The following is a 144,179-nucleotide window of genomic DNA, read 5'->3' as shown; positions in this document are numbered from 1 at the left end:
AGGAGCCGACAGTGCTCTAACTGCTCAGCCCTGGCCTGATTTTTTTAAATTAAGGTCCTCTCCTTTTGGTCCCTGATGCCTCCTGCCGTACCCCCTCAGCCTGCGTGGCACAGATTGAGAAACCTTGCTGGTCTAGAGCAGGCCTGTATTTAGAGTTCATGTTAGGCTCCTTGCATGCTGAGACATCTGTATCTGTGACAAATCCCATGTGTTTTCAGTCGAACTAAAACTCTGAGAACCCCCTACATTTATACAGCTCTCAGGGTATGCTGGGAGTTGTAGTTTCTTAGCGGACAACCCTTTAGCAAATCACTGTGTACAGAGGCTCCCGGTAGCGGCAATCTGTGGGTGACAACCATCAGCCCTGAAGGTAGAGCAATAAATCTGTCTACACTGTACTACAACTCCCAGCATATCCTGAGGGCTGCAGACTGTCAGCATATGCTGGGAGTTGTAGTGCCTGCAGCTGTTGTAGATGGATCCTAGGTGCATTATACACTGGATGCTTTGTGGCATATAAGAATACATAGATCTGTGGGGGCTCAGTGCAGGGAAGTGACCCCAGAACATCACTAATATGGTAGGGGGATAGATGTTTTTGTTCTATCCCCTATTAGTGATGTTCTGGGGTCACCTCCCTGCACTGAGCCCCCACAGATCTATGTATTCTTATATGCCACAAAGCATCCAGTGTATAGGACCCAACTACAAGAGCTGCAGGCACTACAACTCCCAGCATATCCTGAGGGCTGCAGACTGTCAGCATTTGCTGGGAGTTGTAGTGCTTGTAGCTGTTGTAGTTGGGTCCTAGGTGCATTATACACTGGATGCTTTGTGGCATATAGGAATACATAGATCTGTGGGGGCTCAGTGTAGGGAAGTGACCCCAGAACATCTCTAATAAGATATAGGGGGAGATGTGTTTGTTCTGTCCCTTATTAGTGCCGTTCTGGGGTCACTTCCCTACACTGAGCCCCCACAGATCTATGTATTCCTATATGCCACAAAGCATCCAGTGTATAGGACCCAACTACAACAGCTGCAGGTACTACAATTCCCAGCATGTACTGACAGTCTGCAGCCCTTAGGATATGCTGGGAGTTGTAGTGCTGGCAGCTGTTGCTAGCTAGTTTGTTGGCAGCTAGTTTAAAAGTTTGCGCTAGTGTACTGTAGTGACCACAGGGCTGTGTCAGTACACTACCGCAAACAATACACTTACCCATTTAGACACCAATGGTACACAGACTCTGCAAACTACAGAAGTGATTACAGTGCAGTTACTAAAGACTCACAGGTGACGTCTTCTCACTCACTCTTTGCTTTCCTCTCCATCTGGCGCAGCCATCATGAAGACTTCTCCGACCACAACTCATTTGCAGAGGGGCAGCTGGGGGTGACTAAGGGAGCAACTGGGGTGACAGGGGACAGGGGGAGCAGCTGGGGGTGACAGCGGGAGGGGGAGAAGCTATGGATGCAGGGAAAGGGGGAGCAGCTAGGGGGCAGGGACAAGGGGAGAAGCTAGGGGAGCAGGGGAAACAGCTGGGGTGACTGGGGGAGCAGCTAGGGGGCAGGGACAGGGGGAGCAGCTAGGGTGACAAGGGGAGCAGATGGGGTGAAAGCGGGAGGGGGAGAAGCTATGGGTGCAGGGAAAGGGGGAGCAGCTAGGGGGCAAGGACAAGGGGAGTGGCTAGGGGGGCAGGGGAAGCAGCTGGGGTGACTGGGGGAGGGGGAGCAGCTAGGGTTAGAAGTGGAGCAGATGGGGTGACAGGGGAGGGGGAGAAGCTATGGGAGCAGCTAGGGGGGCAGTGGGAGCAGCTGGGGTGACAGGGGGAGGGGGAGAAGCTGGAGTGACAGGGACAGGGTGCGTATCTGGGGTGACAGGGGCAGGGCAAGAAGCTGGGGTGACAGGGACAGGGTGCGCAGCTACGGTGAGAGGGGGAGAAGCTTGGGGGGGGAGCAAGGGGAGCAGCCAGAGGGCAGGGAGAGGAGAGGGAGCGGCCGGGGGGCAGGGAGAGCAGATGGGCAGGGGGAGCAGCTAAGTTGGTAGTGGGGGCCGCTGGGAAGGCAGGGGGGAAGATGGGGGCAGCTGGAGTGGCGGGGGGAAGATGGGGGCAGCTGGGGTGACAGGCAGGGGGGCAGCTAAGGTGGCAGGGGGAGAAGATGGGGGCAGCTGGGGTGACAGGCAGGGGGGGCAGCTAAGGTGGCAGGGGGAGAAGATGGGGGCAGCTGGGGTGACATGCAGGGGGGGCAGCTAAGGTGGCAGGGGGAGAAGATGGGGCAGCTGGGGTGACATGCAGGGGGGGCAGCTAAGGTGGCAGGGGGAGAAGATGGGGGCAGCTGGGGTGACAGGCAGGGGGGCAGCTAAGGTGGCAGGGGGAGAAGATGGGGGCAGCTGGGGTGACAGGTAGGGGGGCAGCTAAGGTGGCAGGGGGAGTATAGGGAGCAGGAGGGGGCAGTCTGCGAGCAGGGGGAGGGGGCAGGCTGAGCAACAGGGGGGCAGGAGGAGCAGTGGGGGGGGGAGCAGGAGGAGCAGTGGGGGGGGGGGGGGCAGGGGGAGCAGCCCGGGGCACCTTTCTGGTGCTGTTACAAGGCGGGGGTGAGCTGCTTCTGGCACAGACAGCCTCTCTCAGACAACCTGGAAGCTCACAGCTGCAGCCCCGCGGTCCCAGCACAAATGACGTCATCGAGCAGGAGAGAGGTTCGGGGCTGCAGCTGTGAGCTTCCGGCTTGTCTGACAGAGGCTGTCTGTGCCGGAAGCTCACCTCGGCGGACCCATCGCACCCCCGCACCAGCACCACCACCCCCCGCCCCCCCCCCCCCCCTCCCGGGGGGGCGCACGATGGTGGCGGGCGATGCGGTGGAGGAGGCCCTGCTGATTTAGTCAGTGCGGGGGGCCGGGCGCTGTCGGAGGCCGCCGGGCGCCCCCTAGCTGTTGGCGCCCCGTGCGGTGGCCCGGCCCGCCCGGCCCTAGAAACGGCCCTGGGTTAGCCCAGAGGCTATGTGGAAAATATAGTCACTGGCTGTATCCATGTTTTCCAGACAACTTTAGAGCTTTATCCAACTTCAGCAGCCCCCTCTAATCAAATGCCGAACGATCGGGTTCGGATGGACTCGAGCATGCTCGAGGTTCGCTCATCTCTAGTGGTCATGATTGGTACTGACTGAAGTGACTTCAGGGGTCCATTTAAGAAAGTTTGAGGTTCTAGATAAGACGGGTGTAGGGAGAAGATTTGATACTAACCGGGAGGAAAAGTACTATGACAAGTATGCATGTAGGAGAAATGATCCAGCACTCACCAAACTCTTGTGACCAGCTTTGGTTTGTTTTATCTCAACTGCAGGGAGGGGACGGTAACAGGTGCAGGAGCATATCCTGAATCAACAACCATTTCGGGTTGTTACCCTTTTTCCGGTCAGAAAAAGAATATATTTATTTTAATGACGTTATATAACTTTAATATAACTTTAATATAACTATTAAAACAATGCATAAAAAAAATGTTTCTGGAGTACCCCTTCATATTATCCCTCTAACTTCAATCAAACTTTTGACATGTCCGAGAGCTTTGATTGGTCAGGGTCGGTGTGCTTTACTCCAGAGATCCCTGCAATCTCCATCTTGCTGTTGGAGAAGGTCTTCTATTACATGACCTGACATTAAGGTGCAAGGGAGTGCCAACCTGCCAGGTCAGCGCTCACTTGCTCCTTTTTCCCAACTCGCTGTCTGTGCTATTACATGCGCCACCAGCGAGTGGGAAGGAGCTGGGGGGACGTGGGGAGCAGTGAGTTGGGTGCTGCCACCAATCCTGTTACACGGAGCAACGACCAGCAGACCATTACTATCGTTGACAGGATTTTAGTTCATGCTTTAACACCTTCCCGCAAAATGACGTTCCAGGAACGTCATGTAAAGCAGGTAGTTCCTGCAACATGTCCCCCAGAACGGTGCCGATGGAAACATCAACTTGTCTTACACAAATATTTTGGCACCGCAAGGCCTCTGTGACATGGTATAATGGCTAAAAAAAAGACTGAAATAAAAAAAGGCCCCAAAATTCACCAGATCTCTGTCATGTTTGATAGGTGACGCACTGCGGCCAAATATGGGGGATTTTTAGAAACATTGGAATAAGAGGAATCAATATTGAGTTGCATTTCTCAGTTAGTATTTGCTGTGTTAGAGAAAATAAATGGATTAAAATGGAATATCTGCCAAAAAATGGAAATTTTAAATCTACCCTCCAACTTGCTTTCATTTTTGCAAAACACGTAAGGGCTTAATAAACTTATGAAATGCTATTTTGAATACTTTGAGGGGTGCAGTTTTTATAGCAGAGAGATTTATGGGGGTAACTAACATACAGGCCCCACAAATCCACTTTAGAACTGAACTGGTCCCTAATAAAATCAGAATTTTAAATTTTCCTGAAAACTTGGAAAATTGTTGCAAAATTTAAGCCCTCTAACATACTAAAAAGTAAAAGGATGTTCACCAAGTGACGTCACCATAAAGTAGACATGTTGTAGATTCATCATACGTAGCAAAAGAAGTTGCACTCACCCGAGAAGTCTTCTTAAAAAACTTTAACTTTATTTCTAGCAAGCGGACATAGTGCGGACACGGTGATGAGCAGACGCCCACTCCATTCACAGGGCGTCTGCTCATCACCGTGTCCGCACTATGTCCGCTTGCTAGAAATAAAGTTAAAGTTTTTTAAGAAGACTTCTCGGGTGAGTACAACTTCTTTTACTACGTATGATGAATTCATGATGGACTATGTTTCAGTTAGCACTCCCATGTCTTGGCTATCTGGGTCAGTCTCCGCTAAAGTGATTATATACATGTGAGATTCCTGCCTGGAGTGCCGCCCACGTTTCTTTGTTTTTGCTGTTAGACATGTTGTAGATGTTGCAGTAATAATAGGTTTATGTGGCATGACTATCTTTTCTAGGAAAAAAGAATTTTGAATTTAAAGAAACATAAATATTTCAAATTTTTGCCCAAATGTTTGGTTTTTTTTTACAAAAAACTACTGAGTGTATTATACCACAAACATAAAGAGGAATATGTCACGAAAAAACAATCACAGAATAACCGCGATAGTTAAAAGCATCGCAGAGTTATCACTACATAAAAAGAGACAGGTCAGATTTGAAAAATAGGCCCTGGGCATTAAGGCCAAATCAGGCTGCGGAGACGAGGGGTTAAATGACGGCATGTTTATATTATTGCGCAGTCCAGGTTCTGTGTTTTGGAGCCTCTGTTTTTGATGTTTGTGGGTCCGTAGTTCTGTGCTTCATGTGATTTTTCTATGTTTTCTATGTATTTTGGTGCCATATAGACCCATTCTTGGGATTTTTCATCATTTTCTTTTATCAATAAAGTGTTTTAATTTCCATATAAACACCTTTGTCTGTTCTTGTTAATTCTTATGTTCTTTTGCCTTTGGAATTTGTGCATTTATTCCCTGTTTGGGGGGGTCTTTAGACATTAATGAGTATATTTGTGGGGGTTTGAATGCCCAGACTTTAATCAATGAAAATTTTTCCTATGTCTTTAGGACAGTTGCCATTGAAGTGCCTATTGTAAGCACTTGCGTAGACTGTTTGTGAGATATATAAAGCCATAAGGTGCATAACGTGTCGCCATAAGATCATCCCGTCATGTTTTCTGCTCATCCTCCCCCACCTACTCTCATCTCTCCCTCAATCTTTTCAATGCGACATGAAAAAGCTCCATCTTTACCCACAACATAAGTTATGTGAAGGTAAGAAATCTTGGCAAGAATCCCGACACTTATTATGTAAATTGTATTTTCTGTAAACAAGTGAATGTATTCGGTGTAATTACGGAGAGATAATTACATTTCGTGGATTGCCCTGATTAAGAATTAAAACCATCAGCCCTGTGATTCATTACATTCATAAGGCACGGACAATTGGTGGAGATTGCCTCTCTCACATTAGCATATTTACTATAGGAGGGGACTGTCTCCTCTAATCAGGGACCATCTAAACATCATTCTGATATACAGCTTTATAACTACAGAGGCACCAATCCCATAGTGAAGACAATGCGCTGAAAGGTTTTACATTTCTACATAAATACGTTTCCAACTTCTGTTAAAGGTCATATCCACCTCCAAACACCATTTTGCAGTTTTTACATAAATAAAAGGTATACACTGTTACCCTCACTATCTACATCCCAACCACCTGCTAGTGCTGGGCTTTTACTGCGCAGGTGAACACCCCTTGGGCTTTAAGCCTTAATTTACATATGATTTCTACCACTTATATCTCAGCGCCGGAGGACTGGATTGTAACAAGAGTGGCTTCTATGGATTTAGGGTAAAAGCCTTTAGTTTAGGCCTTAAAACATTGCTGGTAGGTCCATCTTATGGTTACTGGCCCCTTCTCCCCATTATTCTAAGAGCAGAGGCAAGAATGATACTTCACTTAATAGGTTGTTGTTCTGTTTGGCATGTCTACAGCATTGGATGTCCCCCACACACTGAGTGTTGGTGGATGGATTAAAAATTTTATTTAAATTACACCATATGAAAACATCTATTATCGCTTGCTTGGGAGACTATGTAATGCTCTGGTTCTGAAGATTGGGGAGTTATGTATGTCATCCATTTTCCTTTCCCACAGGCGGACCACCTTAAGATGGAGGAAAGGAAGGCTTAAGGAATAGGATATATGAAATTAATATGTTTAATATTTTATATTCCTGATATATTTTCCTTTTTTTTTTTTTGTTCAACACTGAGAGATATACCCGTATTTTCTGGCGTATAAGGCGACTGGGTGTATAAGACGACCCCCAACTTTTCCAGTTAAAATGTAGAGTCTGGGATATACTTGCCTTATAAGACTATCCCTCTGCCAACACACACAAAATAAAAATTAATACAAAACATCAGACAGCAGCGAGATCTGAGAGGCAGAGAAGGCGGTATAGTAATACTGGTAGGATACAAGGGCGGCCAGAAGGGTGAAAGAGGTGTGTTTTTTCTAGGCACAGCGCTACTGTACCATATCTTTTTTCCATACCCGAACGCCTGCAGCTTGCTCTGCCCTTCATACGGTCACCGCATATGGCGTGGATATGGACTTTTTTGAGCTCCCTCATCGTATGTGGGGACCACAGATTTTCCAGTATGGTTCCGAAAATTTTCAGTACCCGCCCTATAATAAGACGACACCCGGAGTATAAGACAACCCCTGACCTTTGAGAAAATTTTCCTGGGTTAAAAAGTAGTCTTATATGCAGGGAAATACTGTAATAAAAATTCTCACCTGGGCACAGTACATGCCATAAATGTCTGATAGATACCAGTCCCAATTCTGGGGCTCATGCCGATCTTGGCATCAAGGGTCCTCTGACCTTTCTGACCCTCTCCAGTCTTGTTGCATCTGTAGGAGATGGTTGGGAAGTTTACATAAATAAATTTAAGTAGCAGTTCATTGCAGGCTCAGCATGAACACCCAACAGCAATGTCGGGCAAAGCCACTGAAACAGGAGACACCTACTCTGATAATGCTCAGGGGGATGGTGTTATATATTTAATATTAATATGTAATTTCTCTGCTGCTTCTAGTACCTTCTAGTCTCTTCAGGATCCTATAGTAACACTAAAAACTTTCCTGCCTAAAAACCTCAAAAATAGACATAAAAGAAAATTACAGGGTAAAAACAAATTCACAAAACACAGTTTTAATATATTGTGAAATGAATATCATAAAATAGTAAGTAACACATACATTTGGTATTTCTATTAGTGAAACAGACATTACAGTAAAGTGAACTGATTATTTATGGTAATGAATGTAAATAACAGCAGGATTTAGCTTTTTTTATGCATTTAAATGTGTATTTATCTACATGGCAGCCATAGCCATGTGCAACCAGGGCTGTAGCACAGGGTGGCAGCCACCAGACTGCTTAGGGGGGCAACATTGGGGTGGATGAGTGCTGTCAGTGTTAAAGGGGTTGTCCAGCGGAAAACTTTTTCTTTCAAATCAACTGGTATCAGAAAGTTATATAGATTTGTAATTTACTACTGTTAAACAATTTTAAGTCTTCCCATACTTATTAGCTGCTGTCATGCAGGAAATGTAGTTTTATTTTCAGTCTGACACAGTGCTCTCTGCTGACATCTCTGGCCGAGACAGGAACTGTCCAGAGCAGGAGAGGTTTTGTATGGGAATTCATAGAAAACATAGACAAAGTTCCTGTCTCAGCCAGAGATGTCAGCAGAGTGCAGGGTGTCAGACTGAAAATAAAACAACACTTCCTGCATGATATACAGTAGCCAATAAGTTTGGCAAGACTTGAGATTTTTTAATAGAAGTAAATTATAAATCTATATAACTTTCTGACACCAATTGATTTGAAAGAAAAAGACAACAACTTTAAGTGCCGGGACTCCTGGGAGGGCCACTCTGCGCCTGTAAGCACATGGATCTATCTATCCGCCATGCTTTCCCCATCTCATGTACAGCATAGGCAGCGCTAACAGCACAAGGTCCTGCAAAATGGCTAGTTGTGTTTAGTTGTGGCAGCATCACCATGACAACCACAGATGCCATATACTGTATAGTGCGGTCACAGCCAGTTACACAGTTATGTATGCAGGTTGTGTTAGTGTAGTATGGCGCATCATATGGCAGGTACTGTATGTGCTGGTTATAGGGCCGGTCTCAGGAACATTGCATCAACAACTGCCTGTGTCATCTATGAGTTTTGTATTTAGTGTTTCTAGGGCCTGAACCATAAGCTGCTTGGTCACAAGTGTTTATGATGATCTCTGTAATAAAGCACATGGCCAGTCATTAAAGGGTTAATACATCAGATCCCTGTGGGCACCTGTAGTCACCATGACAACAGTGACCTATGAGGGCAATCACTTATGTCATAAAGAAGGTTCCATAAAAGCAAGGCTCGCTGCCTGGATCAGCGCCATCTTGGATGTGCCAGAGGACCTTGAGCTTGACTACTTTAATCTCTTCTACCCTTGGTGTAATTTGGAGGTTCTAGCAGGGGAAAGGGGTTGTTTGCTTTAGACTACCCCTTCAACCAAGTCTCCACCTTCTTGACTGGATCTGTAAGGGAGAAAAGGTGCTTCCACCCAGCTATTATTAAGGTGACAGATATCTCTCACATGCGGTGTACAATTGTTATAGTCTATTTTTGTTGTAATTGTCTGTAAATTGGGTAAAATGTACAAATTTGTAAACTATGTTATATTAGTAAAAAACCTCTAAGCCCAAGGGAGGGGCAACTCTCCAGCCATGGCTCCCTTGAGGTTTCCTCCACAGGGTTTTTTTCCTCGCCTGGGTGTTGGAGAGTGACTCTGTGAGTCTGGGGTCTACCGTTTTCAGTACATGTGATTTTAAATTAAATTTTGACTATTTGACAGCAGATCACGATGTGTTGTGTCTTTTTTTTGTGTTCTTTGGTTACATTACTTTTGCTTGGTAGTTGGGAGTCCATCACATATTACAGAGCTATAAGGCTGACCTTAAAGAAATACCTCCATCTTTCCATCTTTGGCAGGGGTCCAGCTAATATCTCTCTATGAGCTCACCATCAAAACTGGAAATTTATTGAAAGGTTCCTGGCTTAGTGCCCATTCAATTCAATACCCGCATGGACAGTGCCCCCTGTAGGAGTCTCTTTAGGACACATCACACCTTTATCTGTATATATGTACATTGGTGCAAGTCTTAGTTTACATTTATTGCAGCATCCATTGCAGGCCAAAAGAAAATGTGTAACCCTGCTTTCCCGGGTGCCTGACTATCAATGTTGCCTATTTAGGCACAGGGGAATTTTCACTAACGGTCTAAGCAAATGGGACATAAATGATGAATTCCAAGATAAAGATAGGGTTGGCCAGTGAGTTACCTCGCTTTTCTGGGTTCAGTGAAGAAGAAAAAGGCAGGTGAATCCATCAAACTGCACTGATTATTAGAACGAGTGGAGAGAAAGACATAGTTAAAGTGACACTGTCACCCCCTTTGTTCATTTTGACATCTCTACACAGGTGTAAAGGGTAAATTTAGTGTTTTTAATATCTGATTTCATATCATACGTCATGGTGCTTGTTCAAGTAAAAAGTGTCCTTTTATCATCTGCAGATTGTATTAAGTGGGCGTGGCCTCGCGGCACTAGCGCCACATAACCCCGCCCACAACGGCACAATTGGCCCCGCCCCCTCGCCGGCCATTGGAACAGGCTGGCCGAAAGGTCTAGACTCCACCCCCTTTACGTTGGGCAACCAATGGGCGTCAAGGGGGCGGGGCCAACCGTGCCGTTGTGGGCGGGGTTATGTGGCGCTAGTGCCGCGAGGCCACGCCCACTTAATACAATCTGCAGTTGATAAAAGGACACTTTTTACTTGAACAAGCACCATGACGTATGATATGAAATAAGATATGAAAAACACTAAATTTACCCTTTACACCTGTGTAGAGATGTCAAAATGCACTAAGGGGGTGACAGTGTCACTTTAAGCTCTTCACTCCCTCACTCGTTGTGATATCCATGCCCCTGCAGGAGACTATGGCGGTGATTTATCAAAGGGTGTAAAATTTAGACTGGTGCAAACTGCCCACAGCAACCAATCACAGCTCAGCATTCATTTTACCACAGCTGAAAGCTGAAGTGTGATTGGTTGCTGTGGGCAGTTTGCACCAGTTTAAATTTTACACCCTTTGGTAAATCTGGACCTAAGTCTTTGCAGCAAGATGGAAAACATAGTAAACATAGGAAGCAAAGCACCTAACCATGCGATTCTACCAACTCATTCTAATGATTGGTAGTCTCACTTTGTATTAGGCAGTTGACAAAGGCGTATAGCCGAAAAGCGTTCTGCTGTTTCACACTGTTACGGTTTTTGAACGAAATAAAATTATGAGATGAATATGGTGAGTGCTGGGATTTCCATTTGATATACTACTTTGGGACTACGCTCCTTTCCTCGTGCACCACCAGCTTGCACGGAGTGCCGCTCTGATCCTTCTCCTCAACACTACCAATCAAAACTTTTCACATGTCATCATTATGTCTAATGAAAAATATACTTTAAATAAATTTTGTGACATGCTGCTTCCACACTCCTTCTCAGTGTATGTTAAAGGGGTTATCCATGGCCACTTTTGCACCACTCTTGTTTGTAGATTGGGTGGGGTTTGAAACTCAGTTCCTTTGAAGTGAATGGAGCTAAACTGCACACCGCACCTGAACTGGAGACAAGAGTGAGGCAAAAGTGGCCATGTTTTTGTAGCGCTGAATAACCCATTTAACAGATGGATTTCTTGGAGTTCATTGGTAGAAACAACATAAAAAATTGTGTACACAAATGCCACAAAAACAATAAAAATAACCATTATTGTTGCCATTATTATTGTATGGTATACATAGGTGTTACATGTAGGTTGGATAAAGCACATTGAGGTATGAGGGGACCCACATGAACCTGAAACTAGCCCTCAATCATTGACATATTGTTTCAGGGTTACTCCTGGTTGGAACTGGAGTGAGACTTAAAGGTGTAGTTCGCCCAAAAAATGTTTCTTTCAAATCAACTGGTGCCAGAAAGTGCCAGAGATTTGTAATTCACTTCTATTAAAAAGTCTTCGTGAAAAGACTGGAAGGACAAACAGCAGCTGATAAGTACTGGAAGACTTGAGATTTTTTAAAAGAAGTAAATTACAAATCTCTGGCACTTTCTGGCACCAGTTAATTTGAATTTTTTTTGTGACCTATCCCTTTAAATGTAATCACATAAAATGCAGGGCTACTCGATCCCTTTAGGAACCACCAACATAGTAAAAATCAAATAAGTGTACATAGATAAGAGGGACTGCAATATGGTGCCATCTTTTGCCGTCGAGGCCCCATTCCTCACCCTCTTGCTTGCTTGCATTTATGTTCCAATACTCGCAACCGAGTGGGACTTATAGGGCTATTTATCAGGGTGGTGTGGTGCTCTCCCCATCATGGAGGCACCCCATGGCAACAGGCTAGAGATATCTGGCTATCCCGTGTTTTGAGACTCCACGGGCTCTTGTTTTGCATATTTAAATTTTTGGGGGCATCAGTGGAGACTCTTGATTGAGTACTTCATTGGAGTTTTTTCACTGTTCTTCTTGAGTTCAGTGATTACTGTGTTTTGTTGCTTGCAGTGCAGTTATTTTGTGGAGGTAAGCTCTGCTCAGACTCCTACAAGGGGTTATATAAACCAGGGCTTAGGGTCCTATTCCACAGGCCGAGGAGGGCCCGATCAATGATGTAAACGAGCAGCGATCTGCTAGCCCTGCTCTTGTCTCCAGCTTGGGCAGGGTTTTGCTGCTCAGTTCCATTGAAGTGAATTGAGCTTAATTGCAAACCGCACCTGAACTGGAGACAGGAGTCTTATTGTCTCTGAAAGAAAGTGGCCGTGTTTTTGTAGCACTGGATAATCCCTTTAAGAATATTTCAGCAGTACAGTGCAGGCAGTTTTTTCTTTGTACTGTTTGCAGTGATGGGGCTTCCATAACCTTTAGGTATGCATAACCTTTAAATACCAGAAAAAAACCCTCATATCTCTCTTCAATTTGCCGTGCTATTGTACCAGTGCGGCCAACGCAGCAGTGTTCTTCAATGTCAGTTATTTCACCAAGTCAGTAACATTAATCAAGCAGTTGACTCGGAGGTTAAGAATACTCCCTGCAAAACAATGACACAGAGATTTATTTTCAGCAAATTTCAAGATTGGTCTTTTATCTAAAATGCGTGTCGTAAATTCTCTGGCACAAGGACCCATGGCTGCGTTATTGATACAAACCCAAAACCACAATGGTGAGATGTGTCGAGAGTAAGTAGTGGGCCACAGCCTAAAGTGAGGGCACAGCAAGGGCCATTATATGGACCATCATACTGCAAGCATGCTAACAGTCCATGGGACCAAAAAGTTTGATTAAATGTTTTTATTATGTTGATTTCATTGGTTGTCGCATTCAACGTATGGGACTGCACAAGAGGGACGGGGGTGGAAGGTTCTAGCCCAAGGCCGCCGTTTTCTGGGTAGTAACTATCCATATGGTGAGAAAAAGCATCTACTTTCCCAAGTGCTCCTGAACCCCTAACCTGGAGGAGGGCTTATATTTTCCCCTTTAGCTTTAGTAATTATCTAATGTACAGATGTAGCCAGCTCCAAAGCAATCACCTTGTCACACCATCTCAAGGCCACACACAACTGCCCTAGCACGGATGGCACAGCTTATTACAGCAAAGTTTTTTCTGGATGGTTTTCTGCCACCCCCCCCCCCCCCCCCCTACTGGCTTAGGGCCCAATTAAATTGTCCAACATTGCACTGTAAGCAAATAGAAAATAATAAAGTTTGTACTTACCCATGCTCCCCCAGTGTCCTTCTGTCTGTTCCCTCCTCGCCACAGCCACCGCTGACACTTCTGGCCCCATCTCTTCAGTGATAGGCTGCTCAGCCAATAATTGGCCGAGATGGGACGACTCCGTGGCCAGTGATCAGCAGATACAAGGCCAGAAGTGTCAGTGGTGACTGTGCTGAGCAGGGAACACGCTGGAGGACACCAGGGGAGCATGGACACAGGTAAGTATAAATCTTTATCATTTTCTTTACACTGTCGTCAGCAGCTCATCACTACTACAGTACATGTAGCAACTTGATGAAAGACAACGATCAGCTAATGATCGGCTCTTCGCTGATCATTGTCTCTATCACACAGAACGATATCTGTCCGAATCGGCCACATTGCTCCTTGTAATAGGTCCCTAACTATCAGAGCAGTCTGATTGATGGCTTTACATTACTAAGCAAGGGGTAAAATAACTAACAGTGATCACTTAGTATCACCCAGTACCCGCCACCACTATAGGCAACAGGAAAAACCAGGGTACTGTCAGGTCTGCAGTATCCAAAATGAATCTTTAGTCCTGGGGAGGCCACAGGTATTATTAGGGTGGATAGGTCCTAAAATTCATGGACCTTTCTACTCTGGTAATAAAAAATAAAATAAACATCATAATAATAATAATAATAATACTTTTTTTAAGGACCAAACAGACAGCAACCAGAAGCAGTCTAATAATACCAGGGTGGGTCCATGGCATTTAGGCTTTTCCCACCAGAACAATGCCAGCCTGCAGGGGTCCCTGTTTCTTGATTTTTCTTGCAGTTTTTTATGATATTTTTAGTGTATTATGCATAATGTGTAGCAATTAAAATGACCAAAGTGCATATGTTTATAAAGCCTATAGCCTGTGTTATGTGTTCTGTTCATGGCCTTCATGTTTATACAGTACTCAGCTTTTTCTCATTGTGTCTGCTCTTCAAATATAAGACACAGACTACACAGTCAAATCTATATTATACCAGCAAATCACGGTAAAAACAAACATCGAAAATGGACATTTCTATTATTCACTCCAAGAAACTTGTAAATCTCTATTTACCGCAAGAAATATTTCTATTCTGTATCAGAAATTGGTCTCTCCTGCTCTGGTGTATATGGGTAAAGAGATCTATGAGATACAGATACAGACGCATCTTAGAGAAAATGGGTTTTCGGGCCCAATGATTTCCCATGGGAGCTGTTAGTATCCTAAGGAGTACAGTTGGCTCCATTAAATACTCATTGTTTATTTCAGGTCGGATCAGATTTTTTTTGAGTACAAGATTATGTGATGAACCTGAAACATGTTTTCTGTCTTTGAGACTGTCATTTCCATTAGCCTATTACATTGACAGTGGTCTGGGTGCTTACAGTCTCTTTTTCTTCTGGTCACTTCAGTTCTGGCATTTAGGAAGATCAGAATGACGAAAGCTACTGATCTATTCACATATGGCAAATTTACTCCATCCATCCAAATTAGGGTTGTATCTACAGCATATACATGTGGTGAGGGACTAGGTGTTTGCTTTTGCTGCACAGCTCAGCCAAAGGTGACGCCAGTGCTAGTCCAGCACACAGGTGTGAAGTTGGTACCTGCTTTATGTTGTGGCTGGCTGTACTCCCCAGAAATGGTCAGTAACCTGCCGGGTTGTGATGGGTCCCTTGGGCTCTTGTCACGGTAGTTCTGAGTGGCAATTGACTCACCTGGAGTATCGGTACAACCACAAGTGTGCGGTTAGTGTGTGCAGGTGCTGGTGCGGAGGAAAGGATGACTGAGTCCCAGTAATATAAAAATATAAGAGCTTTACTGTACAGTCTCTTGGTAGTACAATACACTTTTGCAGCAAATAAATAAATCTTCACACAGACTTTAGAGCTTAAACTTGTTTGTGCTGAGGAGATGCTTGAAGAAGTAGAGTAGTTGTAGCGGTGCTTGAAGAGTTTAAAGTAGAGTAAAGTAGAGTAGCTTAGAGGAGTGGAGTTTGTCAAGGGAGTCCCAACCCAATGTAGCAATGTACTCTGCCGGAACTTGAGAGAATACTTTAGAGTGAGAAGTTTACTTGTACCCATGTATAGACTTTAGTCTGACCATCTTCTGCCCTACAGTGTCGAGTGACTCGTCTTCCTAGGGTGATACAAGCCTCAGTCATGGTTACCTGGGTGAAGCTAGGCTTCAGGGGTGTCCCAGTTACCTGCACTGCAAGATAGTATATGTAGACCATCTGGTAGCTTTGTCCTATCCAGGCTAGTTCCTCTTGTGTATCAGGATACTGCCCTGTACTTTTTAGACTGTTTCACGGCGTGGGCTAGGATGTTCCCATGTTTTCCCTTAGTGGTGTTTAGCACTACATAGTAGATATAGTATAAGTGGTGAAAGAACTAGGGGGGAGATTTATCAAAGGGTGTAAAATTTAGACTGGTGCAAACTGGTCAAAGCAACCAATCACAGCTCATCTTTCCTTTGACCAGAGCTGGAAGCTGAGCTGTGATTGGTTGCTGTGGCCAGTTTGCACCAGTCTAAATTTTACACCTTTGATAAATCTCCCCCTAGGTGTCTCTAGTTGCATCAGACCACACGTGTCTCAGACTAGACCAGACTGAACTCTTGTCCCGGACGAGAGTCCTGGCAGAGCCAGGCCCTGGCTTGGCTACAGCAGGGACATTTGCTCTGTGTGTCCTTCTCCCACGAGAATCTGGGTCATAACTGACACTACACTTCGTCCCACCAAGTAACTTCCTACAGGGGCTAAGTAATGTACCCTGTGAGTGGTGGAAAGGAATGTGTGCGAAAGAATGAAAGAAAGAGATCAGAAGTAGAGAGCTCCTATAGGTCAGCAAAAGCACATGGTACACATAAAACAGTAACCCATGCCTAACTTAAGCTGTGCAATACATGAGAGCATAAATATAAAAAAATACTGACATCTAGTGGTGAAACCTCAAAGTGCACTTCATCACCACTTAAAGGGGTTGTCCGGCGATAAAAAATTATTCACAGAATAACACACATTACAAAGTTATACAACTTTGTAATGTATGTTATGTCTGTGAATGGCCCCCTTCCCCGTGTTTCCCCCCACCCACGCTAGACCCGGAAGTGTGGTGCATTATACTCACCGCATCTCGTGTCGTCCACGGTCTCCGATCGTCAGCAGTGACGTCTTCTTCGGGAGGCCGGCGGATCTTCCCGAGTGCCGGCCGCCCTCTGCAGCGTCATCCGAAGCTCAGCCGTGATTGGCTGAGCATAACTGTGCTCAGCCAATCGCGGCTGAGCGGCTGATGACGCGGCCACGTCATCAGCTGCTCAGCCGCGATTGGCTGAGCACAGTTATGCTCAGCCAATCGCGGCTGAGCTTCGGATGACGCTGCAGAGGGCGGCCGGCACTCGGGAAGATCCGCTGGCCTCCCGAAGAAGACGTCACTGCTGAGGATTGGAGACCGTGGTCGGCACGTGACAGGTAATGTATAGCGCACCACACTTCCGGGTACACGGGTGGGGGTGGTGGGACACGGGGAAGGGGGCCAGTCACAGACATAACATACATTACAAAGTTGTATAACTTTGTAATGTGTGTTATTATGTGAATAATTTTTTATCGCCGGACAACCCCTTTAACCTGGAGTAAGCTTTTTTAAAAGGTGCAAATGAGAGATAAAGAACACCCTTGGTGGTACACTACATACAGTGCATAGATTTCTGGTGGCCTCTTTCATTTGAAATGGCCTTAATTGATAGATGTCTCCCTCAATCTATCAATGGCTAGCAAGGCAAGGAAAAGCCCCGGGAAAAACCCAGATGACTTGTGGTTCAAAAATGATGACAGGTTTCCTAGATTTGGAAGTATCTTAGAACTGAAAAAGTAAATTTAATATGTCAGCTTTATTCAGGTTCCAAACAGCTGACAATGTTAGATAGCCATTGGGTCCAGGCGACACATGGTACCTTTCATGTATTAGTCTGTGTTCTCAGAACTGTAACGCTGTCGGATGACACTGAGCATGCTCTGCTCCATGCTCATACAGGGACTGCTTGTGTCTTTCGGCATCTTCTTCTTCCTTCTGCTGCAATGACACCTCTGGCCACTAGGGTGCACAGACAACCAACTGCCCTGGATTTATAGAGGCAGTTTGTCTCCACCTCCTACTGCTAGCTGCCAATCCAGAGCCACCTGAACCTAGTTAAACCTGTCTGCTCCACTCTGCCTGGGCATTGTTGGATTCTAGCATTTCAAGCAAATGTGTCTGTCTGGTGTTTCTGCTGCATTTCTGTGTATCCTGACCCGTGCCTAGTCTGCCTGCTTTCTGCCTGCCCTCATCTGTACTGCCTGCCTCACCCATTGCTGACTTTATTATCCAACCTACCTCTGAAGCTGCCTGTCCTGTCCCTTTGTCTGTCTGATTTTGATACCCAACTCATCTCTGGTACTGCACTTAATCTCTCCGTGACATCCTAGCTTGCTGACCATGTATACTTGGCCTGTTTCCCGGTGTCTTGCACCTGTCTGTTTCTTGCTGCTCACACCAGGACTACACTTTTGGAGTGACCTGGCCTCCTCTAGCCACAGAAGTCTAGCTTCCAAATCCTGAAGCAGGAGAAAGGCTGAAGACCTAGAGGGCACCTAGATTTTACTCCCTGTTGTGGCCCAAAGCTAAATCGGTGGAGTAGAACAGCAGGTCCACACTCGCTGCCTGTTACAAGAACTTAAAAAAAAATGTATTCTCTGGTGTAAAGAGGTTTTCCCAAGCTCCTGACCCTGCTTGGGTGAAGGAGAAGAGGGGAAGCAAGAATCTATTCTAGTCTGCTGCACTTGGAAACGTCTCTTTGACTCTTTGTACCAGAGAATAAAAACATTTTTGGGCAATATGGAAGCACAGACAGATATATGAAAGGTACCATGTGTCTCCTTGTTTTAACAGTTATCAAACAGTGTCAGCAGTTAGGAACATGGATAACAGCTGACAGATTCCCTTTAATTTAGAATCATATTATTCCTCCCATAGTGCTGACTTACTAATTAAATAGAATGTGCAGGTTATTACTTTACCAGACTCTCCAGGGCTCTGCACAACATGGCCCCATTCCTGTACTGCCGGCCAGATTTAGGAAGCTTTAATACATTTTAGAGAGCAGTGTAAGCTTAGGAACCAGGACAAGCCCCAATCTACGCTTATGTTTACAAATTTCAGTGTAAGGAACATGTGGCATCTATCTGTTATCTATCTATCTATCTCCTATCTATCTATCTATCTATCTATCTATCTATCTATCTATCTATCTATCTCCTATCTATCTATCTATCTATCTATCTATCTATCTATCTATCTATCTCCTATCTATCTATCTATCTATCTATCTATCTATCTATCTATCTATCTCCTATCTATCTATCTATCCCCAGTAGAGCTGAAGCCTTGCACTCTTTAAAGGGAAACTATCAGCATTAGAAGTATCTAACCTGCTGATATATCCCTGGGGCGCTGAAGATGAAGGTATGTTTCTTACCTTCATCCTCGGCACTATTTCCGTGCTATTAGGAGTTGAATCCTTATGCTAAAAAATCGTTTTGGGTCACTGGGGCCAGGACTACTGCCCTCAGTGCACCGATCCGCCCCTAGCTGGCCTACTCCTCCTAATGAATATGTAACGCCTGGAGTAGTGGATCCACTGGACCGTCACCAGCGATGGCACTAACCTCACCAGGGAGCGGAGTCTAAGGGGCCGCTGGTTTTCACCAGAGCCCGCCGCAAGGCGGGACGGACTTGCTGTGGCAGGCGACCCCCAGGTCGCTACCCATGGCTTGGTTGCTAGTGACGGCAGGCGAGGCGTGGCAGGAGCAGTAGGCAGGAGATAGTGCAGGGAGAGGACTGTAGACGTGATCGCAGGTGGCGGACAGGACTCAGGAACAATGGGAAGGCAGGTGGCAAGGACTAGGGACAAGGACTGAAGACAGGAACAAGGGACAATGACTAAGTTCAGGAACAACAGGGAGCTGGGCCAAACGCTATGGGAAGCATGTAGAGGCTCCAACACCTGGCAGGGGGCAGGGCTGGAACTTATAGGGGAGTGATTGACATGTGGACCAATTAGGAGCGCACTGCCCCTTTAAATCTGAGACGGCCAGCGCGCGCCGGCCGGCACAGTGAGAGGCAGGAGCGGAGGAAGGTGAGGCGCCCCCAGGGGCCGAACTAGCAGCAGCGCCGGGTCCCTGCACAAGGACCCCGGCGGCTGCATGGGGCGGGAGGAGGTTGCGGCGGCGGCCCGGAACACGGGATGCCGCCGCGGCCGTGACAGAATATCAGTAGAGCTGGCCATCCGGGGTGGATCGGTGTACTGGGGGTGGTAGTCCCGTCCCCAGTGCATCAAAACAACTTATTGGTATAAGGATTAAACTCCTAAGATCACAGAAAAAGGCACCAAGGATGATGGTAAAAAACTGATCATTATCCTCAGTGCCTCATGCACTATAGGGTAATAGCAGCAGGTTAGATGTGTCCCTTTAAGCCATCACCATTCTCTTTTCTATATAGAACAGACTGTCTCTGTAGTATACACAGGGGCAGATTAACTTTACCATAGGCCCCGGGCTGTTCACCAAGCCTGGGCCCCCCCCACCCCACTGTAACTATGGCAACACTAGGGTGGTGTTCATAGTACAGGATAGATAATGTCATGATGCCCTGATTTGTGAAAAATTGCAGCAAAAAAGCTGTGATTTTTTGCAAATCATGGCAGAACTGTAGCCAGGGGACAGTACACCACTGAAAGTATAAGTCTTTTTGGGTGGCCATGGGCCCCCCAGGAGCTCAGGGTCCTGGGCTACCGCCCAAAACCCCCTATTATAATCCTCTACTGAGTATACAGTGATCCCTTAACTTACAATGGCCTCAAGATACAGTATTTCCAACATACTAGGTTCCTTTCTGGACCATCGTAACTTGAGACCAGACTCAAGATGTAATGCTACAGACAGTCCAGATCTGCGGAACACGTAAAAAAAAAAAACTAGCTTATTGACCAATGAAAGCGGCCATTTTACTGGTAAAAATCCCTGTATAAGTGTAGTGCATGCACTGGTTGGCTGTCTGGTATCTCCTCTCTACAGTACAGTGTGATACTACATGTCCTGTACTGCTCTTTACCTGTGCCAGGATTAAAGGGGTTATCCAGCGTTACAAAAACATGGCCACTTTTCCCCCTACTGTTGTCTCCAGTTTAGGGGCAGTTTGCAATTGAGCTCCATTTACTGAGTTTCAAAAACCCACCCAAACTGGAGACAACAGTAAGGGGAAAGTGGCCATGTTTTTGTAGCGCTAGATAACCCCTTTAAGTTGCGCCTTTGGGCGGCTTCATTTTATATTTCTGGGACCCTGTGTGATCTGTACAGGACCTGAAAACGCTCCAGTTCTCTACATAGAAAGAAATTTAGAGTCTCTTTTAGCTCTTTCTAACTGTTGTATGTAAGGACTTGCTGTATCCATATTAGTTATCTGCTTATTTTCCTTTTAATTTTTTCTCATTTTAGGGGATTTAGAACCAATTACCAGTTTTCCATAGAGTTTTGGTCTTAACATACAATGGTTTCAACATACAATGGTCGTCCTGGAACCAATTAATATCGTATGTTTGTGCCACTGTACTTCAGATAGGACTCTAAAAGCTTGATATATATTAATATACCAATAATAACAGAATTACTTTCTGCAAAAAATGAACACTCTCTATTTTTATATTTACTAACATGGACTGACGTATGTACTGACCTGTGGATAAACCTACGGAGGGGCCAGTGGCCTAGATCTACGTTTGACTTGCAGATGCCCTTATGGAAAGTCTTACTGAATGGTGCCATGGATTGATGTATGTACTGTACTCACCTGTGGATAAACCTACAGAGGGTCCAGTGGCCTACATCTGCGGCTTGACTTATAGATCCATTATGGAAAGTTCTACTGCTATGGATAGGACTATGAATAAATCTTTTACTTTGTAAGCCCTGTGTTATTTATTCTCAAGAACAAAAAATAAGAAATCCAATAAGGACACAACACTTTGTTTTTGCTATTTATTTTAATTTTAAGAATACAGAGATAAAGGATTTCTGACCGTCAGATGGTCATTTTTTTTATACACGATATCTGCACCTCTGTATATGAGCTGATAGAAGGGGCTGCGATGTTCTACGAATGCTGCAGTGTCTTCAGTGTCTACCTATACCTTACCCATCAAAAAACAATAGTGCTTGGTCCTAGAGACATCAATCCTTGATCTAAAGGCTGAATCTAATAGGATTTCACTGGCAACATGAATCAGTATTGATGAATAATGCCCAATCTAGATTGAGACCGGGCCTGAGGGCAAAAACTTGTGATGTCATTATGTCAAATTTGGTGACATCATCTGGATATGTGTCAAAGAAGTTTGGAATTTGAACCATATTGAACCCTACTGTCTCCTTTAGGGAAAATGGTGACCTGTGACCGTCCTGTTCACTGTACATACTATAACGGGTTGGGAAAGCTTATATTTTATTAATATGAAGGTGACATCCCACTGCGCTGTACACATTTGTCAGAGTGATGTAGAGTCATGAGTTGTCCAGCACTGACACTGACTCTGTCTACATTCAGCCGTCCATCTTTTATCCTGTGTAACTACAGGTGGCAGATTGTGCATCACCACGTCCATAGTAACACATACCCGGCGAGGTGCTGTCAACCTGTCATCCTCCAAGACCCTACCTAAATTGTACTTCTATCATAATGTAACTCAGTTACAGAAATTACCCTTAATAAAGTAACAATATAGGGGAGATTTATCAAACATGGTGTAAAGTGAAACTGGCTCAGTTGCCCCTAGCAACCAATCAGATTCCTCCTTTCATTCCTCACAGACTCTTTGGAAAATAAAGGTGGAATCTGATTGGTTGCTAGGGGCAACTGAGCCAGTTTCACTTTACACCATATTTAATAAATCTCTCCCTATGTACTTTGACAAATCTGACCCCTGACCTGATGTTATTGTATAATACATTGATATTAGCAAGGTCTATTACATGCTAAATCAAGTACGAGAAGACAGAGTAATGGGAAATTCTGCATTTCTGGTCAGGGTGTGTTCAAACCCCAACTAATCACTAGAGAAGGGCGCAACTCAGAACTTCTCTCCCTGCTCCTATAAACTTACAATGGATGTCTATGGTACTGATAGCACAGAGCTGGGGAAGAACATGCTTTCATTCTAGCCCATCTCCAGACAGTGGCGTAGTTACTATGGAAGCAAACCATGCAACTGGTACACGGCCCGTGTGGCAGGGGGGCCCGGGGGGCCCGGGGGGCCCAGTGAAGTGTGGTCTGCCTTTATGGTGCCCAAATCCCCACTGCCAGCGACGTCACTCGGGTGCAGGAGGTCTGGGAAAGCATAACACTGCGTGACTGTGCCTGCTGCCGGATCATGTGAGTATGTGCATTTGTATAGGATTCATGGGCCCCGTACAGTTTCTTTCTATAAGGCTCCAAGAATCCTAGCTGCGCCTCTGTCCCCTGATTAACATAACGTTACATAGTGTTTTCCTCTGGTGTGAAGGAATACAATTAAAGGGGTTATCGTGGGCTCACACTTTTTTTTTACATCTTGCTGCCATACTGTATAAGAAAAAATAAACATTATATTATACTTACCTCTCTGCAATGTTTGTTATGTTTTCATGCATGGCAGCAAGATGTTTAAAATGTGTGATAATCCTTTTAAGGCATTCACATTGTGTGCTATTAAAGGGGTACTCTAGTGAAAGAAAAATTGTTTTCAAATAAATGATTTCCATTTAAAAATCTCAAGCCTTCCAGTACTTATCAGTTACTGTATGTTCTGCAGTAAGTGGTGTATTTTTTTCAGTCTGACACATTTCTCTCTGCTTCCACCTCTGTCCAGACAAGTAGCAAATCCCCATAGAAAACATCTCCTGCTCTAGACAGTTCCTAACATGGACAGAGGTGGCAGCAGAGAGCACTGTGTCAGACTGGAAAGAATGCACCACTTCCTGCAGGACATACAGCAGCTGATAAGTACTGGATTTTTACATGAAGTAAGATACAAACCTGTATAACTTTCTGACACCTGTTATTTGAAAAATAAATAAATAAATAAATAAATCACCTTTTAATGTGCAGAGATGAACCATTTCATCATATTTGACCTATGAGTGGATATCGACTACATGTAACCCAAAAGGGACCAATAGGAAGTCAAGAGATATCTTTTCCTTCAGCAATAATCGCTATTGACTGTGTCTGAACTAAACCAGGCCAGAGATTTCCTTCCGATCCCATCCAACCACTCACCATCCCAAATAAGAACAGACGCCAGACTTTCCAATAAATGGTTTAATTAGGCAATTTCTCATTTGACTTCAAAAGAAAAGACCAAGGCAGCTTGTAGCTTGAAACTGTACAGTTTTTTATATTGTTCTGTTCCTCACCAGCCACAAGTGTATGTTTATTAGAAGACACATTGTTAAAGGGAACCTGTCACCCCCCGTGCTGGTGTGCAGGCCGCCTGACCCCCCGCTAGAGCCCCGGAGACTTACCCCATCTCGCCAAGTCCCGCTCCTGGAGCCGGTCCCAGGATGGAGATATCCTTGTCGGAAGCCCGGCGCGCGCGCTGCAGAGATGAGTCCAACGCCCATAGAGAATAAATGGAGCCGTCATTCTCTATGGGCGTCGGACTCACCTCAGGAGCACGCGCGTCGGGATTCCGACAAGGATATCTCCGTCCCGGGACTGGCTCCAGGAGCGGTACTTGGCGAGATGGGGTAAGTCTCCGGGGCTCTAGCGGGGGTCGGGCGTCCTTCACCCCGGCACAGGGGGTGACAGGTTCCCTTTAATCTTGTATTTAGTTCTCAAGCAGACTCATAGCATTCTGTTACTCAAACACGCAGTGATATGGGTGTAGTCCTTCTATATGTCTAAGCTGCAATGTGGGATCCCATAAAAGTTATGCTGCTCTGAATTGAAATTTAAAGGGGTTTATGGTTTTAGATAAGGGGTACTTTAGCGGGGAAAAAAAAATTTGTTCAAATCAACTGGTGTCAGAAAGTTATACAGATTTGTAATTTACTTCTATTTAAAAATCTCAAGTCTTCCAGTACTTATCAGCTGTTGTATGTCCTGCAGGAACCGGTGTTTTCAGGAAGTCTGACACAGTGCTCTCTGCTGCCACCTCTGTCCATGTCTGGAACTGTCCAGAGCTGGAGAGGTTTTTTATAGGGATTTGCTGCTGGACAGTTCCTGGCATAGACAGAGGTGGCAGCAGAGGACACTGTGTTTAACTGAAAATAATATATCACTTCCTGCAGGACATACAGAAGCTGATAAGTACTGGAAGATTTTTAAATAGGAGGAAATTACAAATCTATACAACTTTCTGAAACCAGCTACTTTGAAAGGAAAAAAAATAGCTGGAGTAACCCTTTAATTACTAAATAAATAAAAAGTTCTGCAACTTTCTTCTTATACTTTACCTGCTTTTACCTAAGAAGTACATACTATTGTATTCAGCCTCTGTGATCTAAATACCTCCACAGCAGCTTTACAAATCTCTCAGTTTGGTCTGTTTAGCTCACAGAGTATTGTCTAGAGACTACATCGACCTCACTGTATCCACTTGAGAGCAGAACTATCTATGTAGGGGGGTTACAGCCTCCTAATGTTAACAAGAGTGTTCTTAAATTATAGTAAAAAGCCAGAGAACTTGTCATTTATAGATTACCTTGTATAAGGCCTTAAAGGGGTTATCCAGTGAATTTCTTAAAGGGGTCAAGCTTGTTAGAAATAAAAATTTAAAAGTACATTACTCACCTGCTTGATCCCCTGCTGCTGCTGTTCCAACACTTACCGGGTCTCACCAATTTTTGGTCCTGACTTAATACACAGCAAATACCCACCCAGCCAATCTCACAGTGATGGCCGGACCCAGATACTGATTAACTAAGTGGGCATTCCTGTTTATACCAATGGGGAATATCAGAACAGTAGCAGTAGGAGACTGAGCAATGCTTTTCTTTTTTTCTCCTTTTTTTTTACCTAGCCTGACCCCTTTTAAGTGAATGCCCAAATCTTACCCACATTTCAAGATTCAATACTCTGTGCTGATCAGTTTCTTAGCATACTATTATAGTGGTCCAAATCCTCTGCAAAAACAATGATAAAATGATATATGAACTATATGAGTATAATGTAAGCTTCTTTGCTCCCTCTAGTGGTGGCCAAAGGCAGACGGAATTCTATCTTTTAACCATACAGTATGTCTACAAAGGGAGTTGATATTTTTGTAGCTGAAAAAAATGGGCTCTGGTCTCTATAAAGATACATTTTACAGCACAGAGTTTTGGACCTATTAATATAAAAAATTAAAATGATATTGAAAGGTGGACATTCACTTTAATGTAGACATCACTTTTATAGTAAGAGTGGTATGGAAGTATGGGTGTAAAAACAGCTCTGATCTGACAGTGTCGTTGGCTGGTTGTCTCTGCACTCTGTAATGCTGGGATAGTCTGAGGTCAAGTTGCTGGTGACCTCCCTGCATTAAAGAGTACAGAGGCAGCTGGCCATGTACACTGTTTACATGAGCCATCTCAGAAGGGAGGAAGGTGGAGGGGGTTCAAAGTGGAGACAGAGTAAACAGCTCACACACAGTTTTCTGTGTCTTCAGCAGAAAGCAGCAGCTCAGAACCTGGGGAAGGAGACTGAAATGATAATGACAAGTTAAGTTAGGAGGAAATGGTTAGTCTTCAGGAGGGAAGATTATTTAACATGTATTTTATCTGACCAGAATACCCCTTTAACATCCTTTAAGAAAACATAATCAGATCATTTAGAGGGCTATGCACCAAAGCCATACAAGAAAAGAAAGATCTACTGTTACATACTGTACATACTTGTGCCAAGATCATGCACTATTTATCAACCCTGCCATAAATTGTGCGTCGCCTCCTCAGTTTAGCGTTCAATCATTTGTGCGGTAGCTTCCCTGAGGCCTCTGGAGGCAGGGCTTGCTGGGATCTGTAGTTCCACGGGAGTGAGAGAGAGCGCTCAGTGATTACAGGGATTTCTAGGGCTCTCCGCATGCGAATAATAGAAGAAAAACCTATTCGGCACATAGCCCTCCCCCCCCATCCCCGCTACTCCTCTTCTCAAACATACATTCTGTCTCTTACAAAGACATTCTTATGTTTCTCCCTTGTAGTTACAAAAACTGTACATTACAAACAGTATAGAAACAAATCAAAAAGGAAAAAAAAAAAGAATAATTTGCAGCACATTCTGGCTAATTCTCTATACGCAATTAGATTTACAGATATAAAAGAAGTTTGATGTTCGAGCTTATTTCTCCTAGGGCCGGCGAGTTAGCTGAAGACAAGTGGCTAGTTTTCATCGGCGCACAGGACTAGAGCCAGCTCCGTTCTGTAGAGCTTCCCTCCGTCTGATAAGGCCATGATACTTTTCTTGTAGGTTGGGATGCTGTTAATGTCTAGATCCTATTTAAAGAAAAGATAATACCTTGTAATCCAATCTAGGAAGTCATGTGACCCTCCCCCAATTTACACAGCAATTAATGGAAAACATTGTCTCGCTATAAAATCACGTGTTACTTTATATCATTGAATTACTTTTATAGGTTTTGTATATAATCCCCATTTCTCGACCAGTAACTTCATGACTTTGGCTAAAGAATCTTACTTCTTCTTCTTCTTCTTCTTTCCTTCATCCGTCTTTATGAATTAACCAGATTTTTTTTTTTTAAATCTAATTTAAAACCAAATTATCCCTTCCAAAAATAAAGTGGGAGATTTACCTTTTTATTCTTCTCGCAGAGATCTTTCAGTAAGGCGTCCAATTCATTTTCATCTATATAGCCACTGCCATCCTGCGTGATAAATGGAGAGACGTCAAGAGGGAGACATGCTTTTAATGTGCTGGGCCGCTGCCTTTCACAATTGACTTCGTGCAAATGAGCCAATGAATAATTTTTACAGACTTTTTTTTCTAATGGATTGTAAAGTTTAATTTAGTTTCACTGTTTTATGTAGTTGGTGCTACTCAGTGAGTTGTAGCTAACATGAGGCCGCAATAGAAACAAGGAAACAATAGTGACTGTGGAAATACAGTCAGGCTTTAACCCCTTAAGGACAGAGCCTGAAATGGCCTTAATGACAGAGACAAATTTTATGAATATGACCAGTGTCACTTTATTCATTAATAACTTCGGGATGCTTTTACCTATCCGGCTGATTCTGAGAGTGTTTTCTCGTGACATATTGTACTTTAGATTTCTGGTAAAATGGAGTCGATACTTATAACGAATCTTTATGAAAAACACCAAAATAACCTGAAAATTTGTGAAAAAATTCATTTTCCAACTTTGAAACCTTTCTGCTTATAAAGAAAATGGTTATGCCACATAAATTATATATTGAATAGCATTAGCAACATGTCTACTTTATGTTGGTAGCTTTTATTAAACTATATTTCATTTTTTTAGACAATAGGAAGCTTAAAACATTAGCAGCAATTTTCCAAATTTTCAGTAAAATTTCAAAATCAGATATTTTTAGGGACCTGTTCAGGTTCAAAGTGTATTTGAGGGGCCTGTATGTTAGAAAGCCCCACAAAGCACCCCATTTCAGAAACTGCACCCCCAAAACTCTGCAAAAGCACATTCAGAAAGTTTTTTAACCCTTTAGGAGAGTCACAGAAATAAAAGCAAAGTGTGTAAGAAATTTGAAAATTTTTATTTTCTGTGCAGAGATTTTATTGTAATCCAATATCTTTCATAATGATAAACCTATTACCAGATGCAAATGCACCCCAATATTGATTGCCCCGTTTCTGAAGTTTATAGAAATACCCCATATGTGGCCCTATTGCGCTATTTGACGCAACCACAAGCCTCAGATATATAGGAGCGCCTAGTGAATTTCAACGCCTCCGTTATATTTGGTCATTTTTGACCGTACCACTTCAGGTTGGCAGAGGCTCTGGGGTGCCAAAACCTAAAAAGCACCCCTAAAGGGACACCATTTAGAAAACTACACCCCTCAAGGAATGTAACAAGGGGTGCGGTGAGCATTTGGACCCCACAGGTGCTTCGCAGATTTTCAGAACAAAGTGGTGTAAAAAAGAAAAAATTCGATTTTTTACACTAAAATGTTGTTCTAGCCTTCATTTTTCATTTTTACAAGGGGATAAAAGAAAAAAAAAAACAACAAACATGTAGCGCAGAAATACCCCACATGTGGACAAAAAGTGGCAAGCAGGCGCAGGACGAGCCTCCAAAGGGAAGGAGCGCAAATTGGCCTTTGCAAGCTAGATTTTACTGGAATGGATTTCAAGGGTCATGTCACATTTACAGAGCCCTCGTGCTGCTAAAACACTGGAAACCCCCCACAAGTGACCCCATTCTGGAAACTACACCCCTCAAGGAATCTAACAAGGGGTTCAGTAAGCATATGGACCCCACTGGTGACGGGCACAAATGTGGAACAATGTGACGTGAAAGGGAAAAATTTCATTTTTTCACTTTCACGGCACAAATGTGGCCGTCATCAAGGGGTCCATATCCTCACTGCACCCCTTGTTAGATTCCTTGAGGGGTGTAATTTCCAGAATGGGGTCACTTGTGGGGGGTTTCCAGTGTTTTGGCAGCACGAGGGCTCTGTAAATGCGACATGGCGTTCATCATCCATTCTGGCCACATCCAGCCTGCAAAATCCAAATGGCGCTCTTTCCCTTCGGAGGCTTGCCCTGCACCCACATGGCGCTTTATGTCCACATGTGGGGTATTTACGGACTCAGGGGGAATTGCTCTACACATTTTGTGTGTTTTTTTCTCTTTTAACCCCTTGTGAAAATGAAAAATTTAAGGCTAAACCAACATTATAGTGTAAAAAATATTTCATTTTCACGCCATATTGTTCCACATTTGTGCCCGTCACCAGTGGGGTCCATATGCTCACTACACCCCTTGTTACATTCCCTGAGGGGTGTAGTTTCCATAATGGGGTCACTTGGTGGGGGGGTTCAACTGTCTTAGGAACACAGGGGCCTTTTAAATGCAACATGGCCCCTCGAAATCCATTCCAGCCAAATCCAGCCTCAAAAAGCCAAATGGCGCTCCTTCCCTTAGGAGGCTTACCCTGCACCCGCATGGCGCTTTATGTCCACATGTGGGGTATTTCCGTACTCAGGGGAAATTGCTCTACACATTTAGTGTTTTTTTTTATCTTTTAACCCCTTGTGAAAATGAAAAAATCAAGACAAGATCAATGATTTAGTGTAAAAATTAAACATTTTTTACACTAAATGTTGGTCTAGCCTTGATTTTTTCCTTTTCCACAAGGGGTTAAAAAAGAAAGTGAACACAAAACGTGTAGGGTAATTTCCCCTGAGTACGAAAATACCCCACATGTGGATATAATGTGCCATATGCCCAGAGGGCAAGCCACAAAAGGGACAGAGCGCCATTTAGAGGCTGGAATGGAGGATGGAGGCCATGTCGCAATTAAAAAGCTCCTGTGCTGCCAGGACAGTAGAAACCCCCCACAAGTGACCCCATTATGGAAACTACATCCCATAAGGACCCCACTGGTGACGGGCACATAAGTGGAACATGTGCCATGAAAAAAATACAATTTTTTCATTTTCATGGCCCAAATGTGGCCGTCACCAGGGGGCCATATCCCCACTGCCCCCCCCCCGTTAGATTCCTTATGGGGTGTAGTTTCCAGAATGGGGTCACTTGTGGGGGGTTACTACTGTCCTGGCAGCACAGAGGCTTTGTAATTGCATCATGGAATCCTCTAATGGGAATGGCGGCCATACCTATTTAGCTGGGGAAAAGGGACAATTATTAATTTATTTGGGGGTATTAGGCCAATTATTAGTTTATAAGGTTGAAAATGACAGGTGTCCATCAAATTCAACCTGTGTTGATCCAGAGGAAGGCAAAAAACCCTCGTAAGGCAGACGACAGTAGCCTCATCACTGGGAAAAAATTCCTTCCCGACTCCATAATGGCAATCAGAATAATCCCTGGATCAACGTGACCCCTAAAATAGGAATAAGGGACAGAATTTAGATAATGTAGAACCCCAATAACGTGTGGTACGCCTTGAAGTGATCCAGTATGCATAGGCCTGGGGGACCAGGACAGGTGTCACACTGGAAAATGGTGTCCTTCCTGATCCCCCTGTTACGCCACACTCTGCACTCCTTCTGGGGTCTCCCTTTCTCCAGTGTGGGGGACGGCACCTGGAAAATGTTGCCCTGGTGCGATACGGGGTCCTTCATATCCAGAAGCGCTGGGTCCGCTCCATGGCTGCTAAATATTAGGGCTTTATTACTGCTTCTGATATTTTCGGATCGTGCCGCAAGCTATAGTAGCTTGGGCAGCGAGGGACCGGAAGAGGGGGTGCTGGTATAAAAGTTATCCCCGTACAGGTGGTAACCTTTATGCAGCAGTGGGAAGACCAGTTCCCAAACGATCTCCCCACTAACTCGGAGAATGGGGGGGGGCATCTGTGGGCAGGATTCCGGTGTGTCCACCGGCGGGTGCCAGCTGCGGAATGCACAAAGGGTTATCCTTCGCCATTCCACAGTGTGCACGTACCCTGGATCTGTAAGTGTACCCTGAGGTACGCTCACAGAGTTTGTAGAATTTCACGCCATACCGTGATCTCTTATTGGGACGGTACTGGCGGAAAAGACGTGTCTGCGGGGCAGCGTACGCTACGCTACCCCCAGACACGTCACTGGATGATGAGGATGATGAGGATGAATGGAGGAAAGAAGGATCCCCCCATTCATCCTCACTGGTTGTTTCGGTGTCGGAGGCAATAATAGCGTATGCGTCCGACGCCGAAAACACCCTGGGGGCCATCTTTATACGGGGATTGGTATATGGGGTATGTAAATGTGTAGTGGTGTAGTGTAAAACTTTATTCCATGTAGTGTGGTGTAGTGTAGTGTTTTTTTACGTTTTTTTTTTGGCAGTAAGAAAAAATATCCCTATGCCAAGAAAGGAGCTGCTGATAAATGCCGCACTTATGTGCGGTACTTATCAGCAGACAGTGGCGGTAGGATATAGGGGGGAAAAACGCCCCTACGCCAAAAAGGAGGAGTTGCTGATCAGCACTCAGCGGCGTTAGGGCGCAAAAAAAAAAATTGGGAAAAAAAAAAAAATCTTTTTAACCCAAAACAACTGATCAGTGAATGATATTCACTGATCAGCCGCTAGGGTGCAGTAAAGCGACGCTGCCGGAGATTGCCGAGACCCGCCGAACCCGAGGACCCGAGCGTTTCCGAAGATTTCCGACGCTGGACGACCGAACCCGGAAGTAAAGCGAAGAAGACGCGAGGACGGCGCGGACCGCAGATCTTCGCTCCGGACGCCCAGATCAGGTGAGTATGGTACACCTGCACCACACACACCTGTTCTGCACCCCTCAGCTACCTAGCTGAGGGGTGCAGAATCCGACAAAACAGTTTTTTTACAGTTTGATCGCCATGATGGGCCGGCCGGTACTGGCCGGCCTATCACGGCGATCGTGGGGGTGGCATCGGCGCCATCTTTGCACAGGAGACTAAAGGCGATTGGTGCTATCTCGGACAGCACCAATCACCATTGCTTTCCGGGTCAGCGGGTCACCGATGACCCAGAAAGCTGTTTTTAGCTGCTATATGCTGATCTGTATTGATCAGCATATAGCAGCAATCGTCGGCACGGGAGGGGTTAATCACCCCCCATGCCGACGAGGAGAGATGGCCTGCTATACATTATAGCAGGCCATCTTCCCCGACCGCTGTGTGTGGACACACAGCGATCGGGGAAACATCGGGTGTAAGTATAGCCTGTTTGCTTTAAAGCCCACCCTGCGGGGGCGTATACTTACGCCCGATGTCGTTAAGGGGTTAAATAGGCACAGTCATTTCAATAATCACTTTCTATGGGCCCATTCACACTACGGAAAATGTGCGGAAATTCCGAACAGAACCACCGGCCCGTGGACTTCGCTTAGAATCCAGATGGCTATCTGTTTCAATAGGTGGGATAGCTGGTGGGATTCCGAGCTGAGTCCACGGGCCTGGGGCTCCACTCGGAATTTCCTCCTGATTTCCGTACAGTGAACGGGCCCTATAAGTCAATAGCACAAGTGAAAATTGGAAATCCCCTCCAACTCATCATTCATTCTGAAAAACTGCTAGAAACCTCAAACTGAGGGATCAGATTATATGCTGCCTTTCAAGTCTATGGAAGGGTGAGTGGCTAATGGTAGGCAGAAGCAAGCAGAAAGACTACAGGAGTTTGCTGTATAGTATCTCATCCCAGTGCTGGATTCACAGCTTAGATTGCTCAATGCTGCTTTATAATGTCCTCAATGCTGCTGCTTCTGAGGGTGTATTATAGAAATACAATGAAGCAGGATCCCTTCTTCTGTGTGTGTGCAGTGTATAGGAGCTATCGTGGAGGGTAGGTTCCAACAAGGACAAATAAAGATGGCCAAAATATGTAATCTAATGGCCAGAAATAGTGCTGCTGCTCATGGACACATAAGAGCTTGTCCTGAAAAGCTAAGGACAAACTCGCCAGATGTTATGGCCATAGCTTGACTTCTTAAAGGGATAGTCTGTTCAAACGTAACTTTTGATAGCTCCTTAGTAATGCTGGGAGGGTTAATCACAGTGAGTTCATTAGCAATTTGACCTCAGAATACTCCTCCCAGCATTACGAGAAGCTACAATGTTGCAGATAAAGCCTGCCAGGGACTTGTTTACATCACTGTCTCAGAGCGGCGGGGAGGCAGAGACGGAGAGAAAGGCTCACACACAAATATTTGTGTTTTAAGCAGAGAGCAGCAGCTCAGAACTGGGGGAAGGAGACTAAATAGATAATAGCAAGTATGGAAGGAATTGTTAGTCTCACCCTGGGCAGCAACATATCAAAAGTTATGTTTGAGTGGAATACCCCTTTAACACTTTCATTTCCTATAAAGTAACGCTGCCTGAATTTAAGCTCTGCACTGTACCTTCAGAATTAAAAAATCAGAAACTTACCTTGTCATATAATTCAAAGGCTTTGTTAAATTCTTTTCCACACATCTTAACACCCTATAGGATAATAATAATAATAATAATAATAATAATAATAATCATAATAATCATAATAATATTAATACTGTAACTGTTGATATATTTTAGTTGACAGCAACATTACCAAGCCAAAACTTATAAGAACATATGCTAGCTCTTATTGTAATTGCTTTGGATAGAAATAACAGGACAGGGGTAACTTGGCCAGGGTAATTTTGCTGGGGCCCCGTGTACTCCGGGCTTAGAAAAACGCCTGCTTTCTTCCAGTAACAGCAACACTCCTGTCCTCAGTGGGGGTGTACGTTTGTTTTTGGTTTTTTTTGCAGCTTAGTTCCATTGAAGTGAATAGAGCAGATTTGTAGTACCACACGCAATCTGAGACAGGGGACAGGGGCGCTGTTTTTGCAAGAAAGTAAAAACTGATGTGACTTTTATGAGAATGTGAAGGAATTAAACTCATACCTGAAATTTTAGAAGAAAGTTTTCTTGGACTGGCAGCAATCTAAGAGGAAGAAAATCAGAAAGCGTTTAATATTAAAGGAGAACTCTAATTTTAAAAAAAATTCTTTCAACTCAACTGGTGCCAGAAGTTTATAATTTACTTTATCTCCAGTCTTCCAGTACTTATCAGCTACTGTATATCCTGCAGGAAATGGTATTTATTTTCCAGTCCACAACAGCTGGAGAGATTTTGTATGGGGATTTACTGCTGCTCTGGAACATTCCTGACATGGACAGAGGTGGCAGCAGAGAGCACTGTGTCAGACTGGAAAGAATACACCACTTCCTGCAGGACATACAGCAGCAAAATGAACCAAAGTGAACCAAATGTATCACATTGGTCCAAGCTGTATGATAAAGATCGGAGTGTCTAGTCTATGTTTAGACCAATTCTTCCTTGTCTTACTAATGGAGTCATTCCAGCAATAACAGTGTATTGGGGAGTTGCTAATAATGTTGTGAATGCGGTAACTTCTCTACTATGGAAAACAGAAGCGGAAAATGGAAGCTCTATGGAAGAGTGAATGATAATAATAAATGTACTATTCCATCAAGTTAGGCCCAGAAATGTACAAAGAACCATGAAACACACCTCCACATGATCCGCTCTGCTCCAGAGCTGCTCTTCCTATTGTAACATGTAGATGTAGAAGTTATAAGACGAGGCTTCTGGTCACCCAGTCACCTACCGACCTCAAAAACCCCCTCAACTATAACAAGTTACGTTATATAAGTTTTGACATAGGCCAGAGCATGGGAATCAGATATTATCCTGAATTATGTTACTTTAGAATCCACCATATAATTGTAATTTCCAGTTCATTCCGCATAATTATAGTCAGACACTATGTGCCCTTCCACGTGCTCTGCTCTATATCCAAAGGCTCCTATTAGAGTAGTTATCGCATATGACAGTAACGCGTTGCTGGGCTTGAAATCTATTGAGGCATAAATCCTGAGCTGCTTCCAGTAGTACAATCTGACAATGTGGGGAAAGAGGGAATTATCATTAAAATATTTATTTATTTTAAATATTTCCAGGAGGAATAAAAGAGGACAGCTATATCATGTCTATGGCTTTCATTACCGGCCCTCTGGGGAAAATAGGTGACTCTAGGGCAACCCCTTTAAGTTTTCCTAATTCCCGCTGGCTTCTAAAAAAAAAAAGAAATCTGGTTGGCAAGTCTGGAGCAGTGATGCTGGATGTGGCGGAGAGTAATCAGGTAGGTATAGCTTCCCCTTCCCCCTTAAACTGACCCTGTCCAAAAGTAATCCACAATGTACTATGAGACCAATAGTAAAATATGTTATCTTTTTAAAGAAGTCCCACCAACTTGGAAATCTGCAGGCAGGCGGGAGTAAGTGTGAAAATAACTAACAAGTTAACTCACCCATCCCCTGTGCCTGTAGCACCACCAATGGGGTCCTGTTTGCCACTACCAGACATAATCTTATGCAGGAAACTGGGTAGGTCACATACTCGGTTCCTGCACCAGCAATGTCACAGTGTGGCTGAGCTATTGCCTGCTCAGCCAGTCAGTGACTGGGGCAGTGTCCCGCCCCAGTCATTGATTGGCTGAGCAGGCAATCGCTCAGCCCCCAGCTCAGACTCCAGCTGTGGCAAATGGGACCTGGCTGGGATACTTATAAGTTATTTTCACCCCCACCCTGTCTGCCTGCAAATTTCCAAGTTGGTGGGACTTCTCCATTAAGTGTTTTGGGCAAAATTTATGACCAAACTTTAGGATAGGTTATCAGTATCAGGTTTACGGGATGCCAACAGACAACGCCCCCACTCATCAGCTGTTTGCCAGTACAGCAGTGCCGCCACATACGATGAAACTGAGCAGGAAGCAGACAGCTCCATACTCATGTAGTGGCCAAGCTGGGTTACTGCACAGGTCAGCTCTCATTTAATGAGATCTTAACTGCAGTAACTCATCTTGGCCACCTCAAAATGTATGGAGCTGTCTGCTTCCTGCTCTGTTTCACTGTGCATTGTGGCACCACAGCTGATCCGTGAGGGCGCTGGGTGTTATATTGATGAAGAATTTTTAAGATAGATTATTAATCATTTAATGTTCACATCTTCTATCTAACTACAGGCATGTATCCATTTTATTCCAGCCATTACAGGTTCACACTTAGGACCTTTGTCAGGTAATATCAGGCTGGGAGTGTGAAGAGTATATAACGGTGGATAGATTCACACTGAGCGATCATCGCCATACACTCTTCACAATTCCTAACTAATATCACTGTGCAAAGTGCACCAAGAGGTTGTGTGTCCCTGTACTGGCTAGAATAAAATGGATACATGCTAGAATCATGCAGGAACATTAATGTTTCACATTATTACAATTATGATGCATTTTGCATGGACATCTTGCTATTGATCTATCGCTATGCTGTTGGATTGTACTGAATTAAAGACTCTTTCCAATGAGCACCCCCTACAAATAGTGATCATTCCCATTGATTCTACCTCATCATGTCCTTATAGTCTTAAATCTTAAAGGAGAAGTCTGGCAAAAATCTTTATTGAAGTATTTTATTGCCCCCCAAAAGTTATACAAATCACCAATATACACCTGCACTTACTGCTGCATCAAGGCTTCACTTCCTGGATAACATGGTGATGTCACTTCCTGGATAACATGGTGATGTCACTTACTGGATAACATGGTGATGTCACTTCCTGCATAAAATATTGACCTGACTCCCAGAGCTGTGTGGGCTGTGGCTGCTGGAGAGGATGATGGCAGAGGGATGCTCAGTGTCCCCCCAGTGCTCTGTGTCCCTCAGTGTCCCCCTGCCATCATCCTCTCCAGCAGCCACAGCCCGCACAGCTCTGGGAGTCGGTCGTGACATCATCATGTTATCCAGGAAGTGACATCACCATGTTATCCAGGAAGTGACATCACCATTTTATCCAGGAAGTGACATCACCATTTTATCCAGGAAGTGAAGCCTTGATGCAGTAGTAAGTACAGGGAAAAAAGCACTTTATAAGCATTTCCCGTAATAAGTGTATATTGGTGATTTGTATAACTTTTGGGGGGAGCAATACAATACTTTAATAAAACTTTTCACCGGACTTCTCCTTTAACTATTCCTCTTTGTTTGTGGACCTTCAGAGCTGTACATCACTGGTAAATGAGTCTGCGGGTTATAACATGAAGTATCTGCTCCAGTTAATAGGTTCCGCCTGTGCTTCGCTGTAAGCTGCTCATTCAGTGCAACAGAGAAAACATTATAAATTGAGGTTCATGGCAGAGTGCCTAACAAGAAGTGCTTTTTGCTAATAATATTGGACATGTAATTGCTAAAATAGCAGCAGATTTTTCCGACCATAACCGCAGCTAATGCTAAACACAGTTCTTACCTTAGCTTCACCCTGCGGCCAGTCCTTAACCCCCTCCGTGACCTCGCTCTATCTACCATCCAATGTGAAGTACTGGACTGACACCAGGAATTTATGTGAAATACTGTACAACGCATCATATAGCCTAAAAACTACATAGAAGTACCTACCACTACGTGCTTAGCCTATAGCCACTGCATTGAGTTACATAGATTATAAGCTAGCAAGTAGTATGGGACCATTACTGCATACAGTATTACATCCACTTATGTAGAGATAGTTACTGACATGAGCACTTACCTCGCCAGCTCTGTAAGCCCCAGCTTCCCGTCATTGTTGGAATCAAACATTCTGAGCTGCAAATAAAAGGAAAACTTGAATAAATACTTTTGTTTTAATCTGAATAGTTTTTGAATGTTGAAATTTACAAAATTTAATCCATTCAAATAAATATATAAAAAAAGTAATACCTAATAAGCCTAATACCTAATCATTAGCAAATTCTATGTGCAGCTATGTGACCCATATACAACTACAACTACCTATACAGTAAAGTGCTGCCACCACACAGAGTAATATATACCACAGTGCCGTACAATGCTTACATGAATACCACCATACATTGCTCTAATCGAATTACAGCTCAGAGCTTAAGGGCCCTATTCCACCGGACGATAATCGTTCAGATTATCGTTAAATCGTTTGAATCTAAACGATAATCGTTTGGTTGAAATGCAGTTAATGATTAACGACCAAACGAGAAATCGTTGATCGCTTTATAAGACCTGGACCTATTTTTATCGTTGCTCGTTCGCAAAACGTCCGCATCGAATAAGACATCGTTCGGTCGTTTGCAATAGATACGACCGCAATAGCGAATAAATAGCGAAGAAAAAACGATCGCAATTACGATCATAAGTAACGATTATCGTTCCATGGAAATGAGTGAACGTTTTCAGGTCTTTCGCAATACCGGTCGTTTGAGATCGTTAATCGTTAACGATTATGCAAACGATAATCGTCCAGTGGAATAGGGCCGTAAGCCAATCTCAGTGCTATACAATTGGTACCAACTCTATCTAAAGAATCGCTTTTTACATGAATCGGTAGTACAAGTGAATATAAGAAACTTTATAATGTATCTTATCAGAGAAAAATGCTTCTTTCTAAACTCCATTCTAAACACATCATTTGCTCGGAATGGAAGCTTAAATCTGTCTTGAGAAAGCTTACTAAAGGATCAGATTACATTTTGCCTATGAAGGTCTATAGACAAGAGAGGAGTGAAGAGAAAGATGTGGGGAGAGGCTGGGAAAAACCAGTAGCAGACAAAATTATTGCAAAAAGACTACAGGAGTTTATAGTGAGTATTAGAAATAACAGCTAAGTGCATAATCCAATGTCATTACTATACAAATGATAATAACTGTATCTAAAGAGTCGCTTTTTAAATGAATTGATAGTACAAGTCAATATAAGAAACTTTATAATGTATCTTATCAAAGAAAAATGCCTCTTTTTGCACTTATTAGGCTCCATTCACCCCATTTTCTAACACAGAATCTGCTCTGAAAGGCAGCTCAAATCTGTCTTGAAAAATGAGCCAATCAGCTCACTGACGGATCAGTTACATTTTGCCTATGAAGGTCTATAGACAAGGGAGGGGTTAAGAGAAAGATGTGGGGAGAGGCTGGGAAGAACCAGCAGCAAACAAAATGATTGCAAAAAGACTACATTTTTTAGTAATTAGAATAGTATTAGAACTCACCCACCATGTGGTGGATTCACAGCTTAGACTGTTTATTGCTGCTCTATAATGTCCTCTATGCTGCTGCTTATTATTAGGGAGTACGAAAGAGATATTGGGGACCTATAGGATCTTCTTTTCTGTGTGTTCCCATACATGCAAGACACCATAGAGGCTGGGCTCCACCCACTAACTTAGAAATAACAAAAAATTCGAAGGAGAGTTTGAAAAGGGGAAAACTGGTGAAAAATGCAACATAAAAGTTAAAAATGTTATAATGGCCAAATTAATGCTATTCCTCATATACATAAGTGACAGCTTATCCTGAAAAGTCACCTGAAATTACAGGTATGCTTAACATTTGTAGTGGACATAAAGCACGTCTGAGACACCAGCTCAGGAAGGGTGGGTAAAGTACCTTTTGCATCCACATATATGGCCGAAGTACCCTTTGCTGCCACATATGTGGCCGAAGTACCCTTTGCCTCCACATATATGGCCGAAGTACCCTTTGCCTCCACATATATGGCCGAAGTACCCTTTGCATCCAGGTAGGTTGCAGACCACTACGGCTGGCAGTGATTTTCACAATTAACACATCTCTTCTTTGTAGAAAAGAAACTTCCAGAAGAAGAAGAAGGACAACAAAGTTACAATATTCCGCTGAACTTGTTCTCTTTGTGTTCTTTTTGTTGGTATTCACTGACACCTGAACACATTCAGCTCATCATCAGATCATGATTTCAATGTGAATAGATGGATTGTGGAGAAGGAGACGCGGCACTTGGCTAGATTCCTGTCTTTGAAGCCCGGGTCTTTTGAAGGCACATCACTTGCCACCAGAGAGGATGAGCCACCTCTGAATAGCACTTAAAATAAAAAAAAACTTCATAATATCAATAAATGAAAGAGATGGGAGCCACCATGCTGAAGAGCCCCATTGTGTTCTTCAGCCACAGGCTGCTCATGTTTATGCAAGGAGCACGTCTGGCTGCTAAGTAGCTGATAAAGCGCCTCATTATTACAACAGCTGGAGAGGGACTGAGCGCAGCGCACAGGACCAGGATGAGCTTACCCTGCCAGACTCCACACCTTTGTACTGGAACTGGATTTCCCTTCACATGGAAATAAGTCAGAACATTCCTAATGAAATTTATTGCAATAAGAAAATAATGAGTCCATAAAAGTGAATGGGTATTATGCTGTAAGTGGTGCTGAATGCACATAAGTCGGCAGATTCTGGGCTCAACCTCTTTCCAAATTACTCATTAAGGCCACGTTCACACAACGTATATTTTGAATTAATCACGGACGTTCTTGCAATTTGCAACACTGGCCGTGATTAATTCAAAATATGCATTGAGCTGAAATCAATGGAATCCCAGACGGAATGTATACACATACTATACACTCCGGCCTGGATTCGTAGCAGCCGCAAAAAAAACTGTCATTTTAGGCTGCACAGACCTGTCAGTTCACACAATGGAAAGTGCAGCTCCGGCCACACGCTCCATTGTGTGCAATGGTGAATTGGGATGTGGGAACACATGGGTGCGCCCGCATCCCAATTTGACATAAATAAGGTTCATCTGGACGGTACTGCAGTACCGGCCGGGATGATCTTTAACGACACTGGCCATTCTGTGATGCGTCAGGGTCACATAACGTCCAGTGTTGTACGCTGTGTGAACCTGGCCTAAGGGAGAAGTTCAGCAAAAAAAATAAAAAAAGCTTTTAAATTAACTGGTACCAGAAAGTGCCAGAGATTTGTAATTTACTTCTTGTAAAAAAAAAAATCTCAACTCTTCCAGTACTTATCAGTAGGGATGAGCAAACCGGCCAAGGTTCGGGTTCATATGAACCTGAACTATCGGTTTCTGATTCCCGCTGTCTGCCCGCTCCGTGGAGAGGGTGGATACAGCCTGAGGATCGCCTAGAAAACTGGGATACAGCCTATGGCTATGGCTGTATCCCAGTTTTCCAGGTGGTCCTCAAAGTTGTATCCACCCTCTCCACGGAGCGGGCAGACAGCGGGAATTAGAAGCCGATAGTTCAGGTTCATACGAACCCAAACCCCGGCTGGTTCACTCATCCCTACTTATCAGTTGATGTATGTCCTGCATGAAGTGGTGTATTATTTCCAGTCTGGCGAGCAGTAAAGGTTTTCTATTGGGATTTGCTACAGCTCTGGACAGTTAAGAGAACACTGTGTCAGGTTGGAAAGAATACACAACTTCCTGCAGGACATACAGCAGCTGATAAGTACGGAAAGACTTGAGTTGTTTTTTTTTTTTTATAGAAGTAAATTACAAATCTCTGGCACTTTCTGGCACCAGTTGATTTAATGATCTATACCTTAAGAAAACTTAAAGGTTAGGAAACTTATAGGAGAAGTCCATCGGATTAAAAAAGCAGGCAGGGGCAGGGTGGAAATTGATTACAAGTACTAACTTGCCTCTCTCCGTGCCCGCGGTAAGTATACCCCCATATACAAGTGGTCAAAACAGGGTATAGTTAGTAACCCAAAGGTCAACAGTTGAGATTTAACTGGTGTAAAGTAGAACTGGCTCAGTTGCCCCTAGCAACCAATCGGATTCCACCTTTCATTCCTCACAGACTCTTTGACAAATGAAATGTGGAACCTGATTGGTTGCTAGGGGCAACTAAGACAATTCTACTTTACACCAGTTTGATAAATCTCCCCCATAATTTATAAGGAAAGGTGGACCACCACCCAATCAGAAAGCAGGTATTCAGGGCAGATCAGGCTAGATGCCCTCACCCCATTCTTTGTCTATTTGAACAGATGTCTACTTGCCATGGATGCCCATGATTGTTCTCCTTACCTCATTAGTGTTCCTATATTGCCACCCTGTGATCCTGGACTTCTGACCTCTGCCTTTTCCTGCCATTTTGGACACCCTCTTGGTTTGACCCTGCTGTCCTTATATAACGTAAGTCTCATGCACTTAGCCATTGCCCAGTTGGTGACCACCAGTTAGGACAAGTTCTGAACTGGCCCTTAGGGACAGTGCGGAGGGTTCAGCCTAGTGCCCCCTACTCATTACAGTCTTAGGCTACGTTCACACTACGTAAGTTTCCGGCCGTAGCGCGTTCCGTGAATAAGCGGCCGGAAACGTACGTAGTTTGCGTACAATGGAAAGTATACGATCTACGGGCGCACAGTTCGCACTACGTACGAACTTATGCCCGGATCGTATGCGGCGCCGTAAAAAATGAACCAGACCATTGTTTCCGGACGGAAATGCCGTAACTTACGCCCGTAGCGTAACATGCGGTCCCGTACGTAGTGGTGATTTCTTCATTTTGCCAGCTTTTTGTGCCGATCCAAAAGGTTCTGTGGGGTGTCTGGGGCTAGGCGAAGATTTCCAAGTAAAAGACCGCTGTTAGATCGCTACGAAGAGCGCTCGGGAAGCGTAAGTACGCTACGGGCGTAAGTTCGCGGTCCGTACGTATCCGGCCGCAACTTGCGTAAAGTCCCGGCCGGAGTTTCATACATATATGTCCGGCCGCGAAAAATATGCGGCCGGACATATACGTAGTGTGAACCTAACCCAGGGCCGGATTAAAGGGAGGGCACCAGGGGCACGTGCCCAGGGGCCTCCACCACTAGGGGCCTCCACCAGCCCAAACCTGGAAGTGGTGTCTGGGAGCCAGTCTCATGCTCAAAAAGCATGTGGAAACCCTACCTGGACACAGCACTGGCCACACTGCATGCTGTCCAGGAAGGGAGGGAGTTGTAGGGTTAATTCTGTGTAAGAATCTCCCTCCTGGCAGGCTCAGTCTCCCCCTGGTGGGTCTTTGAATGGATTCTTCCTGTCAAGCTTCCGGGTAGATGTCTCCTTCTGAGGTCCTCACTCCCCCCTCGCCCCTCCCCCTCACTGAGGAGAGGACAGTGTGGGACCTCAGCAAGGAAACCTGATCTCTCCAGCAGGGATGCGACATCTTGAAGCATGCTGGAGGATCTGTCACAGTGGCTTTCAGGCTGAAGGAACAGAGAAGAGCCAGAGGAGAGAAGACCTGTCATCTGCCCAGATCAGGTGAGTATGAGGCTTTCTTTTGAATTGGCACATCAGAGCAGGGATATATACTATAGGGGCATGTATAGGGCCTGTGTGCAGCATATCACATGTAGCCTGTGTGCAGTGTATGATATATAGCCTGTGTGAAGTGTATGATATATAGCCTGTGTGCAGTGTATGGTATATAGCCTGTGTGCAGTGTATGGTATTTAGCCTGTGTGCAGTGTATGATATATAGCCTTTGTGCAGTGTATGGTATATAGCCTGTGTGCAGCCTATTATATATAGCCTGTGTGCAGTGTACAATATACAGCCTGTGTGCAGTGTATGGTATATAGCCTGTGTGCAGTGTATGATATATAGCCTGTGTGCAGTGTATGATATATAGCTTGTGTGCTATAGATTCTACACAACCTTTAAGTACTTTCTGGGTGCTCTTTACTGCTTCAGGTAGTTTATATGGTTGGGAACTGAAGATGGGACTTAGACTTGCAAGACCAGGTTCTGCCTGCGATTCACAACTGTATATGCTGCTGTGGGGGATAACACAGTGGGCAAGAGAGCACAGAAAGTGCTGTGTTCTCGCATTGAATTAAGTGGGAACCCACCGCAATGCTCACCCCTCCCCGTCCTGTCTCTAGGGCCTGGCATCTTCCTCTGGACTGCAGCCTCTAGGGACCATCATATGCAGAACAGAGGAGGATGCTGAGCCATACAGCCAGGAGTGAGGAGGGGTAGGTGCTAAGTCCCCTACAGTAATCAGCCACCTACATAGATTGCTGTATGGTTTATTTGTGGGGGAAGAAAATGGGGGGGGGGGGGGGGCAACAAAATTGTTGCCCAGGGCCTCCTACAACTTTAATCCGGCCGTGACCTAACCTTATATTGAACACATTGGCATATAAATAACAATATTAAAGGGGTTGTCCAGTGCTACAAAAACATGGCCACTTTCTTTCAGAGATAACACGACTCTTGTCTCCAGTTCAGGTGCGGTTTGCAATTAAGCTCCATTCACTTCAATGGAACCGAGTAGCAAAACCCCGCCCAAGTAGGAGACAAGAGTGGGGCTGTCTCTGGAAGAAAGTGACCATGTTTTTGTAGCGCTGGATAACCCCTTTAAATTATACTTTTGGCTCTGCTACATCTGTACTTAGCTGTAGATAAATGCATATCGCGCAGTCATGCGAACCCCTGTGACCTATATACAGTCATGTGTACTTATTCTTCACCCCAATATAATCAGAATAATGAACGTTAAATTCGGCTGTTTATATATATTTTACGGCTCTGCATCTGGTGTGTAGTGTGAGGAGACCACCGAGGGCAGGAAACAACCACAAAGGCTAGGGAATCCTCTCAATTACATGGTAATGAAGTGAAATGTAGATAGCGCTTTGAACAATGCTCCTGGGTAATGTATGAAATGATGGCCTCGATTAGCCTGCTTTTTTCCTTGTTATATACTGTACATAGGGGACTTGTAGTATAAATCAGTTAATGTTCATCTTTTAAGCCTTTTGTTAATCTTTTTTAACCCTCTTTTCCCATAATTTCTGCAGTGCAATTACGTACCCCAATAATTCCTAGTACCTTCCTGGTGTGTGCATGGATGACTGATGGACGGTGTCTGTGTGGCCCAGTGGTGGCTAATGCTAGAATGCAATGCACCAGGAAACCTTGATGTTAGGCAACCAATCTGATTTCTAGTGTGAATGTCACCAGACGCTTTTTAGTAATATGTTCATTAAAGGGGTTATCCAGCAAAAATCTTTTTCTTTCACATCAACAGGTTTCGGAAAGTTATATAGATTTGTAGATTACTTCTATTTAAAAATCTCGAGCCTTCCAGTACTTGTCCTGCAGGAAGTGGTGTATTCTCTCCAGTCTGACACAGTGCTCTCTGCTGCCACCTCTGTCCATGTCAGGAACTGTCCAGAGCAGCAGCAAATCCCCATAGAAAACCTCTGCTGCCCTGGACAGTTCCTGTCTCCGGCAAAGATGTCAGCAGAGAGCACTGTGTCAGATGTTAGAAGAAAACAACATTTCCTGCAGGACATACAGCAGCTGGTAAGTATGGGAAGACTTGAGATTTTGACATAGAAGTACTGAAATTACAAATCTATATAGCTTTTTGAAACCAGTTGATTTGAAAGAAAAAGATTTTAGCTGGACAACCCCTTTAACACAGTCATGTGGGGAATCTTACTAATATACAATCTAGAACTAAGAAGGGTAAAGGGGTCAATACCTTCTTCAAACCCACCAAAGATTTCCCAACTTTTTCCTTCTTTACACAGTGCAGGTTTCTAGTACCAGAGGAAGTAAAGCTTTGCTGCGTGGAATAGCGATGTGTGGCAGCGACCGACAATTTCAGCAGCACCATACATTACCTACACATGTTGCAGGTCTTCTCCTGCGCTCCTCTTCCTCCCGGTCCCGCGCGCAGCAGCAGCTTCGGTGCGGCCTGTCTTAGCTGACAGACCGCTCAGCCAATCACTGGATGTCCCTGCAGCCCTCACTAAATGATTATCAGGCCGTGTAATAGGCCCAGTAAACAAGTACCGATCTAGCAGATCGGCCCTCGTTTACATTGTTGATCAGGCCCTGGTTGGCCCGTGGAATAGGACCCTGAGTCCTATTTATAAGGTGTGGAACATTTTGGAGTCGACCTTCTTGTGCTGTGATGTGTCTTACAGGGCAAATGGAAACATCAGTGTCTGTTGTCACCAAATCCTTCTGCAGGTCTATTGCAGTCACTTGAGGGTCTTTGACTACCTGCCTCCTCAGGAATCAAGTAGCAACCAGTGATAGGTCGCTTTATCTACCACATCCAAGTACTGTAGCTAGCGCACTTCTAAAGTGGTATTCCCATCTCAGCTTGTTACCCCATAGCCATACCTGAGGTGAGTGCTCCACTCAATGTGGGTATAGTTGTGCCTCCATTCTAGGGACCAGTGGGGGTTCCCTGCAGTTGTTCCCCAGTGACCAGCTGTGGGCTGTTATGGAGTTGAATAGAGTTGGAGTTGGATAAGGGTCCTATTACACAGAGCGATTTTTAACGATTAACGACTAACGATAAACAATCACAAACGAGATTGTTTATCGTTAACCTGAAATCATTCACCATATCACACAGAACGATAATCGTTAATATGATCGTTATTGCTATTGTTACTATAACCAATTATTCCTTCTGATCCCAGCAAAACAATGAACAATGTGCAATTACACTGAACGATTAGTGAAAAAATGCGGAACTTGAGCGAACGAACGTGGAATTACAGCGAACGATTAGCGAACGATTAACGATAATTTTAGGTTCAGATCTAAATCAACGATCAACGACATACGAACGATTTTTCAATCGTTGCCTGCAATTACACAGAACGATTATCGTTTAAATTCGAATGATATAGCGATTTTTGCACGATAATCGTCCCGTGTAATAGGGCCCTAAGTCTACAGTAGGCCTCAGTGGCAATGTGTGTTGGGTTTAGAGAAACCATTTGTTATATTAGTTGTGTTAAGCTAGTTACATTGTTCTTTGGTAATTTAAAAAAAAAACAGCCATAGACTCACTAATGCCCCTATTCCACGAGTCGTTTGAAGGAGCAAACGAGCGCTATTAGCGCTCGTTTGCTCCTCATTCCCCGCTCGCTGCTGCCGCCGCTATTCAACGCGCCGTCAGCGAGCGGGTGAGTGCGGGAGGGGCGGCGGGGAGCTGCTGGGGGGGCTGCCCGGGGGATCGCTGATCGTCCGGGCAGCCCATAGGATACAGCAGCGCCTGCTGCCGATGCTCCTATTCAACGGAGCGACGGCAGCAGATCGCTGCTATATCAGTCGCTTGTTTTTCAACATGTTGAAAAACAAGCGACTGCAACGATCAGCCGACATGAACGATGTCGGCTGATCGTTGCACTCTATTCCACGGGACAAATATCGTTCGTAGCGGTCGATATCGGCCGAATACGAACGATATTGCTCCTCTAAACGACCCGTGGAATAGGGCCTTAAGGCGGCATCCAACTTCTGCAGTTACGGGGAATCAAAGGCAGAGCGTTTGAGTTTGGAGAACGTTGCCGAACTTGAACAGTTTGACAGGTCAGCTCAACACTACAGATGACTGAAGAATACCAAATCACATAAATCACCATCTCTATGGGTCATATATTTCTTTTCTGTCGATCTATTGTCTATGTGATGAGGGACGACATGTCACATTGTCAGATTATCTGGGTATGTTACTCTTCATAGCAGATTCTTTTCTCCAACTTTAAGGCAGTTCAGCCAGACACAGAAGATATCTGCATATCCAGCCGCTGCCAAGTCATCACTGATCAAATTCCTGTATGACCTTGATAGTGGCCGAGCTTCACCCTGTGGCAGGGAAGATAGAGCCAGGCTTCTATTCTGCATCACAGACTTCTACAATGAATGATGTAAACTCTTGGCCAAAGAGGTATACTGACATGACATGGATCAAGGGAAGCAGTAACCAGACTACTGTATATACAGTATTATAGTATAGACCTGGGTTCCTGCTCACTTCTTAAGAACATTGTATGGACTGAACCATCAAATTCCTAATAAAAAAGCTCAAAGTGACACTGTCACCTCCTTTTTGCATTCTGACATCTCTACACAGGTGTAAAGGGTAAATTTTGCGGTTTTCATAAATAATTTTATCATACGTCATGGTGCTTGTTCAAGTAAAAAGTCATCTTTTATCAACTGCAGATTGTGTTAAGTGGTGGGGCCTCACGGCATCAGCACCACTTAGCCCCGCCCACAACGCCACCGTTGGCCTGCCCCCTCGTCGGCCATTGGAACAGGTTGGCCTAAAGGTCTAGGCCCAACTCCCTCTAGGCCGGCCCACCAATGGGCGTCAAGGCGGCGGGGCCAGTGGTGGTGCTGTGGGTGGGGCTAAGTGGCGCTAATGTCGCGCCCACTTAACACAATCTACAGTTGATAAAAGATTACTTTTTACTTGAACAAGCACCATGACGTATGATATAAAATAAGGTATAAAAACCGCTAAATTTACCCTTTACACATGTGTAGAGATGTCAGAATGCACAGAGGGGGTGACATTGTCACTTTAAGCTTTTACTTTCTAAATGAGCTGGTATCAGAAAGTTATACAGATTTGTATTTCTAGTTAAAAAAAGACAAACAAAAAAAAAAAATCAAGTCTTCCAGTACTTATCAGCTGCTGTAAATCCTGCAGGAATTTGTGTAGTTTTTATTCCCAGTGTAAAAGTTGCTCCCTGCTGCCCCCTCTGTCTGTGTTAGGAACTGCCCAGAGCAGAACTGTTTCAGACTGGAAATATCTGCATCACTTCCAAGTGTGCCTTATGGAAAACCCACCCTCACATTAAACTAAGCTCCTATCATAGCTAAATGCTAACGCCACATAATCCATATCACTATGAGTTTACTAGCTTTTGCAGGCTGTAGTCACCCTTAAGCATAAAAAGGTACAGAATTAGGTAATCTTTCCTTCATGGATGAGCCTTCATGGAATAAAAAATACCAACATACAAAATATAAAAAAAAATAATAATAATTACCTGGCGCATAAAATAAAAAAATATATAATCACAAACAATGAAAATATTGTCACAAGAGAAATGAAGAATCCTGGACATTCAAGGAGAAAGGAGTCTAGTTTATCAATGTAGTCAACGTTAGTCAATGAGAGCAACCTACGGCATGTTATTAATCTAGAATAGCTACATTTGCTATGGTGCAGCAACTTTCTAAAATACGTATGATCACACCCAGCAAACTACTGTACAGTGTATATAAGCCCCCAGTACCTTTACTAATGGCCCTCTGAATATGTACACCAATGGCTCAATACTGTATATTGTGACTAAATCAATGTTTCCGTGAATACAGCCTCCCCATGTCCTGATCACTATTGACATCATTATAAGATTATGACCTTATAAGGTAAAGTTAAATCATGATGTCATCATAAGATTATTACCATTGTCATCATACAGATTATCTGACAAAGATTTGAAGCCAAAGCCAGAAACAGACTATAAACAGAGATCAGATCATAAAGGAAAGACTGAGATTTTTCCTCTTTTCAAATCCATTCCTGGTTTTGGCTTCAAATCTTTGCCAGATAATCTTTCAGATAATCTTTCTGTGTAAATGGACCCTAAGATCATGGCATCATCATAAGATGATTACCATATAAGGTGAAATTATATCATGACATCATAATATGACTATTACCATATAAGGTAAAGTTAGAGCATAAGATTATTATCTTGTAAGGTAAAGTTAGATCATGACATCATAAGATTATTACCATATAAGGTATAGTTAGATCATGACATAACATTATTTCCATATAAGGTAAAATTAGATCATGACATCATATGATTATTACCTTATAAGGTAGTTAAATCATGACATCATCATAAATTTATTACCTAATAAGGTAAAGTAATGGTACGTTTACACAGACAGATTTATCTGACAGATTTTTGAAGCCAAAGCCAGGAATGGATTAGAAAAAAGGAGAAATCTCAGTGTTTCCTTTATGACCTGTTCTTTGTCTATAGTCTGTTCCTGGTTTTGGCTTAAAAAATCTGTCAGATAAATCTGTCTGTGTAAATGCACCATAAAATCATGATATCATCATATGATTATTGCCTTATAAGTTAGATCATGATACAAAAACGTCTGCTTCCTTAACATAACACATGTACATAAATACACAAAGCCTCCAAACCAGAGGCTTCTCACCATAGTCTGTGTATACTCATCCAGCTTTGACTCTTCGTAGGGTTTGTTGGCCTTCTTTAACAAGTCTTTAAGAAAATTCTGTCAGGGCAGAAAACAAGAGGTAGATTTCAGAAAGATAAGCATTTTCTGTGAAGGAGCAGAAAATACACCACCCATCAATTCCCCACAGGTGAATAAGGTCACATTTTGCATTGGAGACCAGCCAGTATGAGAGCACAAGAAATATTACAGTAGTTTGTCTAGAACCCCGCTGGTCAAGCAGCTTTCTGTGCTATAGGTTTGAATTATTGTATTGGGCTTATTATATGAAACATGAATATCCAGCCCTGCATATTCAGCATAAGATATATGGGACCTGCTGGAAAAATCTGCATATGATATGAGACAATTTACCTACAAGGACTGAATGCAAATAATGTGATTTAATGGCCTAGTATATCAAAAGTGGAAGGTATTCTTTTTTTTCTGACTAACTTTCCAACAACTTTCATAAGTCATTAATAAAACTCTTATCTGCGGCTCACATTGGGTTAATACATACAGTATTTCCAAAATACTTTCCAAAATACTTATATGATATCATGGCTTCTTTTTAAAGCAGACTTGTCAGTAACTTTTTGCTAACATAAAGGCAGTGTAAAATATGGCTTCCTACCCTGAAACAGGAGATATAACTCTTATTTCAGTCTGTCATTCCAGCGCTGAGATATCAGCTTTTCAAATTAAAAGATAAAGCCACTAGGGCAATTCCCTGGGCTGCAAAAGCCCAGCAATGTCTGGCTTGTCAGTCTAAAAGAGTGGGCAGAGGGGCGCTAGGAGAGAAGGGTCTGAACATTGCTGGACTTTTGCAGCCCATGATAACACAAATGGGTTTAATTTCCTTATTTGCATAAAAGGTATAAAGCTTATATCTCAGCGCTGGAGCGACGTATTAAAATAAGTTTTATCTCCTGATTCAGGGTAAGAAGTCCTATTGCACATGTCTCTATTTTAGTCAATATAAAGTTTGTATATCCCCATAGTAAATATTCACATTACCTTTAGTTCTTCTGTTTCTATATAGCCGCTGTGATCTGTATCATACCTCCGCCATGTCTGAAAGAACAAATAGGCTCTGAAATTATTTCTATGAATATATCACTTTCACTCTTTGCTGCTTTCCTTCCCAAGCCCATTACAACTATGGTAATCAATGGCATGGGTAGAAATACTGTTTCACTAAACTATACATACCTGTTATAATAATGACAGTAATGATGATAATAATAATAATAATAATAATAATAAGTCCTATGTGGTTTAGTCTATAGCTGAAGTAGATATTTAAATATGACCTTTGGAATCCTCAAAAACCTTTCATCCATTACTCTTCTCATTCATACTAAGCATCATACACAATCAGCTGAAGATCAGACATTTTCTCCATCCTCGGCTAATCGTTGTCACTTTTATACAGGTCGATTATTGGCCGCAGGAGTGTTTCTAACACGCCACTCCGATAATTAGCCAGTGTAAAGGGCCCTTAAAGGGGTTATCCTGCGCTACAAAAACATGGCCACTTTTGCCCCACTCTTGTCTCCAGTTCAGGTGCGGTTTGCAATTAAAGAGTCACTGTCGTATTTTTTTTTTGCAGAAATCAATAGTCCAGGCGATTTTAAGAAACTTTGTAATTGGGTTTATTAGCCAAATATGCCATTATCTGCATGTAAAAAGCCTTTTCCCAGGTCCCCCCCCCCTCCTTCCTCTTTTTCATCCACTCTGAAAAATCTGAAAATTGTGACTTGTTGCAGGAGACGTCCCCTGTCTGTTCTAGGGAGAGGGGAGAGGGGAGGAGGAAGGAGGGAGTTAGCCGGCAGCAGAAAGCAGATAACAGAGGATTACAGGCACGGAGCTGGGTGACAGCTGTAATCCGAGCTCAGACAGGTCACTGGTGATGGTCAGAACAGATAACGGGTGAGGGATTTGTAGATTAACTCTTTGTTGTCCTGTTTTGGTCTTTTCTTTAGCTCTCTCAATAGGAGAACAATGAAGACAGGGGGGAGAGCTTCAAACTGCTTTTTCATGATAAAAATGCATTTTTCGGATAATAAACCCAATTACAAAGTTTCTTAAAATCGCCTGGACTATTGATTTCTGCAAAAAAAAAAATTCACGACAGTGACACTTTAAGCTCCATTTACTTCAATGGAACTGAGTTTGAAACCCCACCCAATCTGGAGACAAGAGAGGGGGAAAAGTGGCCATGTTTTTGTAGCACTGGATAACCCTTTTAACTTTTTACTCCCATCTGATTTACCAGGCATGGAGACACAAGGGGTACATATATAGAAGCCTCCATGTGACGTCTATGTCTCGTGCATGGATTCCATCAATAAGAATGGGACTTCTGCACCAGACTCCTTATTAGTGTAATGTTTCTGTATTTTGTGAGCCCTGGTCCTTAGTACCTCTCAGGAGCCCATAAGAAGATGGACATTTACTTTAATGTTAATAATAATAATAATAATAATAATAATAATAATAATAATAATAATTTTTATTTCTTTTAAATACTGATCTTTATTAAAAGTTTAAGGGGTGCTCTGGAGACAGATTTTTTTTTTTAATCAACAGGTATCAGAAAGTTTTATAGATTTGTATATTACTTTTGTTTACAAATCTCAATCCTTCAAGTATTTATCAGCAGCTTTATTTCCTGCAGGAAATGTTGTATTCTTTCCAGTCTGACACAGTGCTCTCTGCTGCCACCTCTGTCCATGTCAGGAACTGTCCAGAGCAGCAGCAAATCCCCATAGAAAACATCTCCTGCTCTGGACAGTTCCTGACATGAACAGAAGTGGCAGCAGAAAGCACTGTGTCAGACTGAAAAGAATACACCACAGGACATTCAGCAGAGATTTTTAAAAAGAAATAACTTACAAATCTATATACCTTTCTGACACAAGTTGATATAATTTTTTTTTGTCTCTGGAGTACCCCTTTAAGGCAAATGGCAAAAAAGACGACACATTGGGTGGACATTACTGGAGATGTTTGCATGGTAACAAATCATAAAGTCCAAGGCCAAGCATTTTTTATTTTATTATTGTTACAATATGCAATAGGATTTTTCTTAGCGACAGTATATAGAAACATAGACCTCTGTCGAAAGTGATTATAAGAGTAAAAATCTTTCCTATGAGTGGTTATAATATGACTCTCCTTACAGAATAGATTCGATAATGTAGGAAATGAGACAGTGAACATCAGTCAATGGATATGGCCCGGTTGCCCCGTCTCAAGAGGTTTCTGACAAACCTTTAATTTAGGGATTTGAATCCATGCGCTTTATTGAAGTGAATGATGTTCGGTAATGATACAGCACTGACATGTTCCATTGCCTTTAATAGAGAAGGTAATACGAAAAAGCTATGGGACTGATTCCTGAAACATTTTTGGAGGTGGATGTCTGGGAATAAGCCGCTGTGCAGATGTTCTGCTTGTAATGAAAACGTAGTTATTATTTCAAGCATTGCAACCCAAAAGTCATTGATGCAAAACCCCCTAAATTTCCATCTCTCTTCTAGAACAGATATTAATAGCAAGTTGCATCGCTTGCTGGGCTTGTTGGGTTTATTTCATTCTGCGTCTCTTCATGAGATAGGCGTTACCAGGGCCTGACGGGGACTTAAACTCAGCTCTGGCATTTCAGAGCACAAAGGCCCACTTGCTATGGGGCGCTTGCCCAGGAATCTGTGACAGGTGTCCTGGATTCCTGGGACGACCCTTGAGTGCTGGACAGTCCAACACTGGCCCTCTGAGAGCCCGGTGACTGTCCTCCTCCTGGCCTCCTTCCCCCTATAGTAGATGGATGCTGTTGCCATTCTTCATGTCATCAGCAGGGCCGATTCTAGGTTTTCTGCTGCCTGAGGTGAAACCTGAAATGGCGCCCCCCTCCCATGTGCCCACATTGACTTATGTACCCTAAACATGCATGTTTGTGTGGTCTCAGCATATTTTCGAGGGGAGTGGCAGGAGATACAGTCATACAGACCAACAGTCATCTTATATGCATTGCCAGTTAACATTTCAACTATTATTGGTTTTAGAACTTGTAAAGCTGGTTTATATTAGTAGCCTGTATAATAGAATGTCTAAGTAGAAGTAATACCTACAGATATACAGCAGCTGCTGCCAAATTGTGGCACACTTTTGTGCTATCTGATGGCAAACAGTGCAAACAGTACTGTGTGCATCACAGCTCACTCCCAACATTCACTGCAGCAAATGTGTATGGTGGCCTGGAGGTAGGCAGTCATGCCGTATGCTCACTATATTCTCTGCACCCAACCCTATGAATGTGCACTATGGCCCTGTGGTGAGTAAAAAGAGTAGTGCCCTGCCAATCATGTTGGTGGCCCCTACATTTGTCCTGACAGAGAAGATGAACAAGCATAGCACATTGTATTACAGGATATACAGATATGAGTTCCTTACATATACACAGATCAGGATCACTCCAAAATTCCTTTTAAACGCCTGTAACTTGAAGGAGCACTGTAAGTCTGTAGAGCTACTTTTCATTACAGACATTTCTTACCAAAACGCTTTACTGTGTAGCTTAAAAGTCATTCTATAGAATTTATGTGGACACGATGATCTGATATATTTTTTTTACAGAAACCTTTATGAAATGAATACTACACCTTGTAATATCTTACAATGTAAAAATAAATCTGCAGCTGGTTAGAGGCAGCATACTGAACAATATTCCTTGGAGGGATTTTAAAGGGGAACTATCAGCAGGTTAGAGGAATCTCACCTGCTGATATGTCCCTACTGCACAGGAGACGCAGAGGAGGGAGGTATGTCTCTTACCTTCCTCCTCTGCGTCGTTCCAGTGCAGTTAGTAGTTTGTTCCACGGTCTGGTAAGACCATTAGGAGCACTGGGATGCCATTGGGAGCAGTAGCGGATTATAATAGGTCTGTTTCGAGCGGTAGCCTGGGGCGCCGAGCTCCTGGGGGGGGTCCATTGCCACCCAAACAGACTTATACTCTGGTGTATTGTTTCCTGGCTACAGTAAAAAAAAATCGCTGCTTTTTTACCATAGACGTATCAAACTGGTGTAAAATTATCTTAGTTGCCCCTAGCAACCAATCAGATTCCATCTTTCATTTTTCAAAGAATCTGTGAGGAATGAAAAGTGGAATCTAATTGGTTGCTAGGGCACCAGTTGAATAAATCTCCCCCATTGTCTTTTTTTTTTTACTTGTGCAATTCCCTGATGGTAGAGAGACTGCAGCCCAAAAAGCCTACTGTAAATGGTTAGCTACTCTGTGTTTTAAAATGAACTGGTTTCAAAAAGATATATATATATATATATATATACAGTGGCGGTCTTTGGCACCAAGCACCCCAAGCGATCGCTTGGGGCCCCCAACATCCAGGGGGGCCCCCACGCCCTGCTCTTGTGCTCAAGATCGCTGGACAGGGCCGCTGCCCCGCTCGCTGCTGCCATCTGAACTGTAACTATGAGCACTCGTAATAATCACAGTTACATGCAGCAGCACTGACAGGGCGGGAGACATTGGCTCCCTTCCTGTCAGTCACTCTTGTGGCCGCAGGAAGTGTTTTCCCTGTGGTCACATGTGGCAGCTTTGTCCTTGTAGTGCCGGCGCTCCAGTGACATCACTAGAGCATCGGCGCCAGGACAAGGGGAGTGCGGCCTCTTGTGATCGCAGGGAAAACCCTTCCTGTGGCCACAAGAGTGAAGAGAAGAGGAGACGCCTGGACCCAGGTGAGTATAAGTGTTTGTTTTATTGTGTTATATACTATATGGGAGGGGGAGCACACAGGGGTCTGTTTAACTGGGGGAGCGCACATCGGGGGTCTATATAAATGGGGGGAGCACACAGGGGGGCTATATAACTGGGTGAGCACACAGGGGGGCTATAGACTACTGGGGCTTCACAGAGGGGTCTATAGACTACTGGGGGCAGCACACAGGGGGTCTATATACTACTTGGGGCAGCAGAATGGGGTCTATATACAACTTGGAGAGCACACAGGAGGTCTATATCCAAGTGGGAGAGCACACAGGGGGGTTATATACTACTGGGGGAGCACACAGGGATCTATATACTACTGGTGGGGCACACAGGTGGTCTATATACTACTGGGGGAACATACAGGGGGTCTATATACTACTTGTGAGGCACACAGGTGGTCTATATATAACTGGGGCAGCACACAAGGGGTCTATATAATACTGGTGTGGCACACATGGGGTCTATATACTACTGGGGGAACCACACAGGGGGTTTATATACTACTGAAGGAGCACACAGGGGTCTATATCCAAGTGGGGGAGCACACAGGAGGTCTAAATCCAAGTGGGGGAGCACACAGGGGGGGCTAAATACCCCTGAGGGAGCACACAGGGGGCCTATATACAGTGGGGGAGCACACAGGGGGTATATACAACTAGGGGCAGCACACAGGGGTTCTATAAACAACTGGGGCAGCACACAGGAGGTCTATATACTTCTGGGGGAGCACACGGGGGGGCTATATATAACTGGGGGAACACACGGGTCTATATACTACTGGGGGAAGCAAACAAGGGGTATATACTACTGGGGGCAGGACACAAGGGGTATATACTATTGGGGGCAGCACACAAGGAGTATATATTACTGGCGGTAGCGCACAAGGGGTATATACTACTGGGGCAACACACATCGGTCTATTGTTTTGGAACGCGTGTCGAGGGGGGGGGGGCCCCAGACATAACTTCGCTTGGGGCCCCAGAAATGCCAAGACCGCACCTGTATATATATATATATATATATATATATATATATATATATATATATATATATACACACATATCTGTAATTTACTTCTATTTAAAAATCTCAAGTCTTTCCATGCTTATCAGCTTCTGTATGTCCTGCAGGAAGTGTTGTTTTCTTTCCAGTCTGACACAGTTCCGAGACAGGAACTGTCTCAAGCAGAAGGAGTTTTCTATGGTAATTTACTACTGCTCTGGACAGTTTATGTCTAGGACAGAGGTGGCAGCAGAGAGCACTGTGGGAGACTGAAAAAAATACACCACTTCCTGGAGGACATACAGCAGCTGATAAGTATGGGAACACTTGAGATTTTTAAATAGAAGTAAATTACAAAACTAAATAACTTTCTAAAACCAGTTGATTTGAAAGAAAACGAGTACCCCTCTAAGCTGCATTGACTTCAATAGAACTGGGTTGCAGAACAAAACTGGAGACAGGAGTGGTGCTGTTTCTAGAAGAAAGCGGACATGTTTTTCTAATACTGGCTAGAACCTAATCCCTTTAAGAATTACAAATATCCCATAAGAAACAATGGACAGACATTCTGGCTCCTCCAGAGTGAAAACTAATCTTAATGGCCACCTCTCTACTATCTAATAATTTCTAAATATAGTAGTATTTACTGTATATATTGTATATCCTGTGATGACACAGATAAGGTTATCAATACGGAAAGCCCTCCTGTAGGGAAAATAACTTTACAGTAATAATCAATAAAACTAAATGCAATTTACAATCTACATGCAATGTATTCATCAGTGTTCTCCAGCAGTCGCAAAACTACGACAATTTCCAGCATGCTGGGAGTTGTGGTGCAGCAGGTTGGAAATCAAATATATATATATATATATATATATATATATATATAGTAATAGACCAATATATTCAATGTAATCATCTAGATAGAAGAATAATAATATAGGCAGCACATAGTTGATCACAGCCTATATACAGTCCGCAGTTTGGAGATACCTGCATGAACTCCTCGCTCGACTTCAGCTGCTGTCTAAAGAACAACAAAAAATTCTCCTCGGTCGGCAAGATCTGGGCGAGCTGGAAAATAAAAAGGGCAGATAATGGAGATAAGATGCATTTATTACCAGAGAGCCATCACTCTGCAGTTATACATTGTGCAAGACATTGCCAGCAAGTAGAGAGCTGGATGAGGGAGCATAAATCTTTTCAGCAATGGATGAATGTGTCTTCCCCATCACTGCCGCTATCATTAACCCTAGAAGCTCCGCTGAATGCACAGCTCAATGTCATCCTGGGAACATTAACCAGACTTCCATTGGCTTCCCTCTAAGCCTAGGCTGGGATCTCATACTGCGCATTTACATTTATTAGTCCTATTTTCCATCTGCTTTCCATTGCTTTTTGATGGTCAGTATACTAGAGCATACTGTGCAATTCAATTTATTACAAAAATGTACATTTGATATCCCATTATAATCAATGTGGTGACTCATTATAATCAATGAGTTGGGGTGGTAGGGGCGGCGAATGGATTATAATATTAGATCATGGTGAGTCCATCACACCCATTATGTATCCTACTGAAAGGGAAGTCATATCACCAGACTTAAAGGAGTACTCCAGTGAAAATCTTTTTCATTCGAATCAACTGGTTTCAAAAAGTTATTTAGATTTGTAATTTATGTCTATTTAAAGATGTCAAGTCTTCCCATAATTATCAGCTGCTGTATGTCCTGCAGGAAATTGTGTTTTCTTTTCAGTCTGACAGAGTGCTCTCCTCTGCCACCTCTGTGTATTATAGAATGTTACATGTTGATGCATTGAATACAAAAAGAAAACGCAATGAATGTCAGTACTTTTATTTATCGGACCTCTGTCTATGACAGGAAGTCTCCAGAGCTCTCCATAGAAAACCTCTCTTGCTCTAGACAGCTCCTGTCTCGGTCAGAGATATCAGCAAAGAGCACTGTGTCAGACTGAAAAGAAAACAACACTTCCTGTAGGACATGCAGCAGCTGATAAGTATGGGGAGACTTGAGATTTTTAAGTAGAAGTAAATTACAAATCTATATAACTTTCTGAAACCAGTTGATTTGAAAGAAAAAGATTTTCGTTGAATAACCCCTTTAACATAGACCCCAGAGCCATTTGAGTATACAGGTTTGTTTGTTGTGTAATAGATTAACTAGAAAATCAGACAGAATAATTCTCTTTATATAGAACACATATTAAACGCATCCAGAGTTGGGCAGAAATGTTTGATAAACCTTTATATTATATGAAATTGTTGGTTATCAATATAGGTAGAGCACAGAAGATGGCACCTATTGTAGAATTGTAATATAAGGCTTTTATATCCAGTAGTAAGAAATGCAGACCTCAAATATAGCACCAAAATGCAGCGTCGGATGATAAAGTTATCAGATCAGTGTATTTTGGAGAAATGCAACCTGAGGCTGTGTTCACACACAGTATTTCCGTCAGTCTTTCGGTCAGTATTTTTTTCAACCAAAACCAGTGGGTTGAAAACACAGAAACTGGGCACTGACACACAGCACTTACAGCTCAGTCTTCTTCCTCTTCCTCTCTGTTCCGCTGCTCTCCACATTGTAAGGTTGAGGACCTTTGGGTCATGTGATCAGGTCCTTCACCCTTTTCTCTCTCCCTGTGCAGGTCTTGCTCCGTCTCCTGTGTCTTCTGATGGTCAGCACTCAACCTGCACTACAGTGAGGGGGCTGAACATTAGAACACCAGACCACTCTCTTCTCTGAGCCTCTAGAGGTGCTGTTGGCCCCAGCACTTGCCTGGGTAAGCCCTGTGCTGATGCCGGCCCTGCTTGTCAGTTACACTACTGATTTTGGTTTGAAAAAATACTGACCAAAACACTAACGGAAATACTTTGTGTGAACATAGCCTTAAAGGGTTACTCCCAATATAAAAAGTTATCTCCCTATTGGAAGGATAGGTGATAACTACAGAAGCTGATCAGTGGGGGGTTCTTCTCAATGGAGCTCTCCATACAGAATGAATGGAGTGCTGCCTGAAATCCTTGACTTTAGCAGTTATTATGTTGCTGGCCTATCCTTGTGCTATATGCATGGGCAAAGAGTAAACCTAGGACCGCAGCGTTCCACTCTCACTCTTATAGTCCTTCTAGTTTTATAATAAGGAGTTAAAGACTTTGCATAAAACTATTTTCTAGTCTTCATCCTCACAGTTATAGGTCACAATTTAGTCAGGGACCCTTGGGAACCCATTGCTTGGTAAAGAACTGGAGGAAGTCCCCCAGGTGATAGAAAACTCATATCCTTTTAATTACTAGCGACAAAGCAAATATTTTCCTGTACTTGAAAACAGGCTACCATTGACTTCTCTAAAGTTAGACAATTTATTATATTTGAAGATAAAACATGAGGACATGAGGAACCCTGGGACCCCTTGACACTATGGGGGACATTTATGAACGGTCCGCCCGAGGCGTACGCCATGGAGAAGGTGAAGATTCACCCCTTCTCCCTGGCGTACGCCTCCCATATGCCCTTTGGGTGGGCTGGGGGAGCTTGGGGGTGTGTGATAAGGCGGGGAGGAGGCGTAGCCTCCTTCCGCACCTTATTTATCATGATTTACGCCTGGAAGCAGGTGTAGATTTAGTACGCCGGGCGCAGGTTCGTACGCCTCTCAGTGAATCCTGCCAGGGAAAAGGGGACGGGGCCTAATATAAGACCGGCGTACAAGTATAAATCCCCCCCTGTATGCTTTACTTTCACTCTAACGATGCTTATTCCCCTATACCCACTGGTTATCTGACTGACCAGGCAAATGCTTGTATAGCTGACAGTTATCTCTCCAATATTCCCATACACCTGCACACTTGCCTCGGTGGTGTTTTCATTAAGAGAAGAGGGGAAAAAGCCACTGTCGAACTCATCTGGCTACTTATCTCCCTAAGAACAAAAAGGTCAGCCAGTTGACAACCAATATGTCTGATTCTTTACCCCCAGATGTCTGCCATTTGGGAAGAGTTATGAGCTCTTTTCCCCTGAAACATTGTGCTGCATAATACAGCCTTTAGACTAGACAGTCTATGAGCGTTTGAAAATTGAGACCAGCTTTAGACTGTCTAGTCTAAGAGGTTGTCTGGGAAGCAGAAGACAGCTATGGCCACCGTATCCTCAATATTGGCGACATTGTGCAGCTGTTTGACATCATGTGTGGACACAGTTTTGCTGGCACGTGATGATTGCTACTTATGGTCCGCTTACATCGAGCGACTATCGCTCAAATTTTTGCGATAGCAATCGCATTTGAGCGATAGTCGGCTGAGGTAAACACAGCTAATTGGTCATCGTGGTCTTTCAACATGTTCTCAAATCATTGCTGGTCCCGTGCTGATAATTCGCAGATCGCTCCGTCTAAACAGTCTTTCGCAGATTGACCCTAGTGTGTGAGGTTGCCTTAAAACGATCGTAAAAATTATTATTTTTGAACGATTTATCGCTTTGTCTAAACGTTGATTAGCATAAAGACCAAATTGTTGCTGCAAAATTGTTAAACCATCGGGCGATTTATTGCTCCGTCTAAACGGACCATTAGCCGCGCTGCTCCACGTCTCTGAAGCCTTATTCCAAGAAGCAAGTAAGGCTTACTGGAATTAAGCGGCAGTGAGCAGAAGGCAGTGGAGTAGCCACCATGAGGGCAGGGAAGGCGACTGCTATTCGGCCCCTGCAGGAAGGGGGCCCGAGGAAGCCTGCTCTGCCTTCATGGTAGGTACTGTATACCACTGACAGCCGACCACTGTACCCCGCTCCCCAAAGGGGTCCAGAGAGGAAGAGGGACCCACCACTGCACTGTTCAGCCACCTCACTGTAGTGCCGGGTGAGCGGGCTGAACATCAAAAGGAGAGGAACAGAGGAGCAGGACCTGCCAGGTCCTGCACGGCACAGAAGGAGAGGGATGAAGGACCTTATGATCACATGACCCAGGTCCTGAATACTTCTATGTGAAGATCAGCCCAGACTACAGGAGGAGGAGGAGGGGGAAGCCTGTGAGCTGTAAGTGCTGTGTATGTGTGTCAGTGAGTGTATGTATGTATCTGTGGGTATATATGTATATGTCAGTGAGTGTACATATGTATCTGTGTATATATTTATATGTCAGTATGTGTATGTATCTGTGGCTATATGTGTGTGTGTATGTCAGTAGTGTCTGTAACACTGGTGTATATGTGTGTGTTTGTGTATGTCAGTAGTGCCTCAAGTGATTGACAGGTTTGCTCCCAAAGATGTTCTGCAGTAGCTTCTATTAATGCCGGGCTCTAATAAAAGAACCCACCATTAATATCTGCTGCATTTTCTTTTATTTCTGGTTGAGTATTGATGTATACATCAGCACTAGTGTAATCACATTACAGCGTATATGTGTGTATGTCAGTGGCGTATCTGTATATATGTGGTGCCTCTGTGTGTATATATGTGCGTCATTGTCTGTGTTTGGCGGGGGGGGGGGGGAGCGTACAGGAATCATGGGGCCCCATAGCAAAAAACTGAATCCTACATACACCCCTGGCATCAATACATTCGCTTTAAGATATTCACATGGATAGAACGGTGCCGACACAGGGAAGCCGCTACCACAGTCCCTTCTTTCAACTGCAGCCCAATTCCCGCGTACGACTCCAATCTATTTTCAGACACTAGCCAGGGGTGAAGCGACCCTAGTGGGAGGAAACCCCCAGCCCCTCTATGATGCGGCTCCATTTATTCTAACCGGGCCGCGGTTCTAAGAAAGAACCACGGCACCGGCTTCCCCGTGCTGGCGCCGTTCCATCCATGTGAAAAACTTAAGGCAAATCCAACATGTAAATATATAAATAAAATCCATGCACAATGCCTAGATAACGGGACATTACCATCTTAGGCGTTCATAGGATATGTAATAATACTTGAGATGGGAATATCACTTTAATGAATAGGCAGCAATTGACCAAAATGGGAGCTTCACTATATTTATGTTTTACCTGCAATAAAGGAACAGATTGCATTGTTTTCTGTCTTGTGTTGTTTTCGGCACTATAGCAGAGGGTAATTGCATAGCGCAGAAAAGAATGACAAAAAACCTTACGAACCTAACAGAGGCAGCAATTCAACAGACTTTAGCAAGGATTCTGCCAATAAATTCAATAGCAATTTACTAAAATCACTGAAGGGTCTACCTATTAATTTAGAAGGAATTGGAGACAGCACAAAAACACTGTCTCCAAAAATACAAAGAAATCTTTGGCCTTAAATATAGATCATGAATCCCGGAAAATTGCCTCATTCCACTCTATGTAGCTCAAAATTAAAATGTCATGAAACTTAAAGGGTCCTTTCAAAAACAAAAAACTGCAAAGCTAATATATATATATATATATATATATATATATACATATATTAGTCATGTCAATCTCCAGCCCGCGGCGCCATTATTTTTGGCCCTCCAGGCAATTCAGAGTATTAATTAAAATCTGGCCCGCCATGGCTACTATGAGACTTTGGGGGAGGCCTGGCTACTATATGAGATTATGGGGAGGGCTGGCTACTATATAAGAGACTATAGGGGAGCACTGGCTACTATAAAAGAAGCTATTGGGAGGGCTGGCAACTATATGAGACTATGGGGGAGGGCTGGCTACTATTTGGGAATCTTGGGGGGCTGGCTACTTTTTGGGCACTATTGGAAGGATCATTTATCATAGTACACAGCGATGGGAGACGCACACCACTGACAGTGCCAGGAACACAGCATTCGCTCTTCAATAATTATCAAGGTTGGTCCGCGACTTTGTTCAATATTTTAACTTTGGCCCATTGTGTATTTGAGTTTGAGACCCCTGATATATATATATATATATATATATATATATATATTCTTTATATGATTTATACATATACATCATATTGTTCTTAGGATGTTACTGCAAGGCTACTTTATGTATTTTTAGGAAACCTGGGTGACAAGCAGTATAGCTGCCCTTGAAGGCCCAGTGGGGGTCCTTTGTCCTTAAAAGGGGTACTCCAGAGGTAAAAAATTGAAAGCAACTGATGTCAGAAAGTTATGCAGATATATAAATGACTTTGATTAAAAAAAAACAACTCATGTCTTCCAGTACTTATTAGCTGCTGTATGTCCTGCAGGAAGTGGTGTATTCTTTCCAGTCTGACACAGCGCTCTCTGCTGCCACCTCTGTCCAAGACAGGAACTGTTCAGAGCAATAGAGGTTTTCTGTGGAGATTTGCTACTACTCTGGACAGTTCCTGATATGGGCAGAGGTGGCAGCAGAGAGCACTGTGTCATGCAGAAGAGAATACACCACTTCCAGTGTTAACATAAGTAATAAAATATGCTATATAGACCCACCCCTGTCTAGCAATTGTGACCCAGATTTCCCAGAAGGGGTTGAATATCAATTCCAAAAACCTTAGAGAAGAGGACAAGTCAAGGACCATTGTTTAAGGCTACATAACAATAGGAATCTGCTTCATCACATGAAATGTTAGTTGAAATATTTCGCCCATGTGTGCCAGTGCATGATCCTCTCTGGGACTTATAAAGAAAATGAAAACACATGGTTTGTGCAATAAAGAGAGACATTAGTGAGTAAATTTATGAAGGCGCAGGGAGGATGCAGTCATTGAGCCCTGGCAGAGAGGAGAGCGGCATCTGTTCTCCTCAGCAATCCGAGGATTTCTACCTCTACCTTAGGAAGGCAGTAAAACACAGAAAGCCATTCACAGTTCACATGACTCAGAATGAATGTAAAAACCTGATTTACAAACATCTGGGAAGCTTCCTTAGCTCCACAATAATATTTTTTATCGCTCAAGATGTGCCAATAAAACATAAACTGCAGTCAAATCACTAAGAATCTCAGCACCCTCCATTGACATTGCTACTTAAGGTGTGACTCAAGGGTTAGGACTGTTTGTGCCAATCTGATTGGCAGCAGGGGTGGTTTTCTAGAATATCCGGCCCTGGAGAACAAGAAGGTTGAGAACAATCCCTAGCAGGTTACAATCGCAGTATTGGTCCCTACTCTGGTGGGGACTGGGAATCCTTTAGGTAATGCAGATGCACCCGCTAACATCCCTTCATCTTATGGAAGACCTAATAACTAGAGATGAGCGAACCTGGAGCATGCTCGAGTCCATCCAAACCCGAACTTTCGGCATTTGATTAGCGGTGGCTGCTGAAGTTGGATAAAGCTCTAAGGCTATGTGGAAAACATGGATATAGTCATTGGCTGTATCCATGTTTTCCAGACAACCTTAGAGCTTTATTCAACTTCAGCAGCCACCGCTAATAAAATACCAAACGTTCGGGTTCGGATCGACTCGAACCTGAACCCGGTTCGCTCATCTCTACTAATAACTCATGTTTTCTTTGATTACAGATACACTTTTAAATAGAATTTTTACCCAAAATTTAAAGGGAACTTGTCACAATGAAAATGGTACCTAAGCTATCAGCATCATGTTATAGAGCAGAAGGAGCTGAGCGGATTGATATATATCTTTATGGGAAAAGATTCAGTATAACTTGTAATTTATTGATTGAAATCACTGATGTTTCCATGCTGAAGTGTCCAGTCCATCGAGTGACACCGCCCACCGGACTCCATACCACGGAATGATTTCAATCAACAAGTTACAAGTTATACTGAATCTTTTCCAATAAAGTTATATATCAATCTGCTCAGTTCTTTCTGCTCTATAACATGATGGTGATAGATTAGATAGCATTGTCTTGGTGACAGGTTCCCTTTAAAGGGCACTTAAAAGTTGGATAGTCATCTATACTGGATAACAGATCTGCATCCCATCAATGGAAGTCCAATCCAGTCTGTAATCTGTCATCTACAGACTAACTGTGAACAAGTCAATCAGATCATTGCTGTCTGAAATCCCTAAGATATGGCTAAATTTACTGTCTTAATTCCCACAAGGAAATCCCTAGCAGGCCATCACCATCACCATCGTCATCATCAGCTTATGACTGAATGACAATACAGCAGTTTTGCAAATAGTATATTTGCATGAAATACTACAAGGACGCAGGAAGACAATCCAGTGTGGCCAAGCTCATTTCCAAAACATTTGTATAACGTGAATGAACGTATGAAATTTGCATCTGCTTAGAAGAAAGTCATCAGAGCCATGCTGCAGGACTACCACCTACGCCATGGATACAGACAGCCAATGTATCTACAACCCAGCAAATTACAACAAATAAGCCAATGGCAGATCCTAGTGTAAAGATTGGCCCCGAGCAATATACACAGCCTCTTTGTGTAATGTATAAATAGGGGGAGCTATGTATGGATCTTAGCACCACTTAAATGTTAACATGCCATAACCCATGGCCTAACGTGTTTGTTGCGGTTTAACTCAAGTGGTCTGTAGAGAGCCCTGACCTCAGTCATGCTGAATATCACTACATGAATTAGAACATTAGATATCAGCCTGACTTTCCTATCCATCATCAGTGCTTGACCTCATAAATGCTTTTTTGGCTGAATAGGAGGAAAAGTCCACTCTAAAAATATACTCCAAAATCTTAATTACAAGCTGGTACCTGTCCTTGTGCCTGTGGTGAGTGGCGGGACTTCCACCAGAAGTCATTTTCTCCTGAGTTGTATTGACGTCACGGCTTGGGGAAAATGCCTGTCCCGGCTGCTGTTCTGGCCACACAGCCAATCAGTGACTGGAGCGATGTCCTAGTCACTGACTGGCTGAGTGGACAGTTCATCATCGGGGTTGTGAGGTTAACAACCCAAAGATCCCGAAGCCCGGCGGGGGTCCTGCGGCCGCTCCTGCGTCTCACCGCGGGCACAAGGAAAGTTAACTGCCTATTTGTAATCAATTTCCCCACTCCCCCTGCAGGCTTCAGGATTTTAACAATCACCACATTTCTCCTTTAAGAGACTGTTATAGCCAAAAAGGGGGCTTATTTTACCATACTCTGTTGGAGGGGGGGGGGGACCCTATTTTCATTTTCTATAATCCGACATTTCACCCCCTCCTCCTCCTTCAGGTGCTATATTTCCTTGGAGTGGCATTTTGAATTATAATTGAATAAAGACAAACATAAAGGAAGAACAATTGGTTGACCAAACAATGAATATACATAATGGGTACCTGTCATTGTGCTGAGTGTAAAACTCCCATGTGCAGACGCAACTGGCGGTGGACATGTCCCACGTCCGGCAAGTTCCATGCACAAGCCCTATTCTACTGTAATAGGGCTCATGCACAGAAGTTGCCAGGCATGGGGTGTTTCAATGTTAAACCAAACTTTTGGCGTCAGCACATGGAATTCTGCACACCAGAACCCAGAAGACCCTAGCAGACCCTAGTAGACATATGGGCCCATTCACACTGAACAAAAGAGACAGAATTTCAAGCAGAGCCAACGCCACGGATGCCGCTTAAAATTCCATCTGCCCCATTGATTTAATTGGATCTCTTGCGCACCTCCGCTCTCAAATAATTGACAGGTCTCCACCTGTCTGGAATCCACCAAGATTAATCAGATCAGGCATAGCTCTTATTAAAGGGGTTATCCAGGCTTTAAAAAAAAAAAAACATGGCAGCTTTCCTCCAGAAATGGTACGACTCCTAAATTTGGGTGTGGGGTTTGCAGTTTAGCTCTATCGAAGTGAATGAAGCTGAATTGCAATACCACACACAACATGAGAACAGGGGTGGCGCTGTTTTTATGTTTTTTTTCTTATCCTGTATAACCCCTTTAATAAAAGCCATATCACTTGCGTGAACACAACCCAATTCAAGTCACTGGACCGTGAAGAATTCATATATTTATACAAATAATTCAAATAAGAAGACGGATGCTGGTCCATAGAAAGCAATGACATATGAAACTTGTATGTAGACCAAAGCGGGCTGATGGACCATGGATTACTCGGCTTAGTGTGGGCGCAGGTGTTCAGAAAGCCACAAATATGGCAATGGTTAATCCGTATTTTGAAATTTATTAGGCACAACGCGTTTCGGCCACCAAGTTAAAGGCGGCTTTTCTCAAGTATAACAGTACTCTCACAGACAAATGCTTTAAATAACATATAGTATTACACACCCCTAAGTGAACTTCCGGGTCAGGACCGCAACTATGATTGGATCATGACGCATAGAGGGGGCTGGTAATAGATTGCCATAGATTGGCAATCTATTACCAGCCCCCTCTATGCGTCATGATCCAGTCATAGTTGCGGTCCTGACCCGGAAGTTCACTTGGGGTTGCGGTGTTCCATTTTACCTCTTATGTGCTACATAGAGTTGTGCCTATAACTTTGCACAACTCCACCAGGTGAGTGAGACTCATCTTTGTTACCCTGTAAGGACATCTTCCTCTCCCTGATATACTACACCAGGAGGCGCCCCCGCCTTTTCTCTTCTTTTGTTCCCCAATGACATATGAAGGCAGCCTTTCCGCTGATTGCCCCTCTGCCATTGCTTTGCATTACTATACCTTTTGTAATTGTTTTCAATGCGCTAATTTCACTTGAGATGCATTACATTTGCAGAAAGAACATCATGAAAATGAGTTTGGGCAGGATCAGTCTCTACATTCAACTAGTTTCTGAGGCATTTGCATTTTTTGGATTTATCAATGAATATGACTTCCAGTTTACTGATATAAAGTCATTTGCATGTTAAGCTGGGAGGCCGCTCCTCGGGCTGTCGGTACAGCGGACGGGGGTCTCACACAATAGCTTAATTATTTTTTCCCCTAACTGGTATAGCGGCTAATAAAGGTCTGAATCACCTCTCCTACTCCGGGGTGAATGGCATATTTATTGACCTCATTTCATGATATTGTACCTCTGCTGTCCCCAGCCACTAGTCATTAATGGCCAAATCTGTGCTCATCTTCCGACAGAATGGAAGGTTAGAGGCGGCCTGCTTAGCAGTAGAGCACAAATCACCCGGGGCTATTTCCAGGGTCCTTACAAGTCTCTTTCTCTGCACATTGAGATTTATTATTATTTTTTTTATATCTCGCAATGAGAAAGCAACAGGTTAATATATAACCCAATATATATTCCGTCTTCCATCTATGAATCTGAAATATGACATTAAATAAACAATGTAAGGCCTAGGACTTTTATGGCACAGAATAACAGGACGGGTCCGCTGTAACTGCATAGTTTAATATATCTGCATTAGAAACATACAGAAAATAGCACACAGAGATACTGTATAGAGAGAAGGACTATATAATGGTCTAATGGAACCACAGGGCACATAATAAGGCTGGTTACAGGACACTGCCGAGAGCCAGACCTAGGGTGCTTAGCTGGTTGCCATATTGGCTGCAGTCTAAAAGGGGATGTCTATGGTGAAGCAACCCCTATAGGGCTGGATAAGTAAGGAAAGATCAAAGACTTTTCATACGTTATAATGAAGCGACTTCTTATTAGGTTTCATGCGAAGAAATCCACCTTTAACTAGGCATTACACTTTCAACAAACTTTGCATAAATCAATATTACAAGTTAGAAACTTTGTAATTCTTATAAGAAAAAAATGCCTTTTTTTAAGGGAATTCCAACAATTTCTTTTCTTGTCAGAAAATTATACAGATTTGTAATTTACTTTTTAAAAATATCAATCCTTCCAGTACTTATCAGCTGCTAAATGTCCTGCAGGAAGTGGCATATTCTTTCTAGTCTGACACAGTGCTCTCTGCTGCCACCTCTGTCCATGACAGGAACTGTCCAAAGTACTAGTAAATCCCCATAGAAAATCTCTCCTGCTCTGTATAGTTCCTGTCATAGGCAGAGGTGGCAGCAGAGAGCACTGTGCTAGACTGGAATGACTACATCACTTCTTGTAGGATATATGGCAGCTGATAAGTACTGGAAGGCTTGAGTTTTTTTTTAAATGGAAGTAAATTACAAATCTATATAACTTTCTGACACCATTTGAATTAAAAGAATTTTTTGCTTTGAGTTCCCCTTTAAATGTTCACTGTGCAAGAATTGCTCAAGTCTATCGGCTCATGTAATCATCAAGTACAACTGCCCACAGAAGTTTATGGATAGGGGAGGGGGACGAGGAGAAGAGTGGCTGGAGAGAGATAAAAGTATTCTGTAGGTTACACCTTGTGGTGAGTATATCATCTCACCTCAGTGCCTAATTAACAGCTTACACGTCTCAGTACTGCTCTGTAATGTCCTCCATGCTGCTGCTGCTGCTTCTGAGAATGTGTGACAGAGATATAGGACCACAAGGTCAGGGTCCTCTAGCTCAGATAAAACTGTAAATTAGACATGGAGCCTAAAGAAGGGAAAACTAGTAAAACAGGAAATTTACAAGTTACAGGCTTTGTTCACACTAAGAAAAAAAAGGCATACGCTTTTTCTTTTTAATATGACGTCCGTTATTACATCATTTTAATTGACCTCAATGGAATGCATTGAAGTCAATAGAATGATGGATACCAAATGCATACATTGTATTAAATAATGGACGTTGTTTGCGTGAACTTCAAAACAATGAGCATGATGATAATTTTTGGACGTCTTTTGCAATTTATAGTTGTTCACACACAGTTTTTCTTTTTTCACCGTCTTTACTATTACGTTCAATGGACTTTTCAATTAAAGACACACCCAAAGGGCAAACAGTCCACCTGAACTAGAATAATGTACCAATTCCCCATTGTAATGATGGGGTCCCAATCGCGAATCCCCAAACTTGAGGGAAAATGCCTCTCCCGGCTGATGGACTAGCTGCTGAGCGACCAGTCCATCAGCTGGGTTGTGACGTGTCAGCTCCAGAGATCTCTCAGGGGTCCTGCGGCTGCTCCCGTCGCTCACCGTGGGCATGGAAAGAGGTAAGTTAGTATTTCTAATCAGTTTCCTCCTTGACCCTGCCGGCTGCCGGCTTTTAGAAATTCCCAGACTTCTCCTTTATGCTCCATTCACTTCAATGAAATTAACTTGCAAAACCCACCCAAACTGGAGACAAAAGTGGTGCTGTCTCTGGAAGAAAGTGGACATGTTTTTGTGGTGCTGGATAACCCCTTTAATTCAGAGACTTCCTGAAACCCAGAGACAACTTGTTATATGTTTTAACTGTCTGATCACCAATTTTACATACAGTCAGATGGATTGATTCTGCATTTATTCATGCACCATCTGCCCAGTAAAGAGTTAATATGTAAAATCACACCCAATTCTTGTTGCCTGCACCCTGTACATGGGTGCACATTGCTGTGTTTGTAATAAAATCCTTTCATATAATCACAATTGCAGACATTAGCCAGTACTCTCTAATATACTATGTATTCAATAGAAACTTTCTTTCAGGGTCCAGTATTCATAAAGAAAATTCTAGTCAAAGAGTCTAATGACCCATATACAGCACATGGAGCATTCTCATGACCCATATATAATAAACAGAGAACTCAAGTGACCTATATACAATCCAGAGGCTTCTAATGTAATGGTGGACAGATAATGCTACCATTTACTGAACTCTTAACGCCCTCAGGATTTTTTTCAGGGGTTAAGGCAGAAATGACTCCCGAAGGTAAAACATCAGCGGCTCCAGCTCCAGGGTCCTAGCCGACATTTGATCCTTACACACTGAATAAGTACAGTACTTTGCAGCCTGACATTTATACACAGAACTACATTTTGGCTGTTCTAAAACCATAAATTCACAGTATTATACATAAATATTTTTTAAGCTACCTTGACCCAGAATATATTACCCAATAGTTACTTTCTACTTAGAGTCTGAGAGCATAGGAAACTACAGGACTCTATATCCACATATAACCCATCTATCATAGCTCGGACTGATGTGAAGGAATAAACAGGACTGTATATGCACATATACCCCATCTATCATAGCTGGGACTGATGTGAATATATAGAGGTCTCTATATCTACCTATACCCCATGTATCATAGCAGGGACTGATTTGAGGGAATATACAGGACTCTATATACACACATACCCCATGTATCATAGCAGGGACTGATGAGAATATACAGGACTCTATATCCACCTATACCCCATGTATCACAGCAGGGACTGATGTAAGGGAATATACAGGACTTTATATCCACATACTGTATGAGGGAATATACAGGACTCTATATCTACATATACCCCATGTATCACAGCTGGGACTGATGTGAGAGAATAATAATAATAATAAATAATAATAATAATAATAATAATAATTATTATTATTTTTGTTTATATAGTGCCAACAGATTCCGCAGCACTTTACAATTCTGGGGGTACATACATAGACAAAAATCAGACATTACAGAGATATACATATAGTTATCCATACATGAAGAGTGAGGTCCCTGCTCGCATGCATCAGCTTACAGACTATTAGGAGGGGGTGCGAGACAAAATGGCAGAGGGGCACAGTCCTTCCTTTTTAGCATGGTCCGGCCATCTTTATAAATAAGGCTGTGCAATTAAAGGTGGGTAAACCAGTCACCAACCAATGCCTGCATGCTACAGGTCTAAGTGCTTGAATGCCTGGCGTATGTATTTGGGGGAGAGGGGGGGCAAATTTAGGGAACCTGGTAAGCCTGTTTGAACAGATGTGTTTTGAGGGCAGGTTTGAAGCTTTGTGTATTGGAGGTGAGTCTGACAGTCTTGGGTAATGCACTCCATAGAACTGGTGCAGCTCGGGTGAAGTCCTGGAGACGGAAGTGAGAGCTGCGGATTAAGGTTGTTAATCTGGTTGTTAGTCTTAAGTCGTTAGAGGAGCGTAAGGCACGGGAAGGGCGGTAGACAGAGATGAGGGAGGAGATGTAGGGAGGTGCAGCACTGTGGAGAGCCTTGTGGGTAAGCAGGAGGACTTTATATTGTATCCTGTGTTTAATAGAGAGCCAATGTAGTGACTGGCACAGGGGGGAGGCATTGGTGTAGCGGCTGGACATGGGGATGAGCCTGGCCGCTGCATTGAGAATGGACTGGAGAGAGGAGAGTTTAGAGGAAGGAAGGCCGATTAGTAAGGAATTGCAGTAGTCAAGATGGGAATGAATAAGAGCGATAATAAGAGTTTTAGCAGATTCAACCGTAAGGAAGGGACGGATTTTAGAGATGTTTTTTAGATGCAGATTACAGGAACGTGAAAGAGATTTAATATGAGGAGTGAAGGAGAGATCTGAGTCAAACATAACCCCAAGGCAGTGGGCTTGTTGTGTAGGGGTTATCGTCGCACCACAGACAGAGATGGAGATGTCAGGTAGAGGGCGGTTAGCAGAGGGAGGGAAGACAAGAAGCTCAGTCTTAGCAAGGTTTAGTTTTAGGAATAGGGAGGACATAGCGTTAGAGACGGCAGACAGACAGTTACTGGTGTTCTGTAGAAGAGCGGGGGTGATATCACGGGAGGAGGTATAGAGCTGGGTATCATCAGCATAGAGATGGTATATAGCTGGGTGATATCACGAGAGGTGGTATAGAGCTGGGTATCATCAGCATAGAGATGGTATATAGCTGGGTGATATCACAGGAGGAGGTATAGAGCTGGGTATCATCAGCATAGAGATGGTATATAGCTGGGTGATATCACGGGAGGAGGTATACAGCTGGGTATCATCAGCATAGAGATGGTATATAGCTGGGTGATATCACGGGAGGTGGTATAGAGCTGGGTATCGTCAGCATAGAGATGGTATATAGCTGGGTGATATCACGAGAGGAGGTATACAGCTGGGTATCATCAGCATAGAGATGGTACTGAAAACCAAACTTGCTGATGATTTGTCCGATGGGTAAAGTGTAAAGTGAGAAAAGGAGAGAGCCCAGGACTGATCCCTGAGGAACCCCGACTGTAAGGGGGAGAGAAGATGAGGAGGAACCAGCAAATGATACGCTAAGGGAGCGGTCGGAGAGATAGGAGGACAACCAGGAAAGAGCAGAGTCCTTGAGGCCAATAGAGCGGCGCGTGGAGAGGAGGAGCTGGTGGTCTACAGTGTCAAAAGCTGCAGATAGATCCAGGAGAATGAGCAGAGAATGGTTACCTTTAGATTTGGCGGAGAGGAGATCATTAGAGACTTTAGTAAGGGCAGTTTTTGTAGAGTGGTGAGTGGTTAGGCGGGAATAGACCAGACGTTCCAAGAGTTTGGAGATAAAAGGAAGATTAGAGACAGGTCGATAATTGGCTGTACAGGATGGGTCTAGGGAGGGTTTTTTCAGTAATGGAGTGATGATGAAGTGTTTGAAAGCCGAGGGGAAGACGCCAGAGGAGAGGGAGAGGGTGAAGATTTTAGTAAGGTAAGTAGTAAGAGCAGGAGAGAGAGACTGGACCAGGTGCGTATAGATGGATATAGAGTCCTGTATATTCCCTCACATCAGTCCCTGCTATGATACATACAGTACTCTATATCCACATATACCCCATGTATCAGCAGGGACTGATGAGAATATACAGGGCTCTAAATCCACATATACCCCATGTATCATAGCAGGGACTGATGAGAATATACATGACCCTATATCCACATACTTCACAACCAATATTTTATACCTAGGACTGATGTGAAGGAATATACAGGATTCTATGTCCACCTATAGCCCATGTATCATAGCTGGTACTGATGTGAGGGGATATACAGGACTCTATATCTACATATACCTAATGTATTATAGCAGGGACTGATGTCAGTGAGTATATAGGGCTATATATATATATATATATATATATATATATATATATATATATATAAACATATACCCCATGTAGCTTAGCTGGGACTGATGTAAGTATGCAGGACTCTATTGGGTGGAGTTATCAAGTCTTATGTAAAGGAATAGAGGAGCAGTCACCCATAGCAACCAATCAGATTTGAGCATTCATGTTTAGAAAGGTCTCTGGGAAATGAAAGCAGGAATCTGATTGGTTGCCTTGGGCAACTGCACCACTATTCCTTTACACAAATCTCCCCCTATAGCCACATATACCCCATATATCATAGCTGGAACTGAGAAGCCTCCTAGTTCACCACAACCACCATCTTAGAAAAATTGATCTGTGATTGTCACTGTCATCTACAAAGACAAGAAAAATGCAAACAACCAGAAAGTCAGGATCAGAACTTGATCTTAGTGATCAGAGATAATAGGAAGATACAAGATGGCAGCAGGTCCAGTTATTATAACTACTGAGCCTTATATTTTCAGAGATCGTGCCTGAAATCTTTCTGATCAAATCCTGCAATAAAACACTTAAACACTGAACACAATCAGTGGAATATTATAAACCCTACAGGTCCTGTATATAGTAATGAGATTAAGGTCCCGTGTGATGTCATACAGTGACATCATCAACAAGAAGTACCAGAACTAGACTGTTTGTTGGATGTTGTTTTAATTGCTCGCTGTCTGCTGTATTGTATACAATGTGCTTCATCCTGTCGTCATCTCATTGGCATTTATTGCTGATTATTTGGACAATTTAATAGTGGGCTGGTTCGGCTTTATTGCCATACTAGTTTTTCTGTCTGGCATAGGTGCCAGACCATTCCCCACTAAAACAAGGCTGGAGCCGGAGACCCTTAAAAGTAAGGAGGTTGTGCCTGGATACTTCCTAGACAAAGACTTCTAAGAATTGCCTGAACGTGGTGTAGATGTCATACCATTACCTGCATCAAGCACAGTGCTAGAGACGCCTGACACAAAGGGGCTGATGCCCGGATACTTCATACGGTAGATAAAGACATACAAGACCTGTCTGAACTGCGCATAGATGCCAGACCGCTCTGTACTGAAAGAAGCCCGGTGCTAGAGACCCCTAATACTAAGGGAATGATGCCCAGACCCTCACTAGGCAAAGACATCACAGACGCAATCTCTGAACTTGGAAAGTGGCTCCTCATCATGCTGGCTATACTCAGTGGCGGTCTTTGGCACCAAGCACCCCAAGCGATCGCTTGGGGCCCCCAACATCCAGGGGGGCCCCCACGCCCCGCTCTTGTGCTCAAGACCGCTGGACAGGGCCGCTGCCCCGCTCGCTGCTGCCATATGAACTGTAACTATGAGCACTCGTAATGAGCGCTCATAGTTACATGCAGCAGCACTGACAGGGCGGCAGACATTGGCTCCCTTCCTGTCAGTCACTCTTGTGGTCGCAGAAGGGGTTTTCCCTGCGGTCACAAGTGGCAGCTTTGTCCTTGTGGTGCCGGCGCTCCAGTGACATCACTGGAGCATCGGCGCCAGGACAAGGGGAGTGCGGCCTCTTGTTTTCGCAGGGAAAACCCTTCCTGCGGCCACAAGAGTGAAGAGGAGAGGAGACGCCGGACCCAGGTGAGTATAAGTGTTTGTTTTATTGTGTTATATACTATATGGGAGGTAGAGCACACAGGGGTCTCTTTAACTGGGGGAGCGCACATCGGGGGTCTGTATAAATGGGGGGAGCACACAGGGGGGCTATATAACAGGGGGAGCACACAGGGGGGTTATAGACTACTGGGGCTTCACAGAGGGGTCTATATACTACTGGGGGCAGCACACAGGGGGTCTATATACTACTTGGGGCAGCAGAATGGGGTCTATATACAACTTGGAGAGCACACGGGAGGTCTATATCCAAGTGGGGGAGCACACAGAGGAGCTATATACTACTGGGGAGAACACAGGGGGGCTATATACTACTGGGGGAGCACACAGGGTGGCTATATACTACTGGGGGAGCACACAGGGGTCTATATACTACTGGTGGGGCACACAGGTGGTCTATATACTACTGGCGGAACATACAGGGGGTCTATATACTACTTGTGAGGCACAGAGGTGGTCTATATATAATTGGGGGAGCACACAGGGGTATGTATACTACTGGGGGAACCACACAGGGGGTTTATATACTACTTGAGGAGCACACAGGGGTCTATATCCAAGTGGGGGAGCACACAGGGGGGCTAAATACCCGAGGGAGCACACAGGGGGCCTATATACTAGTGGGGGAGCACACAAGGGGTATATACAACTGGGGGCAGCACACAGGGGGTATATACAACTGGGGGCAGCACACAGGGGGTCTATATACAACTGGGGCAGCACACAGGAGGTCTATATACTTCTGGGGGAGCACACGGAGGGGCTATATATAACTGGGGGAACACACAGGGGTCTATATACTACTAGGGGAAGGAAACAAGGGGTATATACTACTGGGGGCAGGACACAAGGGGTATATACTATTGGGGGCAGCACACAAGGAGTATATATTACTGGCGGTAGCGCACAAAGGGTATATACTACTGGGGGCAACACACAGCGGTCTATTGTTTTGGAACGCGTGTCGAGGGGGGGCCCCAGACATAACTTCGCTTGGGGCCCCAGAAATGCCAAGACCGCCCCTGGCTATACTGGCAGTCTTCTTCTGTAGATGCCTGCGTTTTATCTGGAAGTTCTGTGACAAGTAATGGGATCAGATCCCTGTAGATAAAATAATAGGCATCTATAAAAAGCCACAAGTAAGGGGCAGATAATTTTTCCCCCCGGACAGGACTTTGCCTCCATCAGGAGATGAATTGGTGAGTTGGATATATTAATTTATACTAACTTATTTAATATTGTATGATTATTGATGAGGTTTATAAGGTGGCGACCTATCAGAGTATATGGAAGTCATAGTGGGGAGGGGGGATATTAAAGAGGTTTCATAGACAGAGCTGTACATTATCTGATTATATTAAGACAGTGATGAGATCAGAGTATGTGCAGGAGCCATTGCTCCAGAATCCCATTGTCATACATACAGGAACTGTAGATGCCATGAGATCACATTGATTGGTTATTGTATTTATTGATTATATTTGTTTTTTATTGCAGGATTTTATAAGAACAACTGTAGTGATCACCACTGGAAACATCAGGTTATTAGAGATTAGAACTGGATTTCATCTTGAATATTACTGGTATTCACTGATTAATAAAAAAAAAATCCTGACTTTTTGGTCAATGTAGATGATAACAACAATCACAGATCAGCTTTACTGTGTTCAGTGTAGCTAAGGGAGCAATAAGATTCTGATGGCGACACCTGTAATACACGGAGGATAGGAGTGTATAGAGAGGGTAAGGACTGAAAATACATGGGGGATATGTGTGTATATAGAGGGTAAGGACTGGAGATACATGGGGATATGTGTGTATATAGAGGGGAAGGACTGGAGATACATGGGGATATGTGTATATAGAGGGGAAGGACTGGAGATACATGAGGGATATGTGTATATAGAGGGGAAGGACTGGAGATACATGAGGGATATGTGTATATAGAGGGGAAGGACTGGAGATACATGAGGGATATGTGTATATAGAGTATAAGGACTGGAGATACATGGGGATATGTGTATATAGAGGGTAAGGACTGGAGATACATGGGGGGATATGTGTATATAGAGGATAAGGACTGGAGATACATGGGGAATATGTGTATATAGAGGGTAAGGACTGGAGATACATGGGGGATAGGTGTGTATAGAGAATAAGGACTGGAGATACATGGGGATATGTGTATATAGAGGATAAGGACTGGAGATACATGAGGGATATGTGTATATAGAGGATAAGGACTGGAGATACATGGGGGATAGGTGTGTATAGAGGATAATGATTGGAGATACATGGGGATATGTGTCTATAGAGGATAAGGACTGGAGATACATGGGGGATACAGTACAGTATGTGTGTATATAGTGGGTAAGGATTGGAGATACATGGGGGATATGTGTATATGGAGGGTAAGGATTGGAGATACATGGGGGATATGTGTGTATATAGAGGATAAGGATTGGAGATACATAAGGGATATGTGTGTATATAAAGAGTAAGGGCTGAAGATACATGGGGATATGTGTTATTACTTTTCACTTTCCAGGCCAGAGGAGAATGCACAACCTGGGCAATTGGGCAATTACACAGCGGTGTAAAAGGTAAGAGGGAAAGGGGCAAAGCCACACTAAATCCTAGTTCTGGGGCACTGTCTGAATACGTCCTAATGTGAGATCCTGTGAGAGTATAACATCTTTTATTTATAGGCAGTACAGAGGAAGCTGAGGGTGATTTCTGGTGGAAGGGCTGGAGGCAGCATCCCAAAAAGCATATTCCAACTACATAATCTACATCTCCAAAATTCTTTCAATTTAAAGCTTCAGCAAGTAAGGTCTGTGAGGTAAAAGTGGAATTCTGCGTACACTTAACCATTCACTACTTGGTCTTTTAATCTTTTTAATTTGTGAGCACCAAGTCTATGCAGAGAGCATTTCTACTAACCTTCCAGGCATGGCCTATTATTCTGACCTTTAACAAATAATTTCTAGCACACTGGCTCCCTGGCCTTTTATTTCTGAAGAACACATATACCACATCTTGCTAAAATGTAGGAAACAGAGGGAAAAAAGAAGTAGCTGCAAAAATGCCTTTGATGCTGATTTTGAAGTTTTTTGCCATTTCTTCAATGTGAGTTTTTTTTTCCGTAAAGGTTTTCTATTGGGTAGAATGTCACCATTCAATTTTGCAGAAAAATGAGAAGCACTGAGGGCCTACAGATGAAATAAAAAAGGCTTCTTTTAAGTACAACTTGATACTGCCACATACTAAACAGGGACTTGAGTAACTTTCAATTTCCTTGTTAGAACATTGCAGCTCCTTATTAGACCATCTCCTGTGCAGGTTGCAGGAGGAGGTCCATTCTTTATTGTTTGTGTCTCTATATTTCGGAAATTCTGTGGAGGCGGGGGGAGAATAGAGAAATAGGAAAAACATTTGCTACTCCTGCTGTCCTGGTCCCACATTGCAGATGTTCCAGGATCAAGGCTGGTGCATGCTGTTGCCCTGGGAGTGGAGGGGGTACTGCTACAGCCACTGAGTGCTTTTTAAAAAGAAAAAAATATGAAATGCCCCTTTTCTATGAAAAAAGTACACAAAAACAAAAGCACACCAAAACCTCTAAGGCATTTAGACACTAGAAGAAGCTTTCAAAGTAAGGGCTTCATAAACCATCTCCACTACATAAGGCCTGTATACCATAACACCAGTATCATAAATGGCATTGGAGTCCAAGAGTTCCATTTCCGCCTCTAAGCAAAATATGTATACTTCGCCACTGTTGTCGTGAGAAGGCCATAAAACTGCCCCTTCTTGACTGCACAGGAACTGTAATATACTACATAGATTTGCAAGCAGATGATTTATGATGTTGGAGTGTGGACATTAGAGACAGTTCCAGATCTTGGAAACCGACGGGTAAGTAAGATTTGAATGAATGAAAAATGAAGACTCTCGAGGTTTGCTTAAAGTTTTGCCCCTCAATCTTGGAAGGTAAACTTCAGAGATGGCTAAAGGGAGGAGGTGAAGCATAAGGGAGCAGAACGGGTAAAGCCTATTCTGCTCCCTGGACATCAGGACTAGTGTTAAGCGAACTTGCAGAAAATTTGGGTTCTGCAACGTTTATCCAAACCCAAATGCTTCGTAATTGACTCTTGTCACTTGGAGAAGTTGGATGCCGTTCTATGACTGCCAGGAAAACAGGCATACAGCCCATGGCGTATGCCTCTATTCATGTTTTCCAGGACTCCCAGTTCGGCCAGTCCACTCAACACTTCTAACCAGAAGTCAGTACAGGATGGGCTGATTTCTATGACTCCAATGACAGAATGGTTATAAATTGCAAATGACTAATCGACCAGTTAGAAAAAGATTATCAGGATACTGATGAAAACGAGCCTTGGGAAGATGAAACCTGGAGAGATGCTTTAAACTTGGCTCGAGATTTTCATTTTGGGGGTTGCGAGTGCAGTAGAGCTCAATAAAAGATCTTTATGTAGACGTTTTATCTTGAAAGCTATTTATAAGGCAGTCGATCATCGCTTTACAAAAGTGGACAAAAAAAGACATCATATTTCAGGAAAGGAATATGTTGACCTTGTAGAAAACATAGGAGGACTGCAGAGCCGGCTAGGAAGAATTGGTGAAAAGAGTTAAGATAGAAATAACTTTAGATTGGAGGGTAACCTAACAAAAGGTCCCGGCTGGGATTCACTGAAATACAACCAGGAATGACCAATACAAGACTCTTAGAGCGTCTATTACCTGCATACCGTTTTCTATGTCTTTAGATTATTTTTTATAGAGTCATATAATACAAGTACAGTCCTGCTGTTTTAGGAGAGAACATTTGCTGACGGTACTTGTTGTCATAAGGCATTGCAGGCTGTGTACAATACAGCAGATGGTCGGCCCTGACAGGGTGTCCCTGCAGCTGATTGTTCTGCCTGGGCATTTAAAGGGGGACAAAACCTCTCCTGCTCTGGACAGTTCCTGTCAAGGACAGAGTTGGCAGCAGAGAGCACTGTGTCAGACTGGAAAGAATACACCACTTCCTGCAGGACATACAGCAGCTGATAAGTACTGAAAGACTTGAGATTTTTAAATAGAAGTAATTTACAACTCTGTTTGACACTAGTTGATATCCCCTGTATCCTTTTGACTGGCCCTTCCTAAATTGGTATTCTGGCACTACAGTAAGTGCTCACTTTTATGTCAGTGATAGGACTGCACTGTCGCTCACCACCTCACAACACAAAGGCTACAGGTAAAGAAACATGGAGCAACAATAGTCAACTATATAATTTTTAACCTGTTCCTGACCAAAGACGTAACTGTGTCTCTTTTTGCAATGCGTTGGCACTCAAGGATGTACAGTTACGTCCTGGGATAAAAAAGACTCAGGAGCTGCGCCTGTGCTATCCACGGTGGGTCCCGGATCGTGGCAGTTAACCCTGCAGGTGGTGCAATCAGTGCGATCGCAGCATCTATAGCATAAAATAGAGGGGGAATTCTCCCTGTGTTCACATCAGGCCTGTGCAAATTGATTGCACAGACCAATGGTTGCTATGACAGCAGGAGGCTTCCCTGAGGCCTCCTGTGTTATAACTACGGTGGCTGATCAGGCACAGCCTTAATGCAGATCCTGATAAGCTTTGCCTATGACAGGCAGATTACAATGCAATGCAAACAATTAAGTCCCCATGGTAGGACAGATTAAAAGTAAAAAAAATACACACATAAATAAAAATGGAAGTAAATATAGTGTAATAAACATATAGGGGGTAAAGTAGTGTAAAGTATACACTGGTGTAAAATGCCCATAGCAACCAATAACAGTTTAGTTTTCAGCTGTGGTAACATGAAAGCTGAGCTGTGATTGGGCCATAATCCCTATAGCCCCCAATACTAATAATACATGTAGGGAGAAAAAAAAAGAAAGCAAAAAGTACACATATTTAGTATCGCAACGTGCGTAATGACCCTGGCAATAAAATTATTACACCTGCACGGTTTAAACCTGCTCATTTTGTCACTTTTTCTTAGGATATTAGCCAAAATCTACCGCTAACCTAAAGTACAATATGTCCCGAGAAACCAGTCTCCGGCATACCGGCACCAACGCGGGGATGCCAATGCCGCGGCCTTTTTTTTTTAACTGGCGCCTGGTTAGAATCAATGGAGCCGTGTCACAGAGGGGAGGGTGTTTCGTCAGACAGAAAGGCGGCGGGCCCGCCCCCAGTGCTTCATGCTGGGACGGAGCTTAGGAATAGAGCGGCACTGTGCGCAGCAACTGGGCGGAGGTTTAAAAAAAGGATTGCAACACCGACACCGACATCGGTCTAATCATGTTAAGAACTACAAAGTGTTGTACCTAGTGGTACATTCACTTTCAGGCACTATCTCTACGGATCCTGAAGGGGTTAAGAGAAATATACAATATTATGGAAGGGAATAAAATATTATAGGTTATGTGACTTACAGGTAGCCATACACGGTAATAGTACTCCATACTGCTCCTCACATAATAACAGTGCCCCTTTAGTAACAATAATGCCCTCTTACTTCTCCTACACAGTTTAAGTTCCCCCACGAGTAAACACACGAGCTACAAAAAGGGCATGGACCTGATCACCCAGCCATCTATAGCCACATATAAATGCAAATACTTCTGTCCATATACTGTATGTGTCAGATCTATGTATTATATATGTATTATGTGGAATCCATGAGCGCTATTTGCTTTTGTAATGTTTGCTGTTCAGCAGGTCTGTCACAGTGAAATGCATCTTCCTTAGTGGGAGAGTCATAGATAATGGCTGGGAGATAACGTAGCCTGCTAAGGCACCATCACGCTCCCCGCAGCAGTCCAATTACTGGCTCCTCAGTGACAATCAATAGGAAAGTTGGCGAGTTGAGATGATTAATTGGTGATAAGTCTGCACAGAAAAAAGTCGTCAAGTTCAATCTAAATGTTTGAGTACATTATTAGGCTTGTAATAGTTTATAATGCACCTTTTATTAGAAAAAGTGAAGAAAGTGACAGGTTTGACGTAGCACGTTGTACTAATAACCCTAGTATAAAACATCTTAAGATCCCATACAAATGGTGGCTCAAAAATAATGGCCGCCACCATACACCTCTGAGTTACACAAAACATGAAATCTTGGGTTCTTGCCATGTTTAAAATAATCTAATCTTAAAGTGATAGAGCTATATCTGTCAGTAAGGTCATAGTGTTAGGACGTAATAGTGTCTCAGGTCATGATAAGGAGGCCCTTGGTCAGAATACATGGTGGGGTTCCAATTCCATTGTTGCAAGAAAGGGTATTATGTACTACATTTTTGTTATATTATGCACTTTTTAGCTAGAAAAGAATGTTACTAAAATGTGATTATGTATCACATAGTCTTATTGTCAAGAATGAGCAGTGAGCCTGGTGTGAACTCGGCCTGTTTTTACTTTTTGGCTGACACACCTGCTTGCCTTTCAGCCTCCTGGCAATGCAGGAGTTACACTGCTCACTGCTAGCCTTGATCGCTGCATCTGAGCAGTGTTTTTTGATTGACACATGCCTCTGCCTGTCCGGAACCTTGAGGACCACAGCACCGGTCCAATGGGGTCCAACCGGGCTCTTGATAAATGAAAGCAGAGCCAGTTATTCCCTGCTGGTAATTAAAGTGATTCTGTACCCACAATCTGACCCCCACAAACCACTTGTACCTTCGGATAGCTGCTTTTAATCCAAGATCTGTTCTGGGGTCCGTTCGGCAGGGGATGCAGTTATTGTCATAAAAACAGCTTTTAATCTGGCAGCGCTGTGTCTATCGGCCGGGGCTTACATTTGTATATGCATTAGGCTGGCACCACCTCTATGTCCTTCCTCCCCACCCTCCTCATTATTAGGAATGATCCAGGAACATTTACTGCTGTTTGAGCTTTGCACAGGTGTATTAACGATCCAACCCATGTGCCGGGCTGCCACAGGTGGGGAATAGGAAGCAATCTGCCTGGAGTATTCCTAATGATGAGGAGGGTGGGGAGGAAGGACAGAGAGGGTGTGCCAGCCTAATGCATATACAAATGTAAGCCCCAGCTGTTAGACACAGCGCTGCCGGATTAAAAGTTGTTTTTATGACAATAACTGCATCCCCTGCCGAACGGACCCCAGGACAGATCTTGGATTAAAAGCAGCTATCTGAAGGTACAAGTGGTTTGGTGGGGACAGATTGAGGGTACGGAGTCGCTTTAAGGTTGATACCCTGATCCCAGCTCCCCCTGTCTACTCCTGCGATCTCTGTTCCTAATTCCTCTGCTTGCTTGACTTGTTACCTGACCTCCCGTCTGACCTTTGACTATCCGTTTGATCCCTGATTCTGTACTGCGTTGCCTGTTTGGTTCTGACTTGGCTTGTCAACTCTCCTTTTTTGTGTTTGTCTGTCTTGTTTGGTGTTACACTTACTAAGTGTAGGGCACGTCTTTGCGGCTTTCTGTGGCCGCCTAGGCAGACTGAGGCAAGTAGGTAAGGACAGTGGGTGGGTTCAGCCTTAGTGTCCACTGTCTCGTCTTGTCTCTGCCTCCCAGTCCTGACACTTATAGTCTGCAGTTAGGAGATGGGGGGGGGGGGGGAGCAGCACCAAACCTTTCTTCTGTAAAGGGGTATTTCCAGATGGGGCAGTTATGCTCTATCCACAGCATCCACAGAATAGGGAATAACTAAGACACTGCAGGAACAGGTGGAGCCCCCTGTGATCTTGAGAATGGGGGCCCCAGATTCCTTATTGAATGGAGCTACAGGCAATGCATGCACATCATAGCAGCTCCATTCATTCTCTAAGATGCTGTTGCAAGGAGTCAAATGCAGCTTTCGGCTGTTCAGTGTCTCCATAGAGAATGAATGGAGCAGCCTGCAGTGCCATTCAGTGGGAATTTTGGCGTCCCTGTTCTCGAGATTGCTGGGTGGGTAGGGGGGAAGGGGGTGCAGTATCTCTTAGTGATGCTCTATCCTGTGCATCCTCTGGATAGGGCATAACTATCCCATATGGGGATACCTGTTTAATGATCAGACAGAATACTCTGCCTAATCATTGAGATAACCATACAGCTGTTTATACAGTGGCTGCCCAGTTCTCCTTGCCACTGCTGTATGATCTGGGTGGGGGTAGGGGGAAGAGAAGCTGAAGATGATGTGCATATTGCGTTCAGCTTCTTACAATGTAAAAGAAAACCTGCAACAGTTCATAGCTGCTCAGTTCTCTCTCCCCCTGTGAAGCTGAATGCTTGCGTTCAGCTTCCTAACAGAACAAATTGCTAGAACCTAGTAACCTACAGCTATAGGATGCTACCCTGTGGCTGTACTAGCTCAGTATTCCCATGACTGGAGTCCAGGGATTATCAGTCAGGAGCAGGCTTCTTCAGAAATCTACCCTGGTGGCCGATGCCAGCTGTCGTGGGAGCCAGCCCATTCGGATTGCAGTGCTGATGTATCATCTCTGACAGTCAGATGTCATTCCTAAATATACTCGGGTCATGTTTTTCACATTTCCTGTAAAAGTTTGTCATTTCTCATGCAAACCTTGCTGACTGCCATTTATCTTGCTCATCTTTCCGTACAATCTGTCAACCTTGCAATACATTTTGATCAGCCTACCGCAAACTGTGATAACCCCACTGTCAAAGCCCATAAATCTTAGGTGACTGGGCTGCTCCCTCTTGTGCCTTTCAAAACGCTCAACAAAACTTGGTGACCAAGAAACTTTTAACCCCTGTCATATCCAGTAATGTGCATGTGACACTTCAGGTCCTTCTCCTAAATGAATCATGTCACAGCTTGTATATTACTACATCTAATGCCTTTATATTATTATAGTCAATAAAAACAAAGGGTCACAGTATAAGCCATTGTAATCTGCTCATTATTAGAACATTAAGATTAGAGGAACTACATTAACCCTTCTTCTTCCTTTACTTTTGTTTAGTATAAAATATTTACCAGCTATTTCCTGTTGCGTCTTATAGTCCAAAAATACTATTTATTATAATGGTGGTGGTGCATTTTAGTGTTACTGCCCAGTATTTTTACATGGTGCCTGGTATAACTGATGCTTCTCTATGGGGAAGGTTATGCAACAGTCAGGCTGCTAAAGGCCCTATTCCACCAACAGGTCTCACGACAGATTATCTGCCAAAGATTTGAAGCCAAACCCAGGAACAGACTATAATCAGACAACAGGTCATAAAGGAAAGACTGGATTTCTCCTCTTTTCAAATCCACTCCTGGGTTTGGCTTCAAATCTTTGGCAGATAATCTGTTGTGAGATCTGTTGGTGGAATAGGGCCTTATGACTGTGGCTTATCTCTCCCAGAACAAAGGGGTCAGGTGGTGAATTTCCATCACACCCAACCCCTATACCCACTGGCATCATCTGGTGGTGGACGGTTGAAAGAGCCCCAGAAACCTTATACTGACACCTAAACAGCCACAAATGATGGGTATGGCCGACAAAAATTTTAATTCCTTGCCTATTCCTTAGTGTGAACCTACCCTTAGCCTACATTCACACTTCCCATAAAATTGATCTGCGACCATGGACAGTTTTAGGAACCATTCAAGTGAATGCAGCCATTCGCATGAAACCGTGCTGCGAACCCCATCGCGAAAAAATATGTCCTAGTGCGGATGGTGGAACGGAGGTGGGGCTGCACTTCGGCATGGATCACGGCACGGATCGTGTAAATGAGGCCTTACTTGCGGTGCTGTGGGAAGGTGTTGGTAAGGGGCATACCCTGGATGATATGATGATATGTAGGGTTCCCTTGATGTTGTGATGCAGAGAGTAGGCAAAACATTGAAATGGTGAAATATGAAACAATCTTTACTTGGGCCGGGAGTCATCCTTTCAAGGTAAGGTAAAATGTTGGGGTGCCTGGAGCTTTTAGCTTGTACTATACTATAACACTAGTCTTAAATATTTACCCCTGAAGTGTTTGATGTAACTGGTTGATTCCCAGTGAATCCAAAAAGTCTGTACTCACCCTGTGCGGCAGTTTTCACTGTGGGGTGCAGGTTTCTAAAAGAAATGTTGCTTATGTAGTTACTTAGTTCCTAGACCTGGTCTGAAGCACTAAAAGGTCCTAGGGTAAGTGCTGAGGTATATGCAAACTTCTCCCCACGGCTATGAAAAATCCTGAGAGAGGGCTCCTTCCTTTTCTAGAATATTTCCTATGTAAGTGTATGAGAATACATGTAGTGCAGAGGTTAACCCCTCACTCTTAGTGGTCCAGTTGCAATAACACAAAACAAAAGTACCAAATCATGTGTATAGCACAACATGATTAACTGACACCCAACCGACATACCCACAGGGCTCCTAGTGGGACACTGCAGCACAGTACAGCCATAATGTTCTGACACATTTCTTACGCTAAGGCTGGGTTCACACTGCGTTTTCAGCATCCGTTTAATGGATGCGTTTTTTTTAACGGTCAAAAAAGTAGTGTCAACAGTACTTTATTGTGTGTCATAATGGAAGTCAATGGAAAAATGGATCAAAAACCTATGCACACAAATGCATCCGTTTTTTGCAATCCGTTTTTTGCAAAAAACTGATCCGTTAAACCGATGCTGAAAACGCAGTGTGAACCTTGCCTTAGCCACACCCCTTTTGGGTTTGGATGACCTTTCATTGCAATGTCTGCTCTTCCATGCATACTAGCTTCTCTGTCACAATGAGTGGGTCAGGGGGGTCTCAGTCAGAGCATAGCTGAAGGGGATGCAGAGGTAGTAATGCATAGGCCCTGGTGCCCAATGGCCTTTCTATCACATAAGAAGACATCAATATTAAAAAGTGTCACATAGTAAAGAGGTTGTAAGGTCAATAGTATACAATTATATCAGATGAGAACTGAACCAGCTAACATGGACATCAGGCATGGTACTGTATGTTATATACTAAAATCGTTATATCGTAGTGTTCATTACAAGAGATGGATGTCATATAAATATAGAGACATTGCTATAATACATATATACATTATACATGAAACTACATGGAACCAGAAATGTACTTATACATATGTATGCATTATGCAATATTTATGTGGCTTGTCAGTAATGCTGTAGCTACGGGTTATCCTATAGGATGGATAGGATGGAACATTTTACTTTCAGGTGTGTTGTTTGCTGTGTGATTGAATTATACAGAGCATCCCTGAGCTCGGCTCATATTAAGCCTAGGCAGAAGGCTTTGTATACATCATAATTCATGGGGATTATAAAATCCACCGCTGCGATGAGTCACTTGGTGCTGTGCTTAGAGTCAGGTCCAGTTCATTTACAACCTATTGATGTATTTTAGGTAAGATTTGTGCTGAAGTATCACACACACCTAGTATTGGGAACATTATACAGATCTAATTGGGAAAAACGTGAATCAAAGCTGATTGATCCCCAACATAGGAAATTGTGAACAAAAAGCTGTAGCCCCCGACACAAATCCTCTTTTGCTCCTACTATAATATATTCTTAATGATATATTCTATCGTTTAATTCTAAAGTTAGTAAAACAATTGTAAACAAATTGAATTTATTAAGACATACTCATACGCCAGTCCTAAATCAAGCCCCGCCCCCATTCACCCAGCCGGATTTACTAAGAGGCGCACACCTCCGGAACAGGTGTCGATTTCTGCCATGGTTTACTCCTGTTTTCAGGCATAAATCATAGTAAATTAGGCCTGTGGAGAGGCCACGCCTCCTCTCTACCTTGCCAGGACCCCCCTTCCTGCCCATCAGGCAAGATTGTGGGGGTCCAACCATTGCAGCTCCCCATAATCTTAAAAACGAGATAAATGCCAGGTTGTAGATGGTCTTTTAACTCAGAATACCCCTTAAAGGGGAACTATCAGCTGGTTAAAGGAATCTAACCTGCTGATAGCCCCCTACTGCACACAGGGCGCCAAGGAGGAAGGTATGTCTCTTACCTTCCTCCTCAGCTCTATTCCCGTGCCATTAACAGTGTAATGCTCGATCTGGTACACCATTAGGAGCACTGCCCTGATCCCATAGCATCGATCCAGCCTACCCGCTCCATTGATTATCATTAGATTGAGCCAGTCAACTCAGCGCTATGGGCCGGGGCAGTGCTCCTAACGGTGCTCCGGACTGAGGAGCACCGTGTCCTAAGACTGTCCTTAAAGGTAACCCCCTTTAAGGACAGGCATAGGAATAGCCATGAAGTCGAAATATGTCACAGAACCGGACAGAATGTAATGTAACATGTTTTAGTGAATATCTTGAGAATCTTTTAATGTCACACTTTACATTCAGCTGTCAGAGGTGGACGCTATTCAATCAATGTTTACCATGGCAAAGTTTGTAGGGACATACCCTCTTGACAAGAGAGACAGTAACATAAGATTGTCATTTGGCTATACATTTCCAGGGAGAATAACAGAGGAATGGCACAACAGAGAGTTCTAAAAACACATGCTCCAGAATTATTTTATAGCTGCCTGGTCCTCTTTAATTCCAATAAAGGTATAAAGTTCTCTTTAGACCTTAGGGGTGTTCCCATCTAGGACTACACTGCAAAGGGGTGAAGTAAAGTGACGTACAACCATTCTGCAAAACTGATCAGCTTCTAGTACCGACTAGTGGCCAACCAGTATAGCACTAGATTTTCCAGGATGATGTTGTAACATCAGACGAGGACCCACGAACACAAGGACAATAGTGAAGCCCTGGTCCTAGATCCCCCCAAGCTGTCCCTGCCTTTTGGGGACCGCGACTCCTTAATAGGCTGGCTCCAACCAGAAGACTGCAACTATACTCAATAAGTGCAGCTACACAAGACAGAACAGACAGACACAGTAATAGAGGAGTAAACTAGTTGGGTCAAAACACAGTTGGACGTCGCAGTACCTAATCGGAACATGAAAGAATAGTCAAAAAGGGATAGCCAAGGATCAGTATAACAGATAGCTAGACAGTATTGGGAACGTAAGCAAGGCACTAACCAGTTAGGCGCTATTGCTGGCAATGAGCAAGGGACAGGCGTAACCTTTAAGGGAGTTCAAGTCCCGGCCCCAGGCCTAATTGGCGCAGGGACTCCAGCCTCCCACAATAACCTAGGGCTGACTGGCAGCTGCACCTGCCAGTCAGCAATAACTGTAAGAGGGTGCAGGTGGGATGCCCGGCCAGGAAGTGGTGCGACCCTGGCTGCAAAGTATATCACTAAGGACGCCGCCGGCGTGCCGTTAGCAACTGGCCGGGCTGGTTACCAGGGACGCCATGGGCGCATCCTTGCAGCTGGCGGTGTGCTGTGCCTGACAGACGTGGATTGTTGCTTCTCCAACTTCTTGAGAAGTTATATTCCACACTAGAGTTCCCAACAAACACGAACACATCCTATGGCCTATGACTGTATCCATGTCTTCCAGGACTCCCTCGGGTGGGATCTAACTTTTCCAGCTGCCGGGAGTCAAATGCCGAGCGTGCAGGTGGTAAATGTTGCTGAACCCAAACAGTTCGGCAACTCTGCTCAACACTTCTGCTGACATACCACAGCCATAAGCTGACTCTGGGGTGCTCTACTTGCCCCCCATCAGTACAGGCTTGTATCTTCTGGACAAGCCAATCTTGGCCACAACAGTGAAGTATGTTCTTCCTTCATATTATGTTCAAAACGACCACAAAAACCTAACACTACTCTTAACTGTATCCGGAGAACTCTTATTACCAGGTTTAATTAAGGAGGAGGAAGAAGTCTATTACCAGGTTCTAGATATAATAAGCACTTATGATGGGGACTGGTAATGGATATTTACATTCATTTTACATAGTTGTTATACAGCCTAATGTCATATCATTTCACTTTATCCAGTTATTATCAGCCTGTCGCTGGTTACGTTCATGTTTTCTCAGTGTACTTTTATTTTGTACATAACCTGGGTTATCATTGTGAACACAGGACATAATGTCCATAAGATCTAATAGAATATGGAAGTCATCTAAATTATATGAGTCGCCTCCAAATGGGGTTCTCCCTTTGCTTAACCTATGTGTCCTAATGTGTGACCCACGGATTTACAGAACACCAAAAGGCCCTCTCTGGTACTCTGGTAGGCCAATGTCCTGTACATCATTTATACGTAATGAATTCTAGCGTCAATGTCTCTCTTCTTGCTACTTGGAAGGTATCAATGGCCTAACTGTAGTTGACAAATCCTATTACGTGTCTCTATTTAGCTCTTCGAGGTCATGTGAATATCTCCATAGCCTGGCTAGCATGTGTCTAGCACCTGCATCAATTACTCTTATTCTAACAACCCTTGTCCATATGTTCAATTAAGGCATACGGATGTCATAAGAAAGTCACAGCAGAGAGAAGAGGCAAAAGCTAAATGGACCTAGAGAGTTGAACGTCTTGAACCCATGTCCACCATTTAAGGCCATGTTTTCTTGCAGTGGTACCATGTACAGTACAAGCATGTAATGAGAATTAGCTTAATCTATTTGACCCCATAGTGATTGATTACATATCTTAGTGTTGTAGCTAGAGATGACTGAACCGGGTTCAGGTTCGAGTCGATCCGAACCCAAACGTTCGGTATTTGATTAGCTGGGGCTGCTGAACTTGGATAAAGCTCTAAGGTTGTCTGGAAAACATGGATACAGCCAATGACTATGTCCATGATTTCCGCATAGCCTTAGGGCTTTATCCAACTTCAGCAGCCACCGCTAATCAAATGCTGAAAGTTCAGGTTCGGATCGACTCGAGCATGCTCCAGGTTCACTCATCTCTAGTTGTAGCCCATTCAAAATTACCCACCACCCATACGGACAGGCCATGGAACCACACAGGGCCTGTCAGTTGAGAAGTCCGGTTTTGCCCAGATTCCTAATAGGGTACTGGGCTCCACATTGCCCCCTATCTGTAAGGGATTAGCAGCATTTTACTTGCTCTTTTCTTATGCTATATTTTCCATATATGACATTTCGCTGCCTGTAAATTTCCATTATAACCGCGCAAATAAGATTACAATTCGTTAAATTTCTCTCTGCTAAGAAATGCTGTAAGACATAAGACTGCTTGACTTGGTCCTCCATCCAGTGTCACATTACCCTGCTTCCAGTTATTTCTGCCTTCCATAGGGAGAAGCACAAAAGCTTTTGCTCGGAGAACTCGCAGAAGACAAGATAATGAATATGCCTCCTTTATATTGCTCCTTGCTAATTTTCTGGAGCACTGCTCATTTTCTTCATGTCTGTATCACAAATGGATTAAAGACCTTAATTCATACTGTACAATTCTTTCCTGCACGTTTGCAGCTGCCGAGCCCCTGTTATGTGCGCAAACCACAAAATGCACAGAATATAGGTGAAAGGGCAGGGATCTTACCTCTACTATCCCGATTTTTCCGTCACTGTTCTGCCCATATTGATCCACAAAGGCTTTCATCTTGTCTGATAATTCCTATAAAGCAAGAAATTATTGGGACTTTACTATACATTATATACGTTACATCCGATATGTTGTATTATGATTATTACTAGAGGGCACTATACGTATTACCCCAGCCAACAGCCAACTGCAGGGCAGCCATGTCCCCAAAACCCCCCCCACTGCATTGCAATAAATATTGGTATAATTCACGTAATATATGTAAGAAGAATCTAACCCACTCATATGTCCCTATAGTGCATGGGGCACTAAGGATGAAGGCAAGTTTCTTACCTTCATCCTCGGCACCATTGTCGTGATATTAGCAGTTTATTCTCTATGCTAATGAGGAGTTTTGGTGTACTAGCAACAGGAATACTGCCCTTTGAGCACCAATCTGCCCAGGACAGCCTGCCCCTCCTAATTAACATCTGCAGAGTTGTCCTGCTGGGGTGGATCTATGCACTGAGGGCAGTAGTCCCACCCCCAGGGCACCGAAAAGCCTCATTAGCTTATGTGATGTGCTGTTATTCTTCTAGAAATGTATGGCTAAATTGCCAACGAGGTGTTACCAGTTGGGGGCGTGTCCTTATACTGTATGACACTGTCATGGATTTGATTGGACAGTTTAAGTGTAGGAACACCCCCCCCAACTAGAAACACCCACTTGACTATTTAGTCATACATTTCTAGTAAGAATAACACAGGAATATCATATCACATAGCTGTAACAGAAGATGGTCCAGAATTGTTATTGCATGGGGAATAGATTGAATAGTAATGACTTGCAGGTCTCTCCCTATTACTATGCATAGGGAGAAATTTGCGAAACATTAGTGGGTGAGCAGGGCCAGAAACCTGTTGGATGGGATGCAGCTCCAGAAACACGTTGCATACGTAAGCCTCTAAGACTATGCTAGTCTTAAAAGTCTTAGAACATGACTAGGGATGCTAGGAATACCCATGTGCAGCTGTTTCAGGGTAACTGTCCCTCATCAGTACAGAACAGGGTATTTTGTTGGCTGGATATTGAGTGGCCTGGTGTCACTGTACCAAAGAAATACTAATTTCTCTTTGAGGAGAGCATCATAGCGACTCACAGGTCATTTAGGCTCCATGCTTATGAGTTGTGCTGTAGATCACTCTCAATAGATAGGCAAAAAGGCACAAAACTTTGTCCGTCCACAATATGGTTGCTGGGTGGGTGGAGTTTGGGTGTTGCTTTGCGTCAAAGGGGTGTCCACCCTGGCACCAAATTTACTATTCCGAGTCATGCTTGTTAGCTGGTGCACATTGTAATAAAACTATACACAGGCTTAGCGTAGGTGCACAGGGCAGCCTTAGAAGCAGCTGGATTCATCCATTATGAGAGTGCCCTGGCAGGGGTTCACTTTAGACTGGCATGTGAAAATCCAGTCTTAGTAAATTTGCCCCTTTATCTTTTTAGAGAAATTGTCAGGAAACTTTCAGTGCAGTAAAGTTTTGTTCTACAAGGTCAAGAAAGTGTAAGAGCCAAACCATAGAGATAAAAACACCAATAATTCATGGCTAGATTCCTTCGTAACATCTAATGTTCTGGAGACGTTGCGAGAACAGAGGCAATACTATTAGACTTGTGCTGGTGTCATGTTATAAAGTACAGTGGGTGTCAAGGTGAGGGTTTTTTTCTATAGGAATGATGGATACAGTGGTTCGTTGCAGGATGAACTGTGCCATACTGCTTCAACTCTGAGTTATTTGCATGACTGATGTAACGTTCATTTCTTCCTGGACGCTACATTTAGTTTAACGAGTTATTCAATAATTAGACTGTATAAATGTCCAACAAAAACAATGGCTGTAGATAGTCGGTAACACTCACACATGCTTTATAGTCATGGTACTGGTTTCTCTGTGTAAAATGACCTTTTTTGAGTATGTGAATAAAGCTGGATAAATTTAAATAGTGGGGGGGGGGGGTACAAAAGTTGGAAAAAGTATAAAGTGGAAATAATAACTGATGAGATGGAAAAGTTGGGATAAATGCAGATAGAACATTGGAGAAGCATAGAAGCGTAGAAGATGGGAGAGCAGGGGGAAAAAAGTGGAAGCAAAGGGAAGAGAGGAGGAGAGGGTAAGAAACAAGGTGGAAAAGGGGAGAAAAAACAAATGGTGGAAGAAATAAAGGATGGGAAAAGAAATTAAAGAGAATTGGAAGAAGAAAATATGGATAAATAGGATACAGGCATAAGTTAAAGAATGGGAATGAATAGGATTAGAGGACGTAAATGGGAGCTGTTAAGGGGAGGGAAGGGAAAGGAGAGGAAGGGGAAGGATAGAGGAGATAAGTGATGGGAATGGAAGAAAGAGAAGAAATGGGAATGGCTGGAAGTATTAAGAAGTTCAACTGGGGGGGAGTGGATTAAAAAGGAAACGGAAAAGGAGGAGATACAAGGAAGGAGAGTACAGACAATAGAGAGTAAGAAAGGGAAGGGTAAAGGGGGGGGGGTGAGAGGGAGGAGAATAAGAGGATTCATCAAAAGGGGCAAGTATTGTAGAAGGGAGGGCTGTAGAGATGTGGCGGATAGCTGAGAGTATAGTGAGGGAGGATAGAGGAGGAGCATGGAAACCAGAGGGGAAAGGGAGAGGAAGGATATAAGGAATGGAGATAGAGATTGAAGGGGAGGTGGAAGGATCCAAGGGCTTGGCATAAGAAGGAACTGCAGGGAAGGGAAAGGTACAAGAGGGAAGAATATAGGATAGAGGAACTGAATGAGAAAGACTCCTTGAAAAAGATTACTAGATCTTACGATGCAAAGTGTAAAAGGTGAAGAAAGAGCAAGTGAGAGGATCAGGAGATTAGACAGGCTGACATAATGGCCAGAAATAGATGGCTGATTTATACTCTGACAGAACAATGGCCCCAGTTCTTTTCCTTTATTCATTGAGGGTTGAATATTCACTCTTATCGTCAATGGATCCAATCCGGGAGCACGGCACTAGACTAAACCATAAGGAGAGATCCCGGAGAAAGAGGACTGTGCATCCCGAGCAACAAGGTCACCCCTCTATTTGCCATATGAATATATATTTTATTTAGTTTCCATCAGTGAATCCCATTTCCCAGGTTAAGGCCATTTAGGTTCAATAATAATTTATATAAGGTAACTTTGTAGGACTTTGAGAAAGTAACACTAAGATTGTTTTTTTTTTTTTTTACAAGTAGTCCCAAGAAGCATGGATAACTTGATATTATACTGTGAAAAATCTGCTCCTATGCTGCACTACATGGGTCCTGACTCCTTGTCAACCAGAATCATTGAGTAATTGTAGCTTTTAATATAACATATGCTGCAACTCAATCCCCCTTCCCCCTAGTAATGATCTCAGTTACAGGAGGGATTGTCTATATGTTCCTATACATAAGTGCATAGAGGATACTATAGACAGCTGTATCTATAATCCTGTATGAGAAATTGGGTAAGATAGATATTGCCTTCCCCAATAGTAATAGTATTAATAGGGGAATACATAGTACATACTATACACTATAAAGTAAACTGTTAAAATATTAAATCTCGTAAACTGATAGAGCTTCTACAAAGTTTGATACCTAAGCAACCTATTATTTACCAGCACTGTATGTACAGAAACCTGCAAAACACCTATAAAATCACATAAGCATCTAGCTAAATACAATATAATATATACCATATTGCATCGCATAAGCCCTAATGATTTGAACGTGTACCCAGCAGTCACTGAAAGTCATGATGTGCTCGCTGCAGGATTTACAATGCATCAAAAACCACAGCTAAAAATACAGTGCCATGGGGATCAGGCTTCCTGATCCTTCTTGTATCTGTAGAACAATATCTACAGGAAATATTGAAAAATAACTTTTTATTTTTTAAACAAAATATTTTCACGGCTGCAGGACTAGAAATCAGTTCAGAGATTTCCTAAGTCCTAAGATTTCCAGGCTACAGATACAACTCCAGCCCCCATCATCCCATCACACCAGGCTCTAGAGGATGGATTCAAGTGACAAGTGATACTTTAGGTAGATGAGGCGGATGACAAGAGGCATCAATGCATGGGCAGCTTCTGATAATACATGGAGAGTACACTAGACATAGTATAGCCACATACCAGTCCTGCTTTCTTCCTGGCTTGCTGGAGCTCCTGAATAAAGTTCTGCAGCTCTTTTCCTTCAATGAACCCATTGCCTGCAAACAAGATACCAAGACACAATGACATCCACTCCAGTGCACTGAGACTTATAGACAAAGAACTAACAAGATGTCATGATGATGAGTCCAGCCTGGAAATGACAGCAATAAGATGATAACCTTTTCCATGCCAGGGCATTGTATATCTCTCTCTGGCAGTGAAATGGTTATGCAGGCAGAGAATAGAGTTTAAAGAGTAGGAGATATTCACCATCTGTATCATAGTGACGCCAGATTTCCAGGAACTGTGTGGCTGAGATTTCCACTCCTTGGAGGTGAGTCTCTGCCATGGTGCAATGTGCTGCTGCTGCTGAGGAGGAGGAGGAGGAGGATGCTGCTGTCCTTGGTTCTGAAAGTAGAGGCTGATTGACTTGAAGTTGGAAGCAGCACCCAGCAGTGTATATATGGCAGTGAGGGTGGGAGCAGCCCTCCCCCTGCACGCCCACTACACTCCTTTATATCACTCCTCTCTACCGTGACTCCCTCCTCCTTATAGTAACCCTAAAGGCAAGGGTCACCTAGGAGTCATATATCTTTATGGAAAAAGACAAATCTTAACAACTTCATTTTTTTTATACAGGGTTACCAGGACATATATTTGTTGAATAAATTAACTCATTGATAACTTTTAAATATGTTAAAGGACTAACTAAGGTTCAGGAGGGAAGTGTTTTCAGGAAAAAAAAAATGAACTTAAGAAAAAGAGGACAGAGTGAGAGGTTACATGGGGGAAAGATTAGAAGTAACATGAGAAAATATTACTTTACTGAAAGAGTAGTAGATGCGTGGAACAAACTTCCAGCAGATGTGGAAGGTACTGTAAATGTACAATAATTAAATGCTTGAGATAAATATATATCTATCCTAAGATAATAAGAAAATAATCACAAAAAGAGCAGACTAGAAGGACCAGGGGGTCTTTTTCTGCTGACAATCTTCTATGTTTCTATAGTTCCTCTCCCAAACACACACTATTAAGGTCCATGTCTGATTAGATTGCTACATTCATATCTAAATTTCAAAATAATCATTAACAATCATATCCAGTAATATTCTGTATATTTAATTAGAAGTTTAGTGGAAACCATCAGCAGGTAGCTAAGATGCGGAGGAGTTACTATAAACACAGGAGTCTTACTATAAACACAGACCAACTCCAGCACATAACCTAGTGTGGTCTATGACTGATCACCGTGCCCTATACATATCAAAATATTAGTAATATTCTGTAAGACTTAGCAGTTTAATGGAAACCATCAGCAAGTAGATAAGATGCTGCTAAGGGCATTATCACACTATAAACACACAGACCTTCTACCACCTCGACCTATTATGGTCCATAATAGATTAGATTGCCAAATACAATTTCATAATAATTATTATAATCAATGACATCCAACAATATTCTGTCAGACTGGGTTCACACTACGTTTTTTCACTGTTTTTATACATTTCATTATAATGTACAGAAAAACGTGGTCAATACCATTTTTGTGTACAAAAAGTATCCGTTTTCAATCCCCCCCTTTGGAAACCATCAGCAAGTAGCTACGATCTAAGTTTTCCTACTATAAAACATAAACCACCTCCACCACCTGACCTATTTTAGTCCATAACTGATAGGATTACCAAATATATCTAATGACAATCAATAGCAAAAGCATCAAACAATATTCTGTAAGACAATTAAAGTAATTTAGTGGAAACCATCAGCAAGTAGCTAACATGCTGCTGAGGATTTATCCCACTATAAACACATACCACCTCCACCACAATTATTATAATCTATGACTGATGGCGTTAGGCTGGGTTCACACTGCGTTTTTGCAATCCATTTTTTTGATACGTTTTTTGCAAAAAACGGATGAAAAAAACTGATGCATTTGTGTGCATCCATTTTGATCCGTTTTTCCATTGACTTACATTGTAAAAAAAACGGATCAAAAAGGATCCGTTTTTTTTTACGGACACAAAAATAGTGTCAGCTACGTTTTTGTGTCCAAAAAAAAAAAACGGATCCGTTTTGATCCGGTTTTTTTACAAGGGAAGTCAATGGAAAAACGCATCAAAACGGATGCACACAAATGCATCCGTTTTTTGCAATTTTAAGAACCTTTTTAATTGGGTTTATTATGCAAATATGCCATTATCTGCATTCAAAAAGACTTTCCCGAGGTCCCCCACTCCTCTCCTTTCTCTCATTCACAGCTCATTATCAGGAAATCTCGACTAGTTTACATCAGTCAAGCCCTGTCTGTTCTATGGAGAGGGGAGGGGGATAAGAGAGGAGGGAGGGAGATTAGTGACCAGCAAAGAGCAGAGAACAAAGAATTACAAGGTGGGACCTGTGTGAAAGCCGGTATTCAGAGGTCAGAAAGGTCAGTGCTGACTTCAGAGGAGATATCCTGGTGATGTAGCTGTAAATTAACTCTTTGATGTCCTGTTTTGGTGCCTCATCTCCATCCACCCCTCCCGTCTCGATACAAACCATGAAGACAAAAAGAGCTTCAAACTGCGTTTTCATTATAAAAATGCATTTTTCGGCTAATAAACCCAATTACAACGTTTCTTAAAATCGCCTGGACTATTGATTTCTGCAAAAATGTAAACAACAGTGGCACTTTAATTAGTTATTTACTGGAAACCATCAGCAAGCAGGTAAGATGCCATTTTTATTACTTCATGACCCACTATGGTCATTGACTGATAGGATTGCCAAATACATCTCGTTATAATTTCAAAATTATCTTTCTTAGAGATGAGCGAACCTGCTGAAAGTCCGGGTTCGCACCAACCTGATTGGTCGTCTCTTGAATCCTACCACCTCATGAAGGTGCGAACCCGAAGTTTTAGCTGGTTCGTTTATTTCGAATCATTCTCAATGTTACCCAACAATATTCTTAACAGCTTGGTGGAAACCATCAGCAAGTAGCATTTGTAAAGTCTAGCAGCGGCTAAGATAAGTTTCTGGTCCTCAAGCAGTCCTCAAGCAGAACTGGTCTTCATTGATAAAGCTAAAGGGCAGAAGAGCATGGTTGTGTGTGATTACAAGTTTACATGAAGTTCATAGCATGCTGGGAATTGTAGTACTCGAGCACCATTTAAAGGAGCTTTTTTAAGGAGCATGGGAGATATATTGTACTGGAAGGAATAGGAAAAGAAATATAAGTCAAACATGGCGGTAATCTCCAATAAAGAAAGGGTTAAATAAATTAAAAACAGCACTTTAATCTACGGGCAGAATACATAGGCTGATGTGGGAATATTGATCTCAGATAAGCTTTGCAGAGGGTATTGGTGCTCCTCCCTATGGTAAAGTGATACTGTCACTCCCCTTACACACAATTCAGCTAGGCGGGGCTTCATGGCAGGACAGTGTCAGCTAGGCGGGGCTTCATGGCAGGACAGTGTCACCTAGGTGGGGCTTCATGGCAGGACAGTGTCACCTAGGCGGGGCTTCATGGCAGGACAATGTCAACTAGGTGGGGCTTCATGGCAGGACAGTGTCAGCTAGGCGGGGCTTCATGGCAGGACAGTGTCACCTAGGCGGGGCTTCATGGCAGGACAGTGTCAGCTAGTTGGAGCTTCATGGCAGGACAATGTCAACTAGGCGGGGCTTCATGGCAGGACAGTGTCACCTAGGCGGGGCTTCATGGCAGGACAGTGTCACCTAGTTGGAGCCTCATGGCAGGACAGTGTCACCTAGTTGGAGCTTCATGGCAGGACAGTGTCACCTAGGCTCCTTTAAAGTCACCACTCCATCAAGTGGTGTATACTTTCCAGTCTGACACACTGCTCTCTGCTGCCACCTCTATCCATGTCAGGAACTGTCCAGCGCAGCAGCAAATCCCCATAAAAAACTCTCCAGTTCATGACAGTTCCTGACATGGACAGAGGTGGCAGCAGAGAGTACTGTGTCAGACTGGAAAGAATACACCACTTCCTGCAGGATATACAGCAGCTGATAAGTACTGAAAGGCTTAAGACTTTTTTTAATAGAAGTAATTCACAAATCTGTATAACTTTCTGGCACCAGTTGATTTGAAAGTCTATTTTATTTCCACTAGAGTACCCCTTAAAAATGGTGACAAAAGCCTGCAGCCCTGTAAATATTTCTACTGGTAATAGGAATGATCTGAATATTATATTTTATTGACACAGAAACTCTAATATTTGACATGAAAGTATTACATGTAATTGTTATTTATACAATGAATGCACTATGCCGGCAATTCCTCGCAGACACACAGTAGTAATATTTTCTGGGCAAGTACTGGAAAAACCTGTTCTTCCAGCAGAACTTGTGAGTGTGGAGTTATGAATGAGCGGTCGGGTATATTGCAGGTTGGGTTGCTCTTATTTTCCTGGATCACTGACTGTCATGTGAAGGTTGCTGACTGTCTGGAAAAAAGTAATTAGACTACAAACTTTAACCTCTTAGTTTTATTGTTTTTCCAGTGACTTTACATTATTGTCACATTAATCTTTATAGCAGCTCACAGTAAATGTGCTTATGATTATGGCTGGGACATTACTAGATGGATTGATGGAAATACTGCACAATATATGTTATTCTGTTCTTATATGTAGTGTAGGACATGGGGTACACTTCTCTCCAGAGCCAGAGCTATATGTTACTGTAGGTCTCATATCCGGTCATCACTGATCTATATGTTACTGTACGTCTGATGTCCGGTCATTACTGAGCTATATGTTACTGTACGTTTCATGTCCGGTCATCACTGATCTATATGTTACTGTACGTTTCATGTCCGGTCATCACTGATCTATATGTTACTGTATGTCTCATGTCCGGCTATCACTTAGCTATATGTTACTGTACATCTGATATCCAGTCATCACTGATCTATATGTTACTGTACGTCTCATGTCCGGTCATCACTGATCTATATATTACTGTATGTCTGATGTCCGGTCATCACTGAGCTATATGTTACTGTACATCTGATATCCAGTCATCACTGATCTATATGTTACTGTATGTCTCATGTCCGGCTATCACTTAGCTATATGTTACTGTACATCTGATATCCAGTCATCACTGAGCTATATGTTACTGTACGTCTCATGTCCGGTCATCACTGATCTATATATTACTGTATGTCTGATGTCCGGTCATCACTGAGCTATATGTTACTGTACATCTGATATCCAGTCATCACTGAGCTATATGTTACTGTACGTCTGATGTCTGGTCATCACTGAGCTATATGTTACTGTACGTCTGATGTCTGGTCATCACTGAGCTATATGTTACTGTATGTCTGATATCCAGTCATCACTGAGCTATATGGTACTGTACGTCTCGTGTCCGGTCATCACTGAGCTATATGTTACTGTACGTCTGATATCCAGTCATCACTGATCTATATGTTACTGTACGTCTCATGTCTGGTCATCACTGAGCTATATGTTACTGTATGTCTGATATCCAGTCATCACTGATCTATATGTTACTGTACGTCTGATGTCCGGTCATCACTGATCTATATATTACTGTACGTCTGATGTCTGGTCATCACTGAGCTATATGTTACTGTACGTCTGATGTCCGGTCATCACTGATCTATATGTTACTGTAGGTCCAATGTCCGGTCATCACTGAGCTATATGTTATTGTACGTCTGATGTCCGGTCATCACTGAGCTATATGTTATTGTACGTCTGATGTCCGGTCATCACTGATCTATATGTTATTGTACGTCTGATGTTCGGTCATCACTGATCTATATGTTACTGTACGTCTGATGTCCGGTCATCACTGAGCTATATGTTACTGTACATCTCATGTCCGGTCATCACTGAGCTATATGTTACTGTACATAGTAACATAGTAAATAAGGTTGAAAGAAGACTAGAGTCCATCAGGTTCAACCTAGGGGAACCCTACTGTGTTGATCCAGGGAAGGCAAAAACCCTGTGAGGCAGACGACAATCGCCCCACCACAGGAAGAAAACTCACCCCCGACTCCAATGGCAACCAGAATAATCCCTAGATCAACGTATCACCGGAAATCTAATGCCCATAACTTGTAATATTATATTGTTCAAGAAAAGCATCCAGGCCTCCCTTGAACTTATTTAATGAATCGGCCATGACAACCTCATGTGGCAGAGAGTTCCACAGTCTTACCGCTCGTACAGTAAAGAACCCGCGTCGATGCTGATGGCGAAATCTTCTTTCCTCTAGACGTAGAGGATGCCCCCTTGTCATGGTTACAGTCCTAGGAGTGGAGACCACTACAAAGATCTCTGTACTGTCCATTCATATATTTGTACATTTTGATCAGATCGCCTCTAAGATGTCTTTTTTCTAGTGTAAATAACCCCAAGCGTGATAACCTGTCCTGGTACTGTAACCCACCCATTCCCTTAATGACCTTTGTTGCCCTCCTCTGCACCCGCTCCAGTTCAGCTGTGTCCTTCTTATATACGGGTGCCCAAAACTGTACACAGTATTCCATATGTGGTCTGACCAGTGATTTATAAAGAGGCAAAACTATGTTTTCATCTTTAGCATCTATACCTCACTGCAGGTTGCACGCTGCTCGTGGCTTAAGTAGAGACAAAAAACTCCCCAAAAAGTGCAGCAGCCACCTACAGGTGCAAGCGCTTATCCTATATACTCCTCCCAGCGTACACACGATAAACACCTGCTCTGTAGATATTAAAAAGTGAGGATCTTAGCAAACTATTTGATCAAACAGAGTGTACCATGTCACCAGGTTAAGGTGTCCTCAGAGACATGGTCCCTACTCTAGCATTTTCACACTAGCAATGGCCTCTCCTGGGCTTTTATAAACATAAAACTGGGCAGATAGGAGCCAAATGATCTCTTTTCTAGCAGCCTTGGGACAAGGGTGGAGTGCAGGCCAACAGGAGGTAGCCACACCCCCCACATTCAACAGAAAAAAAAGGGAAAATTTAGCAGCACATCTATGACTCTGTTCACACTGCAGGTTGCACGCTGCTAGTGGCTTAAATACAGACAAAAAAACAAAAAGTGCCGCAGCCACCTACAGGTGCAAGGGCCTACCGTATATACTCCCAGCGTACACACGATAAACACCTACTCTGTAGATATTAAAAAGTGAGGATTAGTGATGAGCGAGCATGCTCATCCGAGCTTGGTACTCGATCAAGTATTATGGTACTTGATGGTACTCGTTACTCGGACGAGCATCTCGAGATACTCGAGAAAATCTCATCATCCGTTTCCTGTAAGTTTGGGCGCTATTTCTCAGCCAATAAACATGCAGGAGACTCTGGTACATCCTGCAATGACGTGGGACCCATACATGTCGATAGCAGCGATTGGTTGGCCAGATTAGATGACCCTGCCATATAAAACACGCAGCCGGCAGTGCTCGCTTCAGACGCATGCTGTGAGAGATCAGGGACAGAGCTGCTGCTTCTCAGGGAGAGTGTCAGTGTAGGATTTAGCATTCCAGTAGGCAGGGTATATACTAGCAATACAACCAAACAGCCCTCTTCAGGGCTTAAAAGCGTTTTTTAATAGTATTACTACAGACTGCTGGCTGGGAGTTGCAGTGCTGCTACCACGATTTCAGCAGCACACTGTGGTGATCGGCTGCTGGCAGAAAGGGGGCATTAGGTGTTGCATACACACCCCTGAGAAGAGCTCAGTACTCTTTTTTGATTTTTTGGCTGGTGGTGCTGCTCTACTACGTTGGATTGCTGGGATTTGTAGTACACCTGCATAGAACTTCACTGCTCATTGAACGGGGGTGTCAGAGAGTGTGTATAGGTGCAGCCACTACCGGATTGTATCCCACAGACCCCCAAAACTAGTGGGACCACAAGTATTTTTCCCAATTTCTGTATTTCATACGCAAGGCCTATCTAAGTTCACAACTGCTTGCACAGAGTAAAGGGGGTGTCACAGAGTGTGTATAGGTGCAGCCACTACCGGATTGTATCCCACAGCTACCAAGATTTTAGCAGCACACTGTGGTGATCGGCTGCTGGCAGAAAGGGGACAGCAGGTGTTGCATACAGACCCCTAAGAAGTCCCCAGTACTATTATATTATTATTATTATTACTATTATATAGTATATACCACCATCTTTCACAGGGCAATTAGCACTGAGCTTTGATGTGACTGCAGTCATAAATGAAGAAATAAGAAAATATACAGGACAGGTCACACTAGTTTCTGGAGGTTGTGTATACAATCTGTGGGTAACTGCAGCTATATAGTATATACTATATGCCACCATCTTTAACAGGGCAATTAGCAGTGAGCTTGGATGTGACTCACCACTTCTCCCAAAAGCTGATTATATTTTGAGTTTGAGTTTGATTTGGAGGTGCTGGGCTGCCCTGCCCCTAGCGTGTTGTCAGAGCGGGTCTTCAGTGCAGCTGGTGGCATCATCAGTCACTAATAAGCGCACCCACCTGTCAACTGACAGGCTGACGTTTATAATTTTTTTTTTTATTTCTTTTTGAAGCCATATCCAAGCTCACTGCTAATTACCCTGTGTAATTAGCAGTGAGCTTGGTTGCGTGTGACAAGGGGCGGAACCTGGTGGCGGCTCTGCAACTCGGCAGCCTCACGCATGTACCATGCCATGTTACGGGTGTCCTCTGCCATCCTTTCACCAGTACCTTCTACCTTTCTTGGATGTTGTAGCTGTTTTGAAGGCAGGATTGACCATGACCAGGTCTTTTTAATAAAATTCCGAGCTTTATCCAACTTCAGCAGCCCCCGCTAATCAAATGCTGATCGTTCGGGTTCAGATGGACTCGAACCTGAACCCGGTTCGCTCATCTCTAGTTACTATACGTCTCATGTCTGGTCATCATTGAGCTATATGTTACTGATCAGATTACGCCTTTCATTTTCCAAAGAGTCTGTGAGGAATGAAAGGTGGAATCTGATTGGTTGCTAGGGGCAACTGAGACAGTTTCACTTTACACCATGTTTGATAAATCTCCCCCTCAGTCTTTTCTTTGTGACCTGTTTTTTGTTTATAGTCTGTTCCTAGCTTTGGCTTCAATGATCTGTCAGATAAATCTGTGTGTGTAATCTTTAGTGTGTTGCCGCAGGCAGAGACTCTCCTTCCCCCATCCTCCTCACCTCTCTCCTGCTAACAGCCAGCATGCTGCTAGCTGTATCAATAGGTCTGTGTGACCCATTGGTGAAGCTACAGCTGAAAGTAACAAGGTGATGGGGGGCCCTGACAGGCCAGAGGACCCCTCTATGAGTCATGGGCCCCTGGGCAGCTGCCTACCCTGCCCAATGAGAAAGATGGCTCTGCATGGTGCTCTCTGTTGCCACCTCTTTCCATGTCAGGAAATCCTTATAGGAACTATAAGGATTTTATTCTGTATAGTCTGGAGGAAAGAAGGGAAAGGGGGACATGATTGAAACCTTGAAGTATGTTAAAGGACTAAATAAGGGTTCAGGAAGGAAGTGTTTTTAGTTAAAAAAAAAAAACCTCAAGAACAAAAGGACACAGTGAGAGGTTAGTTGGGGGAAATATCAGAAGCAATGTGAGAAAATATTACTTTACTGAAATAGTAGTAGATGCTTGGAACAGACTTTCAGCAGATGTGGTCGGTAAATCTACAATAACAGAATGTAAACCTGCCTGGAATAAACATATACCTATCCTAAGATAATAAGAATGGAAATACTAAATGGGCAGACTAGATGGACCCAGTGGTCTTTTTCTGCCGACAATCTTCTATGTTTCTAAGGGTCCATTTACACAGAAAGATTATCTGCCAAAGATTTAAAGCCAAAGCCAGAAACAGAATATAAACAGAGATCAGGTCATTAAAGAAAAGCCTGAGATTTCTCCTCTTTCCAAATCTATTCCTGGCTTTGGCTTCAACTCTTTGGCAGATAATCAGTCAGATAATCTCTCTGTGTAAATGGACCTAAGGGCCCTTTTACACAGAAAGATTATCTGACAGATTATCTGCCAAAGATTTGAAGCCAAAACCAGGAACAGACTATAAACAGAGATCAGGTCATACAGAAAGGCCTGAGATTTCTCCCCTTTTCAAATCCAGTCCTGGCTTTGGCTTCAAATCTTTGTCAGATAATCTGTCAGATAATCTTTCTGTGTAAAAGGGCCCTAACTGTCCAGAGTAGTAGCAAATCCCCATCATGGTCAGCTGAAAGCTTCTCTACTGCTTGTTAAATCTTGTATCTTGGCATGAACTCTCTTAGCTTTCTATCGACAACTTATTAAAAGATCCGCAGATCACTTTTGACTATGGTAAAATAGAAGCTATAAAACAGCGAATTATCGGGGCATAAACACACTACCTCCAGCTAGGTTGTCGCCTTTGTCTTCAAGAAAATGAATTAGTAAAATGCCAGTTGTCACTATTTCCTATGTAGAATGCAAAACTAAGCAGGGACGCCTTCTCTAAGTTTAGAACGCTTTGCATTTTTTGCCATGTTTACATTGCTGCACATGTCGTGTTGCTATCATGTTGGATGACATTTACCGTGGACGTTCAATAGACTGGGAACTACTGCTGCACAAGCATAAAAGATGCTCACATTGCCTTTTCAAGGGTTTAAAAAAATAAATACATACATATATTTTAGAGAATTCTCATTTATAGCATCAATAAGGACATTCAGCTATTATTCGTCAGAGAGAGTGTAATGCCTCCTGTTCCCTGTGGTGGCAGTGTAGAGCAATTTAAAAAAGTTGCCAGAGGTTGGAGAAACAGGACAACCTAATATGATTCACCATACTGTATGGGACCATACCACTAAACCAGATTGGTTTATACTAGAGAAGAGCGCAACTAGAGTATGCTCAAGTGTAATTGTTCGGCATTTGGTTACCAGTGGCTGAAGGAGTTGGATATAGACCTAGGGAGTCCTGGACAACATGACAGCCATAGGCTGTTCACACAAGATGTGGCCGTGTAAAGTACTGCTGCTAGGGTGGCCGGTTCTGAAGCTTCCTTTGTCTTCCAATTGTCCATGTTGAATTGAAGTGACAGCATATAAAGTGTCGGCTGTGTTATTATTTACCAGGTTATTTTACATTTCAAGGTTGCATCTTATTAAAGGAGTGAGCGCGACATAGATAGAATACATATAGGATACATATTCGTTCTCTACTAGCAGCTCATATTGCAATACTATGTTTGTAAAATCTGACTCTATGTATGGATTTATATAATCTTTAGGGTTGAACTAAACCAGACTGTAAAGTCCAGCTCCATGCCTAAATCTTTGTGTTCAGGTTCTGTGTTCAGACCCAGACTTCCTGGTCTGGCTCTCAGGGGGTTAAGGGAGGATTCGCAGCATACTCATTTAACCCCCTGGGTGCCTGACAGCACTAATTAAAAGAGTAGGGTATACTTACCCTCCTGGGCACCCAGGCTATCATCTATCTTTGCCAGGTGGGCTCCTTCATCCTGCAATAAGCGGCTGAGTCAGGAAGCTGCTGCAGCCACTGATTCGATAAATGGAGATTACAGGAGGGGACCCAACATACAGAAAGTGCTGGGTACCCCAGTTTCTGAAGAAATAAGACCAGAGCGCAAAAAGGCAAGTATAACTAAACTACTTTTTTCATTGGATGGGGTTTGGGTTGGGACGCAAACCTAAACTTTTTTTTTTTTTTTATTTGCCCAAACCCGGTTGACCTAGAACATGTTTGAGTCTGCTTATCCCTAATAATGTTACAGTATGAACACTGGAAATCTACATCTACAGCAATTGCTAGCTAGAACAGGAGTGTCAAACACACAGCCCTCCATTTATTGCAAGACTACAATTCCCATCAAAACTGGATAGTCAAAGCTAAAGCTTTGGAGGGCTGCAGTTTGACACCTTTAAGCTAGAAGGTAGGACCAATATATGCGATACACAGATCCTAAGGGTGCACCTCCCCCGAAACACACCCTTGAGACTTACTGGAAGGCTGTATATACTATAGCATCTTAGGGACATGTCGTATGTAGCATCATCAGTACTATATTGGTTAGGGGGACTTGGCATCTTTCCTTCTCTAACATTGTACAACTCTGATTCCATTACTGAAGTGACCGGGGACACTCAAGTCCTTCCTTTAGTATAATATACTGTATAAAGTTGATAAAACAACAACTTACTTCCTAATTGATATTTCTATTGCAGAGTAGTCTAGAAAGGAATATGTGAAAATATTTGATTGTTTCTTATCTGCTTATAGGGTGACAGAGTAAACATTTGCTTAAAGGGAACCATGTCACTATGAAAATACTACCTAAGCTATCAGCATCATGTTATAGAGCAGAAGGAGCTGAGCGGATTGATATATTTTTGTGTGAAAAGATTCAGTATAACTTGTAATTTATTTATTGAAATCTGTGATGTTTCCATGCTAAGGAGTCCAGTCCATTGAGTGACACCGCCCACTGGACTCCATAAGTTATACTAAATCTTTTCCTACAAAGATATATATCAATCTGCTCAGCTCTTCCTGCTCCATAACATGATGGTGATAGATTAGATAGCATTGTCTTAGTGACAGGTTCCCTTTAAAGGGAATGTACTTTCAGCAAATTGCAGGCACTGTAATCAATTTAAGGTTTGCATTATAACTACTTATTTTTCTTTTATATATTTTTACAGAAAATTATCCGCTTTGACATTGAATATTAAAACAAGCTCAAGAAAGTGACACTTCTTCTTCATGTATTCTGAAGCTCACCCATCTGCTTTACTGTATAGACAGGGTCAGCAGAGAGCACTACACATAGTCCTAGATAACACACAACAGGTCAGCACACACTATATGAGACTAGTGGAGCTATGACACGAGCAGCTATAGAGAAATCCAGAAAGAGTCTATAATAATGTTCTTTCTCATAGCTGAAAGGGCAGCTGTTTTGTATGAACATATCTCTCTTATAGCATTTAGCCCAGAAATGATAGGTCCTCTTTAAAAACCTAGGAGGCCCCAGATAAGTAGCAGAGTAGCTATCAGTGCCAATGAGAGGTAACCCTTCCTAAATGCAGCTACTCATTGAGAGGCATTGTGTTATTGGGATATTGGCTATGATACAGTTTGGATTGTATTACATGTTGTTAGCAATTCAGAATTTATTCTTAATGCCTATTGATCGAGCACATACTGTACCTAAGCTCTTTTACTAAAGCGCTGCATAAACTTGACCTGTGCAAGGAAAGTGCAAGTTCAGCAATGACATGAAAGGAAGTGTATAAGCTAAAGGGTACATACACCTTTCTAACAATTTTCTTTGGTACCTCCGGTTAAAGAGACATTTTCCTGGCGTTAGATTTGCTTTAAAACCGTCTAGAAAAGTTATCAAAACAGAATTTTTTAACAACAACCGAGAAAGTTTCTTGTTATGCACAGCTATTTTAGAAAGATAGAAACATAGAAGATTGTCGGCAGAAGAAGACCGCTGGGTCCATCTAGTCCGCCCTCTTAGTATTTCCATTCTTATTATCTGAGGATAGAAATACAGTATGTTTATCCCAGCCAGGTTTACATTCTGTTATTGTATATTTACCAACCACATCTGCTGGAAGTTTGTTCCAGGTATTTACTACTCTTATATTTTCTCACATTCCCCCAGATAACCTCTCACTGTGTCCTCTTGTTCTTGAGCTCAGTTTTTTCTTTTACTAAAAACACTTCCCTCCTGAACCTTATTTAGTCCTGTAACATACTTAAAGGTTTCAATCATGTCCCCCCTTTCCCTTCTTTCCTCCAGACTATACAGATTCAAATCCTTAAGTCTTTCCTGATATGTTTTATGTCTGACACCCTCCACCATTTTTGTAGCCTGTCTTTGGACCTGTTCTATTTTATCAATATGCTTTTTGTAGACGAGGTCTCCAGAACAGGACACAGTATTCCAGATGTGGTCTCACCAGAGCTTTATACAGCTGGATCACAATCTCCCTCTTCCTACTGGTTATACCTCTAGCTATACAGCTCAGCATACCATTATATATACAGCCCAGCATACCATTATACATATATATATATATATACAGCCCAGCATACCATTATATATACAGCCCAGCAAACCATTATATATATACAGCCCAACATACAATTTGCTTTACTGGTTACACTGGTGACTCAGCTTAAGGCTGTCAGATATCACTACCCCTAAATCCTTCTCCTCTGACTTCTTTTCCAACACAGAACTGCTGATGTGATACTCGGATAGAGGATTCCTCCTCCCCAAGTTCATTATTTTACATTTGGAAACATTGAACTTCAATTTCCAATTGAAGTTTGGACCACTTATCTAGCAAAGCTAAATAATTTATATATTACGGACACCTCCAGAAATATCAACCCTATTGCACACTTTTGTGTCGTCAGCAAACAGACAAACTTTATCTACCAAACCTTCTCCTATGTCACTTACAAACATATTAAAAAGAATAGGACCCAGAACAGACCCTTGTGGCCACTCTGATATCTCTCCTTCAGCCAACCACAAATCCACTGAACTATCCAGGGCAGAAGGTGATGCATGCAGCCCGCCCCCCCCCCCCCAGCTCACCCGGTGGCCACCTGCAGCCCATTGCGCTCCCGTGCGTGCAGCCCCAACTGTGTGACCCCCCCCCCCCCCACCCAGCAAGCTCACCTGCACCTTGTATTGCCCCCATGCTCTGCTGTGCAATCCCCCCACCCCCAGCTCACGCGGTGGCCTCCCGCAGCCCACGGCGCTCCTGTGAGTGCAGGCCCTCAGTCCCCCCCCCTTGCAAACCGCCCTGCAGCCGCCTCACCCTTGGACACCGGCAGTGCTCCTCTGCATCATCATGATCATTATCACTATCTCAGCTCTGCTACATTATTGTCACTGTCTCAGCTCTGCTACATTATTCTCACTGTCTCAGCTCTGCTACATTATTGTCACTGTCTCAGCTCTGCTACATTATTGTCACTATCTCAGCTCTGCTACATTATTGTCACTGTCTCAGCTCTGCTACATTATCGTCACTACCTCAGCTCTGCTACATTATTGTCACTATCTCAGCTCTGCTACATTATCGTCACTACCTCAGGTCTGCTACATTATTGTCGCTATCTCAGCTCTGCTACATTATTGTCACGGTCTCAGCTCTGCTACATTATTGTCACGGTCTCAGCTCTGCTACATTATTGTCGCTATCTCAGCTCTGCTACATTATTGTCACTATCTCAGCTCTGCTACATTATTGTCACTGTCTCAGCTCTGCTACATTATCGTCACTACCTCAGCTCTGCTACATTATTGTCACTATCTCAGCTCTGCTACATTATCGTCACTACCTCAGGTCTGCTACATTATTGTCGCTATCTCAGCTCTGCTACATTATTGTCACGGTCTCAGCTCTGCTACATTATTGTCACGGTCTCAGCTCTGCTACATTATTGTCGCTATCTCAGCTCTGCTACATTATTGTCACTATCTCAGCTCTGCTACATTATTGTCACGGTCTCAGCTCTGCTACATTATCATCACTATCTCAGCTCTGCTATATCCCTATCACCATTTTAGCTCTGCTACATAGCCATCACCATCTCAGCTCTTCTATATCAACATTACTATCATCAGGCATAAGCATTGCATGATGGGAAATGTAGTTTCCTATCTTGATTACAGACAATCTTTTAGAAAAACTTGTAACTCGGGAACGACAGCAGCTAGAAATATGGGAGATGGCTCAAAATACTCAGGGGGACTTGGTAAATAAGACCAGCTAGGTTTGGATGCATTTAATTTTTTTAAGCTCTTGGAGGGAATACCCCTTTAAGCTCACTGGCCTGTAGTTACTGGGCTCTTCTCTACTCCCCTTCTTGTGGATTGGTATAACATTGGCCGTTCTCCAATCATCAGGGACATCTCCGGTTAGCAGGGATTGGCTATACAGATCTGTCAGGGGGGCAGCAATCACAGATCCGAGTTCTTTAAGAACTCTGGGATGGACACCATCTGGACCCATCGCCTTATTAAGCTTTACACGGGCAAGTTCCTCTGCAACTTCAGCCTCCTTAACAGATTTTGCCATTTCTTCTTCTTTTGAGGCTTTAGCAGCATTTTTCGTGTTCAACGTTCGTTCATGACGCTAAACACAGAGCTGGAGCTGAACACCAAGAAACTTTATGTGTTGATAACTTTTAAACCACAAAATATTTTGCAAATCTGATTGGGACAGTCAATTTTTAAGTCAATTCTGATCACTTTTGATGTCCTACATGACCACATTTCGATTGGAAAAACTTCCTCCTGATCCAATATGGCGGCTTTCGAGATGGCATCCATGTTCCAGCCATATCCTAAAAGATAGGCTCCATCACCCATTACTTGCTGGGATATTCAGATATGTCATTTTCTCATTAGTTTCTGAAAGAAAAGGGTGTCCTGATAAATGCCCAAGATCAGTCAACTCAATCAGAATTTTTTATGCATTCCAGATCACAAGGTTTGTTCCTTGAGCAATAATGTGCAGAAATGTTTTCACCCTTTTATATAACACAGCTAAAACATGGCTGAGTACATCTCTCCCCGACTGTCAGACAAATCCGACTCTTTCACTTCATTATATTCTACGAAGGGAAAAAGTTGGATCTTCACACTGCCTGACTCTCTCCCTGGTCGTATCTCCGGATCACAGGGGGTCTGAGCAGTGAGACCTGTTGCGATCAATATTTCTGGATATGTGTGATGATATGTAAGAAGTTATTTCAAATGACAGTAAGGTTCTAAGCTTCTCACTGGTTAAGAAGCTTAAATATTGTCTTCTACAAAGGATAAATAAATGCATATACTTTTTTTTTTTTAAGGGAAACTATAAGGGGGTTAGAAGAATCTAACCTGCTATTATGTCCCTATTGTGCACAGGGAGCTAAGGATAGAGGTAACTTTCTTACCTTCATTCTCAGTGCAGTTTATTCCCTATACTAATTAGGCTTTTTGGTGCACTGGGGGCGGAGCTGCTGCCTCTAATGCACCAGACCTGACCAATACCGCCATACTGTGACTGGATAACACCATCATATCAGACCTAACCAATACCGCCATACTGTGACTGGATAACACCGCTATACCAGACCTGACCAATACCGCCATACTGTGACTGGATAACACTGCTATACCAGACATGACCAATACCGACACACTGTGACTGAATAACACTGCCATACGGGTAAATACAACCCTGCAGGTATACAGGACACTGCAGGTATACAGGACCCCAAAACTATACACTACAGGTGCACGGGACCTCCACCAACTATATACTACAGGTATACAGGACCCCAAACTTTACACTACAGGTATACAGGACCCCAAAACTATACCCTACAGGTATGCAGAACCTCCACCAACTATATACTTCAGGTATACAGGACCTCCACCAACTATATACTACATGTATTCAGGACCCCAAACTATACACTACAGGTATACAGGACCCCAAAACTATACACTACAGGTATACAGGAACTCCACCAACTATATACTACAGGTATATAGGACCCCAAACTATACACTACAGGTATACAGGACCTCAAAACTATACACTACAGGTATACAGGACCTACACCAACTCTATACTACAGGTATACAGCACCTTCACCAACTCTATACTACAGGTATACAGGACCCCAAAGCTATATACTACAGGTTCACAGGAACTCCACCAACTATATACTACAGGTATATAGGACCCCAAACTATACACTACAGGTATACAGGATCTCCACCAACTCTATACTACAGTTATACAGGACCCTCAAACTATGCACTACAGGTATACAGGACCCCCGAACTATATACTACAGGTATACAAGACCTCCACCAATTATACACTACAGGTATCCAGGACCCTCAAACTATAAACTACAGGTATACAAGACCTCCACCAACTATACATTACAGGTATACAGCACCAACTATATTCTACAGGTATACAGGACCCCCGAACTATACAGTACAGGTATACAGGACCTTCACCAGTTGTACACTGCAGGTATACAGGACCTCCCTCAACTATACACTACAGGTATACAGGACCCCCCAACTATACACTATAGGTATACAGCCCCCCAACTATGCACTACAGATATGCAAGACCCCTAAAAACTATACATTGTGGGTATACAGAACCCCTCCAACTATGCACTACAGGTATACACTAATTCCACTGATTAACTCAGATGAAACAATATCTTTAGCTTGGCCTTCTGGGCACCTTAGAACAAATCTAATTAACACACTGACACTTTATACCCGGGCAGCACCAGGTACATTTTCTAGTATCACATAAATGGCTCCATGTGCTATAAGGACATATAAGCAGGTTAAATTCTTCTAACCTGCTAATATGTTCCCTTTTAAAGTGTTTAGGAATCAGCAAGTCTGGTTCCTGAACCTTGGTGCTATTCCATACTGGATATAGTTATAGGATATGTTTACACACAGTCACTTTTTGGCCACTTGACGACCGTCTTTTAGGATGGCTGTCATTTTGAGGTCAAATACGGGCTGTTATTTTGTAATGCCAACTATCATTTGTATGACCATGGGCATTATTATAAAATGTCTGTTATTTGGCCTCAAAATGCCTTTCGTCCTAAAAGATGCCCATTAAACAGCCAAAAAGAGGCAGTGTGTGAGCACAGCCATAGGTTGTTTTCTTGACTTTGTAACAGTCCCAACCTTAAAGGGGTTATCCTACAATCAATGGTTAACCCCTTCTCCATAGGAGGGCGGATAACTAGTTGATCCAGGGGGGTCTGACCAGTGAAACCCATACCAATTTTGAGAAGGGGAGTTGAAATGTCCCCCAGGAATGAACAGAACAGAAGCCCCATAGAGAATGAATGGTTTGGTTTTCTTGCTACTATTTATTTTTGGGGGACATTTCAGCTAGTAATCCTATACACTATGAAGAGGATATAATATAAAAAATGTAGGCCAGTAGCGTGAACCCCCACCAGTCCTGTTTCCATTTTAGTAGATTGCGGGCTGTGCAGATGATCATCTCTGAACTGTAGTGAACAGGGATTCTGGAACCTAAGTAGTCCATACTTTTATTTCCAAGGACATAACCCTTTCAATGGAAACTCAGTTTCATCACGGAAATATCTGGAAACTACTGTTATGGAATGTATAAAGCTGCCTTATCATCAAAGCCGTTTTTACAACAATATGTTAAGACCTGGGTAATAACATTGAGTTTTATATGAAGAAAGGATGCAATAATTATAGTCTGGGAAAGCGTTCATTACAGCCTGTTTATGGAGCGAGTAGATCATATAACAAATCTGTACTGCCGGTAACTAGCCGGAGATAAAGCAAAGTGATCTCATTTATACCTGGAGGATATAATGTGTGATTAGTAAGCAACAAAATAACATGATTGTAGTCTCCATAAACAACAAGAAGTGGAAAAAGGAAAATTACACCAAGTAAGATAGAGACACAGGGTTCATCGATAGAGACCTATGTATGCATTAAAAGGTCTGATTCATAGAAGTATCAAAGGAGTTTTCCATAGTCAAAACTCATCACTAGGGCGAATTTATGGTAATAGCGAAGTGGGTCAGCTTGTCACTCTGCTGTGGCGCTCCACTCCTGGTGCCTAGAAAGCTGGATCCAGTCCTGGGAAACTTCTCTTAGTTTCCCAGGATTGGATACAGTTGTTCCTGGAACACAGAGGGAGCGGCACAGAGGGCACGAAGTTCAAAGGCTGTAGGCTGACAAACCAACCTCTGAGCATAGCAAGCACTTCGCTTTGCTATTGCTGTAAATTTGCTCACCCTTAGTCATCACCTATCTACAGTATTCACAGATCCAACTGCAGGGACCTCTAAAGGTTTACTCATGTTCTTTAAATCAATCATGTATGTTGTCTTTCTATTTAAAGTCTATATGACAGCTAAAAATTGCAGAGATTTTGCTTATTATAGAATGCTATAGACTTCGAATAGGATGACAGTGTGCATGCATGGACCCCTGATTCCATAATCAATGGGGGGGCCTAGTGGTTTGATCACCAGTGATCAGGTACTTTTCATCTATCTGTCCCCACCGCTCACAGGGTAGATTACTTAGCCCCTGTAGGAAGTTAGTTACTTGGTGGAGGAAGTACAAGTTCAGTCTTATCCAGATTCTCGTGGGAGAAAGACACAGAGAGCAAGTGTCCCTGCTGTAGCCAAGCCAGGGCCTGGCTTATGCCAGGACCCTTGTCTGGGACCAAAGACACGAGTGTGTGCGAATGCAGCTAGAGACAACCAGTTCTTTTACTACTTATACTATATCTACTATGCAGTGCTAAACACTAAAAAAGGGAACAACCTAACCTACGCTGAGAACTAAAAAGTCTAAAAAGAGACACAAGAGGAACTAGCCTGGAAAGGACAAAGCTACCAAGGAAGGTCTAGGTATCCTATCTCGCAGTGCAGGTAAATGGGACACTCCCGGGAACTTAGCTTCACCCAGATAATCACGACTGGGGCTTGTATCACCCTATTAGGATGGGTCACTCGACACTGTAGGGCACAAGGTGGTCAAACTAAAGTCTATACATATGTACAAGTAAACTTCTCACTCTACAAGTATTCTCTAACATTCCAGCAGAGTTAATTTCTACACTGCGTTGGGACTCCCTCAACAAACTCTTCTTCTCTACTGTACTGTCAACTTTACAAGCACTTCTATTCTCCAGCACTTTCTCAAGCACAAACGAGTTTAACCTCTTAAGGACATAGGACGTACCGGTACGTCCTATGTCCTCATTAGCACTTCAAAGCGGGGCCGCGCGGCGGCCCCGCTTTGAAGTGCCGCGATCCCGGGTGCCGCGAGTAGCCCGGGACCGCTGCTATTAGCGGGCACGGTCCGATCGCCGTGCCCGCTAATTAGCTAATCGGAGGCAGCTGTCAAAGTTGACAGCTGCCTCCGATTACCGGAGGCAACGTTTCCCTGGTGTCTAGTGGGGGAGATCGCTCCTCCGGGACCTTGTCCCGGAGGAGCGATCTCCGTTACTGATGCCGGCCGGGGACGCGTCCAAGATGGCGCCGTCCTCGGCTCGGCACTCGTTTGTTTCCGGCTGCAGCAGCCGAAAGCAAACGAGTGCCGATCTCATGGATCTCTGCAGCATATCTATGCTGCAGAGATCTCAATGAGAGATCCAAGTGTATATACTAGAAGTCCCCCATGGGGGCTTCTAGTATATGTGTAAAAAAAAAAAAAACGTGTTGTTAATAGTAAAAAGCCCCCTCCCCTAATAAAAGTCTGAATCACCCCCCTTTTCCCAGGTTTTAAATAAAAGTAAACAAATAAATAAATAAATAAACATGTTTGGTATCGCCGCGTGCGTAATCGCCCGAACTATTAATTAATCACATTCCTGATCTCGTACGGTAAACGGCGTCAGCGCAAAAAAAATCCCAAAGTGCAAAATTGCGCATTTTTGGTCGCATCAAATCCAGAAAAAATGTAATAAAAAGCGATCAAAAAGTCGTATATGCGCAATCAAGGTACCGATAGAAAGATCACATCATGGCGCAAAAAATGACACCTCGCACAGCCCCATAGACCAAAGGATAAAAGCGCTATAAGCCTGGGAATGGAGCGATTTTAAGGAATGTATATTGGTTAACAACGGTTTGAATTTTTTACAGGCCATCAGATACAATATAAGTTATACATGTTATATATCGTTTTAATCGTAACGACTTGAGGAACATGCATAACAAGTCAGTTTTACCCCAGGGCGAATGGCGTAAAAACACATTTCCCCCAAATAAAAGAAATGCGTTTTTTTTTTTCAATTTCACCACACTTTGAATTTTTTTCTGGTTTTGCAGTGTACTTTATGCAAAAATTCAGCCTGTAATTGCAAAGTACAATTAGTGACGCAAGAAATAAGGGGTCATGTGGGTTTCTAGGTGGAAAAATGCAAGTGCTATGACCTTTTAAACACAAGGAGGAAAAACCGAAAACGTAAAAACGAAAATGGGCCATGTCCTTAAAGGGTTAAGCACTAAAGTCTGTGTGAAGATTTATCTGTTTTACTGAAGTGTATTGTATTTCTGAGAGACTACACAGTAAAGCTGTTCTATTTTTGATATCACTGGGACTCCATCTTCCTTTAGTACCACCAGCACCCATACAAACACTAACCGCACACCTTGGGTTATTTTTCCCCTTTCTGTGGGTGGCAGTACTGATAGTCCAGGTGGGTCAGTTGCCACTCAGGACTACCATGACAAGAGCCAGAGGGACCCAAGGGAATAAAGGTAGCCACAAAAAAAGCTGGTACCAACATCACACCTGTGTGCTGGAATAGAACTGGCGTCACGACACTACGATCACTGGCTGAGCTGTACAGCAAAACCAGCATAGTACACCACACTTGCTGTACCTTGTGAACAATCATGGCAAAGTTTTCATCTTTTTCAGCAACTTTACAAATGCACTAAAAGATTCAGCCTGGAATAAACCACTGGATCTTCTCACCACTCTGCATTCAAGTTCATCACTGTCTGATGTCATCTGGTGTAAATACTGATTTAAAGGGGTTATTTGGCGAGCAGAAAAGGTCCTACCTCTTTTTCTCCCCACCGCTCCAATTTGTCCATCTGTGCTAATAACTCACAGATGAGAGGGAGGCGGGAGCAAGTTGCAAGCAATGACCAATAGCTGCCCAACGTTACTAATGTCACAGCGACATGGGGCCGCTATTGGACATTGCGTGCACCCAATGCTTACAGCATCCGCAACATGCTCTCTTTTGCAGAAGTTATCAATGTGGACGGGCAGAGGGAGGAAGAGAGCAAGGGACTGTGTGCCTGAATAGCTTCTGTTAAAGGACAAGGAAATCCTTTAGCTCCTAGACCCTAATGCAAAATCACCATTGGGGGCGCTATTATGCATCACTTATACTGGTCATCACATCTTTAGTGACCCTTTAGGCCCGTGGGCGCAGGGTGTGACTGCAACCTCTTCATCACCACATTTACAGAAAAAAAATTGTAATTCTCAAAAAAATTTCTTAATTATTATCAAATGAACGTTTGTAGAGTTAAATGGCTGCTATTATTTTGTATGGACTGTTGGTACAGTATATATCTTTACTGAAATCTATGTATAACAATTATTACATATATCACACCGTATAGCACAGACACATTTCACACTTTATTGCAGATGACATTCAGCATTTCGATACAGATTGAAAAGAGAAAAAAAAACACCCCAGATGAGAGAATGCACAGAACACCCTTCTAATGTAATCTTATACCAATAGATCATAAGCTGCTCCAAACATCAACACTGCTGACAAAACCGCATCAAAATTCCTCTGCAAAGTGGGGTTGACAATGTCATGACCTTTCTTCTCCGACCTCTCCTATGACCAGATTAGTTGTTCAATTTCAGTCGTCCTAGAGATCCCCAAAGGTTCTGTAAATGGTGCCGGGATGTGCGCTGAAACAATTACACAATCTCCTAGAGGAGAGATATGTTACAATAAAAGGATTTCATTTTTTGAAAAACTGCTTAGTCTGCATTTCCCCTCATTGCTTTGCCTGTATCCTTATTACAACAGGATATGTATTCGGCTGTGAGGTCTGGAGCGATGGGGACCTTAGGCTGCAGCCAGGCTTGCAGAAGCTCCAGGGGAATACACTGCCCTAAGTATATCCTAGTGTTCTGCGTTTAGTGATGTCGGTGAATGGAATATAATCAGCATGGGGACTTCCTGTGTCATGTTGTACCACAATATGGTATGATTGCTGGGGCCCCTTATCATCTTGAGAACAGGGACCCTGAAATTGCTGAGTAGAGCTGTGAGATGCTCCATTAATTCTCTTCTCTAAGGAGCTGCTGAAGAGAGACAAAATCTGCATAGAGAATGAATGGAAATGCGTTGTGCATGCATGGCCACAGCTACATTTGAGCATTTCGTAGTGCCCAATCTCAAGATCGCAGGGGTATGGGGGGGGGGGCAACAGCGATTGGACCCTCAGCAGTCTCTAAGCTATGTCCTATCCTTTGCATACTGGGTTTTTTGTGGGCTGAGTAGAGTTCTGTTTTTGGCTCCAACTACACCTATAATATATTGTATAACTTTTATTCATTCCTAATTTTTTAGGCCCTCACAATACTATAACAGCACAATTATGGCAATACAAAATGTGTATATTATTTATGTTTTACTGCTAGAGTAGTGGATGCTTGGAACAAACTTCCAGCAGATGTGGTTGGTAAATCTACAATACTGAATGTAAACCTATATAAACTTATGTCTATCCTAAGAAAATAAAAAGGAAACACTAAAAGAGCAGATTAGATGGACCAGGGGGGCTTTTTCTGCCAACAATCTCTATGTTTCTATACTATGTCACTTATTGGTGGAATGGTGTGATTTTTGCAGCACAAGTTATAGGTTTTATCCTATCCAGGACCACCACCTTTTATAATATTTGATGCCATGCCCTACTTGTATGAAGTCCACTTTCAAGCTTCCTCTCAGATCTAGAATAGTCATAGTTCTTCTTCAAATAATCACTACTATATGCAATTGGAAAACCGGGGCAAATACTGAGTCTTAGGAAATGATGTGGCCTGATTTTGCTGGGTGAGAGGGTAACAGTACAAGCATACATCATACACTTTCTCTGGGCTTCTTGAAGTTAGTGTTGGAACTAGTACTAAGTTGATACTGAAAGTGCCCAATACCCCCACTAAGGTCCAAAATGTAAGCCTTGTGTTAATATGTAAAAGAGGCTCAAAAGCTCAGTGGGCGTTTCCAGCATGGCAAGAGCCCAGGCGAGTTCAGCTCATGTCCTCTCTATCAAGTGGCTGTATGTTAAACTGGATAGGTGGATGCAAGTGGGAACAGAAGCAGTGAATAAAGGAGATTGTATGGACTTACTTGGGTTCTTGCTGTGCTGGGGAACACCCCCTGGGCTTTTGAGGCTCATTTATATATTAACAAAAAGACATCTCTTTGTGCTGGAAAGACCTACACTAGATTGAATGGAAGTATAGAGTTCCAAGCCATGTAGGAAAAAATAAGGAAAATGTATTGGGTAGACATATGCTAGTGTCTAGGTTAGAGTGGAAACATTTGTTTTGCTTCAATATGAACAAGATATGTGGCCTTCATCCCCTGTCGAGTAGATATGGCCTACTGCCTACTGCCTAAGCAAAATGCTTCACCAGACTTTCTATGGAAAATGCAAATAATACACAGAAGTGACACATGACAATCTCAGCTCTGCTACATCTATTTGCAAATTTAGAATCATTTTCAATAGGCGGAAATATATATATATATATAGACATTCAGAAAAGTATCCAGGTATAAGGCATTCTGGATAATTATGTAATTCTAACTTTTCTCCCAATTTCTCACTATGGGCGAGAAGATGTTTCAAAGGGTTATGTAACCTCTATCGGTTCAGATGTTCCTTTGACATGTAATTCTGCCTTCTGAATCAAACATAAATTGGTAGGTATCCTCCACTGCCGATGTAGATGTGTGTATTATACAGAGGAATTATATTCCCCAAGGCTCCACATATAACTCTGAGAGCAGCTTCTAACTAAAAGGAAAATCCAGCTCTGAAGAATCTTTTAATTCATCCTTATTATAAGTATAGAGCCATTCACCAATGCATGGTTAGAATTCAATGTGTAAAATATACTTTATAATCTGCATAGCATTACAAATACATTTATCCAGCTTGAAGCGGATATGTTAAAAAAACGGCTGTTAATACTGCTTGAAGAACAAATGCATTTATCTTATTCATACTTTGCCTGGTTAAAGAATCCATTTCCATTAATAGACAGATTTTAGGACCCAAGCAGAGAGCCATCACACTGGAAGCACATAATGCCCATTATAGATTATAGATTATATGCCCAACTTTTTAAGCGATCAATATGAAAATTAAACCTTACAATTTCCTTACAGTTTTTCGTGTAATCTTCCCTCATAATTAAGATGCTCCAAGATTCTTATTAGCTTTGTTGTACATCTTTGTACCTATTTTTTGTACATTTTCCATAGACTGGACTATACTGCAAATCTTCTATATCATTAATAAATAAAGGGGTTGTCAATGATTATATGATAATTGGGCATCCCTCCGGAGCTGCGGGGGCATGTCAGTAATGTATACTTACCTGTCCCGCTCCCCCGCAGCTGCATGATCCGGAGCCACCCGCTCTGCGCCTCTGTCATTGTTTCAGCAACATCCTGTGATGTTCCGCTCCCTCATCATATGCAGTATGTTTACAGTCTATGCTGACCGGCCATTTTTGGAGGGAACGGAACATCACAGAATGTTGCTAATAGACTAACAGCATCGCAGAGCGGGCAGCCCGGGATCCAGCAGCAGCGTGGGAGCAGGACAAGTAAGTATACAATGCTGACTGTCCACCCCAACCCCATCAGGATGCCCAATTAACATATTATCCTGGACAACCCCTTTAAGTTGAATAAAAGTGGACCCAGTTCTAAACCCTAAGTTACATCAATTCTAACTGGATATGGTCCTTGAGCCAGTTTCCAATCTAATCTCATCCTATACTTTCTCCCTTCATCAGAACTATGCACTTGTTCTGATGAAGGGAGCTCTGTTAGCGCTTAAACTGTGTGCTTTAAGAATAAATTATTTTATTTATTCTTACTATTCCATGTGTGGTTCTCTGGATCTCTGTGGCAGAGCTGACAGTTTGTAGTACCAGCTCCTTTTTTTGCATATATTTTCCATTGTCTACATGGTCCCCTACATTGGGAACATCCCATGTTCAGGTACCATCAGCATTGGCATCCCTTAATCCTCTGACCCCGCTTCACCACCTTTGAGTACCTCGCTGTTATCAAGGGGTGATATGCATCAAGCCCAAGTGGCTTTAAGGTGAGCATACTTCTTATTCCTCCGCAGTAATACACGAGGTGCTGCTGCCCTTGTCTCTTTTTCTTTTCCATTTCCCATTTCCATGAGGGACAGTGTCAAAGGTCGGAAAAGATATTTGATGGACTTTATCAATGGTTTTTGTGTGGGTGTTAATGAAAAATTTACACATTTTTTTTTTTAGAAATTGTCTATTCTCACAAAAAGTTGTGATCTTTTCATGCCAATGTTCAGTTGTCAAACACTGATAGATTCCCCCATTGTCAGACACCCAATTACATTAAAACAATTCAGATTGGTTTCACAACTTCTGTCCTTAGTATGTCCAACCCCTAAAATACTATTGTTGGCCACATTTCCTTATTACATTCCATCAACAGCCCTTGTCCTCTTGTCCATCAACAGCCTTGTCCTCTTTTCCCCACAATGTATGTTTTTCTTAATGTCATAAATTGATGGCCAATGACATAAGATAGCATAGCATAGATAGCAATGACATAAGATAGCAGAGCGAGCTCAATGTTCTCCATCTGTGTGACAGGGACTATATGATAGCGTCACAGATGGCACATGGTTTATCTTACCATATAATTATACACATAGACTCCAGCCATGGACCCCTTGTCATATACAGTTTGGTCACTCTATGGACACCACTCCATGATTCTCACACGTCTATTCTTATGTTCTTTGGACTTTCATTAGAATTGGGAATAAAGAGAATTAATACTATGAAAATGTATGATCTAGTCTCCATGGATCCAATACTGTATAGAAGTTTAAATAACGTCCATAGAAAAAAGTTAAGACATCACAGCTACTGTATAGTCTTTACTATCATTACTATGTGTGTTCTACAGGCCACATTCATTATAATAAAATACTGTACATTCAGCTAAATAACACGCATACATGATCAGAATAAATTCCGTCAGTAAAGAGAAGCCAGAACTTCAAGTTCACAACCATCAGTGATGTATAGTCTATAACATTGGTCTTACATTTTGCTGCCTGTTGCCACAAACCTAAAGCCAATCCAAGCCATCCTTATCATACACTACAAGAGTATCACACCACATAGCACCAATAATACAGTATGCATTTTTTTTTTTTTTTTTACTGACTCGTAGAACTATCCTATTAGTTATTTACTTGTGGGTCCCTCATAGCCTTCGGCTTCCTGAAATATCCTTTTCTTGTATTTCTAAAATAAATATTGAACCCTATCACTCCGAGCTGTTATTTTTCCATCAAAGCTAGCTCGGCCTTGGTATATTTCTGTTCCCCACCCTCCAAATGTCATAGCCAAGTGACAAGTGGTGTTTATGCAGTAAATATAGTGTTCTGATTTTAGCTTAAAATAAGGATGGAACTGGAAATATAACAAAGCTGGCATTTAAATGAAAAGGGACGTACAGTTTTGGGTATTTCATATAGCATACTATGTAGGAAAAGTTGTCAGTCATAATATGGACAAATAAAAATAGGCACTGTCATTACCTATAAATAATGATAAATCAACAGGGGAGGTGATATACTACATCTTGCAATTTACTTCATTTATTTTTTTGCCTGTTTTGTATATGAAATACAATGTTATATATTCGGCCACTAGGTGTCTCCTTTACTAAATAACTGCAGTCAAGGCTCTATCACTATGGCCATTTGGTCTTTAGTAACAGCAAAAAAAAAAAAAAAAAGAGACAGGAAATGATGTCAGTTATTTCTCTTCTCTGCAAAGACTGGTCCAGTGAAAAATGATTGCTGATTGGCCAGCAGCTAGGCCCCCATGTTTCTGTAGAGGACCACCGGTATACCCCTTAACATCTATAGTGGGTGGTAAAATATGCATTGTTTTCCAAAGCAATCTTGTAGGAATTAGAGCAATTCGTAAAAAGAAAGTTAAAATATGATAAACCAGTCTTAGGATGGGTGCATAATGGCGTCCATAGCGATATTCTTAGACAGAGCCATATACTATTCACGTTGTGTTCCTTCAGCAGGACATTATATTGGCTTGTGTGCTTGTCAGGAGCTTAACTTTATCAGATTGGAAACTCAGATTGGAGCAATGATTATAGGCCATTAACTTCTAGATAGTTATGGTAACAATGTACATTCGGAAATTACAGGTGTAGTCTGGAAAAAAGCCTGAGTATAATGATAGCATTTCAGGTCACATAAGTTAACATTAAAGTTATCCATCTCCGCTGTTCATAACTAACTTATTATTCATACAGTCAGCTGCTCCTATTATTTGAGAGAGGATGACATATTAGATAAGGCAAGAAGTCCCAGCATCTACCTATATGTAATGTGCAATGTAGAAAGAACAGCAACATGGGATCATGGCCATTCATTTCATCCCTTTTTTTTTATTCTTCTTTTTTGGAGGGGATCACCTAAATTTCAGCAACTATGTATTTTTAGTCATATACAATACACATACCAATAAATTAAAGGGGCATTAAAGGGATTATCCAAGATTAGAAAAACATATCTAATTTCTTCCAGAAACGGCACAAGTGATAAGTGCAACTCAAGCATGCTCGAGTCTGACTGTTCACCTGGTGGCTGAAGAAGTTGGATGCAGCCCTAGGGAGTCCTGGAAAACATGGATACAGCCTATGGCTTACGGCTGTATCCATATTTTCCAGGCAGTCCTAGGGCGGCATCAAACTTCTTTAGCCACCGGTAATCAAATATTGCACCACTGGACTTGAGCATGCTCCATTTGCACTCATCTCTTAACAGCACAACTCCAAACCTCATATTGTGTGTACTATTGTAGCTCAGTTCCATTGAAGTGAACAGAGCCAAGTTGTAGTACCATGAATATTAAAGTTGTAGTACCACACACAACCTGAGGACAGGTTGTGTCGCTGCTATGCTATTTCAATTCTAGATAACCCCTTTAATATCAGATAAGAGGGGTCCCTGTTTTGTACGATCTCCACCCCCTTCACAATAACTTTAATTCAGAGGGTCCGCTCTGCCGGGACCCTCAGCAATCCACTGTAATCTGGGAGGAAAACTGGCAGTAAATATTCAAATTCCCTGCAGCGCCAGACATTAATTAACTAAGTGGCCATTTAATTTAGTGTTCAGCCTGTGTAATGCTGGACAGGTCCCAGGAGTTGCTTTTTGTAACACCTTCCTCTATCCTCTGTGGGCTAGGTTCACACTACGTAAAAATGTTGTCCGTCTTTCATAACAACGGCCGCCATTGCACAAATAACGTTCATTGCTTTTTATTCATGCCAAATATTCACATGTATGGGGAGGGTGGGAGACATATAGGAGCAGATTATAATAGGTCAGTTTGGTCGGTAGCCCAAGGCTCTTATCTCTTAGGGGGCCCATGGCTACCCAGACTTTTCAGTGGTGTATTGTCTCCTGGCTCCAGTTCTGATAGGATTTGCAAAAAAAATCCTTTCCCTATCTATCTATGAGCACCATGCTAGAGTTGCTATAGTTATGGGAAGGGTATCTTTACTCTGGCAATGCCACCATGGTCTTTCAGAAGTCACTTTCCTATAAATCTATATGAGTCTATGAGAGATACATAGCTGGTTCTGGTTCACACAGGCAGGTAGCGGGATACAAACGACATGCTGTCACGGCCGCGGCGGCGTCCCGTGTTCCGGGCCGCCGCCGCGACCTCCCTCTGTCCCATGCAGCTGCCGGGGCCCTTGTGCAGGGACCCGGCGCTGCTACATGTTCGGCCCCGGGGGGCGCCTTACCTGGTCCCGCTCCTGCCTCCGTCTGTGCCGGCCGGCGCGCGCGTCCCCGCCTCCTAGGGCGCGCGCGCGCCGGCTGTCTCAGTTTTAAAGGGCCAGTCCGCCCCTAATTGGTTAGTTGCACCAATCACTCCCTATATATTCCAGCCCTGCCCCACTACAGGTGTTGGAGCCTCTACATGCTTCCCATAGCGTTTGGCCCAGCTCCCTGTTGTTCCTGATTCCTGTCCGCTACCTGGTCCCTAGTCCCTGTTCCTGATTCCTATCCGCTACCTGGTCCCTAGTCCTTGTTCCTGGCTCCTGCTCCCCTGTTACACCATTGCTCCTGTGTTCAGCCTGTCACCTGCGGTTACGCCTACAGACCTCTGTCAGCACCATCTCCTGCCTACTGCTCCTGCCACGCCTCGCCTGCCGTCACTAGCAACCAAGCCAGGGGTAGCGACCTGGGGGTCGCCTGCCGCAGCAAGTCCATCCCGCCTTGCGGCGGGCTCTGGTGAAAACCAGCGGCCCCTTAGACTCCGCTCCCTGGTGAGGTTAGTGCCATCGCTGGTGACGATCCAGTGGATCCACTACTCCAGGCGTTACACATGCCAAGTTCAGAGAGTTTATGTCATCATGTTTAATTAGAAGTTAATGCAGAATGGAAAAAAATATCTAAAGGTGAAAAGTCAACAAGTAAGATCTTTATAACAGGTGTAAAACAGAACATCTCTATTTGTTTCCAGCAGTAAATGTTAGTTTGTTGCCACATAGGAAAAATTGTTGTATATTAAGTGCAATCAAAATCGAAGTTATAAGTTCAAAGTTTAATTGTACTTTTAATCCTTAGAATATATAGCATCATGTAACATGTTTTAGAGAGACAGTATACCAATCCATTATAATATAATGATCTGTGGGATAACACTTCAGCAACTATTTCCTTTATCTGTAGTTCCCCCAAAAGGCTAGTTAAAGGGTTTGTCTGGGAAGCAGAAGATTTTTAAAGCCTTTTGCTCCACAGTGGCACATTGTTCCTATCCTTCCATGACCCGGAAATATCCCTTCTAAGATATGGAGACGTGGGTGGGTCTGAGTCCGGATTATCATGTGTGGGTAAAACCACGCCTGTACACATAGTCCAGTAGCTGCACAGTGGCTCCGGTATTGCGGCAACACTATGCAGGTCTTGGACATCACGGCCGTGGTTTGAGCCAGAGATCAGCTGAGGAGGTAGCAAATACCCTCTTGTCAGCTGATTTGATTTTCTAAACAAAATTTGGGATAAATTGTGTATAAAATTTATCCTTATTAGCCTCACATCTCTTTGTGTAAACAGGAGTAGAGATGAGCGAACCTCGAGCACGCTCTAGATCATCTGAACCTGAACATTTGGCATTTGATTACCGATGTCTGAAGAACTTAGATGCAGCCCCATCTTGTCGCAACCCCCCCCCCTCCGCCCACCCATCGGGCAAGTGGGGGATATGGCAGGTGTACACCAGGAAGAAGGGGCGAATCTGCAAATCAGTGTATTAAAAACCAAATGTCAATATACCAAAGAGACAACCATAGGACCTTTAAGAGAGGAAGAGGATCTATCATCATGCGCCCCTGGCCACGGAAAAGGGGCAGATTTGCCAATTTTCCGTGGTGTACACCAGCCGTATCCCCTGCTCACCAGATGGGCGGGTGGGGGTAGAGGAGGAGGCGTGGCATCCACCGCATCTGATTTAGTAAGGTTTACGCCAGGAAGCATGCGCAAACCAGGCAAAAATCTACACCTGCTGGTGAAGACTTTTTCCCAATACCTGCACTGGGCGCAGGGCCATCCGGCTGTACTAGTAAATCTGCACTTCTTAGTAAATCTGCCTACAGAAAAGGGGATTAATTTACTCTAAGACTAGTGTACACCAGTCTTGATAAATGTATTTTTCTTTCTCAGGCCTAGTTCTACTGTGTAGTAAGAATCTGTGCAATATTCAGCATTGCTAATAAACATGGGTTGGTAAAGTCATCCAAGGGTCGAAAAAAGGAAGACCATGACCCTTGGCTGGAAAAACCCTGCACCATAATAGAGATCCATGTAGATTTGTGTAATGAGGTTCCTTCTCTTCTTTGTACATTGCCATGTCAATCTGTTTTATGCCTCCATCTGTAAAATGACAATTGAATTTAATAAGGCCACAACCAAACCGCAAAACTATTATTTACACTCGCTTTAAAGCCCGAGTCCCGATGCGTCTGTATGAATATTCATCTTTCCAGCTGAACATCATTTATAGCATGCCACCTATTTATAATGCTTTCATTGCATCTGCTGTAAGTCATTTGTTTAAAACCATTAACCATGATAAATCTATTGGGCTCAGCAGGTTTTTACAGTTTGCTGACACAATTCATTCACATTTACATGATTTACTGTAATGCACAGACCCAATATTTACCCACAGGAATTAATTGACAGTTCTAATTGTACTTAGATTCTTAATAAAATACCTTTTAAGAGAACCAACAGTCTTTTAATATACAGAAATAGCAATATATTTCTTGGAAGAGGATGCACAAGAGCGGCGTGTTCAGTTTCTAAGTGATTTTAAAGAATTTTATGTAATATGAACACATCACATTGGACTTGCTGAGCTATATGAGTTGCAGTACGGTCAGGGGCAACTGCAGGCAAAGGGTTAATTACAGTGATGATTCACACTCAAAACTAGTATTCATACCTGCTGCTCCCCATTCATTGGAGTAGTTGCTGTACACAGAAAAACCTATGTACTGTTCATGCTTCTCTTCCTCTTTTGATGTGACTATACAGATGTATAGCACCAAACACATTGGCACACTGAATGCCTGCAAGGTATGCTATGCTATTGGCAGACGTCACATCACCATTCACACCTGCATCCTGCAAAAGGAAACTGCAGCTCAAATGTAGTGTGGACTACAACTCTTAGCATGCCACCCACAGGTAGACAACTAGCATAAATATAATCCTTCAGGGCAAAGTAAACCCTGGGGGTGGCACTAGTTTTGGCACTTTGCTCATACGGAATGGGTTAACCTTTCACTTTCCAGTTGGCATCTATAATTGTTTAATACTTGTGTACCTCCATGCTTTGGAAAAAGTTAAACTATTTAGTTAAGTTACCCATTTGCATTGCAGCTCCGCGACTCCTGATGTCTTGGCACCTCCGCACCACACCAACATCAAAGAGCATCTCAAAAAGCCATCAGCCAGCATATCTGTGGTGTCCACTATCCAGTGCCTTAGGCACCTGTTGGAAAGTTCTCACTCCAGGTTAAGTGGTGATGAAGGTGTTCTGTAGTTTCACCACTAGATGTCAATATCTCTTATATGTTTATGTTATTCCATGCACAGCTAAAGGAAGGTAATAGGTTAATGTTTTTGATGTACCATGTGTTCTGTGCCAGCCCATAGGAGGTTCTTTAATACACACTCACCCCTGTAGGAGGAGTTAGTTAGCTCTATGTGGAAGAAAGTGAGCAGTGCAGTCTAGTCTAGACACAAGTTTGTTCAGATGCTGCTAGAGACAGCCAGTTCTTTTAGAACTTATACTATATCTACTAATAAGTGCTAAGCACTTAAAGGGGGAAGCATCCAGGACCAGCCTAACCCACGCCGTGAATTAATCTAAAAGGTGCAGAGCAGTATCCTAAGAACCAGAGGAACTAGCCTGGATCGGACAAAGCTACCAAGGAAGGTCTATGTATCCTATCTCGCAGTGCAGGTAACTGGCACAACCCAGGGAACTTAGCTTCACCTAGATAACCACAACTGGGGCTTATATCACCCTATTAGGACGGGTTACTCGACACTGTGTCACGGCCGCAGCGGCGTCCCGCGTTCCGGGCCGCCGCCGCGACCGCCTCCTGCCCCATGCAGCAGCCGGTGTCCATAGTCAGGGACCCGGCGCTGCTATTACTTCGGCCCCGGGGGGCGCCTCACCTCTCCACGCTCCTGTCTCTCGCTGTGCCGGCCGGCGCGCGCGTCCCCGCCTCCTAGGGCGCGCGCGCGCGCGCCGGCTGTCTCAGATTTAAAGGGGCAGTGCGCTCCTAATTGGTAGTTGCACCCAATCACTCCCCTATAAATCCCAGCATGCCCTGTCCCTTGTGTTGGAGCCTCTACATGCTTCCCATAGCGTTGGCCCAGCCCCTGTTGTTCCTGTTTCCTATCTGCCACCTGGTCCCAAGTCCTTGTTCCTGATTCCTTCCCGCTACCTGGTCCCTAGTCCTTGTTCCTGGTTCCTATCCGTTACCTGGTCCCTAGTCTGTGTTCCTGGTTCCTGTTCCCCTGTGTCACCGTGGCTCCTGAGTTCAGCCTGTCACCTGCGGACACGCCTACTGCTCCTGCCACGCCTCGCCTGCCGTCACCAGCAACCAAGCCAGGGGTAGCGACCTGGGGGTCGCCTGCCGCAGCAAGTCCATCCCGCCTTGCGGCGGGCTCTGGTGAAAACCAGCGGCCCCTTAGACTCCGCTCCCTGGTGAGGTTAGTGCCATCGCTGGTGCCGGTCCAGTGGATCCACTACTCCAGGCGTTACAGTAGGCTCCAACCCTGGATCCCGGCGAGGTGCCTGATCTCCGTGACGTCGCCAGAGTGGTCGCTCAACAGGCGCAACAAATCCAGAAACAGTCGCAGCAGATCCAGCAACTCACTGCCGCCTTACAGCGCACACCACCTCCTGACGCTGTTTCTACACTCCGACTTGCTCTCCCAAGCAAATACTCTGGTGACTCCAAGTTGTGCAGAGGATTCCTGACTCAGTGCACCATGCATATTGAACTTTTAAGTAGTCAGTTTTCCACCGAGCGCTCTAAAGTGGCTTTCATCATCAGCCTATTGGAGGGTAGAGCCCTGGCCTGGGCCACGCCACTGTGGGACCGTGATGATCCTGTTGCTGCCAATCTCCGGGCCTTCCTATTCGAGTTTCGCTCTGTCTTTGAGGAACCTGCCCGTTCTTCTTCAGCCGAGACTGCTCTCCTCAACCTCTCTCAAGGGAGCTCCTCTGTTGGTGACTACGCCATCCAGTTCCGTACCCTGGCGGCTGAATTGGACTGGAATGAAGCCGCTCTAATAGCCACCTTCAAGAAGGGCCTATCCAGTCAAGTGAAAGACGTGCTTTCCGCCCAAGACCTACCTACCTCCCTGAACGAACTCATCCTACTGGCCGCCAGAGTTGATACTCGTTTTTCGGAGAGGGAGGAGGAGGTTCGGCATGAACATCTACTAAGCCGTTCCCGTCGCCATCCCCAGCTGGCGCCGGTTTTCCAGAATCCTGACTTTCCGATGTCCCAGCCCTCTCCTGATATTCCTATGGAGGTGGAACGGGCTCACCTGACGCCTGATGAAAGAATCCGTCGTCTGGAGTTGAATCTCTGTCTCTATTGCGGTGGTTCAGATCACTTTCGGCTGAGATGTCCCCTACGTCCTCAAACGTCCGGGAAAATGCTCGCACCTAGGTCCGGTGGGACAGGTGTCCCTAGGTGTGAATGCCACCCTTCCAAGTCTGTCTATGCCAGTTTCCATCCGGACTCCCTCAGGACAAAATCACCAGACTACTGCCTTTCTCGATTCTGGGTCAGCAGGCAGTTTTATTGCGGCTACATTGGTCCAAAGATGGCAGCTACCCGTGACCCGCCTAGCCAGGCCCCTGACTATCTCCTCGGTCACGGGCGAAATTCTTACCGACCGTGTGTACTACCAGACCGCACCTTTAGTCCTCCAGGTGGGTCCTTTACATCAGGAAAAGATATCCTTCTACGTCCTGCCCCATTCTTCCCCCACCGTTCTCCTGGGACTCCCTTGGCTGCAATTACATGCCCCTAAGCTGGACTGGAGAACCGGGGAGATTCTCAGTTGGGGTCAGGACTGTTCCAGCCAGTGTCTCAAGTCACCTCAGCACCTCACCAAGCACTCTATGTCCTCTTACCACCGGGAGAACTTACAGAAGGATCTCTTCCACAAACCCACATCCCCTTGCCACGTTATATCTCCTGATCGTCTAGTACCAGTCGTCACCTCTACTCTTCAGAAAGTACCCCCCGGAAAGACCCATGTTCACCCTGCGCTTCGAAGAGGTATTTTGAAGTGGGGACATTCCTCATTGGAGGCCGGGCACTCTGGAGTCCGTAAGACCGGCCAACGGATCTCCCGCCACTACTGGTGGTCCAGTCTGTTCCAAGATGTCAAAGACTTTGTGGCTTCCTGTGCCATCTGCAGGCAAGAAAGAGGGGGAGGCCAAAGGGGGGGGGTACTGTCACGGCCGCAGCGGCGTCCCGCGTTCCGGGCCGCCGCCGCGACCGCCTCCTGCCCCATGCAGCAGCCGGTGTCCATAGTCAGGGACCCGGCGCTGCTATTACTTCGGCCCCGGGGGGCGCCTCACCTCTCCACGCTCCTGTCTCTCGCTGTGCCGGCCGGCGCGCGCGTCCCCGCCTCCTAGGGCGCGGGCGCGCCGGCTGTCTCAGATTTAAAGGGGCAGTGCGCTCCTAATTGGTAGTTGCACCCAATCACTCCCCTATAAATCCCAGCATGCCCTGTCCCTTGTGTTGGAGCCTCTACATGCTTCCCATAGCGTTGGCTCAGCCCCTGTTGTTCCTGTTTCCTATCTGCCACCTGGTCCCAAGTCCTTGTTCCTGATTCCTTCCCGCTACCTGGTCCCTAGTCACTGTTCCTGGTTCCTATCCGTTACCTGGTCCCTAGTCTGTGTTCCTGGTTCCTGTTCCCCTGTGTCACCGTGGCTCCTGAGTTCAGCCTGTCACCTGCGGACACGCCTACTGCTCCTGCCACGCCTCGCCTGCCGTCACCAGCAACCAAGCCAGGGGTAGCGACCTGGGGGTCGCCTGCCGCAGCAAGTCCATCCCGCCTTGCGGCGGGCTCTGGTGAAAACCAGCGGCCCCTTAGACTCCGCTCCCTGGTGAGGTTAGTGCCATCGCTGGTGCCGGTCCAGTGGATCCACTACTCCAGGCGTTACACACTGTAGGCCACAAGGTGGTCAGACTAAAGTCTAAACACGGGTACAAGTAAACTTCTCACTCAACAGTATCCCTTCAAAGTTTTGGCAGAGTGCATTGCTACATTGGGTCAGGGCTCCTTCGACCAACTCTTTTCCTCTTCTCTAAACTCTCCAAGTACTGCTACAACTACCTCTCTTCTACTTTATTTCTTCAAGCACCTCCTCAAGCACAAACTAGTTAAGCACCTAAGTCTATGTGAAGATTTATCTATTCTACTGAACTGTATTGTATTGCTGAAGACTTAACAGTAAAGCTGTTCTATTTTTGATATCATGGGGACTCTGTCATCTTTCCTACGCACCAGCACCCATACACACACCATCCGTACACCTTGGGTTATTTTTCCCCTTTCTGTGGGTGGCGGTACCGATAGTCCGGGTGGGTCAGTTGCCACTCAGGACTACTGTGACAAGAGCCCAAGGGACCCACTACAACCCGGTAAGTCACCGACTATTTGGGGATCACAGCCAGCCACAACACAAAGCAGGTACCAACATCACACCTGTGTGGTCGACTAGCACTGGCGTCAAAACGATACCATCTTTGGCTGAGCTGTCACAACAACACCTATATCTGTACCTTACCACATATCACACATCACTACTCTGGCCTCAAGGAGAGTGGGAATTCCCTGCAAGACCCTCAAGCTTCACCATGACAGGGTTGTTGTCCAACCTTCTGTGAGCATATTCCCAACTATTCCATCATCCACTTTTCTTTTGGTTGCTGCAGTAGGTGATGTTGAAATAAACCATGGGCTTATGATGGGGAAATGGCACAGCAAAAATAGCACAGAAACAGTCCTTAAAGGGGATATGTGGAGAGCAGGAAAGGTTCCACCTTTCCTTTTTTTCGGCTCTCCACTTCCCTTCTCTGCCCATCCATGCAAGTAACTTCTGCAGACGAAAGGGGGAAGGGAACATGGTGCATTGCATGCGGGTGAAACCACGCCCACACACAATGTCCTATAGCTGCCCGATGTCGCTGCCACATCAATAATATTGTTTAACTGCCTGCAACATGCTCCCATTCCCCTCACGTCTGGGGAGGTATCAGTACAGGAGGGAAGAGTGGGAAGAGAAGCACTGGAGACCAGACAAGGTAAGACCTTTCCTGCTCTCCGGATATACTCTTTATACACAAAATCCCGTTAGGGTATGTGCACACTACAGAATACTTGGGAAGACTTCAAATGGATTCCACCGGGCAGCCTCTACTTGAAGTTTTGCCCGTCCCATAGACTCAATGATATTTACCTGCAAATTCCGCAGTCCACTCAAAGAATTGACATGTCAATTCTTTGGGCAGATGGCCAAATTCACCAGCAAATGTCATTGAGTCTATGAAACAGGCGGAACTTCAAGGGGAGGCAGCGTGACAGAACCTGTTTGAAGTCTCTGCAAGTATTTCGTAGTGTGCACATACCCTCACCTGGAAGAAGTGCTCCTGCTGGGTAGCTGTAGAAAAGTAACGTTCCTACCCTGAGTTGTGCAAAAATGTGCGCCTTTACGCCAGGTGAAGTGAAAACCTACATTAGCTTGGAGGTGGTGTAGATTTCTGAGGCTGCCGCATGTGTCTATCCAGCAAAGCAGAAACAAGTAGGATTTTGATAAAGAACAGTATTAAAGGGAACCATTCACCCCGTGGCCCCTGGCAGAAACTGACATACAGTGACATAAAGGTCAATATACTTACCACATCGCTCCCGGTCCCGTCCCAGATCCCGTTGTTGACACGGAGAAATCGACGATTCTTCTTCTCGCGCCCATTATGGCAATGAGCGCAGCCGGGTCTGAAGTCCAGCCTTCTCCCGCCTCCGACACTTGATTGACGCCGGGTCCTCTTCCTCCTCATCTTCTTTCTCCTCGCCGGACCCCGCGCAGGCGCCATGACAGTCGTTTTCGGCGCATGCGCAGTTTACAATTGAAGCCGCTCCGCAGCTTCACTGTTTACTGCGCGTGCGCCGATTGGCTCGAACACGTATCCTGTTTACCGCGCAGGCGCAGAAGAGGTGACGAGACCATCGCAACGGCACCTGCGCGGGAATTCGTCAGAAGACTGAAGACGTCAATCAAGTTCCAGGAGGCGTGGATGGGCGGCGACGAGAAAAGGACCTCATGAATAAGTTGGACTCGTCCGTCGTTTCCTATGGACGTTGGACTCATCTCAGCTCATTACCATAATGGGCGGGAGAAGAAGAATCGGCGACTTCTCCGTGTCAACAACGGGATCCGGGACGGGACCGGGAGCGATGTGGTAAGTATATTGACCTTTATGTCACTGTATGTCAGTTTCTGCCGGGGGCCACGGGGTGAATGGTTCCCTTTAACACATCATTTGGGGAGAAGAACATACTTTCCATTTTTTTTCTTTCTGTACATGCAACAGGAGGAATTCAGCAGCTTTACGTGGTTCTGTTACTTCATAGTTTTTTAGATTAGAAAGTCTTCACTATCTTCTAAAGAGATTACACTAATACAGACGGACTGGATCTCATTGACCTTTCAGTCCTGTTTCCTTTTTTATCCTCTTCTGGCTGATAGATTAGCTGCTACTTTGCATAAAGCAGGTTTAAAAAAATTAGTCGGTACCATGAGCTTTCAATGCACAGAACATTATAACATTCAAGGATTATCTCACATGTCATATAAAAGACATGTGTTTGACATAAGCCAATACGATGAATACTAAACACTGCAAGAAGGTATCTGTATTAGACTGCCCATACTTTATGTAGCTGATTACATGACTTAATAACTTAAATGGTCACTTTCATTTCAAACTTCCCCCCATTTAATAGCCTATGTTATTTCTAATATATTTATAAACCACCAAAATTTACCAAAACTCACTCCTTACCTCAAAAAAAATGGCTCTTAAATAGAATTTCTCTGTAATCTGCTGTTCACTGCCTGTTGTTAGGGGAAATCTGTCTCTACTAACAGCTAGATCAGGACAGAATGGAGGAAGTGGCTGTGGCGCTTAGCATGTGCAAAGGACTGAAGCACCGGCTTCCCAGCACCGGCATTGTTCTATTCATGTGCAACATTTAAAGCAAATGTACCTAGTTGTACATTTGCTATAAGATGGCTGTAAACATGTGCCAATCTCAGTCATATGCATTCATTTACAGAGCCTCCACAAGGCTTAATCACTCGCGTGGTCCTTTCCGGCAGTCATCTGTCAGCCATACATGCCCTTTAAAAAAGAGAGATATGCATTAGGCTGTTGATGTTTTAGCAGGTCAGAAAAGCTTGATTTCTAGTATCAGTATAAGCTTGTTTGGTCTGCGTAATATTTTTTCAAAGTCTTTACCTTTGCAAAACTTTAAGGTGCTACACAAGAGGGGTAATTTTCTACAGATAAGCTTAAAGAGGATGTACCACCCGGTACATCCTCTTTAACCTGAACCCACGGATCGATCAGCGCCGGCACGGGGAAGTCGGCCGGCCCGCCCCCAGTGGGAGGGAATTCCCTCCCCTGTATGACGCGGCTCCATTCATTCTAAGCGAGCCGCGTCATACAGGGGAGGGAATTCCCTCCCACTGGGGGCGGCCCGGCCGACCTCCAGTGCTTCAGCACCGTCCGGTACTGCTGGATCGAATGGCGCTGTGCACGGAAACCGGGTGGCGGTCCGAAAAATGGACCGCGGCCACGGCTTCCCCGTGCCGGCGCCGATCAATCCGTGGGTTTAGGTTAAAGAGGATGTACCAGGTGGTACATCCTCTTTAAACAATAAGAGGCTCAATTGTGCAGAGTTTCAGAGAGTTTCTCTGCCTTGATGAGGTATCTCCTTTAATTCAGAAAGTTTAACACAGCTGCAATGAACGGGAGTTTGCTGACAAAGAAATTTCACAGACTCTTATGCTGCGTTTGCACAAAGCGATAATTCGCCCAATCGATCGTTTAACGATTTTGAAGCAACGATTTGGTTTTTATCACCGTTTAGACGAATAAATTCGTTAGATAAATCGTTATTGCGATCGTTGTTAAGATCGCTTAAGCCCATCCTACACAGAGGGTGAATCTTTGAAAGACTGCTTAGACGAAACAATCTGCTAATTTTTAGCCAACGACAAATGACGATTTAAAAACATGTTGAAAGATCACAATGAACGATTTTTTGCTCGTCGCTTGATCGTTCGCTGTGTTTACACGAGGCGATTATCGCTCAAATGTGATTGTTATTGTGAAAATTTGAACGTTCATCGTTCCTTGTAAATGCACCATTAGGCTGAACCCACATATGGACTAAATGTGGCTTACAATGGCAGCACCAATTTGCTGGCAAAATTATTTGACTAGTATTTAGGCCTTTGGGTCCATACATAGTAGTTAGGTTTCTCTGTGCCCCCACATGGTACTTAGCCCACCCATGCCTCCATATAGTAGGTAGGCCTTCAGTAGGTAGAATCCCTCATGTAGGTAATTCCCCCTGTAGGTAACCCCTCCCCAGTAGTTAGCCTCCTGGTTTTAAGCCCCCACCAGTAAATAGCATCCCCCATGTTGGTAATCTCCCCCTGTAGGTAGATACCCTCCCAACTCCATGTAGGCAATTCTCAGCTGGCCCCAACACAGGCTGCCGCATTTCCACTTTGTGTCTGCTTTGCAAGCAGCACTCAAGTGCCGAATCTCAGGGGATGAGAGTAACCTCCTGTGGTCTCAGGAATAAAGCTGTCTCCGGCCACAAGAGTGTGCAGCAGGGTGGAGAACCAATGGCTTCTTACTGTGGCCTACACAAGAGTGTATAGCAGGGTGGAGAACCAATGGCTTCTTACTGTGCCCTACACAAGAGTGTATAGCAGGGTGGAGAACCAATGGCTTCTTACTGTGGCCTACACAAGAGTGTATAGCAGGGTGGAGAACCAATGGCTTCTTACTGTGGCCTACACAAGAGTGTGTAGCAGGGTGGAGAACCAATGTCTTCTTACTGTGGCCTTGCCATTTGCCTTGGTTTACTGGTTTCTGACGCTGGCTCTAATAATAGCCACAACCCTACAGACCTAAAAACAAAATGTTATAGTAAAAGATGTGCTATAAATAACATATTAGAGAATGTAATAAATACAAATACTGTAATGTTTTTAGACTTTATGTAGTCTAGAGCCAACTGAAAACAGAGAACCCTTAAAGGGGTAGTGCAGCGCAACTTTTTTTTTTAATCTACCACCACATGACAAAGTTATATAACTTTGTCATGTGGTGCTATTACCTTTCAACCCCCCTCCCCCCCCCCCCCCCCCCACACACACCACAACCGTAAGTCCGTTAGTCTTTTTAAATTATTTTTTATCGCACTTACACATTGTTCCGGTGGCCATCTTGTGTGAATGCGTCATGCTGTGACGATATGAGGGCTGGCCGAGCATCTGTTTCCTGTTTAGCTAGCCCCCAGATCTGCCCCTGTCCGTGACGTAGGTGCCGACAGTCAAATGACCAGCAGCTTGCTCCAGTAGAAGCGGAACAAGCTGCAGATCTTGTGACTACCATCTTGACACAAGATATCAGCCCAGCCAATGTTTTGACGTGATTAAAAAGAGTTAGTCTAATAGACTTCCGGTGGGGGGTGGGGCGACCATGGATGCCGGCAAGAAAGATAATAGCACCACATGACAAAGTTATAAAACTTACTTATAATTTTTAAAAAGTTAGAGCTGCACTACCCCTTTAAAGAGATGCATTCCCAGATTTACAGCTAGTTGGCCAATATATACAATTTAGTACAATTACTTTATTTAGTTGTCCCTTTCTACCTGAAAACTCCCATCACAGATACTAATGGTGATTATGCGGCTCTCTTCACACAGTTATAATGGTTTTAATGACAGTCCAGTCGTCCTGACTGTATACATCTCTTATCCTATTCACAGATATATAGAGATGGGGATTTTTACACTGTTCTCCCAGCAGGCAGAGATGGTCCCTGACTATAGCTACCTATTTTATGCAGTGCTGATGCATCATGGGATTGATATCAGATTTGAGAATGTAGTTTTTGAAATCAGAAAATCCCAATGGTAGTTGATCAAAGGTCACATGACCCAACTACATTCAGGCTGGGTTCACACTACGTATATTTCAGTCAGTATTGTGGTCCTCATATTGCAACAAAAACCAGGAGTGGATTAAAAACACAGAAAGGATCTGTTCACACAATGTTGAAATTGAGTGAATGGCCGCCATTTAATGGCAAATATTTGCTGTTATTTTAAAACAACGGCTGTTGTATTGAAATAATGGCCGTTATTTACTGTTATATGGCGGCCATCCCCTCAATTTCACCGTTGTGTGGACAGATCTTTTCTGTGTTTTTAATCCACTCCTGGTTTTGGTTGCAATATGAGGACAACAATACTGACTGAAATATACGTAGTGTGAACCCAGCCTCAAAATGTAAGGAAGCAGCAGAGCTGGGGTGAAACAGATGACACAGCAGGCATTTTAATGGTGAGTGTGTATTATATAGGCAAAAATCCAGTTATTCTTCAAGTATTATAATGTAGTATTACTTGGTGACACTTGTTAGGCAGCCGCAGCAGCAGGGTATATGATATTATGTGCAGTCCCGCAGTGCCATTATCATGTAGCTTCCTATTTAGCATATCCATGGATGACATTCATTTCCATTAACCCACGATCCTAGTTATTAAAACTCTATAATGTATAATTCTGTCTGATTTCTTGACGCCTGTAAAGCTAAGAACGAGACATCACCACTGGTCATATGAAACACACTGTCTTAAAAATGAACTGGCAGTAAGTAACAGAGAGAACGCATGGGGTGAGCTTTATTTCCTGTGCTAACATTCTTCGACAAATATTGTATTTTAGTAAATCCTCTAATTCCCGTGGTCCAGATTGTCCTGCTTTAATCTAAAGTTAATGCCTGGGTGCTAGATCCCCGATACCTGTGGTGAAATTTATTGTGAACCACAGGGTTAATATTCTCCTACCAAGAAATTAATAGCATTTTAACAATGATTCCAATATAATATCTATGATGCCTTATAATATGATTGCTTCCTCACGGTGAAAAACGCTGTTTTGTTTGAAAGGAAAATAAAGGGTGAATATTTCTCCACCGCCATAGAAAAAAATAATTAACGTGTCCAGAAGAGAAGAAACAACTCCTCAAGGGATCACTATAACTATCACTGTAACAGGCGGTAAAATATGAGACCTTTATGGGTTATAGGAGTGATGTCTAGAACAGTATATATTACTAGAGATGAGCAAACCTCCAGCACACTTGGGTTCGTCCAAACCTGAACGCTCTGCTTTTGATTACCTGTGGCTGAAGAAGTTGGATGCAGCCCTAAGGCTGCCTGGAAAACATGGATACAGCCATAGGACATACACTACCGTTCAAAAGTTTGGGGTCACCCAAACAATTTTGTGTTTTCCATGAAAAGTCACACTTATTCACAACCATATGTTGTGAAATGAATAGAAAATAGAGTCAAGACATTGACAAGGCTAGAAATAATGATTTGTATTTGAAATAACATTGTTTTTACATCAAACTTTGCTTTCGTCAAAGAATCCACCTTTTGCAGCATTGCACACCTTTGGCATTCTAGCTGTTAATCTGTTGAGGTAAGCAGGAGAAATTGCACCCCACGCTTCTAGAAGCAGCTCCCACAAGTTGGATTGGTTGGATGGGCACTTCTGGCGTACCATACGGTCAAGCTGCTCCCACAACAGCTCAATGGGGTTCAGATCTGGTGACTGCGCTGGCCACTCCATTACCGATAGAATACCAGCTGCCTGCTTCTGCTGTAAATAGTTCTTGCACAATTTGGAGGTGTTTTTAGGGTCATTGTCCTGTTGTAGGTTGAAATTGGCTCCAATCAAGCGCTGTCCACTGGGTATGGCATGGCGTTGCAGAGCGATAGCCTTCCTTATTCAGAATCCCTTTTACCCTGTACAAATCTCCCACCTTACCAGCACCAAAGCAACCCCAGACCATCACATTACCTCCACCATGCTTAACAGATGGCGTCAGGCATTCTTCCAGCATCTTTTCATTTGTTCTGCGTCTCACAAACATTCTTCTTTGTGATCCAAACACCTCAAACTTGCATTCATCGGTCCACAACACTTTTTTTTCAGTCTTCCTCTGTCCAATGTCTGTGTTCTTTTGCCCATCTTAATCTTTTTCTTTTATTGGCCAGTCTCAGATATGGCTTTTTTTTGCCACTCTGCCCTGAAGCCCAAAATCCTGCAGCCGCCTCTTCACTGTAGATGTTGACACTGATGTTTTGCGGGTACTATTTAATGAAGATGCCAGTTGGGGACCTGTGAGGCGTCTGTTTCTCAAACTAGAGACTCTAATGTGCTTATCTTCTTTTTCTACTCTGGTTAGAGCCTGTTTGTGCTGTCCTCTAATGGGAGTAGTACACACTGTTGGAAGAAATCTTCAATTTCTTAGCAATTTCTTGCATGGAATAGCCTTCATTTCTAAGAACAAGAATAGACTGTCGAGTTTCAGATGAAAGTTCTCTTTTTCTGGCCATTTTGAGCGTTTAATTGACCCCACAAATGTGATGCTCCAGAAACACAATCTGCTCAAAGGAAGGTCAGTTTTGTAGCTTCTGTAACGAGCTAGACTGTTTTCAGATGTGTGAACATGATTGCACAAGGGTTTTCTAATCATCAATTAGCCTTCTGAGCCAATGAGCAAACACATTGTACCATTAGAACACTGGAGTGATAGTTGCTGGAAATGGGCCTCTATACATTGTACCATGTAGATATTGCACCAAAAACCAGACATTTGCAGCTAGAATAGTCATTTACCACATTAGCAATGTATACAGTGTATTTGTTTAAAGTAAGGACTAGTTTAAAGTTATCTTCATTGAAAAGTACAGTGCTTTTCCTTCAAAAATAAGGACATTTCAATGTGACCCCAAACTTTTGAACGGTAGTGTAGGTTGTGTCTGTGTTTTCTAGGATTCCTGAGGGCTGCATCCTACTTTAGCCACTGGTAATTAAAAGCAGAGCGTTCGGGTTCGGAAAAACCTGAGTTTGGCGGACGTTCGCTCATCCCTCTATATTACTTTTAATTCATTTAATTCATAGGTTAACTGACACTTACTTTAACTTTTCACATGAAGCTGTAATTATTTAGGGTCAGGATGCTCAGACCTCTATCTATAGCCGAAAACCCTGAACCAGAAACACTTTGTTGGGCCCTTCAGCTTTGATCGTGTTCTGCTTTTCTGGCTCAGGCTTTACAGTTACTTTGAAACTTGTTATCTGACACAATAATGCTGATACTACTACTCTAGCTTAGCCAGTCCCTGCCAATGGGATGGTTATGATTCAAAAAGTCAGCCAAACATGCCTTCTAGAAAAACTGGCTAGTTGGCTTGACTAGAACCATGAGCAGTTTTTAAAAACCTGGACCCTGAGATGAAATACTGTGACCTCTTCCCTAGAAACTTTATAAGGCTTTCCTCTGGGCCACCAGCCTCCTGCTTTATCCCCACTGCTGTTATTCCTGCCTCGTCCTCACCCCTTACTTCTTCCAGAGATGACCTGGCTTTCTTAAAAGAGAAGTCTGGCCCTGGCTGTGAAATCTAACAGCCAATAGAGGCAAACATAAAAAACAGTCCTTGCTTAATTCTTACAAATCCGCCGCGTAACCGGCTCTGGGACTCCCACCGGAAGGCA

General features: G+C 43.5%; 1 protein-coding gene across 1 annotated transcript; it reads right to left on the bottom strand.

Moving 5' to 3' along the window:
* Positions 1-25,841: 25,841 nt before the first annotated feature.
* CALB1 (calbindin 1) lies at positions 25,842-97,215 on the bottom strand. The gene is made up of 11 exons (XM_069957391.1): positions 97,043-97,215; positions 96,752-96,828; positions 92,579-92,653; positions 57,802-57,882; positions 51,033-51,089; positions 49,995-50,072; positions 37,737-37,792; positions 34,034-34,073; positions 33,536-33,589; positions 27,279-27,350; positions 25,842-26,961 (listed from the first exon to the last, which is right to left on the bottom strand). The coding sequence occupies exons 1-11, from the start codon at positions 97,119-97,121 to the stop codon at positions 26,848-26,850; spliced, it is 783 nt and encodes a 260-aa protein (XP_069813492.1). The 5' UTR covers positions 97,122-97,215; the 3' UTR covers positions 25,842-26,847.
* Between the last annotated feature and the right edge of the window lie 46,964 nt (positions 97,216-144,179).

The sequence above is a fragment of the Dendropsophus ebraccatus genome, chromosome 2 (assembly GCF_027789765.1).
Source record: "Dendropsophus ebraccatus isolate aDenEbr1 chromosome 2, aDenEbr1.pat, whole genome shotgun sequence".
Classification (NCBI taxonomy): domain Eukaryota; kingdom Metazoa; phylum Chordata; class Amphibia; order Anura; family Hylidae; genus Dendropsophus; species Dendropsophus ebraccatus.
Note: the sequence above shows the minus strand (reverse complement) of the source record. Positions and strands in the feature narration are given on the sequence as shown.

Excerpts from the sequence above, each read along its gene's own strand:
- CALB1 (XM_069957391.1), bottom strand. The coding sequence starts at position 97,121 with ATGGCAGAGACTCACCTCCAAGGAGTGGAAATCTCAGCCACACAGTTC. Across the intron at positions 96,829-97,042 it reads GCGTCACTATGATACAGATG|GCAATGGGTTCATTGAAGGA; the intron begins GTGAATATCTCC and ends TCTTGTTTGCAG. Across the intron at positions 57,883-92,578 it reads GAAAAATCGGGATAGTAGAG|CTCGCCCAGATCTTGCCGAC; the intron begins GTAAGATCCCTG and ends TTTATTTTCCAG.